At 42.2% G+C, this 143,082-nt stretch overlaps 5 protein-coding genes and 1 non-coding gene across 14 annotated transcripts; 4 read left to right on the top strand and 2 right to left on the bottom strand.

Moving 5' to 3' along the window:
- The first annotated feature begins 476 nt into the window (after positions 1 to 476).
- Positions 477 to 33,983, top strand: LOC117049683 (enoyl-CoA delta isomerase 2, mitochondrial-like). 7 transcript variants are annotated; one of them, XM_033154495.1, is made up of 10 exons: positions 477 to 512; positions 16,334 to 16,499; positions 18,458 to 18,556; positions 21,961 to 22,143; positions 23,399 to 23,468; positions 25,629 to 25,731; positions 27,408 to 27,528; positions 28,365 to 28,454; positions 29,846 to 29,989; positions 33,737 to 33,983. In XM_033154495.1, the coding sequence occupies exons 2-10, from the start codon at positions 16,392 to 16,394 to the stop codon at positions 33,887 to 33,889; spliced, it is 1,071 nt and encodes a 356-aa protein (XP_033010386.1). In that variant the 5' UTR covers positions 477 to 512; positions 16,334 to 16,391; the 3' UTR covers positions 33,890 to 33,983. The 7 variants fall into 7 exon arrangements, with proteins under 7 accessions (XP_033010386.1, XP_033010388.1, XP_033010385.1 ...); XM_033154497.1 differs by having other exon boundaries at positions 478 to 512; positions 16,337 to 16,499; XM_033154494.1 differs by lacking the exon at positions 477 to 512 and adding an exon at positions 521 to 643 and having other exon boundaries at positions 16,337 to 16,499.
- TRNAI-GAU lies at positions 24,722 to 24,795 on the top strand. Its single transcript has one exon. It is a non-coding gene; the product is annotated as a tRNA-Ile (tRNA).
- Positions 33,984 to 34,022: 39 nt separating the features above from the next.
- On the bottom strand, positions 34,023 to 40,808 carry LOC117049744 (uncharacterized protein C6orf201 homolog). Its single transcript, XM_033154644.1, has 3 exons — positions 40,389 to 40,808; positions 37,738 to 37,921; positions 34,023 to 34,314 (listed from the first exon to the last, which is right to left on the bottom strand). The coding sequence occupies exons 1-3, from the start codon at positions 40,651 to 40,653 to the stop codon at positions 34,023 to 34,025; spliced, it is 741 nt and encodes a 246-aa protein (XP_033010535.1). The 5' UTR covers positions 40,654 to 40,808.
- A 7,630-nt stretch (positions 40,809 to 48,438) lies between these two features.
- FAM217A (family with sequence similarity 217 member A) lies at positions 48,439 to 60,518 on the top strand. The gene is made up of 7 exons (XM_033154635.1): positions 48,439 to 48,712; positions 52,070 to 52,166; positions 53,491 to 53,668; positions 54,233 to 54,267; positions 55,955 to 56,023; positions 56,142 to 56,221; positions 59,175 to 60,518. Exons 1-7 carry the CDS (start codon positions 48,462 to 48,464, stop codon positions 60,349 to 60,351), a joined length of 1,887 nt encoding a protein of 628 aa, XP_033010526.1. The 5' UTR covers positions 48,439 to 48,461; the 3' UTR covers positions 60,352 to 60,518.
- Positions 60,519 to 65,920: 5,402 nt separating this feature from the next.
- On the bottom strand, positions 65,921 to 94,830 carry PRPF4B (pre-mRNA processing factor 4B). Of its 2 annotated transcripts, XR_004427010.1 has the most exons (18): positions 94,709 to 94,830; positions 88,809 to 90,002; positions 87,781 to 87,951; positions 85,791 to 85,943; positions 84,445 to 84,526; positions 83,468 to 83,678; positions 82,092 to 82,165; positions 81,358 to 81,448; positions 78,305 to 78,452; positions 76,843 to 76,980; positions 75,010 to 75,163; positions 73,329 to 73,443; positions 72,360 to 72,511; positions 71,504 to 71,590; positions 69,337 to 70,145; positions 68,171 to 68,808; positions 67,340 to 67,385; positions 65,921 to 66,139 (listed from the first exon to the last, which is right to left on the bottom strand). XR_004427010.1 is itself a non-coding variant. In XM_033154491.1 (15 exons), exons 1-15 carry the CDS (start codon positions 94,813 to 94,815, stop codon positions 69,942 to 69,944), a joined length of 3,081 nt encoding a protein of 1,026 aa, XP_033010382.1. In that variant the 5' UTR covers positions 94,816 to 94,830; the 3' UTR covers positions 68,556 to 69,941. The 2 variants fall into 2 exon arrangements, 1 of the variants encoding a protein (XP_033010382.1); XM_033154491.1 differs by lacking the exons at positions 65,921 to 66,139; positions 67,340 to 67,385 and having other exon boundaries at positions 68,556 to 70,145.
- Positions 94,831 to 96,867: 2,037 nt separating this feature from the next.
- Positions 96,868 to 105,074, top strand: LOC117049681. 2 transcript variants are annotated; one of them, XM_033154490.1, is made up of 5 exons: positions 96,868 to 97,144; positions 99,214 to 99,290; positions 100,418 to 100,985; positions 102,155 to 102,235; positions 103,225 to 105,074. In XM_033154490.1, exons 3-5 carry the CDS (start codon positions 100,436 to 100,438, stop codon positions 103,668 to 103,670), a joined length of 1,077 nt encoding a protein of 358 aa, XP_033010381.1. In that variant the 5' UTR covers positions 96,868 to 97,144; positions 99,214 to 99,290; positions 100,418 to 100,435; the 3' UTR covers positions 103,671 to 105,074. The 2 variants fall into 2 exon arrangements, with proteins under 2 accessions (XP_033010381.1, XP_033010380.1); XM_033154489.1 differs by lacking the exon at positions 99,214 to 99,290 and having other exon boundaries at positions 103,225 to 105,073.
- The last annotated feature ends 38,008 nt before the right edge of the window (positions 105,075 to 143,082 follow it).

Genomic DNA, 143,082 nt, shown 5'->3' with positions numbered 1-143,082 from the left:
TTTTGGAAGTGTACATCTAGGTTTTTTTCCCCCTTTAATTTTTTTTTGGGGGGGGGCAAGAGAGAGAGGCCCTAAGCTACAGCTTGTTTTAACTTATACGTAAATCCGGCACTGTTTGGGATATATAAATATAATAATAATGTAATAATAAATAAAAGCAGCCCGGCTACAGAACTCGCGGGAAACTTGCCCCACTACTTTGTTTTTGTTTGCTTATTTGTTTCTAATAAACCAGCGTGGAAGCATTTCCCCTCGCAACCCTCGACGCTTCCTCCTCTCCAGGGAAAGTCGCGCCACCGGGCGGCCAGGCCTCCGCCCGCCTTCCCCCTGCGCGGCTCCTCCCTGGATGATCCTCTGCTAGGCGGCGGCTCCTCCTCCCCGCCTCGGCCCGGCCCGGCCTGCTTCGTGGGCCGAGCGAGCCTCCCTGAAGTGGCGCGGGGGGGGGGGGAGAGAGAGAGAGAGAGAGAGAGAGAGAGAGAACCGGTTTCCCCTGCGCTCTCTCATTGGCCAAGGTAGGAGCTCTCTCGCTTCCTCTCCGCCCCGGCTCTTTTCCCTCCCGAGCGATGCTTAGCGGCGCTGCCGCCCTCCAGCGCCTGACGCGGGGCCTGCTGCTTTGCCCTCGCCGCCCGCTCCGCGGGGTTAGGTGAGAGAGCGGCTCGTCCCGGTCGGTGGGGCGCGAGTGTGTTTATAAGCTTGTGGGTCTGTTGTGTTTCCAGCTCTTCTTTCCTTGCCAGGCCAAGCCGGTGAAACGCCGCCTCGTCGCCGCCTTTGCAGGATGAGAACCCACAGGCGTGCTCTTTGCAAGGGATTATTTGGTTGCGACATCCCGCCAACCTGCTTGCAAAGCTGGGCCGAGGGAGAGCTGCCCTAGACCCTCATCTAGCTCCGTGTTGAATGCACTGGCCGGCAGCGGCTCTCCAGACGTTTCATGATGTTTATATGCGCGCTGGAAGCCGCCCAGAGTGGCTGGAATGGCGGGGTAGAAGTAATTTATTATTATTATTATTCAGACTAGGGTCTCCCTCGCAGCTCTCCACTGGAGAGGCCGGGGATTGAACCTAGAATCTTGTGCATGCAAGCAAGGAAATCCAACAAAAAGTCTGCCAACGCGTGGCGATGCCAGGGATCATGTGTGTCTAGAAATAAGGGACACCCTGTGGTGTGGAAGACTGCTATTATTATTATTCAGACTAAGGTCTCCCTTGCAGCTCTCTGCTGGAGAGGCTGGGGATTGAACCTAAAACCTTGTACATGCATGAAAATGCAACAAAAATCTGCCAACGCGTGGCGATGCCAGGGATCATGCGTATCTAGAAATAAGGGACACCCTGTAGTGTGGAAGACCTGCTTTATTATTATTATTATTATTGTCGTAATTATATTTTATTTATGCTTTTCAAGTTTACATTTCACTGGTTTTACAATCATTTTAACATTTCAAAAACTTGACTTCCTTCCCCCTCTTTCTGCAGTTCGTTAAATTTTTATTATCTTCTGCGTATCCAAATTAACTTAATTTGCTCATTTATTCATCTACTTTAAATATATACTCTTATGAAACTACAGTGGTACCTCGGGTTAAGAACTTAATTCGTTCTGTAGGTCCGTTCTTAACCTGAAACTGTTCTTAACCTGAGGTACCACTTTAGCTAATGGGCCTCCCGCTGCCGCTGTGTCGCCACCGCACGATTTCTGTTCTCATCCTGAAGCAAAGTTCTTAACCCAAGGTACTCTTTCTGGGTTAGCGGAGTCTGTAACCTGAAGCATCTGTAACCTGAAGTGTCTGTAACCCAAGGTACAAGATTGTTTTATAAGAGTGGAAGACCTGCTTTAAGCCTGGATGTGGGGGGCTCTTGCGACACCTAGCACCGGGGGGGGGGGGGGAGTTGGTAGGGCCTCGGTGTGGCCCACTGCCCTCAACTGCCTTGCACCCTCCTTTTTTAAAAAAGTGCCTGGGTCCATTATAATTTCCTCAGGTGCCCTGGAGCGTTGTAGGCAGCAGTGTGCTCTCGCTTATGCTGTGCTCCCTGGTTTCCTACAGGTATCCCGTTGGCCGCTGTGAGAACAGGATGCTGGACTAGGTGGGCTGTTGGCCTCATCCAGGGGCAGAACTAGTCTTTTTTTCACCCTGGTCAAAGACCCAGTTTGGCACCAACCCACTCCATGCACAATTGTGTACACACTACACACACACACAGGTTGAGAGCTTCAATGGCGCCCCTCTGGAGGCCCCACCCAACAAAAATGGCCACGCACACACCCGTAGCTCCGGCTCTTCCTCATCCAGCAGGTTCTTCTTATGTTCTTACGTAATAAGTGTCGAAGTGCGTTTCATCCCCATTAAGTAACTCCCAGTTGGGAGCCATAGAGCAAGCAGAAGCAATTGGGGTGTTGTTCTGCTTCTGTTTGTTTCAAGTCCCTATATGACATGACAGGCCTCCCCACTTTGCAGGGTTTCTTGTGAATTGCTGAGACGGGATTTGTGTGCTTGCTGAGCATCCTGCCCAGGTCAGGGTGACCTAGTGATCGAATTTCAGAGGTCTGATCGTCGCTGGGATACTTTGCAGATTAAAAATTCTACAGGTGTTGTCAGCGAATAACAGTAGGTGAAAGCCTCTGATTTGGCTCCTGTGCAAAATGTATTGCCTAGCAAGTTTTAATTTGAGGAACTGCTATGTACAGCTTGATATATTCCCCTCAGTGCTATAGGGCTTACTGTGTGTGTTTGATAGCTGCCTATTAAGTACCGTATTATTTGTAGTGTTAGTAGTGGTGTGAAATGCAACTCCCTTATCCCATATGTCCTTACTATTTTCTTTTTATGTTCATCAGTTTTTAAAAATAGCCTTTGGAGAATGTCTGTTGCTTCCTGTATGACAGTGGTCCTATTTAGTCCTATTTAAAAAGAGTTGAATGGCAGCATCACAGTATGGTTATGTCCATACCTGATGCTGCCAAGTGTGTAGATGGGATATCATTGCCAATGTAAAACACCTGCAGGACTTATTTTTATTTCTATTTAAATGAATATGTTTGCTCTCTCCTTTTTTCTGATGCTTAAATCAATTTAACATCACACAAAAAATATTATAATACAAATAACAACACAGTTCAAATATGCAACATGAAATCCTTTTAAAAGCAACAACAGCAGAGATCACAAGTAAAAGCAACCTCTGCAGGCAAAAGCCTGATGGAGTGAAAAATTATTTACCGTGTTTTTAATGTTACCGTGTTTTAGTGTTTTTAATGTGCGATTGTCATGTGGTTTACATAATTGCACAGAGGTTTTTGCAAGAGCAACTGCAAAAAAAATAGAAAAACACCCTACTAATAATAATATGGATGAATAAATCTATGGGTGTCCATTTTGTATTGTTTTTAAATTTCATATTCTGTTTCCGTGTAACTGTTTTTTTAGATGTTTTATTATGTTATACATACCTTGAGGTATATATGTGGAAGGCGATTAATAAATAGGAATTACTTAGTAAACAAGAAGAAATAAGCTGGTAAGCGAATGGGGTAACAAGTAATGCTTCAGAGGAGCACCCATTACTCCTAAGAATAGAGCAGGACATTCTCCAAAATCTTGGAAATTCACATGTCATCATTGACTTGCATGTAGGAGCTTGACTTTGAAGAAAGCTATCTGCAACAGGGTATGATATTTTGGGGGGGGGGTGCAGGCAAAAAACACAACTCCACTGTTAATTTTTCAAAAAGTAACCTGCATGGCCTCTGAGTAGAAGTGAGAGTCTGTAATAGATTAGCCTGGGATTAAATGGTATGTGCTTCCCTAACCTTAGTAGTGGAACATCCATGTGTAGCTTGAACGTTTGTTGGAATGTGAGCCAGCGGAGATGAGCCTACGTTAGGGTATCAGCTGATTTCCATGGGTGGACCAATACTTTTCTGGGGCTGTAATTCCAGCATTTCTTAGCGTAATATATTGTTTTCCTATCAATGCAAATAAGGCATTTTAGGATGCTTCAGCTACACTCACTTTCTTTCATGATTAGCTTGAGTTTTTCACGACTTGCTGTGTTGTTTTCCATAGCTGTAAACTTCACCCAGCAAGTAGTACAGAGAACCCTGCTGTTTACGTGATTAGTTACTCTGAGATGAAAGAGAGGTGAATCATTCATGAGCAGCTGATCTTGCCAGGAAATGATGATTCCCCAGCAAAACCCACTTCAACTTCTGATTGACTTCTTTACTGCGCCAAAAAATAATAATAATCAAATCAGATTCAAGTAAGCAATTCAGATTGTTGAATGTGGTAGAGTAATATGGGATAGTGTGAACACGTAAGAGGGAAGGATGCTGCAGGTGTAAATTTAGCACCAGTTCAGTCTGCATTAAATATAACACATTTTCAGGACTATTAAGCAGTATGTGTTGGGCTGCTACTATTTCTTTATTATTTGTTGTTAATAGGTTTACACTGTGTTTTTGTAACCCACCAAGGCAGTGTACAACAAATTAAAAGCAAAACAGCATAAACACATTAAAATCAACAGTAAACCATAATAAAAAAAATTACACAAGCAACACCATTAGGAAATTTTAAAGGCCAAATGAAAATATATGATTTAGCACCTTTTCTAAAAGCAGAGATAGATGCAGTGGTCCCCACCCTTTTTCTCTGGGTGGGGGTTACACTTTCAGAATAAAAATTTGCTCGTGCCACACTTATTTATTATTATTATTATTGATAACAAATACATTGGTGGGAAAAAGAAGCAACTCTCGGCAGTGCTTGATTTATAACATAGAACACAATTCCTTTATAATATCATGAGATATCCAGAAAGTATAAAACAATGCAGCTACGTAAAAGCATCAATTCCTCCCAAAATTTAATTACAAACAAGCCTATCGCATATTATGGTACCTTAAATATGCATACAAACTCAATGAGAGGTGTGAGCTTGCTTTTGCCCGGTAATCTCATTTATATTAGGTCTAATTTGAGACGAACTCTCAGCTCCTCACCAACACAGAGAATTATTTCTCTTTTCTGATCTTCCATATTTGTTGGAAGTTGAAAATCCCATGGAGAACTGTAGAAGAATAGCCAATGCTATTCTCCAGCACTCTGTTCGAGTGATGATTTTGGATCACAACTAGGATTGTCCTCAGTATCACTTGATGCTCTTGCTCTCATTTTGTAAAGATATCTATCCATATTCTGCTAAATAAATAAATAAATAAAATTATTCTATTCTAGACTACATTGAAATGTTTAAATCAGGGTTTCCCAACCTTGGGTCTCCAGCTGTTTTTGGACTACAACTCCCATCCCTAGCAGGACCAGTGGTTAGGGATGATGGGAATTGTAGTCCAAAAACAGCTGGAGACCCAAGGTTGGGAAAGTCTGGTTTAAATGTTTATTTGATTGTCCTTGAATCTTCCCGCCACACTTCCCATCCTCCCTTGCCACACCAGTGTGGCACGCCACACCCTTTGAGAACCATTGCTCTATTTCACATTTGGAGTGACAGGAGAGGACAGCACTCTGCAGGTGGTGGCATGCTTAAAAGAGCCTCTTCTGCAGATCTTAGTAACTGGACAGGTTGCATCATATTTCTAAGGCAACCTGAGCCTTTGACCTATCACCCCCTAGCTCCTCAATGTCTTCTAGAAACCAAGTCACAGATTCCTTGTAGTAACATCATGCATTTTCCGTGATTGTAGTCTTTTGACTAATTTCAAAGTTATTTTAAGCTACGAATTCAGGGCTTAATTATGGCAAGGAGACCTACAGATGTTTCAGAAAAAATAAGTAATTGTAGGGTTCAGTGTTCCAAATCACAATGCACAAACAGGTTTTTAGCATATAATTTATTTTTAAGCTTTAACAAAGAGGGAAAAGAAGAAAAATTATAGACTTGAGGTCATGGAGCACACAGCCTTAGAATTACCCACTTCTCCCAGCCAAGAACTTGAGGCTGGCATTGAGCAAGAACCTGTTTGTGCACTACCGCTGTAAAAGCTGCTTAAGCTGACACATTTACTGCACATTTAATTTCACATGTTCACAAACACGTATCAGTGCAAGCAGTAAAAGGAACGTTGGGGGAAATCTTCAATCTACACAAGTGTGTGTAGCGGTAGCCTGATAACCACTCCCCTCATCTTTAAACTGGAAATGGGAGCATACTTAGGAGTTGATCAAGCTGGCCCCCACCAATAGTGCGGGCCCAGGGTGAGTGAGCAAAAATTGCACCTCTGCTTGGCACCTCTGGGCCAGTTGCAAGGCATTCCCGTGGCGGTGGAGGGCGTGTGTGAGTGTGCACACATGTGCAAGTAGATGGCCAGGCTCTTCTGCAATCCAGATGGTTGTAGCCGTGAGGAGGCAGGCACTGGCCAGGGCATGTGAATCCACTCTGTCTCCCTCTCCTTCCAGGTTTGGCCAGATGCCATGGCTGTAGTAGCCAAGTGTCACGGACTGGCTAGATGCAGAGGGATGGTGGAAGGCACCAGCTGGGGAACCCCCAGGAGAAGAAGGCTCGGAGCCAGGGGACTGATGGTGGGATGATGATGAGTGGTCAGAGGCAGACATGGGTGTGGCCAGGATTTTTGTTAGGCAGGGGCAGTCAAAGCTGTTGAGCCGCAGTCCTGCACTGATATGACATGAAGTAGGTGCTGATTTCCTGCAAGATCTTGCGAGATCTCATCGAAGTCTTGCAAGATGTCAAGGAGAGCAAAATTACCTCATGTGACTTGGGTGAGATCTTTCTAGCACTTTCAGGGAATCTGCGCCAATGCCAGCACTGCTCCACAAGTGGCGGAGGTGGCACAGTTGGTGGTACAGCTGCAGTGCCACGGGCAGGTGGCGCAGTGGTGTTGAGTGTCCTACTGGTGATGTGGCAGAGCATGGTGGCACTTCCTATTTTGCCTCAAGTGGCAAAATGGGACATACCATCGCCGACCTCAGGATTCCAGAACTTACAGCTGTCATTTCTCTGACAGCCCAGCCCAGGTGGGGCTCGCTAGCTGGGGGAGGAGATGTGTGATTCTTCAGCTGGAGTAGGCTCACATGCCTTGTCAACCCCAGAAGGTATAAAAGGAAAGCCGTCCTGGCCAGGCTGTGGGTTACTGAGCTGTTTGCATGGGGCCGCTGCCAGGCTTGGCCCACTTGTCTGTCAGCTGCAGTCACCAGTGGTGGGCAAGATGCCCAGGCAGGAGCTGCCTTTGCCCAAAGGCTGTGAGGAACCTAGCGACTACAGCGGCAAAGTCTACATCGACCATACCACCAAAGCCACCAGTTGGCTTGGCCCGCAGGAAGGATGGCTGGGAGGAGAAGCAAGGCAGCTGAACTCTCCTGGACCAGGAGACTTGGGGCAAAGTGTGTGGCTTCAGATGGCTCCATCGTGCCCCTCCTCCAGTTACACTCAGTGGCACGCAAAGACGGGGAGGGGGGCATGGTTGTGAGAGAGTGAGAAGAGGAATCTGACGGACAATGAGGGACGTGAGGATTGGGGCAGCAAGTGTGAATTTGCGCCAGGGCTCAACTGTTTTCAGTGCCTGGTCTGCACTCTGGGAGATGCAAAACTTAGTAGAGTCTCTGGACATGTGCAGAGTGCTTTTCCCTTGGCCCTTAAGCAACTATAGATTTTGTGCACACACAGTGAGGAGCGTTGACCCCTGCCCACTGGAGAATAGCATTTTCCCCCCTGGGGGAGGCGCAGATACAGCTGCTTGCCAAGGGGGCACAAGGGGCCCTAGGTACACCTTTGACTAGAAAGGCCACCTTTGGAGAATCCGTTGCCTGTTACTTCTCTGGTTCAAATCACCTCCTTCTGAGGCAGCTTCTCCTGTTAACGAAGAGCTACCAGGCTACCATTGCATATAACAGATAGTTTGGCCTTAAGCCATTCCAAATTTAAATGTGAGCTAAAATTAACTAGTATGTGGTGTTCCCGCATATTTTCCTTTTCCCAGTAACTATCCCCTACTGCCTACCTTCCTGAATGTAGAGAATCGTGAAAGCTGTTTTCCAACCTTCTAAAATAGCAATGAGAGACACAAACCCATTGATCTAATCATGAATATCTGCCCTCCCTGACTGAGCTAATTGGAAGGTTCTGCTGTAGGGACCGTAGTAGCCGTGTTGCACTGAACTGCTTGAAGGTTGAACTAATGAGTTTAGTGCTCATTTAGAATGTGGCACATGCAATCCATCTAGGAGGAACAACGTTTCCAATGCTAAATGTAGCACTAAGAGCTCTGTGTGAATACAGATAAAGCGGCATGCAACATCTTTTGCAAAGTGAAGGAATGGTTTAAGAACATTTTTTTTTTGCAAATATGATGTGCTGCATGATTCATGAGCTATCTAATGCTGGATTTTGGACGGTCTTTTCTTGAGCAAGTGCCATTTATTCCATGGGAGAATATTCAGGACTGTAGACTACTATCCAGATCCTGAATGTTTTTAGTAGTTACATCACCTTAGAATTCCACTATAGAGTAATTTCATAGTTACTTCATACTTTTGTGCAACAATTAAAAAGTTCTGTCTTTTGAACATCATTGGTGATGCTGCAGGGATTAGGATCTGCCCATAAAACCAAGTACAGGTTCATAGTGGAATTTTTGGAGCAGCCAGATACAAAATTATTTAGAAGAGGGAATTTCAGCAGGTGTAACTTGCGTGACAAGGGCATCTGGCCACCCTAGTGACAATGTGCTCAGTTAGTTTGAGGTGCTCGTGCGACAGAGAATTGTTGATTTCAAATGTAATAGATAGGTGAATTGCACCATAGAATGGCCGTCATTTATTTTCTATGTTGGCATGTGTGCTGACTTGCCTGGGTTGCATGACATCAACATGCCCTGCATGCATGCCCTGTGGCATGCACACATGATGTGGTATTGGAAAGTTGTCTGTGAGCCTCCTGGGTGTAATCAGTTTTGTTCATGACGACAACAGCTCCACCCTTGTCCGCCTCTTTAATTATAATGTCTGGGTTGTTCCTGAGATTATCTATGGCTCTCCTTTCAGCATGGTTTAGATTTTGTTGTAAGCGGTGGTGTTTTCTGGTCACATCCGTTTGGACTCTGCGGCAGAAGCAATCGATGTACAGATCTAGTGTGATATTGTGTCCATCAGGAGGGGTCCATGTGGAGTCCCTTTTTGTGTAACCTTTTTTTGGTGGTTGTTGGTGGTCAATGTTCTGTTCATTAATGTGTTTGGAGGGTGGTGGTTGTTCTCCAGTAGGTTGACAGATGTTGGGTTGTGAAGATGTATCTGAAGAAGTGTGCATGCACACGAAAGCTCATACCAAGAACAAACTTAGTTGGTCTCTAAGGTGCTACTGGAAGGATTTTTATTTTTTATTTTTTTTACTATGGCAGACCAACATGGCTACCTACCTGTAAGTGATAAAAAGGTCGCCCAATGCAACCACCATGCAGCTGTTAAGAGGAACAGCCTGCGGTTCTAATACTTGTACAGTAGAGGTGATTGCATCAGGTACAGATTTCATTAGCCTTGCACGGCAAGCTACACCTGCTGAAATTCCTTTAGTACAAAGGTGAAGGAGCTCCGCAGAAGTTTGACATATACTGTAAGTAAGCTAAATTCAGTCCCCAGTGCCCAAACTGCAATAAAGGTTGAAGATTAATGATTTAAAAGGCAGTAAGTCCAATTGAGTTCAGTGCAGGTCTGTAGGTCTCTGCTTGCTTGTTCTCCCCCTGCCCCTTTCCAGGGTCTGAGGGACAGCTGTGCTTCTTCTGTTTTGCCTCTTCCTCTCTTGGTTGGTTGATTGGTGTGTGTGTGTGTCTGTCTCAGAGTGTCTTTTTGGGTCCTCCTCCCTTTTTACCTCCTGGAGCCACTGTCAACAATTAATGACTACGTACACAGAGAAATCTGCATTAAATGCTGACAATTTTTCATGAAAATTGTTATTTAATTGCAAATTAGTGGACTTAATTTGTGATTGGAAAAACGAGAATGAGATACAGGTACTTAATTGGCAGTTAGCTCCATCCTTACACTCAGGTAACTGAATAGCAGGGATGGGTCTTCCAAATGTTGTTGGACTACAGCATCCATCATGGTGTGTTTTTACAAAATAAAATAAAGAACCATGGGCAATGCTGCCTGGGGCTGATGGGTTTTAAAGTCCGGCAACATCTGGAGGGTCCCAGGTTTCCCCTCCCTGGTGAGTAGAATTGCAGTCTTAGTAAGATATCACAACTTAAGTGGGAATTTAGATGTATTTGAGAAACAATGTAAAGGATGTTGCCGTTTTCTGCCATGACCCTGAAATGACAATTTTAAGTTTCGAGCTGTATGGAAGTTACAAACCTAAGGATGTGAAGGAAAATGTAGACTATGTAATCGGCATAGGTTGTGATTATTTTTAGATGTGAAAATGTACAATAATGCCTTCTGAGCTGCTGTGTGGACACCCTGTTCCTTTGGTTCTACAAGATTTTTTAAAAAATTGCCTTATTTGTAAGATTGGGGAACTCAAACCACCTTGCAATTTGAAAATCCTTCCCATGCTTTTGGAATGGGACAGAAGAAAGTATGTGTAAATCTCCACCCAAACCCATCCTGGGTTAATGGAGAGTGCAGAAGAAACCTGCTTTTAGAATGGATTTGAGAATGATCATGCTCTTGATTGTTTTTTTTTAAAAAAACTTTTATTAAAAAACAACAACCCCTACTGCGAATCAATGGTTTTGAGTGCCTTTCAGGGACTTTGGATATATTCTATAAACAGGGAGCTGCATAGTCTTCAAGTAAATAACTCACAAATGGTTCTGTTGAACAGAGTTAGCCTGCTTCAGGTCTCGTGGCTTGAAGACTGCAGTTTTATGAGAGCTCATCTTGAAGACGGTAGCAGCGGGTGATCCGAGAATACAATTGCTAGGGGGGAAACTAATGGACCATGTCGTGTTATACTAGAACTAGCAGGTAAATGGGGTCTTTACTGCTTCATTTGTTAGAGCTGAAAGAGTTTCTTAAGGATTAGATTTGTTGGGGGAATTGAGCTGTTTGTTTTCAATGGGAATCCAAAATTGCTCTTTCAAGAGCACTAAGCATCTGTTTTGTCAATATTTGGAGCCGTAAGAGTGAAACTTATGTACCTCACTTGAAAATGCAGGGTTCACAACCACCATTTACTCTTACGCCATGTAGTTTCTATGCTAATGATTTTCAAACTTGCTATCTTCAGGGAGCCCTTTGCACGAGAACATTTCTGCCTCAGAACTTTTTGCCTCTGTAGGTGATTCTGAGAAATACCACAGAATGCACACAAAGGCTACATTCAAGATCTATTTAACTCCATTTTAGATAATGGTGTCTGTGGCTGGAGGGTTATTTGTCCGGCGCCTAGCACACTTTGCAGTGAGGGTTGTCAGTCAGCCGCTATCTTACTAAGTCAGAACAATAAAACCACGTCTTGTCATGTAACCAGTACTTGGGATCTGAAAAACCAGGAAACTTCCAAGTTTTGTCCTGGCTCCACCCCCAGATTGTCAGGTTCTTTACAAACTCTTCCTGTCCTGGTTGTGGCTCCTGTAGCCTGCAAAGAGACTGTATTTTTTAAAAATAATAAGTTGGCAAATTAATTTGTGATTTTCAAGCCTGTGTGGTGTAGTGCCTAGAATGCCAGGCATCAGAGACCACGGTTCAAATGCCCAATGGGCATGAAACTCACTGAGTGACCTTGGGCCAGTCATCAACAGTCAGCCTAGTCCTAGAATTATAGAATTGTAGAGTTGGAAGGGACCTGAGGGTCATCTAGTCCAACCCCCTGCAATGCAGGAATCTTGGCTAAAGCATCCATGACAGATGGCCATCCAACCTCTGCTTAAAACCATCTGGAGAGGCCACCACCTCTCGAGACAGTTCCACTGTTGAACAGCTCTTACTGTCTACCTCACAATCCTACTTCACAAGGTTGTTGCTAAGATAGTATTGAGAATGGGAGAACCATATATGCCACCTTGAGCTCCTCAGGAGGAAAGTTGGGATACAAATGTAATAAATAAGTAACTTCAACGATTTCGGAAGCTAAAAAAAAGAAGAACCTGAATCTGAAATGCCTTTCCTTGTTTTAATTTACCATTTGGCTTCAGCTAGGGGTGATTAAAGGTTTATGCTTTCTCATTCTTACTCTCGCTAAATACTAATTATTCCTTAGACTCTTTGTAGTCATTGCATCCTCTTAAATTAAAATAGTTTAGACAGATGTGGTGGACGAGAAAGGTAATTAGAAGAGGATGCGGGGAGAGGGGAGATGACGTCCAAGGTTCTGGAAGCAAATATAAGAAATCTTGTACTTTGCCTTTTTTCCTCTCTGAGGGCAGGACTGCTGCTGAAGAGAAGGTGCGTGCCAGAACTCATTATTTCTATGCTTCCTAATTGCAGAGAGAGAGAGAGAAATAGCCAAAACAAGATGACTGTATACCAACTAATTGATTATTAAAGTATTATCTTTTTAATATAAAAGCCTTACCTAACAAAAGCTTGACACTGTGGAACTCAGGCCTGAGGAAAGATCATTAAAAGGATAAAAGAGAATCTGCTTTTCTGCTTCAGAATATATTGGCAAGATTGTCTAGCGGGCATGCTATTCATTTGATAGGATTATCCGTAATAGGATTATGAACCATGAGATCTAGCTTTGAATTTATCCTGGAAAAAGAAGAACAAGAAGTGTTTCCCTTCCTGAAAAAAGACGATCTGCCGAAATTATGCTTTGCAGCCAAATACCGGTACGCCAAGGGAATGGTCACACAAACCTTTCACTTGTTTATTTTTAGTTCATACCCGTACACAGGGTTGCATTCATGAACACCAGCTTCAAAAGAAGTGGAAAACTGTAATTTGCTTGAAATATTGATCATGCACAATGAAAATAGGTGCAGAGGTGGATATTACCTGTCTTTGTAAGGCGACAAGTCCCTTCATTGCCACGCAACTCCCACTTTCGTCTTGTAAGGATTTCCTGCAAGATGAAGAAGGGTTGTTGGTTGCCATCCATCTGCCTCTGGAGAAAATGGAAGAATGCACCTTTTGGGAAGAAAGATATGTATATGCCTTGTATCTTCCCCACTTTGACCAGCTGCCTAGCTGATACTTTGGGGTGGCGTTGTAATCTGAACTCACTGTCCCTGTTGGAAGAGCTTTGAGAAGGTTCTGTGAAGGTGCCTATGGACCCTTTTGCTCTCCTTGCATGAACTTAGATCATCTCCTTCCAGGAGCAGAGGGCATCTCTTCACACTGCTCCACTGGACCAAGTTCCAGCCACCTACTGGAGAGAGATTGTGGGTAAAGGGAACATAGCCAGCTGCATCCTGTTTTGTTCATTGCACATACTATCATACCACGATACTCCTCCAGATTTTGTAGCATTGCTTTCCTGATTGGATCACTTCCAGCTAGCATTACCCAATAATTTTTCCGCTGTAAGCTCTGTGCAGAATTGTGATTGATTTTTCCACACTTCATGGTCAGCGGGTAATAGTGATTTGTTTATGTTTACATCCCATGGTGTTCTGTCTACATCAGTGGGCATATCATAGCTGTGTAGGTGGGAAAGGGGTACCATTTTCAAATAAGTTTTTCTTTTTTAAAAAAAGAATCCTTTAAAGGTGTAATCTTAGTCCCACTTTGCTAGGAGTAAGCCTCACTGAACTCAGTGGGACTTGATTTTTAGTAGATATACAAACTAAATTTTGTACAAGAACTCTTCATTTAATCACTGTTGTGTGACAATTGAAACAGAAAGGCAAAATTAAAAGATTGATTAAAAGATAAACATAAAACGGTGCTGACAGGATAACTGAAAGTGCAAGCAAGGTGAAGTTGGTGCATGGCACTACAGTGGTACCTTGGGTTGCGCACTCAATTTGTGCCGTTTGCACCCCAAACAGTGCGCAATCCGGGCAGCGCTTCTGCACAGAAGCGTCCGCGCTCCGTGTTGCACTTCTGGGTTAGCGGAGTATGCAACCCGAACGTACGCAACACGGAGCGTGCGTGACCCGGGGTATGACTGTAGTAGGTTTGCATACATTGTGGTTCATATATCACTGCACAAACCAACATCACACTTTCTTAATAAGGTTAGAAAATAGCACCAAGGCAGTCTGCGCCTATAGAGATTGTACTATATACGCTGTTCCATTCTTAAGAAAGAAAGAGTAAAAGGTGGGTTTCCTGCAGTCTGAAAATATGCAGAAGAACCATCAGAAAACAGAATCAAAACAGTCTAATGATGATGATGATAATAATGATAATGATGATGATAATTTATTTATACCCCGCCCATCTGGCTGGGTTTCCTCAGCCACTCTGGGCGGCTTCCAACAAGATATTAAAAACACAATAAAACACCAGTCAGTAAAAACTTCCCTAAACAGGGCTGCCTTCAGATGTCTTCTAAAAGTCAGATAGTTGTTTATTTCCTTAACAGCTAGTGGGAGGGCGTTCCACAGGGTGGGTGCCACTACTGAGAACACCCCCTGCTGGATGAAATATTAATTGCCTCTGGGAATCCTGTAGCGTGTTTTTAAGTTTTTACTCTATACATTGGGGTTCTGCTCTGGTTCAATACGGAGTAGACTTCCATGACACGCCCCGCCATACACCCCATTCAAGCCACTTCTCGCTAAAACTGTTGTATGATTCAGTGTGGGAAGCTTGGAAAGTTTGTTACTCGCTAGGCTAGACCATGCTCGGCTATCATGTGCAAAGCTTTTGGAAAGTCCCCTTTAACCTGCTCAACATTGCCCTGTGTGACTTGGCACAGTTGCTTAAGGGAACAGCCATCTTTGCTGCAGAGCATGGGCTGCAATCTGAAAGCACACTTACCAGGGAGTAAGCCTCGTTGAAAACTGAGTGAACATGCATCTAGGTTTGCCTTTGTAGTGCTTTTTTTAAAAAATGACACCCTAGCTGCATAGGATCTTAGGCTATGCCGATGATAAATTCTGTAAGCAGGGACTCGCTATCATGCACATAATTACACTCTCTTGCAATTTCCCAGCAGTTTCCCGGCTAAGCAATCACTCCTGCTGTGCAGTTTTTTTGAAAACTCTTTGTATTGCATTAAGGCCTTTAGTAGCCTTTTAGAAAATTGCTTTGATTCTGCCTGGCATCGGGAAGGTCAATAGTCTCTTGATAAGACTATATTCCCCTATGTGGATGGGGGGGTTGTGTTCAATGTTCTCTTCAGGGAGAGGTCATCATCCTGCTGTTAGGTCCCTGGTAGAAGTGCCTTCTAAAAACCAAGGATGTCTTTATTTATTAATTAGGGATTAACTGCCAAATAGAAGCTTGTTGTGCTATATGGAGATAAACCGAATTATTTTAAAGCCATTACTAGAGTGCCTAATGAGGTAAATAAGGCTAACTGCCCAGAATTATAATGAAGTGGCCTGAAAGCCAAGATAATAAAGAACACGTGTCAATGATATAGTTGAAAAGGGGAATGCTTTTAATCTTGCCAAGAATACAATTTTTAGAATGTGGCTTAAAAAAAAAAAGGTTTCACTTGCTACTAATATGACATTCTCCATGCATTCATTTTGGGAAAATTTCAGTGGGACAGAGATTCTTGGTGTTCTTGCTGTAGTATTTAGAAGGTTGAATGTTGAACGGAAATACTTAAAACAATGGTGTCTCCCCTGCTTCCCTCACCCGATTCAATCAGTGTTTTAATCCAAATTACGAGCAAATACACCATTGCAATTTGGTGACGGGACAGGGCTCAGCACAGAAGCAACCTAGGCACCCAAGGCAAGAATTGGGAACCCCTAGACCTCTAGATGATGTCGGATTCCAACTCCCATCAATCCCAACCAGCGTGGACCAGTGGTCATGGATAGTAGGGATTCTTGGAGGCCACAGATTCCTCATGTGTGAAATGTGAGTGCGGCAGTATAGGAGGAAGAAAAATCCTTGTCTTCTCTCTTGTTTTCATTCACTGGCCTGAAAGCAAACAGAAACTCCAGCTGGGCTGCTTATTTATTGGAGGGGTGTGTGTGGAATACCTAGTCTTTCATATACGTTTTGCTCCTTTTTGCTAGCATCCCAACAAAATCCATGAGTTAATGTTCACACAGAAGATTGGCTTACATAATCTTGACCAAAGGTTAATTGGACCTGAGGTTTCGGCATGATTCTCCATGCAGCTTTTTTTTTTTGTACTTATTAACTGGTCTTGTATTTGAAGGCTTTTGAACACTTAACGAGTAAGTAACTTAAGCGCTGATTTTACGATCCACTGAAGATTTGAATGCAAGAACTGAATTGATTTTATTTCCTTTCTCTCTCTCTCTCTCTCTCTCCCCACCCCACCAGCAGCCCAGTGTATGGCCTTCATTTCCCTGCGCTACAATTACACACTACTAAATCTACCATGAAGTTCAGCCAGGAAGACTTTGAAAAGGCCAAAGAGCAGCTGAAGCTTTTGAAGACGGATCCTGGCAACCAAGTCAAACTGAATATTTATGCATTGTTTAAACAGGTAGCTCTGTCCGTTTTCAGTCTGTAAAATGAATACAGCTGCATTGGAGAAATGATTGTTGGAACGGGTTGGCTAAGCCAGTCTGCAGTTTCAAACAAGGGGTTGTTTTAAAATTGCACAAAGTGTGCTTTTCTTTTAAAAACTGCTAGTTTATCAAGCTGCAGCAAGCTTTTCCTAGTTGCTGTCTTTGAGTTTTTCTTAAACCCTGTTTGCACCTCTGGACTCTACAAGCATATGTAACAAGAGAACTCATTCATTAGGTGCTGCTTCCTCGCACAGGAAAAGTCCCACAGATGTTGGAAATGATAGTATATTAATGTGTTAGTTATGGGGGAGGAGTCTCTGGAATTCTTACTATGAACCCCCGTTGACATCTTTGGATCTGGTCCTTCTCTGCTTACCTCATGTTATGAGGCAGAGTAATTCAACACCAGGGAGAGAGGCCTTTCTTACACTTTCCCTATGAACTCCCAATGGAAGTCACAACTATCTCCATTTTGGCCTTCCAATGGACTGCGAGACCTGCATATGTTTCAGGTGACTTTTAAGAGGCTTAGATGAGGCTGTGCTCCAAACTGCATGGAAGAGCAGAGAAATCTTATTGCAGTAGTGGGTATTATCAAGTGGAATTAAGACTCCAGAATTTGTTGCGTGCCTTTTGTTGATTTCATCAGAATGTTTTCTATAGGGTGTATTTGATTTAAATCAAATTAATTTAAATCGCTAGTCAGTAAGACTTGATTTAAATAAAAAAAAATTTTTACAGAAAGACTCATTCTTGCTGGTATAATCTTAATATTTAAAACCAGGTGAAGGTTTCATTTTTGGAATATTATTTTGCAATAATAAATTTTCAGAGTAGTTTTTGCAGTTATATCAAAAGTTACTGATTTGGTTATAATATTAGAAATACATAGACCGATAATTATGAAATTATTGTGAGGTTTAATCAGTTAACTGTTTATATTTGGACAACTTTTCTGCTGTACTTTATTGGAAGGAGAAAAAAAACCATTAGTAACAATTTAAACAATTTATTTACCGGTAACTAGAACAATAACATTATAGCACATGTATCCATGTGTGGTTAAACAATTATTTTTTTTAAACTTGCTGAATTTTAGCATACATGAAAAACTTAAAACAAATCCTTATTTCCTGATGAATAGCCTTTGGACTATAATGTAACTTAAATAGAAAACTATATTTAGAAAGATTTTTCCTCCAAAAGCATTTTATTTTAAAAATCCGATGTAAGTAAAAACAAAATCTGATTTAAAATTTAAAAATCTTTTTTTATCATTGATTTTTATCCACCCTGAACATCTCAAAATGCAGGCTGCTTTTCATAATAATTTTGAAACATACTTGCTATTCAAGTATTGATCAGCAGAGTGTATAACGACCACATTTGCGTGTAGCACTAAACTATGGTGTGGTACTGTGTGGGCCTGTCCAAGCCCAAATGAAACATTGAGTTCACATGCTCCCTCTCCCTTCTCCTTCTCCTTCTCCTGCGTGGCGAAGAGGAGCACATCGGGAGAGCTCAGTTTCACTTAAAAATAATCCCTTGTTTAACATTGGGTTCAAACCAGGAAGCAACAAACTCTGGTAAGTTTCATAACAAGTGAGCTTCAAGCCGTGGGTTATGAAGCTGGCCTGTGAAACATATCAAAAATTGGTTTGAACCAGGATCCCCTGGTTGGTATGCAACAGTAACTCGAGATTTATTAAAAATAAAATGAAACTGCTCGAATCATTGGCCTGGCTGCATGGGAGTAAGGGAGCACACCAGTCCAACATTTTGCTTGGGCTCAGTCAGGCTAGTCTGCTGTGATTTAGCATTATGTGTGAGCCAACCCATTGAATCCATGTGGGTGATTCCGTTCTTTTTCATTGGCTAATCAGCGTAAACTTACTTGAATGGTTAGATTTTTCTTTCTTTCTTATTCACATAGGCCACTGAAGGCCCCTGCAAAGCTCCCAAACCAGGTATGCTAGACTTTGTCAAAAAGGCCAAATGGGATGCATGGCAATCACTTGGCAATTTGCCACAGGTGAGTAATATGCTACAAAGTGCAAGTTTATTTTATTCGGCCCTTGTTTTATTTGTAAACCATCTTTCAAAAATAAAAGTTCTTCCCAGGGCAGTTCACATAATATGTATCACTGTCCACCCATCTCCAGGGAACATCCAGGGCAGAATCAGTTTTGGGTGGGTCTAATGTTTCATTAGGGTTTTTCAAACCCTGTGTAAGCATACAGTCGGGAGCTTGTGGGAGAAGAATGAGATGCTGTGTCTTCTTCCCACCTCCCTTCCATCTGAAAGCTGGATGGTTCAATCCTGCGGGGTGCTGCTGCTTGCCTGCACCTTCCTTGTGGGGAGCATGCTGGTGAATCAGACCCCTGCAGCCTTTCTGCCCGATGTCCTGCATTTCTCCTAACAGCCCAACCTGGGGCTGTCTCAACCCAACTCAGCCCAAACCCACATCCCCACAAAATTGGCCTGGTTTGGGCTTCAGATGAATCTAGTACAGAGCCCTGGCATCAAAGTGCAACACTAAAATGCAGTAAATATCATTTTTAATTATTATTTTTTAAAATCATTTCAGGGTACCGCAATCCAATATTATTAGATAATCCTATAGATTACCAATGTGCAAAGTTCATGTGCATTCATTCTGGCCTGTCGTGATGAGAGACGCATGGGATTGCCAGGTGCCAGAGGTACTGCTCAACACAGCGCTACTGTTGTATCGCTGTGAGATATTATACCTTTTGCACAGAGGGGTATGCAGAAGGGATTGTATTCAGTTCTTCAAAGGCTTCTTTGTTAGCTGTGTGCACTTAAAAGTAAAAATTCTGCTCCAATAAAGAAGAACTATGTAAATAATTACATACTTTTGTGTTAATTTATTGTGGAAAGAGGGAAAGAGCAATGTAGGGCACAGGTGTTCCTTCCCTGACCCCTAGAAATTTTGCTGAAGAGTATGGGAAATGCCATCACTGGTTCCATTTTAAGGGTTTGCCCACATGTCCTCTTGTCCCATGCCTAGAAACCTTGTGTCCAAACAGTTTTCCACTTGAATTGTGGTTTTTGGGTACAGGTCTGAGCAATTTTCCATTCGCCCTGCTACTTTCCCTAGGAAAACCCACTCTTTAGTGCGAAATCAAAACCAGTGGCAGTCAATGGAAAACCTGGTTGTCATTTGTTCCCATTCAGCGCTGAAGATTGAGTTTCTCTGGGGGAAATGGAGGCGCTGATAAGCTAAATTGCAAAAGGGTTGTAAAGGAACTGTTACATAAAATAAAATAAAAATAATGTCCTTTCCTTGGGTTATACTTTGTTTCAACAGGTAGAAATCTATAAAAGCGTGACTTCTTCCAAGGTGTGTTTATTATGGTAAAATGACCCCCTTTGTGCCTTTTCACTTGGCACTGAAGGGTTATGGAGAGAGAAGTCATTTTGAACTGAGAAGTGGCTGTAACAATACCAGTGGGAGTCCCTTTGTGTTCTCTCCTGTATATTTACATGCACAGGTGCTTAGCTCTCATTGAAGGTTCTTCTGAAAATAAGTCATGCAAAGGCTCCCCAGGTAAAACCAGAGTTTAATTTATAAAGGGACTTTGATAGGGAAGTTACTAGTAGAGACTAAAAAAAGGATTATGCCATGCCATTGTAGTCTCTTTTTCTGTGTGATCAAAAGCACTTAGAATCTTTCAAAATACCTGAGCTCTCCCACTGATACAAAATGAATTATTGCATTTAGATATCTTTAGTTTTAAAGTTGCATCATATATAACGACTGTCATACAACAAATTTACCTTTGTTCAGCTTCAAGCAAGACACTTTGCATCACGGGAAGTTATTGGAAGGAGTCAGACAATCTGCTCATTATATCTGTAGCCATTGCATTCATAATTATCCTCAGTATAAGTGATTATTTTGGTTTACGAATCCAGAATAACCCTTGATCTGGAATTACTGTACTTGACACGATATGGCTTATTTACACCACAAATGGATTCTCTCTGACTAACTAATGTAGTTTAACTAATGTAGGTTTCCCCCAAGGAATCCTGGGAATTGTAGTTTGTGTGGTTTCATGCCAGAGCTCCTTACCTCTGCCCCCTCACAGAACTACAATTCCCAGAGTTCCCAGAGGAGAGAGAATTGCTATTAAACCAAATTGAGTCAATGGTGTGGATATGTGGGTGAAACTCCCAGCTAAGAGAACTCTGCCTCAAATGCGGTTATTAAAGGCACAAATGGAGTAAGACCCACAAAAAGAGAACTAAAAGAAGTTCTCACGAATGCACTGAAGAATCCCAGCAGCGTTATAAGGGCCCCTTGATGTCTCCATTTTGTGTCACAGCTGGTTCCACCTTGAACCTAGACCAGGGGTCAGCAACCTTTTTCAGCCGTGGGCCAGTCCACCGTCCCTCAGACCATATGGTGGGCCGGACTATATATATATATATTTGGTGGTGGGGGGGGGGGAATGAACGAATTCCTATGCCCCACAAATAACCCAGAGATGCATTTTAAATAAAAGCACACATTCTACTCATGTAAAAACACCAGGCAGGCCCCACAAATAACCCAGAGATGCATTTTAAATAAAAGGACACATTCTATTCATGTAAAAACACGCTGATTCCTGGACCATTCGCAGGCTGGATTGAGAAGGTGATTGGGCTGCATCTGGCCCCCAGGCCTTAGGTTGCCTACCCCTGGCCTAGACTCAAGGTAGCTGCTACCTAGTAACGCTGTTAAAACATTTGTACCCTGACTTTGAAAAGGCCATAAGAATAGCACCATTAACCATATGCCAGCAAAGAATTTCAGAAACATATATATTCCTTGAAAGTATAGCAGGCATCTTTTTGATCCCTTAAAGGCTTTTAATAAGATATAGGGAAGTTGTTTTTTTTTTTTTAATGTATAACTTGTGGGTCTTTTGTTTCTCAACTTGATCCTTTTATGTGGTTTTGCACATGTTTTATGCATTGTAACTTGAAGTTATATTTATTGCCCATAGTTTGGTAATTATTTGTTGTAATTGTTAAGAGTGAATTTCTGTTTATTATTTGCTGATGTTTTGAGAGTTAATTTTATGGTGTATATTCTAATAGATTTTTGAATATTTAACTTGATATAAGTCATTCCATTTTAAAGTTATGTTTTATTGTGACATTCTGTATTGGATCAGATTATTATAAGGTGTGTGCTCGTTGTTGTATATTTTGTTGCTTGTAGTCAGCCTTGTGTTTAGCAATATAGAAAGGCGGTACAAAAATTAAAAGTGAAATGAAACCCAAGTATCTCATTAAAAAATACTTTGAAGCTAGAATCCTTTACCTTGGTGCTGTTCTGTATTCACCATTTCGTATCTGGACCCTAACTATATGTAATCCGTCGCCTGTTTTATAATATTTCGAGTGGGCTTCTCGTTCCAGGACAGCGCAAGACAGAAATACATTGAACTTGTATCCAGTTTGGTGTCTGCAGAATCTTCTCAGGTTGACGCAACTCCCCCTGGCAGCAAAGCTGCCTATGAAACACTAGAGGTTTCTACTAAAGACAACATCACAAAGATCGTGTTAAACCGCCCCAAGGTGAAAAATGCTATCAGCAGAACGGTAAGCTGGTTCATCGTACAGGTCACAAATCATTGGCTAACAAGGAAAGTGAGATGGAAATTTAAAAAGAGAAAAAGATCTAGCAGAACTTTTAAGAACTGAGAAGTAGAGGACAGATTACCCTCCCTTGTACTACCTGCTGCACTTATCAGTTTCATGTTTTCTTCCCTCCACGTTTTGCTCTCTTACTTTTTTCTTTCTGGGTGCTCTCTGTAATCCTTCTTAATATATATTTAATATAGGCAGATCAGAATGTGTGTGTGTGTGTGTGTACTAAATAGATTTCTTTTTTAGCTCTATATATACACACAAATAGTAGTAGTAGTAGTAATTCTTTATGAAAAAATAATAATTACTTTATAGTTAGAAAATGTTAAAGCAGTATATAAGAATTTAAAACCTCAGAATACAATGAAACAATGTACAAATTCACTTTTGCAGTTCGTTTACGTTAATAATATGCATGACTGGGACCAATCCTCTTGAGAAGGCTTCTCTAAAATAAAGGGTCTTCAGTAAGCCTCAAAATTAATGTCCACGGGAAGGACAGTAGCTGGAATATGGGGAGGTAGGGATGGGAGAGAAATTCATTTTTGGCACATTAAAGGCAAACCTCCATAGTTTCTGAAATGATGCAAGAACAGAAACACAGCCATCCTCTGAATTTCACCCACCAAGTAATGTGTACAAAAATTAGGGTATACTAGGGTAAAATACACTGTGTGTTTGCTCACCGTCTATGCAAATCACTGGCTGACGGTGGTAGGGAAATGCATTTAAAACATTTGGATGGCTTCTCTGCTCATCCACAAGCTCGCATCTCTTTGCCCTTTCTTTCATATAAGCAAAATGTTAAACATGTATATCTTTGCAGGATTAAATCACAAAAAGAGTACAAACCAGTGGGCTGCCTGCTTTGGGGCTTCCCATTATTAGATAGAAACACTCTGCATGCCCAGGGCAATTCTTTTTGCAAGACGAGAGAAAAAATGAGTTCCTGTATTGTCCAGGCTCTGGATTAAGCCGGGACTATGCTGATGTAGTAGAATCTTAGGCAGCCTTCCCAAACCTGTTGCTCCACCCAAATGTTTTTAACTGCAATTTCCATCCCTGACCATTGGGCATGCTTGCTGGAGCTGGAGCCTAAATCATCTTGAGAAAGGCTGGTCTTAGATCCAGCGCTAGCTACCCCCAAATTTCTCGAACTTCCCGTAACATCAAATGGTACTTGTTCTTCCTTTCTCATTCTGTGCAGATGTACAGAGAAATTATTGAAGCGCTTGAGGAAGCAGCAAAGGATGACTCTGTAATTACGGTTTTCACAGGTATTACCTTTCTCTGTATTCTCTATGAAGTTTGTGTTTCTTTCAAAATCCCGGTATGCGTATATCTCTTTTCACGTGAACCCTGTGAGGAGTGAGATGGACAAATGCTGCTTTTTGTCTCTTAATGATAGATCATGTTGTAGATATGTTGCAACTAGTTAACCTGCATGCTATTAAGACCAAAATCCTTGTGTGCACAAGGAAAGTAATGTCAGTGTTTCTTCCTCAGAATAACAGAAAACTTTCCAAAAATCTCATAGCATTATTTTTTTTGCTCAAGATCAGGCTTCCTCAACCTTGGCCCTCCAGATGTTTTGAGACTACAGTTCCCATCACCCCTGACCACTGGTCCTGCTAGCTAGGGAACATGGGAGTTGTAGGCCAGAAACATCTGGAGGGCCGAGGTTGAGGAATCCTGCTCAAGATCATATTTTCAGCTGTATTACAGGCTCCACTTGATAGCTGTTTCTTTATTCCTGATTAATCTAATGACATCCTTTTTGTCTGGAGGCAATGGTTTTGTTAGTTTTTAATAAAATTGGAGAGCTTATTGCCATTCAATTATATATATATACATATATACATATACATACACACACACACACACACATATATATAATCTCCCACCCATCTAACTGGGTTTTCTCAGCCACTCTGTGCGGCTCCCAACAGAATATAAAAAACACGATAAAACATCTAACATTAAAAACTTTCCTAAACAGGGCTGCCTTCAGATGTATTCTAAAAGTCAGATAGCTGTTTATTTCCTTGACATCTGATGGGAGGGCATTCCATAGGGTGGGCGCCACTACTGAGAACACCCTCTGCCTGGTCCTTTGGTCCTTTTCCTTGTGCATTGTGCCTACAGAGAACACCAAGGAACTGGTGCAAATCTGAAGGTGACAAAGTGTCCCAAATCCCCAGTAGCAGGAAGGACAAGAAAGGGGTGCAAGTCCCCTTGCCCAACTCATCCAAATGTATATGGCAAAACACACACACAAACACACACACCAGTTTCTATCCTCAAAATCATGTATTCTCATGACTTTTTCAATGTATTAATGTCTGGGGTGGGGAATATTGTTTTCATATGGCTTAATTGAAGTGTGTGTACACCCAGAGAGGAAATCCTGGTGAATTTTCTCCTCAGTGGCTGTTGAGCTGAGTTGTGTTGAGCTAAGCCATGGTTTCACTTAATGTGTCCTCGGAACACAGGCTCAAGATTAGCTCCTCCACACAAACCCTGAGCTGCAGCCTAGATAGCTCAGTTGGTTAGAGCGTGGCGCTGATAACACCAAGGTTGCAGGTTCAATCCCCGTTTGGGACAGCTGCATAGTCCTGTATTGCAGAGGCTTGGATTAGATGATCCTCAGGGTCCCTTCCAACTCTTTGAGTCTATGATTCTTTGAAATGATAGGGCTAAATTTGGTTGTAGATTGTGGTTAGTCTGGAGAGAGTTTGGGGCTCAGCTAGACTCTGCAGCAAAACCACCAAGGAGAAGCAAAGCAGCCAGGTTCTCCTCTCCAGTAGCCCACACACTTGCACTGTCTTCATTTGATTTTTCTTTCTTCTGTACCTGTATAAAACCGCATTTGCTCTACAGATGATAGCGTTGTCAAGGAGAGAATCCTAAAAACACCCAGCTCTGATCCAGCAGAAGGGGAGAGAGGTGGTTACCACCAATTTCTGCTTCTCCTTGCAGGTCCCCCTGTCCCCTCTCAGCTCCCCAGAGCAGTTTTTCTGAAGGCAGAGGAGGGGAATTGGCGAAAATGTGTTCCACTCCATTTACCAGCAGAAGGCTCCATAGATGGGAGCCACATTATTTTCAGAGACCATATAATCAAGTGGAAACACTGCAACCGGAAGGTTCATAATTGGTTAAATACTTAAGCTTTTGAGCCAGTTTGAAGTAACTGAGAGCTCAATTCAACCGAAGATTGAATTTTAATGTTCTATTGACTTTCCTGGAATAGTTAAACATGTGTTCACTATCTTCCATTTGAAATCAGAGAGGCATAAAAAAATCCTAAATGTTTTATTGGGGCCATAACAAGCTAAATACTTAAATTGAGAATGTCCATTCATAAACATTGTCTGGCTATTTTCCATTTGTGTTTATTTCACCCGCTCAGAAATCCTGATATGTGTGCTTGTGTACAGGTAATGGAGATTACTACTGTAGTGGAAATGACCTGAACAACTTTGCTAACATCCCAGCAGATGGATTAGAGGAGATGGCAAAGAATGGTGCAGAGATGCTCAAGTATGACTTGTTTTGCATTGTGTTGAAATGCATACCAGACATGCAGAATGTGTGGTGAGAGAGGGGCACCACATTTTAACACATTTTGAAAAAGAGAAAACTGAAATGTGTAGCCTGATCTTTTTTACTTAGAAACAAGTCCCTCTTGAGTTCAGTGGGGCTGCCCCTAAGTAAGCGTGCAAAAGATTGCACCTCTTGGTAAATTCTCAGCATTAGAAGCAGTGGCTTTTTTCACAGGAGCTCAACTGATGTGTGCATTTTGTGTGGAATAGAAATTGTGCAGCCCAAGAAAACACAAGTTATGGGAGAGTTTGTATCTATTCCCTTTGCAAGTTAACAAGTGGAAGGTTTTTGTCTTACACATTATGAATAACAATGCAATTGAGAAGGACCTGACACATCTAGGTAAAAACATTTATAAACATACCAACCCTGTATTACTTACCTATGATTATTTTCCATATCTAATTTTAAAATGAATGCATGCATGATATATAAATTTAATAAAATACATAAATCTTAAAACTAGTTATCAATTTCAAGTAGAACAACTAAATTAAACCAAGGATCCTATAGAATTCAGCTAATATCATTGATGGTGTTCTTGAATTTTGTTTCTATAGAGCTTCCCAAATCTTGCATTTTTGGGGAAGCTGGTCACAGAGATTAGCACCATCACAAGTGACAGGGTATAATGTTAGATCCTAAATTATGCCTTCTTTCTGTATTTGTAGGGGAGACTGAGCAAATTGTGTTGAAGGCTTTTGTTATAGCTGAGGGCCCATTTCATTGCTGTGAATGGATGGAAGGATGCTTCTTCAATTAGTTTGCAGGGCTAGTATATGAAAGCCCTGTTTGCTGTCACTTGAGAGAAACACACTCATCCTGTACAGACGTTAAAAGATCAGCTTGACTCTTGGAATATTTTGACTTGGACTGCCATCTAAAACCAAGCAGAACCCCCTACATCAAGAAGTATCTCTTATTTGAGACACTTCCTGTTTACCCTGTTATCAGAGATTGACCCCAATATCTAGAAGCACCCTGAAAGCAATGTGAACCTCTGGCATTCATTAAAGCTGCAGTATAGGAGAATGCAAACCTCCCATTAAAGTAATTAATTGCTCTGGTGCAGTCAGTTTTGAGTTCACAGATGCCAACTTTGCACTGACGGAGTGGGTACAATACTTCCCACTTTTCTGTCTTAAAAAAAAACCCAAAACAAACCACCCATAGCATCTTCATTATACTGTTGAATCTTTCAAGTTCAAGAGACTGACATTATCTGCTTTCATTTATGTGCCACTTAACACACCGCCTTTTCACGGTTTTACAGCACAATGTGTCTGCTGTACTTTGAAATAATGTCAAACAAAGGGGAAAAAACCCTGAAGAAATTAAACCTCCTTTCCCGGGGTCCTTTAGAGAGGGTCTGGAAAGTGGGTGCATCATTATCGTGATACGCTGTGAGGGATCGCAGCATGATGAAAATCAGTCATTGGGAGGAGAAGTAGTTTTGCCTTTAGGCTGCAAGTAAAACACAAAATGGCTGAGATGTATTGTTGGGCAATAGCTGGCATGTGTGTTGTGTTGTGATGTGGGGAATTGCTGGCACTGTGTGGAAGACTGTTCCACTATATACAGTCCTATTCTATTCTTTTCCTTTCTCTTTCCAGAGACTTTGTCGGCCATTTCATTGATTTTCCTAAGCCATTAATCGCTGTGGTGAATGGGCCAGCTGTGGGTATTGCCGTAACTGTCCTTGGGCTGTTTGACATGGTGTATGCTACTGACAGGGTACGTTTTCTGCATGAATGCCTGACCACCACCATCCCCACTCCCAATCCAGAATTGGGCTCTCATAGAAATTGAAGTTGTATAGAGTAAAAGATTATTTATTCAGTTTGTGCACTGAGTTTCCTTCCAAATGGAGACTTGAGACAGCTGACAGCATCATAAAATGTATGACTCAATATAAAAAAGGGAAATACAAAGATTCTTTCCCCTTCACATCAGTAAAAACATGTGTTGGCTCAGCTTTCCTGCCTGTTGGTATGAGCTATGACCATTTAGAAATACTGCCTGAAAGAGGCTTCCGGAATTTGCTGCCTTCCCTGAGTTCATCTGTACGTCAGTAGCTAAGATGGCTCTGAGCTGGCACCTTGCTTTTCCTATGTTAATTTTGGCCTGCAAGAACAGCCAACTTTGCACAGCCTTCTCCCAGCTGGACTGCAAGTTGGAATTTGGCAGAGAGAGCAAAGCTTCCCTGGTTCTCTTTGCCCTTATTTTCTCCTGGCATCTCAGTTTCAGATGGGACATGAGCTGCGGGTAGAAAATGTGGTGTGCAATGTTTTCCTACGTTGGTCCAATTAGAATTGCAGAATTATAGTGCCTCTAGTTATCTCCCTCGAGCTATTGCAATGCACTCTCTGTGGGGCTGCCTTTGAAGGCCATCTGTCATGGATGCTTTACTTGAAATTCCTGCATTGCTGGGGGTTGGACTAGATGACCCTCTGGACCCCTTCCAACTCTGCATTTCTATTACTCTAATTCAGGATTTAAAAGGACAGCTAGATATTGTATGCTATTTGAAAGTGATAGCATTCTAAAGCAAGAGTCTTTTTCCTTCACAGGCGACATTTCACACCCCCTTCAGCAACCTGGGCCAGAGTCCGGAAGGATGTTCCTCATACACGTTTCCAAAAATTATGGGCGTATCCAAGGTAACAGATATACATTTTTGCCTTTTTGAGGGTTGTTTTGAGAGAAGTGCCTTCTGCGCTTTGCTCAGGTAGCCATTGAGCCCTATTCAAGCCTTATTAGGGGTTAAACAACTTGTGTAGGGGCTGAAGAGCCATGCACACTGTCGCCACCAGCCTCGTCTCTGAGGCTGAGCGCACTTGGGAGCCCCCTGCACCCCTTCCCACTGAACACACAAAGGTTAGAAAAGAGGTGACCACGGCATTGCAAACCCCCCTGTGGCCTTTCCATGAGTTGTTTAACTCCAGTTTTAATCATGCTTTTTGCAAGTTGCTCCCCAGCAAATTCCTTTGCTCACAGCTGCTCCTGGAGCAGCTGCAAAAGAGCTTTTCAATGGTCTCCCTCAGGAGGTTGAGGACTCTCCTTCTTGGAGGTTTTAAAGCAGAGGTTGGATGGCCATCTGTAGCAGATGCTTTAGCTGAAATTCCTGCATCGCAGGGGGTTGGACTAGATGAGCCTTGGGGTCCCTTCCAACTCTATGAAAAATAATAGTAGTGCCAGACCATTGATCATGCTAGCCCAGTATTGTTTGGCAGCGGCTGACTGGAGAGTCTCAGGTGAGGTCTTTCCCTTTCAGGATAAGTCAGGGGTCAGCAACCTTTTTCAGCTGTGGGCCGGTCCACCATCCCTCAGACCATGTGGTGGGCCGGACAATATTTTTTGGGGGGAAATGAACAAATTCCTATGCTCCACAAATAACCCAGAGATCCATTTTAAATAAAAACACACATTCTACTCATGTAAAAACACCAAGCAGGCCTCACAAATAACCCAGAGAAGCATTTTAAATAAAAGGACACATTCTACTCATGTAAAAACACGCTGATTCCCGGACCGTCTGTGGTCCGGATTGAGAAGGTGATTGGGCCACGTCCGGCCCCCGGGCCTTAGGTTGCCTACCCCTGGGATAAGTCATTCCCACCACCTGAACGCCTCCGTTTTGGAACATTTCGGCTCCTGAATGCCAAAAACCCAGAAGTAAATGCTCTGGTTTTCAGATGTTTTTCGGAAGCCGAACATCCGACACGGCTTCCGCTTGAGTGCAGGAAACTCCTGCAACCAATCGGAAGCCACGCCTTGGTTGTCAAACATATTTGGAAGCCAAACGGGCTTCCGGAATGGTTTATGTTCGACAACCGAGGTTTGACTCTATTACTGGAGGTGTCAGGGACGGAGCCTGGGATCCAGTGCATGTATTCTACCAGTACGCTATTGTCCCTTCTCAGCGTATTTAACAAAGCACAAAGGTGACAGCAGTGAAAGAACAAGCTGGGACTGACAGGTTTATTTATTGCTTCTGTTTGCTACTAGCATTTTGCCAAAGTAACCGTTCTCTTGTTTTCCTTTCTTTCAGGCCACTGAGATGCTGCTTTTCAACAAGAAGCTGACTGCAGCTGAAGCCTGTTCGCAAGGGCTTGTCACGGAGGTTTTCCCTGACCAGGTTTTCCAGAAGGAAGTGTGGGCACGGCTGAAAGCTTACGCAAGCCTTCCCAAAAATGTTAGTTTTTTTAAAAAATATATATATTAAATGCTTATTTTCCAGGCTGTAAACATATGGGCTTGCACATCTTCCTTCTAACACATTCCACAACCACAGGAGTGTGGGAACATTTATATAATTTAGCAGGGTTTAAACGATCCCGTTTGAGTTTTTGCAGTGACAAGCGGGTTGGTAATGCGTTTGAGTCCTATCAATAATTATACCTTCCTGGTTGATAATCCCTTTCTGTCCCTCTTAAAGAAAACGCACATGAATCGGAATCATATTAACATAAACTACTTTACTATCAGATTCACAGAGTTGTTCCTGAAGGCACGTATCTGTTACATAACAGATAAACTATATACAGTGGTACCCCGGGTTACGTACGCGATCTGTTCTGGGTCGCGGTACGTAACTTGGGTGTGCGTGTCATAAACGCACAAAAAAACCCGGAAGAAGATTTGAGCGCTTCTGCGCATGTGCGAAGTGCGCAGAACGTTTCTGTGCATCCGGGGGTCGCGCGCTACAGAAACACTTCCAGGGTGCGGGCGTTCGCAACTCGAACATCCACAACACGGGGTGTGCGTAACCCAGGGTACCACTGTACTAGATAGTAGTGAGTCATGAGAAGACTGCATCCGAGCAGTTACCAGTTAACACTCCTTGCAGCAACCGACCAACTGACAAAACTGCCTGCCACATAGAGGCAGTTAGTCCTCTCTCGGAATGTTGGACTTGAGTGACAGCTTAATATCCCACAAGGAGGGCTGCCATTCCCAGAACCTTTGGCTCCGGAGTAGTTCCATTGTGCATTTCTTAGCGTGATGATCTTGGCTGCATGGATGGCAACGTAGCTTTGCTTCTGGCGCCTGGCCGTATTGCATACATAACTCCACTAGCGATTTCCGTTCTCCAAGTGCCAGTTCTTGTGTAGCTAACATGGTGCTATCTGTGCACAAGAGGATGGTATTCAGGGTGTGTGTGTGCTTGGGTGAACCCCAACATTTGCAGGAATTAGAAACAAAAGCTTTAGGGGAAAGCCCTAAGGGAGGAACCCCAAAACATCAACAGTTTCACAATGCTGAGTGGCTATTTGTGGCAAGGATGGGCATCCGGGAAGGAGGAATTTGAATGGAATATCCTGAAAGAAGCATGGCTGGTTGGAGGACTGAACAGGAAATCGCTCCACACTGTAACAATTTGTTGCAGGCCCTGCTTGTAGATAAATTATTTTTAAACGCATGGTAGTGGGCAAATCATGCTTGGAGGTTAGTATTGTTTCTGTTTTAAACAGGGAAATTGAGACTGAGAAATAATGGCTGCTCTGCCTTTTTATTTACATGCATCTGCAAAACAGCTGTTGGAAATGCACAATAAGTTTTTTTGAGGCCAGCCAATGTACAGCTTTGATATTTAATTCAGGTAGTTTTCCAACCTACCACATAGGACTTTCATAGATCCAACATTACTCTGTCCTGAAACGTGGGAAATAATAATGAAAGGCGGGCTACAAATCTTTTAATAAATAAGTTATAAATAACTTGCAATGTAATTTGACCTTGACCTCCTCAAGGCTATGCATGTGGCAAAAGATTTCCAAAGAAATATTTATTCAGGAAAATAACAACATAAATCTACTCATATTAAGGGAGTAAGAAGGAAAAAAGGATTTCAGCTAACGCTTGGACTTTGGCCTAAATATTAAAATATAATAATTAATAAGCATATTTTAAAATTGACAAAAGAAACGTATTCCGAGAATACTTGCCAATAAAATCCTGAAACATCTCTAAAGGCCTGCTAATGTTTTACAGTGATGTAAAAAAATAATTCAAATGGCTGTTTTGACTGTTTGGCTTCGTGTTTGTTGGTTTCTTTCTCTTTTGGCCTTTTATTGATAATTTTTTGGGGGTGGATGGGGGCTGTTCTTTCAAACACATGTCTATCTTTGACCTTTTCAAATCCTTTGAGAGTTTTTTTTGATGGGCCTTCTGTCAGGCGGTGGATATACAACAGTAATTATTAAACTCTGGCTTTCATCTGTCGGTTTCACCTGCTTTTCTATGATCTATTGATTGGCTACATCACTTTAAAAACTTCAGTGGTCATTAACATCTTTCTCTTGTCACAGAGGGCAATTTTTATAGCCTTATTGATTTAGTTTTCTAATTCATATGGTTAAAATCCTCTCAAAATGTGAAAGTATGAATGACACAACATTGCACTTCAATGTGAAATGCATGTACTCGGTTACATCTGGGGATTATGTGCTCAGAATAAACAAACCGGATCAGGAAAAAATAGCCTGAATGTGTCTTATTTCCCACTTTTCTTTTCTTTTTAAAAAAATAATCCCTGAAGCCATATTATTTTCTCTCTGCTTTGGGAGTTCTAGAAGAAAACTATATACAGTTACAGCAACTTCAAAATGGCCCATTTATAGCAGAGTCAGTTTTAACAAGTATTGATGTAAGCACTGATTTTGGACATTATCCTAGTTTGCATATTTCTCTGTCTAAATACTTTACCCTGCAACCAACCAATCCAGAAACCATCAGACACTGACAAGTCTGTTTGACTCCAACTAATAGTACCATCTATGAAGTTCTTCCTCCATCTTTTTGTAGATTCAGGGTACAGGTATTGGTTTCTTACTGAGGATACTATGGACACTTAGTGCCATTTGGCAGTATAAATTCTGTATACTGTGCAAAAACTGCAGGATCGCGCTATGGAAATTATTACAAGCAGAAAGGCATGGCAAGACCAGCATTATCGACTTCACCTGCTTTTTCATCTTGTATATGAAACAAAGAGAATTTCCTGTGCCGTTTTTTCATGCTGCACTATAATCTGCTTCAAGCACAACCTTTTTTTAAAAAAAAAAAAAATTATACTTTTCAGGTTTATACATTTCACTAATTTTACAATCATTTTAACATTTCAAAACTTGACGTCCTTCCCCCCCCTTTCTGCGGTTCCTTAAATTTATTTTTAATACCTTCTGTATATCCAGATTATTCATCTAATTTAAATATATACCCTTATCGAACTGCAGTTTATTACAATAATCCTGCCAATGTTCTTATCTGTTTACAGTTTATCTGTAAATATTCAATTAACCGTTTCCATTCAAATACCAGTCAAATACCCATATATAATTTAGTTCCTTTTTCTGTGATGAATGGAACGACTAAAATGAATTGGATATAATTTTGATACAAATGTTATTACTATAATTTTCTTTTTCTTGTTATTGTTTATTGATAGAAATTGAGCTTATATGTGGAAAAGTATATGAATGATGTATGGGTTTGTTTGTTTTTTGCCTTTTCGTTTGTTTGTTTGTTTGTTGTTATTGTCAAAAAAATGAATAAAAAGATTAAAATAAATAAATAAACCATTTTCATTCTCGCGCACAACTTTTTTGCTACATTATGCTTGCAGCCTTAGGTTAGAACCTCAGCAAACGTGTGATCCTGACACAGGTTTGCCAGGTGGCCTTAACTTAGAGCCACTGGGAGGGAAGCAATCAACCCTTTTTATCCACTAGCTTATTTCAGGGGAAATCTGCTGTTGGGTAGAGAGAAATATAGGAGCCCCCTTCACACTAATCCATTGTACCCTGCACCCATCCCAACCCCAACCCCCCATTTGTGTTACCAGCCAGATTTGGGATTTTACACCTTATGGAAATGTCGCTTGGAATTGTACATTCCGCACTTAACGATGGAATTTTTATTTCTTTCTTTCTCTCTCCAGAGTTTGACAGTCTCCAAGCAGTTGTTGCGAAGCACGGAAAAGGAGAAGCTCCATGAAGTTAATTCCCAAGAGTGCGAATGTCTCAAAGGAAGATGGCTGTCAGATGAGTGCATGAATGCCATAATGAGCTTCTTACAGAAGTCCAAGCTCTGATCTCTTGCCAACTGTGCAAAAAGGAATGTCTGTAGCATAGTTCTGTTCCTCTTACCAGATGACTAAATTTCATTAAACGAATCCTTTGAATACATATCTACGTTGTGCCTTAACAGGGACGAGCGTCATCCATTTAACGTGCAGATGGCACCTTCGCTCCTAATGTTGCAAAGCTTCTCCTTTTTTGGAATTTCCGTCTTTTGTATTTGGACATGAATTTGTGATGCCAGAAACATCGTATTCCTCCCTCTGAGCACTCAGGTGGGAAAGCGCTCACTGCTTTGCATGCAGAGCATATTTCTTTGAATACGACGATGACTGTTTGTCTTCCGAAAGGGGTCACGGATTCAATATCCCCAAACTTTTTAAGCTCTTGAATAACCGATTGTCTGTCATAGTGGGCCGACATGCTATTTGGTGTCCATCTATTGCAAAGGTGGAGGGCAGAAAAGGTAGCATTTGTGTTAGCGGAAAATTTGAATTAAAACATTTATTTACAAATACTTTGGAACCTTATAACAGTTCTGTGCATTTTGCTATGTTATGTGACGCCTGCTCAGTGTCATGGATTAATACAGTCCTTTTGCAAACTGCGGTAGGCATTTGTGTCCATCTTTGGTCTTTAAATTTAATTCCAGGACAAACAGAAACATCTCTCACTGTAAAGCTGGGAAAGGAAGGCTTTGGTTATTTTAAACAATGAAAGTCAATAGGAAATGTGTGTGTGTGTGTGTGAGAGAGAGAGAGAGAGAGGGAGAGGGAGAGGGAGAGGGAGAGGGAGGGGTGCGGGAGAGAAGGTGGAGAAGAGAAAGAGGGAAAAGGTTTAGGTGAAGAGTTTCATTCTGTAAACACTCCTGGTATGCATCACAGGAGTTGCAACTTGTTCAGCAGATATTAGGGCCAAGATGATGAAGATTGGCTTTTAAATTGTAGTGGGGTGGGGGGAAAACCTAGCATAGGGATAAGCAAAACCATTTTTCTGTTCCCAGACCTGCCATACTACATATGTCACAACAGAGAATAATCCAAGTCGGTGTTTCTTCAGCAGTTTTGGGACTACAATTCCCATTGTCCCTGACCACTGGTCCTATTAGCTAGGGATGATGGGAGTTGTAGTCCAGAAACAGCTGGAGACCCAAGTTTGGGAAACCCTGATCCAAGCGGAAGGTATTTGCTTAGAACTGGGATGGGAGAACCTGTGGTCCTTCAGATGTTGCCGGACCACAGCTCCAATCATCCCTGACATTTACCATTCTGCCTGGGGCTGATGGGAGTTTACCCACATGTCTTAGTGTAGCAGGCTTCCCCGCCCTCTTGGCTTAGAACAGATGCTTAGAGCCACGTTTGCTGTTAGCCATTCCATTGGATACGGCACTCCACTCATAAACTACACTTCAGTTAGGACCAATTGTTCTTTTTGTGTAATGAGGGGGGGGAAATTCTTTTGTCCCACAGCTTCCAGTGTTTTGACAAGTATAAATTGCACAGGGTGTTCTGCTCCAGAGAGAACATTGCATAAGAAAGTGTGACCTGATTTTTTTCCTGGCCATATGTTTTAACTTTTCATATTTTGGAGTCTCAGATTTTCACAGGTAGAGATACTTTTCAGAGTTTTAACAAAAGGCATTTTAACTATTTGCCAGACGAGTACCTTCAGTGGCTGAATGTATAAGTTTTTCATACCCTGCGACTGGGCCAAATCCTAAATTTATAGCAGAAGAACAAAAGAGAAGTTAAGTTCCCTTCAGGAACAAGAGCATCTACTACAGAAGTGTGCATGCACACGAAAGCTCATACCAAGAACAAACTTAGTTGGTCTCTAAGGTGCTACTGGAAGGAATTTTTTATTTTATTTTGTTCCAAATATTAGAAGCAAGCCAGAATAAGCTGAGTTCCTGATCCTTATTTCTTGGTTGGGAGGAAGCAGAGGAAAATATGCTAACAGCATTTGCCTCTGATTCTTTGAAAGGTGGTGTGAAAACAATGGATAAAACACATTTTTTTCTGTAAGAAAGGATTATTGTGGCAGATTGCCAAGTTTTTACTGACCCTGTTCATGTGCCTTTTACAGCAGCTTGATACACAAATAGAAATAAATGGACAAGTAAAGCTTTTTCTGGTGTAGAGACCAGGTGAATCTTTTCTCAAATATTTTCATAACTGGAAAGGCTCTGCTGGTCAAAATTCTGTGAGTTTAATGCGCTCGTAGGAGCAGAACAAGTAACAAGACCACTATGGGACAAAAAAATGAACGGGTTTGTAATGTGAAAAGAAGCAAAATAAGTAAGTGCTTCTCTCTGTCTCTGTCACTTTCTTCAAATGAACAAATCAGTGGTATCAATGAAACAGCATCTCTCTGACTTTTTTTTTGGTCTGTGGACTCAGTACTGAAATTATTTGCTGCAACTGCACACAGACTTTTGCTGCAACTCTCACCTCCTCCTGTCACTTTAAGATTGCCCATTGTCTCTCATCCTCCATCATCCCCAGGCAGAAAGGTCATGTTGTTCCTGCCAACATCCCAAAGCACACACGGAAGGAAAGGTTGCTGATGAAGCACTTGGACCACAACTCCATCTCTCAACTTCCCAAAGGTGTTACGATCCCTTCTCTGACATACGTGGCCATCCTCAGATTGGCTGGATTTAGCAACCTGTCACTCAAAGCCAGCTGGGCACAAGAGGCCTTAAATATCTATAGGGTCCCTGTAACAGTTGTCCCTCTTGAGCCCCTCAACTGGCAATGATGCCAGAAGCTGCCAGCGCCCGAGGCGACTATTGAGAGGTGTGCTCTTAAATCTTGCCCAGTGCAGTACCTTTTGATCTGCATGCATATGGTTTCTCCTCCTTTCCCTGTTGCATGTGCTCTTTGAATAAGCTGCTTAATTGGATTTATGGGTCGCATTGGTTTTGGGACACACTCAAGGGCTGGTAGCCCTCTCTTTTGGACAATGCTTGTAGTTGTTAAATTGCAATCCAACCCACCCCCTTGCCCTTGACACATGCCAGAGGCAACAAGCAGAGAGAAAAACACATCAGAGCAACCAGAGGTGGCACTGGAGCATGTGATGCCATCTGCCACAAACTCTAGTTTATTTATCTTACTTATTTCTAGCTGGAGAACAAGCTGCAGATAGAGAAGCTGGTCAAGAAGGGAATAGGGCTAGATTTGACTCCCTTACTCCTCCTTCCTTACTAAACAGCTGATCATCAGTCTATTATTATTATTATTATTATTATTATTATTATTATTATTATTAAGGGTTGTGTGTGCTCTACATTGCATTGGGGCAGCAGTGTTCATTTTCAGGTGTGATCCTACAGACATGCAAATGCTTAAATACGCTCAGTTCTGAAATTCCTTGTCTTTATGTCCCAACTGTAAAAAACTGGAGCACTCCATTTTAATCACCTTGTTGCATATGCCTTCCAGACAATTAAAGCCATAAATACCTCTTGGCATACTGACAGATGTTCATAACCCCTGTATTGACATAGCCTTTGGTTACAGGAGAAGAAGCGAAATGAGAATGAACTGGCCATATAGCAAAACAATCCTGGAATAACTTCATTGTTCTAATCCAAGGGGAAAGTGGGCAGTGTGGATTGCAGTCTCCACATCAGGAGGTCTGGTGGCAGGAAAACCTTTCTGTTCATGCAGTGTGATGGCTTTCTAGCTAGAAACTTAGTGTGCACCTATATTATTAGTGATTTGGGGTGGGGAACATTTCCAAAAAAAGAAGAAGAAAGCAAGCAGAGGATACAAGTATCCCTAAACAAAAAAGAAGAAGTTATACAATAGATGCATTCCAAACAAAAAACAAAAAAACCTTTTGTATAATATCCTACCTTGCAATTATGGTTGCCAGCGGAGCATCGCGTCTGTACACTCCAAAAGCTTTATGTTCCTTGGCAATCTTGTTGGAAAGAAATCTTTTTATTAGGGGCATGTGATCTGGCTGCGGTGAACAGTATGCCCCCTGCAGTAGGTCGCTATCTGTATCAAACGTGTCAAAGTAGGAAACCTTGTAACCTGAAGAGGAAGGGGTGGAAAATGAGAATTGTTTATTGCTTTAAGTGTATGGTATTAGAATGAGGTTTGTTGCATTTTTATTTTATCTTACTGCTCCTGCTGCTGTACCTTTAACAGCAACTAACTTCATCTGATCAGGGAGAATGGTCTCTGAACCCTCAGACCTTCCAGAAGTTCACATGGTGTTTGGAGATGCCAGAGGTTGATCTGTTTGCTACGTGCAGCAACAAAAGGGTGCCAAGGCTCTTCTCATGGTTCCAGAATCAGGAAGTGGAGAAGGAAAACACACAGACCGTCCAAATGTCCCCAGTTTCCAGGGAGAGTCCCAGATTTACAGAAGCCGTCCCAGTTTCTAATTTACGGTAATCCCAGAATGTCCTGCTTGTCTTTAGGACATCCGTATTTTCATCAGAGAAATGTTGGAGGGTGTGGAGTTATGCGACCCCTGAGCCAAGTACTGTATATAAGTAACTATGCAACCTTTAGAACACATCTGAAGACAGCCCTGTATAAGGAAGGATTTTAAAAAAATGTTTAATGTTTTATTATGAGTGGCTGGGCCAACCCAGTCAGGTGGGCAGGTTATCAATAAATGTATTATTGTTCCAGTTACAGGTAGGTAGCCGTGTTGGTCTGCCATAGTCAAAACAAAATAAAATAAAAAATTCCTTCCAACTCCCATCATCCCTAGCTAACAGGACCAGTGGTCAGGGATGATGGGAATTGTAGTTCCAAAACATCTGGAGGGCCACGTTTGGCCATGCCTGACTGTGGCTATAGACACCATCTCTCCTGAGCATCCCCTCTCATGAAGTGGTTTCAAACCAGGCTTCCTGGTTCTGTGGGGAACTGATGACAATGAAACACATGAGACAGCAACTAAAGTGATGTTGGTGGAAAACTTAGGAGGAGTCCGGCTGAATACAGGTCAGAGTCTCTTTGAATACCCATTCCATGGCAGTGTAGGCACTGAAAACATCTTTTGTGTCTGCCTCCATTGCATTAGCAAGGAGCTGTCCAGCGAAGCTGTTTCAAGCGGTCATGGGTCTTTTACACTCTGGCCCACATTAGGAGAATTTGGACTACTCAACTGCCCGCTGTGAACAATTTGCTGAGCACTATGCTTGCAAAATTGATTGGATCTGTACTGACTTGGACGCTATAGTTGATAGCCTGCATTTGACCCTTCTTTATGGCCCACAAAGCAGGTGATGAATTCAAATGAAACTGTTCTCCACCTCATTCATGGGGTTCTTTTGTCTTTCATTGCACGATTGCACTGAACTGTGGCAGTAGGTTTATGTAGGCTCACTGCTTTGCAGTAAAATTCTGTTTCATTGTAAATTGTCATTAAATTGTATGGTTTTTTATTGTTTAAACTCTTTAAAAATTTAAAGAGCACCTATTATAAACGTGAAAGAAGCATTTAGCACTGTTATTGGGTAAAATGACTTACAGTTGAATCTTACGGATATTTACCCAAAAATAAGCCTTATTGATTTCAGTGGCACTTACTCCCAGGGTAGTGTTTATAGGAGTAGAAGCAAAAATAGACAATACCATTGTCTTAGGGTAGAAAAATGCTTATAATGATATGATACTACTTTTAGAGGTGGTGCATATTTTATATTGAGGAGGGATGGGAAGCCAATATATCTTTTAACTTAACAAATATAATGGGGAAGGAATTATCATGGCACGCTACCATGAACATTGTTTAAATCGAAGCTGCACAGCTTGAATGCTTTTGTTATTTGTTTTTCTGTCCAGGAATATGTGAGATTTCGTTTTCAATCTCTTTTCAACCCCCCCTCCTGTATTTTACCTCTTAAAGTCTCCAGCAAATTAAACATGCCTGTCTCCCAAAATAATGAACTGATTTTTTTCCAGACGGACAGTGTTGAAGTTTTCTTTATCTAGGGAGGATTAATTTTATTGAAATACAATCCTTTCTTTATCCCACTTCAGACACTTCTTTAATCTTCTGCAAAGTACTATTAAAGCCATTTCTGGCCTTCATTATCCTCTGCGTTGTGAAAGAGCAGACACACCGTTTCAGGCTGTAGCTGCTAAGAAATTGTGACTCGAGGCGTTCATTTTTCTGAACCAGCCACATAATTGCTATATTAATATGTGAAAATGTGGTTTAATAGTATTTGCCTGTGGCGTGCATCCTCTACAACCTAAAGGTCTCATCTTTAGGTAATAAATATTTGTTCAGTTCTAAGCTTTCTACTAGCACAGCTGTACCTTTCCTGTCCAAAGGCTTTTTAAACACTGTCAATCTCTGTTCCATTTTAGTAATACTGACAGTTAAATATATCCAAGTTTTCATTTCAGTAAATATTTTCATATTCCTCTTCTTTAAACCCACCCCTTGACCTTTTTCCTTAAAAGCAGCCTGGCATGCATACATTGGGACCAGCTACTCTATTTCCAATGATGCAAAAATATAGTCTGCACGTACTTTTTTCCTGGTCTTCATAAGCGCACCGAAGCAGCAGCTCTTTCAGAGGGTCTTGCAAATTGCCACAAAGTGCGGAAAGCTTTTGGAACACCTGACATATGTCTTCCTCCTTATCGCAGGTGCTTAATTTCTGATAAATGACCAGTGGTGGCAAGTTCAGCTTAGATCTTGTCACCTGCCTGGTGCCTAAAACGAAGCTTCTCTTGCTTGCTTGCTGGTTCGTGGGGAGTGGTGGCAAGTTCGGAAGAGAGGTCTTCACAGGCATATTTATTCCTCTTTTCTTGTTCAAAAAGGTTTGTTAGGAACGTAGCTACCACCCAGTGGAGCACAGCAAACATGTTTGTTTCTCTTTCTGTGCCAGAGGCTTTTTCTAGCCCTTGCTATGAATTCCAGACATCACAAGAGCAATGTGACATCACAAACAGACGGACGGGGAGGAGTTGGGTGGAAGAAACTATATTGTAGGAACATGCTCAATGTAGCTATTATTATTATTATTATTATTATTATTATTATTATTAAATTTATATACCGTCTTATACCCACTGGTCTCAGGGCGGTTCACAGAATAAAATAAAAACTGTATTTTTCCATGTATAAGACTAGGGGTGTTTTGTTTTTTGTTTTTACCAAAAAAAAAATATGTTTAAAATTGGGGCTCGTCTTATACACGGGTAGTGCTGAGGGGTGTTTTCTTAATTTGGATTCCCCCCCCCAAATAGGGGGCGTCTTATACATGGGGGCATCTTATAGGTGGAAAAATATGGTATATGACCACAAAATACATACCAGTAATCAAAATAAAAACAACAACAACCCTATAACACCACACACACACCCAAAACCCTCACATTTTAAAAGGGCATAGGATGTAAATCAAATCAACCAAAGGCCTGGTTAAAAAGGAACATTTTTGCCTGGCGCCTAAAGGTGTATAATGAAGGTGCCAGGCAAACTTCCCTGGGGAGAGCATTCCACAGACGGGGAGCCACTGCAGAGAAGGCCCGTTCTCGTGTTGCCACCCTCTGGACCTCTCAAGGAGGAGGCACACGAAGGAGGGTCTCAGAAGATGATCTCAGGGACCGGGTAGGTTCATATGGGAAGAGGCAGTCCTTGAGGTATTGCGGCCCTGAGCCGTTTAAGGATTTATAGGTCGAAACCAGCTACCATTCCCCCCACCCCATAATCGCTGTCAGCCAAATTTTGTTTGAGCTAGACAGGACAGATGTTGTTGTTGTTGTTGTTAAACAAAATTTATATAATGGTTGGTTATAAGGAAATATCTAAGCGGTGGCAGCACCATGCCATAACATTGAACACACATTTAAAGCACATCCCAAAGAATCCTGAGAAATAGAATTATGTTAAGGGTGCTGGGAATTGTAGTTCTGAAATGGAGAAACTACGGTTCCCAGGATTTGGGGTGGGGAGTCATGCGGTTTAAATGTGCAGTGAATATGCTTTAAATGTATGGTGTGCATCTGCCAATGGATGGATCCCCTACTCCTGTTCTAGAAGTATGGCTGTGTTGGGACAGCTTGGGTCTTACACTTTAAAAGTGATCTTTCTTCTGTCACGTTTCCTGGGCCAATGTTCTTGCCATAATTCATTTCATTTCCCTTTTGTCTTTCACTGTCCTGGTGCTTTTTTTTAAAATGGTTTTTAAAATTATTATTAAATTTTACATATATGAACAGAAAGACAAGAATTCACAATAAGCCCAACCAAAAAATAGCCACCCCTCCCTGCAATTCACCTAATATGAAAGGCATGAAGTAAAGAAGCTACCGTAGTTTGAGAAGAGATTATGTCCACTGAAATGGACTCATGGCATTCTTCCAACCTCTAGCAGCCACTATTCCCAATGCTGTTAGTAAATAGCCAATTAAGTGTTCATACAATAAATATTGATTATCTCCATCAAATATACTTAGCAAAGCTGTTTGTGTGTGTGTTTGTGTGTGTGTTTTAAGGCTTTCCCAGAATTTTAGCAACATCCTGAAACACTTCTGTCCCAAAATCTTGCCACCCTATTGCAATCCCACCACATATGTGTTAATGAGCTATTAAATCCTGCATCTTCCCTGCCCCCCCCCCCCCAGGAAGGTGAGACTTACCCATTCTTGCAATTTTCACCAGTGTTAGGTACCATTGTTGTACTGTATGATTTTCCAAAGTATTTCTTTTAGCTAAAGTGGTTTTGAAAGGAAATTTACTCCACAGAGGACTCGAACATTCATCTGAGATACCCAGTTGGCTTCCAATCTAATTCCCACACTGCGCAAAGTAGGTAGATATTAACCCCTTCTCTTGTTCACCTAGATTGAGACATAGGTTTTCAAATGGTGTGAAATCCCTAGTGCCTTGTTGAAGAATATGTTTTTGTCAGATAAATGTGCTGACTTTTGCTACCACATCAGCCCAGTCAGCATCGTGTTATATATATATATAGATAGATAGATAGATCCATCCCTGGGAATTGGTTTAGCATTTATATAAAAGTCTTGAGGCTTGTCCAAATGATTTTCTATTATTGTTACGGTATGTCCTTTGAATAGAATTGTGATATTCATATATCAGGAATAACAAGGAGATTACTCAGCATTAAGGTTTCCTTTCTATGCTTCCTGGCCTTCAAAATTGTTTTCAGTGTATTGTCCCGCACTTTTAAACTACTGTAAAATTCTTTTTTGATTAAGTGACTATGTTGTGTGTTGGATTGTTGCAATAAAGAATGCTCTGTCTGTACCCATTGTCTGTCTCTTGAGTGATTAATACAGGATAGCAGATGCCAAAGTTGGTAAGCTTCATAGAATAATTTCAATAAGAGAATTCCCCAATCTCCATCCTTCAGTTTTCTATACCTTAGAACCTTGGAGGTCTATGACCTTCTACAGGAAAATACAAAAGTTTCCTGTCTAGCTTGCCAGAATTTGAAACACTGGTAGGAATTTCTGTGGGAAGAACTTTAAAAAGGTTAGGTTTGCTTAGGCGCAACTATCATTTTTGTCAGGGCAATTCTATCAGACAGGGAGAAGAACATCACACAATTCCAACATGACAGGTCTTTCAAACCATTTGCCCACACTTGGCCATAGTTGGTTATAAACTGTTTGTCAGTGTTCCTAGTTACATGTAAAGTATTTAAAAGTGGTGTGTACCAACTTTAGACACGTTCAGTTGGTCTTATGACTGTAACTTAACAAATCAAATTTGGCGTCCGGAGTGCAATCTTGTCCAGTTTTGTTGAATGGGTTTCAGCTGATGCGGGTGAAGGATGTGGACAAGGTGTCTAGTCAGGTCTGTGCAACTACCAGTGTCAAAGTAATTATTCTTCAACATCAGCTTCGTTGGACTGGTCATGTTGTGCAGATGCCCGATTATTGTCTTCCAAAGCAACTACTCTATTCTGAACTTAAAAATGGAAAGTGTAATGCTGTTGTTCCGCAAAAGAGGTTTAAAGACTCTCTCAAGGCAAATCTTTTAAAATGTAGTATAAACACCAACAACTGGGAAACACTGGCCTGCGAGCGCTCCAATTGGAGAACAGCCTTTACCAAAGATGTCATGGACTTTGAAGATGCTCAAACTCAGGATGAAAAGGAGAAACGTGCTAAGAGGAAGGCATGATCAACTCTCATCTGGAAACCTACGTCCCCACTGTGGAAGGATGTGTGGATCCAGAATTGGCCTCCATAGTCACTTATGGACTCACTGTCAAAACTGTTTATGGAAGACAATCTTACTCTGCTAAGAGTGATCGCCGAAGAAGAAGAAAAGGACCCAAGTCCCTTTTGGCTCGTAAGAGCTGGCAGGGAAGGAGGGACTGCTGGTTAGTGGTTAATTATTTTACAAGAGGTGGTAACAACACTCCCGAAGAAACCTACCGCTAACCCAGAAGGTCTTAACAACTTTAGACCAGTAGCAAATATCTCCTTCATGGGCTAGCGACCAAGGCACTTTTGGATGAAACTGGTATACTGGATCCATTACATTTGGGATTAAGGCGCTGATTGGACACAGAAATAGCTTGGGATGCTCTGTACATCAGGGGGGAAATGCTGTGTTTCTCTGTTGATTCTCTTTAATCACTCGGCAGCTTTCAATGCCACCAGCTATCACATTTTGGGAGGTGAGAGGGTGAGTTGGAGGCACTGCTTTACAGTACTTCTGTTCCTGCTTGGTCACCTATGGAAGGAGGTGCTTGGGGGAGGTTGTTCCAACACAGAATTTCACTGGGGTCAGTTGTAAACTTATCTAGAAACTCTGTGTTGGGTGATTAACAAATGAAAGAAATACTTGCCTTCATTTGTTTCTAATTCATACATACACACTTCCTTGTCTTGAACTGCAATCTTTGGTTTATATTGGCACAACAAATGGATGCTGTGTGAATGTGTGTTCCCCTCAAAGAAAGCTGGGGAGAAACCTTACGCTCAGATAGAACCTGTTCTGGGGAAATGACCTTTTTTAGCTTCATTATTATATGAAATAAGTAGTAGTAAAGGTAAAGGGACCCCTGACCATTAGGTCCAGTTGCGGACGACTCTGGGGTTGCGGCATTCATCTCGCTTTATTGGCCGAGGGAGCTGGTGTACAGCTTCCGGGTAGGTCTAGCTAAATGGATGTGGCTATGCGATAGCACAAATTCAGATTACTTATACACAAAGAAATCTGATAATGGAGGTGAAGGTGAGACAATAAATAGCCAGATTTCTGTCCAGTGCACTCATAGGAAGTCTGTTTGATGAGGCACATCTTTTTCTGTGAGAAAGTTGGAAATGGAGTGATTAACAGAGCAATGGGTGATAATACATGATGCCTGTGTCACTTCCTTATTTAAAATAGAAAACTTGCAGGACATAGATAATTTGAAAACTGGGCCAAACATTCCTTTTTCTTCCTTTTATAAGCTAGTATAAGACAATGGTTTTCTTCAATGGGAAAATCATAATCCTTTTTGGATTATTAATCGTGAAGGACGGTCCCAGTGGAAAAATAAAATAGAGCAAAGCTTTAAGTATGTGAAAACGGGGCTTTCATGTGTAACTTTTATTTCATGAGAAATATTAGGACTGATTGCAGTAATAGTAACAGAAAGTATAATATCTTGGGTCAAATCCATTAACAGTTCATAAAACACTCTAACATTTTAAATCTTTACCTTTATTGCTTGGAACAATTCCAGGTCACCCAATCTTCTTTTTGTGTGTATAGAAGTAGCTCAAAAATCCAAGTACAAAGTAATTCTTAACAATCTAGGGATTATTATAATTTTGAGACATGTAGATGCGGTTTCACATCCAAAGAATTTATTATAGCATGGCTGCTTGCAAGTAACTCCCATTGCATAAATATATTTAAGCCCAATCCTGACATCAGTTTATGAGAAGTTGCTGCAAGAGAAATAAATGGGCTTTATGAGTACAGGGAATACTGAAATCAATCCTACATAGTACATGTATGTTTTTTGCGTAACTGAGGTATTGAAGGGGACTGGGGATTGGGGAAATGCTAGATCACACTAAAAATATATTACTGGATATATGGCATATACATCTCTTGGATAAGTTTGTTTTACTGATCTTAAGAAACTAAACTTGGCAGCTTTTTACTGGCTCTGCTCCTGTGCATTTAACTGCAGACTGGCACATAAAAGTTTAATAGGCAACGCTTTTCCAGGCACAAATATGGGAAGTGATGAGCTTCACCTACTTTTCTGCTTTTAAAGATGCAGAAGTAGGATCAGTAAAAATGTTAGCAGCCCAATATGAAAGAGGCTTGCTGTAATTAATACCCAACCATGTTCTATTCATTCAGGGACACCATAAAGCAATGTAGAACACAATCATTTTCAGGAATATAGCCACTTAGGACCATTACCATGGTGAAATCATCTATACCACTTGGTTATTAAGCACTAGGTAACTAGCAGGTGAATGTGAAAACCAACTCCATTGAAGATCACTGTGACCTGAACTAATGCGAGGTGTGAAAGCTCTATTATCTATGGTGCCTCATTTATATATTGAAGTCATTGTGGGGAGGTTCTATTCATTAAATATCATAGAATTGTAGAGTTGGAAGGGACCTGAGGGTCATCTAGTCCAACCCTAAAGCAACCATTACAGATAGCCTTCCAACCTCTGCTTGAAAACCTCCAAGGAAGGAGAGTCTGCCACCTGTCATAGGAGTCCGTTTCACTGTCGAACAGATCTTACATTCAGAAAGTTTCCCCTGATGTTTAGTTGGAATTTCCTTGCTTGTAACTTGAAGCTGTTGGTTTGCTAGGGAGTCTCATTTTATGGAGTGAAACTTAATTTTTGCAAATTTCTGGTATCATCTGCAAATCTGATGGGCATCCCCTCAATTCCTTCATCCAAGTTGTTTATAAAGAACGGACCCAGGACAGAACCCTGTGGCATTCCACTTGTTGCTGTTTCCCAGGATGATGAAGAACCATTTGTGAACACTCTTTGGGTTTGGTCAGTCAACCACACACGAATCCACCGAAGAGTAACCTCATCCAGCCCACATTTTAAAGTTTCTCTGCAATAATATCATGGGGGACTTTGCCAAAAGCCTTACTGAAATCAATATACACTACATTCCCAGTGTTCCCCTGGTCCAAAAAAAGAAATGAGATTCACCTGGCACGACCTGTTTCTAAGAAACCAGTGCTGGGTCTTGGTAATCACAGAATTGTTCTCTAAGTGCTTAAAAAGGTAAAGGTAAAGGACCCCTGGCAGTTAAGTCCAGTCGCGAACGACTCTGGGGTTGCAGCACTCATCTAGGTTTACTGGCCGAGGGAGGCAACGTTTGTCCACAGACAGTTTTTCCAGGTCATGTGGCCAGCATGACTAAGCCGCTTCTGGCAAAACCAGAACAGTGCATAGAAATGCCGTTTACCTTCCCGCTGGGGCAGTACCTATTTATCTACTTGCAATTTGACGTGCTTTTGAACTGCTAGATTGGCAGGAGCTGGGACCAAACAACAGGAGCTCACCCCGCCGACCTTCCGATTGGCAAGTCCAAGGCTCAGTGGTTTACACCACAGCGCCACCCGCGTCTCTAAGTGCTTACAAACTGTTTAATTACCTGTTCTAGGAACTTTCCTGGTATCAATGTCAAGCTGACTTCTTGATAGTTACCTGAGTCGTATTTCCCCTTCTTGAAGATGGGGACAACAATTGCTTGCCTCCAGTCCACAGGGACCTCACCTTTTCTACAATAATTCTCAAAGAACATAGACAGAGGCTCTAAGATTACATCTGCAAGCTGCTTTAGTCCCCAAGCCCTGGGGATGATGAAACATACAAGCAAGCCTTTGCTTGCTGAAATACTGGGTAACGTTTAGCCTGAAGGGGGAACGCTTTTCACCAAAGCTTTCATCAGTTGCAAAAAGTTGTTCCATCCCGTCATTTAGCGCAGAAGCAGCTGAAGATGGGAGCAAGCGTGTTCAGCCATCCAGGATGAGAACAGAAAGCATTCTTCTCACTCTGAATTGGTTTCCTGACATCTTCACCTACCCAAATCTGATATGTGATGGTATTGTGACATCATCATACTGGCCATGTGACCCTCATGGTTATCTTCCAGTTCAGATCATCCTCCTTGGGCTGCTTTTTTTTAATTTGCGAGGGGAAATGGGTTGGGGGAAAGAATCACAGAACGCTGCACAAGATGTAGCTTGAGTGTGAGTCACAATGCCCTGCAATTGATGACACATGACAATTCCGAAACACGAAGCTCTGTCAAAGGGCTCTTAGAGAAGTACCTAGATCAAAACCGTGAGTTCATTGAGACAGCAAAGTAGCTATTCTAGCAATGCTCAGTTTTATCGTATTTCCACAGTCTTGGCTTTGCTTTCTTCTCATTTCTAAGCTATGAGGTGAACGTTTTTACACTTTGCTACAAATATGAGCCACAATGTGGTATGAAATGAGCATGCATATCGTAGGGTTTTTAATGACAGTATTTCCTATAGTTAAGTGTATGGATAACTAGCTAAACTGACTTCAAAATATAATTTTGTTTTCGAAAGCTGTTTTCCTAGTCAATGCTGTTCTAGCCATGACATTAAAGCAACAACCGCTTTATGTACCAAAAACAAACGTTGCATTCCCTTCACCAAGTGGCAACTCCGCTTGTAATAAAATTAAGTGGAACTCCAATGAAAAGGTGTACAGCTGTGTGCAAAGAAGAAACATAGAATGCGGGCTACCCGCGCCGCATGTTTTTAGCCCAGGTTTTTATTCCCGGAGAAAACAATGCAGTAAAGCTCATATTGAAGAGGATCTGCACTGTTCTGGTAATACTATCATGTAAGTTTCTATATACTGAAAAGGCTTTAATGTGTGGGTCTTTATAACTGAAATATGGTAGTTTCTGTGGCATTATATCCCGAATTGAACAAAGAAACAAACAAAAAAAAGCAACAACACTTGTTTTAAGGCTAAACTGCTCCTGCTGCAGTAAATCTTTTGATTGGCTCTTCCAGTTTTCTTTCCGACTCCAATCCTACGTAAACTAACCTGGAAGTAAGCCCCTACTGACCTCAGTATCACTTAGTTTTGTTAACGCCTCCCCACAATCTGCTGCTATTTACCCCTCGGGGTCACGAGAAAGTGTTACCGGTAATCTCCTTCCATGCACCTGGGCCTCAACTGTATTTGCATCACACACACATCCTCTCTTTCCATGCACCTCAACCTCATCTGCATTTGCATCAACTGCATTTGCTGGACCGCTATCAAAGTTTTGCATGTGATCCGAGTGCAGGTTTGCAGCCGCCAAGTCGCTCGGTCCTAACTTCTTGGCAACTCAAGCGCGTGCCCTCTTCTGCATGCATGCAAGACACTGCTAATGTAAAACAGAAGGCGGGCAAAAGCTGCTTTAAAAAAACCACAACACGAATGCAACCATCCCGCCTTACCAGATGCAGATTTTTACGCCCCCCCCCCCCCGAAGGATAAAGATGCTTTGCTGTGACAATTTAGGCTGAAGGAGGCGACCATTTCCCTTTGCAAATAACTACGGCCTGCGCGCACATTGCGAGAGAGGGAAAGAGAGGCGGAGAGGCAGGGAATGCAGCCTGCCTGGTTCTTCTGGACGTCCTTGCATCCCCGCAGTTGGGTTTTCAGAAACTGCAGTCCAAGCAAACGCGAAGGGCGGCGACGCCGAGATGCCAGAAATGCAAAAGAGAGGGGGGGGGGCAGGAGAGGATAATTCGGGGGGCTGAAGGAGACCCCCCCCCCAATACAATGCTGGATATGAGGCGGCGTCAGGTTGATCGCTGCCCGGAATAGGGCCAGGAAGGCGCCGCCTCGCGCCTAAGGAGGAAGTACCCTCCCGCCCCGTTCCCATGGTGACTGCTTTCCTGTAACGCGCGTCGGGGCCCGAAGAAGGAGCGCGAAGGCCTTGCCTGGCTTCGACGCCATGCACCACCCTATGGAGGCTGGTGGGGGAGAGCCTGCTTCTCCTGCTGCTGCCGCGAAGGAGACGAGCGGGAGTTTCGGGGGCTTGCCTGGGTATGGGGGGGGGGAGAGAAGGGCCTCGGGACCAGGAGGATGGCGGGGACGAGGAGGCCCCGACGCCTCCCCAAGGGGAGATGCTGCGGCCTCAAGTTACCGCTTAAAACACTCGTCTCTCTTGCTCTCCTCTCCTCCCTCAGCCAGTAGGTCCTGCAGGAGGGCAAGGGAACCTGCCTTTTCTCAGCTCCATTTCTATACCCTCCAAGATTTTTCCCATGAAAGTAGAAATGTCCCCTCCAGCATTTCTCCAATGTTAATACTTGGGTTGCGGTGCTCATCTCGCTTTACTGGCCAAGCCAGTAAAGGTCGTGGCGAACCAGAGCAGTGCACGGAAACGCCGTTTACCTTCCCGCCGGAGCGGTACCTATTTATCTACTTGCACTTTGACATGCTTTCAAACTGCTAGATGGGCAGGAGCAGGGACCTAGCAACGGGAGCTCACCCCATTGTGGGGATTCGAACTGCTGCAGCGGTTCAAATCCCTGCGACGGGTTGAGCTCCCGTTGCTCGGTCCCTGCTCCTGCCCATCTAGCAGTTTGAAAGCACGTCAAAGTGCAAGTAGATAAATAGGTACCGCTCCAGCGGGAAGGTAAACAGTGTTTCTGTGTGCTGCTCTGGTTCACAAGAAGTGGCTTAGTGCCTTAGTCATGCTGGCCACATGACCCGGAAGCTGTACACCGGCTCCCTCGGCCAGTAAAGCAAGATGAGCGCCGCAACCCCAAAGTTGTCCGCGACTGGACCTAATGGTCGGGTACCTTTATCTTTAAGGTGCTACTGGAAGGAATTTTTTAATTTTAAATTTTGTTTCAACTACGGCAGACCAACACGGCTACCTACCTGTAACTTCTTTTCCTGATTAAGGCAATGTATACACCCAGTTTATTCTGCAACCAATGTGCTCCAAATGCCTGTTTTGGGAAGTGGTGTATGCACAAGTTTTAGCCACCATATACATCCTATTGTTTCTTGTGAAGTACTGCATTCTGATACATTCCCTTTCAAACCAGCTTTAATCTGAATCAAGAAAAAAACAATTTAGCTGCATTTTAAGCCACTAAAGAGTACAGTACACAGCCTCAGTCCCTTTTTCCACTGCTCATATACAGCATCTCTTTTCCTGATTTTGCCCAACACTTCTGCTTCTACTGATTTTTATTCCTATTGTACACTTCATGTCTCTTTCTTTCTGTTCTTCATATCAAATCACTCCTCATCTAGGTCGTTCTAGACAGCGTATTTGCATTGATGTCATAAGATCAAAGCACCTCTTTCCAAAGGAAAGAATATTGTTTTATCTAGTCCCTCAGACAATGGTAATGCCATTGCACATGTGTCACCTATTGGATAGTGCCTATGAAACTGCTAGGAGTTACAGCAAAAGCCATCCTGCTCTGTCAGTATGCTTTGCTTTTGTTAAATAAATGATAATATTTTATTTTATTGCTTTATTAATTTCAGTTCCTTAATGTGTGCATTCACAGCGCCCCATGAGAATCACTGCTCAGCCCATGTTTTACTTTTCTTTTTTATTAGTAAACACTGTGAGCCAGACCTTGCCCTCTCCCCAAAGGAATGCTCCCATTTTTCAATTTATTTTTATTTTTAAATCAATGTCATCTTTTGGAGAAGGTCTCTCTTCTCTGCTGTTCTGAATCACAGCACTTTGATTTTTTTTTAAAAAAGGGAAAAAAAGAAAAGAAGTATTGACTTTCACCTGTTACTGTGTTAGCTGAAGTTGGAACAAACCTTACCCTAAGAGGGCGGCAGTGGCAGAATCCTATATGACCTTTCACCCCTCCTTACTCTGTCATCTGTCACTGACTGCTCCTTTGTAGTATTTCCTTCTGCCATTCCCAGTTTTCTTTTCTTATACCTATAAGCCAACCCAGATGAATATTAGCTTGTTTCCTGGTGGACAGTTCACAACTATAACACAAGCATGGGTGGTTAGATGTTTATTCTTTCCATGACACTAACTCCATGGTGATCTTTTTTTATTTTGACTTGGGCAATCCTAACCCTAGCACTAACAGAATATGACTTGGTTGTGCCTTTTGTCACCGTGCTTTCTCATTAGGGAGATCCTCTCTTCTGCCTAGCCCACCTTGATTTCTTTATCTTTTTGTTTCATTCCTAATCTGCATCTAGGTTGGTCAGGGGAAACAAGAACAACAAGTCTGCTAGCTTAGTGGGAAAAGAAGACTTTATACCTGGCATTTATGGGAACAGCACCATCTCTCGCCAGGTACACTAAACTTTTAGTCACAGACAGTATTAAAACCATGTTTCTTCTGCACATCCAGTCTTGTGACCAAGTAGGTATGAATTTGTCACATTAATAATAAAATACATTCTTATCCCTATATTTAAGGTGAGTAGTTCAGTTACAAGGAAAAGCCATACAAATGTTGAATAAAAGCAACAAAAGCCTGTCTTTTGATAGGTTCCAAGGATATGCACAAGTTAACAAAAAATGGGAAGTAACTAACAAAATGCTGTCCTTTAAGTATTTTTGTGCTTGGTCAAAAACAGAGAATGGCAGCTTGAGACTTAACTTAAAAAATAAATAAATCTTGCACTGATGGTAAAAAGGGTTCTAAACAGTCAAACCAAACCAAGAGCCAAATAATCGAGGCCCAGATTACAAGTCTCAGGTGTCTCAAAGATGCAGAACTGATAATTAGAAAGTCTGACTAACCTTTTTTCATTTGTAAGAATAATTATAGAGTTTTCATGGACTGTATTTGCTTATTGGTTCAAAGTAGCTGTGGAAAGCTCTCAGAGCTCCTCATTCTCACCTCTTGGAGTGGAATATATGCTGACTTTGACATCATATTTGTTCTTTTGTAAAGAATTGTTAGATGGTGTGGGGAAGGAGGAGGGTGAATATTACAAGATTCTTACACCTAGTCTTCTAAATGTGGAGATTAGGTGCATGGTGCTGTGCAGCTATGCTACCTGGTGGCAGCATGCAAGGTTTCTCATTCCATGCCAGTCCTTGGAACACATGGCTTACAGAGATAAGCACAGATACAAAGCTTGACATGTCATAGCATTAGATTCAAAACAGACACCAGCATCCTGCAATATTTTTTTTAATTCTCTCTCCAGCCCACTGCTTAACTCCTAACTGCCATTCTAAACTCTAACCCACTGCTCTAAATCCTTGGCTTTTATCCCCTGAGGTAGGGGTGAAGCTAATTTGTGCTTTTCTCACTTAGCCTCTTTGATATTCTGAACTGCACCTAACTCATGTCAATTTCCTAGGATTCAGGTAGGGTCACAATTTAAGGCATCTGTCTGACTGAATTAGCTTTCACATATGCTAATTACAGGCTTATCAGTGTGTCCACCCCACCTCTTAAACTACACCCTAATACACACTTGGGTCTATCTTAAAAACATGAGTTTGACTATTTCCCTGGTTCTAACATCCCAACCTTAATTAAATTCTAGCACTATCTTAATCCAGAATTCAGGGTGCCTTGCACCCACAGATTCACATGCAACATATATTTCACTTTCTCCACATATGCAGTTAGTGAAACATAAGATAACTGTCATTGCAGAAACCACTCTTCTGTAGTTTGGAATCTGATTTTTCTGCTGAAAAGAAATTTCATTCACCAGAAGAGAACATTGCAAGAGAAGGTGAGCAAGTGCAAACATTCTATAAACTGAGAAATTATAAAACAACTTTTGTAAGCAAAACTCAACTCTTGGTCTTTTACAGGTGTTCTTACAGGTGCATTTTATAAGGTAAGAACAAAATAAACATCAATCCTATAAGAATAATTTTTTTAAGAAGCCTATGCTTTCTTGTCATGATTCTTATTTCAAAGGAAGTTTCGTATGCATTATTTAGGTGTGAGTCCTTGAAGGATTTTTCCAATTCCTTCACAAACAGAATTGAGGTTTTAGCTGTCTGCCATACAGCTCAATCAATGCATATTTATTTTGGGACTTTCTCCCTGACATTGTACATAGGACTGTGAATACTTTGGCAGATATAATACTGCACTTCACATGTTTATCTAAGGCTGCTTCTATTTGGAGAATGTGGCAGGGATGTTGATCATCATCATAATCATTGTTTTAATGCTGCCATTCAAATAATAATAATAATAATAATGCTTGCAGCAGCTTTCAACAAACAAAACAGGTAAACATCTCAGAAATCAACAATCACAGAGAAGAATTTAATAATAAAATAATTTAAAAAGGCAAGCAGATATAACAGCATAAAAACAACATTTTCATGCAATATCTATTACAGTATTCCATTAACAACATTTCACTTCCTGACAATAGCAAAAATAACAAGGGAGCTTGACAGTTTCACCTTGGTACTAAACATTTCACCATAACATTTATCACAGTCCATCTCCTGCAGCATTTTCTTCCAAGGCTTCCAAAGGCAGGAGGTGGGGAAGCTGGAGACACCTCTCCCATGATGTTTCAGCACACTCAGCAACATAGCCACAATGGACTTCTAGCCCATTCTTCTACTCCACACTGCTGATGCGGAATTGGAGCTGTTCACACAAGCAACAAAAGCCAAGAAGTGATTTCAGCAACAGTGGTTGTGCCAAACCCCACACAACTTTGTCCCTTGTTTCTCCAGTTTTGCATGCTGCACTTTTAATATAGCAAGAACCACAATACATATGGCAGCTTTTTGAGTGCAGTGCAGTTACGACCTCAGGATTTTTCACTGGTAGATTGCGTTACTACAATGACTGTCTCATGATGTTCATAAGAAATACAATCGTATAGTGCAGCCTTCTTCAAGCTTGGGTCCACAGATGTTGGATTACAATTCCCATTATCCCTGACTATCAGCTAAATTGCTTGGGTTTGATGGGAACTGTAGTCCGACAATGTGTAAGAACCCAAGGTTGAAGAATTCTGCTATAGTGTATAAAGATATAATAACTGCATCCATTGCTTACTAAGGATGATTCAGGAAGTCAAACATGACTGTGTTTCTATCATATTTTTATTGCTAGTTGTTGACTTTTTTAAATTAATCTGAGCCTTTTAATTGTGTTTTAAATCTAGACTGTTTCATACCATCTCTCTTGCAATTATTTCCCCATCTTTTATTGATTCTTGTTGATTTTAATAATGTTGATTTTAATAATGGTATATTGTATTACAGTGGTACCTCAGGTTACGAACTTAATTCGTTCCGGAGGTCCGTTCTTAACCCGAAACCGTTCTTAACCTGAGGTGCGCTTTCGCTAATGGGGCCTCCTGCTGCTGCCGGCGCACAATTTCCGTTCTCATCCTGGGGCAAAGTTCTCAACCCTAGGTACTACTTCCAGGTTAGCGGAGTTTGTAACCCGAAGTGTTTGTAACCTGAAGTGTTTGTAACCCGAGGTACCACTGTATTACCATTATTTTGCTTCTTTCTTTGGAAGCTACCCAGGGAATATTTATTGATGGGCAGCTGTATAAATTCAGTATGCACAGATAATCAATTAAAGCAAACATTCAAACATATATGCTGCTAACAATCATTAAAATAACAAAAACAAACCCTTGTTGGTGCAAGTGTTTACAGTTATTACCTTTGCATCTTTGAGACACCTGGACAACTGATTGCTTTCATCTTTGCTCTCTATATTAAGCTTTATTTTGCTTTCATTTTAGAAGTGATCATTTGGCTCCAACTCTAGCAGGGTCTATGCAAGGCTTCAGGTCTTTGAAAACATTTCAGATTAACTGTAATTGTAGCATAAATAGAGGTAAAGGACGAGACGGACATTGCAGTATACAGTAGCAACATAGCTTGATATCTGTGCTTCCTCTTTGCTGCTCATACATGGCTCCTTTCTGGCCGTATGTGCCTGAAGTCTACCAAGCCAGCTTGTTCTAGAATCACACACAAATCCTTCAGTAAACCTCTTTAGGATTTCTACAGTCCAACAGGTGGGTCTGAGGTTAGTTTTAGGATTAAAACATGAAGCATGATTATTTAGAAATGATGTTCTGCCTTACAAATATTGAAGTGGCTCTGCTCTTTTACAGGACCATTATAATGCTGCAGTGGAACAGTTGGCAGCTCTTAGCTTGTCCAGAAATACTAGGACACCACAGGTAGTACTAGTTTGCCAAAATGTTTTAACAATCCAGTTTACTTATTTTTGAATTTCCAGTGTTTGTTCTGAATTGCATACCAATAGCATTTTGTTTTTAAATGTTCTGCTTATTTCAGCTCAGCCCAAATAGCTGCAGACAAGCACCATATCATTCCTGGAGCTATATACATAATCAAGGCAACAAGGCAGTGAGCAGGTAAAGAAATGTATTCTTAGCTTTTTAAATGAAACTGAACAGAACGTAAGCAGATAACCACTTCTTCATTTATCAAAAGGAATTGTCAACAGATTTAGGGTGTCTGTGCACCAGCACTCCTCTGTTACAGTTCTTCGTTACTTTGATTTGTCTCCTGTTGTATGGTATCTTGATGCTGCCTTTCCTGCTTCCCATTCCTAGAATGTGTGACTTGTTTCTTTAAAAAAACCTTAAAAAATGCATAGAAAGCAGAACCAGTGGCCCTGATTTGCATAATAATAATAATAATAATAATAATAATAATAATAATAATACCCTGCCCATCTGGCTGTGCTTCCCATATATAAAGGACTTGAGTTACTATCTGTAGGATAGTAAAGTATTTGTTGGTTCAAGGAAAAAATATGTATAAAAGGAGAATTACCTGGATGCCTAGATCTAGGTTTGGAGCAAGAACTCTGGGCTGAGAGAACCCCAGCAGAGATTTAAAATCACAAAACATGCAGCAAAACAAAGCATGTAAATACAGGCTGTTAGACCTTTAAAATGCCATTGTGAGTTCCAAAACTTCCCTCTTCCTTTAGCATAGAAAAAGACCACACAGTTAAAAAAAACTATACTTACCAAATTTTCCAAAGGACATATTCATTCAGAAAAAGTTGCACAAGCAGTAAAACTTGGCTTAGTTACAGTGGTGAAGTTTCTAAATTATTGGTATAGGAACTCAAGAGTGGCTTGTGAGAACCATCTTCACATGCTGAGCTTCTCAGGTAGACTGGGGGTTGAACAATAGGCTTGATTACCTAATTCATCCCATGGTAAAGGGAAGTGACATCACTAAGCCTGGCAGAACAGTATTAACCCCCTTCATGCATTAATTTGACTTAAGCATGTTGGTTGTATGAGGCTGGCTATCCCACAGTATTTAGGGTTTTGGAAGATCAGGAAGTTCTCCCAATGGAGGAATGTAGAAAGTGGAGATACTTAAGGATCAGTATTGGGACCTGTGCTTTTAAATCTATAAATGACATAGAATTATGGATTAGAGGTATGGTAGCTAAGTTTGCTAATGATGCTGAATTGTTCAAGGTGGTTAAAAGGAGAATTGCAAGGAGCTCAGAAAGGGTCATTCCAAATTGGATGAAAGGGCATTCAAGGGGCATATGGAATTCACTGTAAGTTTAAAGTGATGCATGTTGTAGCCAGGGGCGGAGGAAGGGGGCGGTGGGGGCAGACCGCCCTGAGTGTCTTTGCTGAGGGGGGTGACATTTGGCGCTCTGCCCGCCCGTGACTCCCAAGCCTACCCCACTTTGCCGGTGGCCTTCCCCCCTTGTTTTGACAGCTGGGGGAGGCTTGGGAGTCATGGAGTGCCAAATGTCATTGGTGGCTCGTTCTGCCCTCGTGGGTGGCTCAGTCCGCCTCCATAGGCGGCTCGCTCCGCCCCCGGCTGCAGGGTGCGCATGCTGCTCTGTGCACCCGACTGGCTATCCCATGCCTGGGAGGGCACCCTCCGCGCCCTGCTCCCCCTCAGGAGCACACCTGCCCTGGGTAGTACGGGCATATGCTTTGCCGCTGGTTATGGCAGGGTGGATCTTAATTTCACATATATGCTTCTAGGGTCTGAACGGGAAGTGACTGACCAGGATTGAGACCCTGGGGTCATAGTAGACAGCTAAATGAATATGTTCATTCAAGTGTGCAGCAGCTGTGAAAAAGGCAAATTCTATGCTAGGAATCATTAGTGAAGGGGTTGGAAATGAAACCGCCACTATCATACCATTGTACAAATCTATGGCACAACTGTACTTGGTTTACTTCTTGTTGCCTCACCTAAAAATTAAAAAAACAAAACTGTAGAGATAGAAAATGCCCAGAAAAGGGCGAACAAAATGATCCAGGGTGTGAAGCCTGCAATGTTTGGGATGAAATGGAGTTATCGTACAATTGGATACATGTTTGCTCAAGTAAGTCATGTTGACATAGGTTGCTTCCAGCTAAATAGGTATCAGCTGCAATCCCATATGCTTATTATGGGGCCCCTCCTGCAGAATGGAGGCAGAGGGTTGGACACTCCCTCTACCCCACAAAGCCCTGATCCAAATTGAAGACCTCCACCACTGTCTTTTGAAAAAGACAGTGGGAGCATATTGCTTGTGTACTGTGTACTGCATATGGAACTTAATGTGCCAGTGTGGTGTAGTGGTTAAGTGCAGTAGATTTGTAATCTGGTGAAACGGGTTCGCGTCTCCGCTCCTCCACATGCTGCTGCTGGGTGACCTTGGGCTAGTGACACCTCTTTGAAGTCTCTCAGCCCCACTCACCTCACAGAGTGTTTGTTGTGGGGGAGGAAGGGAAAGGAGAATGTTAGCCGCTTTGAGACTCCTTCGGGTAGTGATAAAGCGGGATATCAAATCCAAACTCCTCCTCCTCCTCCTCCTCCTCCTCCTCTTCTTCTACCACTGGACAAGCTACTGTGGGTATATGTTATTCTTGTATTTACATGAAAACCAATAAAAATTATTGGGGGGGGGGGAAACAATGGGAGCACTAAACCTAATTTGTTCCCAAATGGTGGTTAAAAGTTAAAATTTGGCTTCATTTTCCCTGTGGTAAAAGACATTGATAGACTAATCCTCTGTGGATTTATCTCATCTATTTTTAAAGTATCCTATGCTAGTAGCTTCTATGGCTTCCATTTGCAAGGAACTTCATAGAACAGTTATGGGCTGCTTGAAGTACCTTATTGTTTATCTAGAGCCTTCTTTTGGTCTGTCTGCTTTTGAGTGTTAATTTGCTGAAAACATTAAAGGCCTGCTTCAGGGTGCATATCAAGGCACTTTGTCTTCAAATATATTTATTTTTCTATCCAGGATGAGTGATGCTAGTGGCTCTATAAATTGTCCACTAGAGGGGTAATGTGATACCATTCAATATTCTCTCTCTTTCCCCCCAGAGACTTCCATAGACGTTTTGGGGAAATGCCGTCTAGCTCCAGTGATGTTCCTATAAACTTCATCCACACTAATCCTCTGGTACAGTCTTTTATAAAGAGATGCCACACAGTTTCTTATCTTGAAACCCAGAAAGCAACTTTGGAGAACTGCAATAGAAATGGAGATGGGGATTTTTTAAAAAACGAAGCCATTGCTTCTGCTGCTTATCCTGCTACAGATGGTAGTAGTGATGACATGCTTTCTGTAATCAGATCGAGTTTGAAAAGAGGAAATGGCAGTGTAGAGGACAAGCCTTCAATAGAAAAAGAGATATCTGAAAATGAGAAAAAAAGTAAAGAGTTGCTGAAATATTTAAAAAACGTGAACATTAACCTAAAACCGGATCCTATAGAAGTCAAGGAAGAAGTTTCCTCTTCATCTGAGAGTGATACATTTTCATACCCTGATTTTCTTCCCCCGCCTTACAATACTTGGGATTTACAAAAAATGTCCTTATCGAAATTTGATGAATCGAAATTATCCTTTAACCCACCTCTCGAAGAATCACTTTGTAAACTAATTTCTCGTCTGGTGGAAATGGAGAAGTTACAACACTTGACGATATTAAAAGAAAGGACAAGGGAGACTGTTTCTCCCACTATGGCAATTAATAACCGTACCAGTTTTTCAAAAGATGCACACCAGTTTAAGCAACTGAAGCATTCCGATAGTTCGTGTCCTCAGGCAGGTTTTGATGGAGATCTTCACCATTTTGGCTGTTGCATGCAAGAATTGGACATGCCAAAATGCACTTGCCAGCGCTGTCATAGTAAGTGGAATTCTGGAGCATCATCCCATGTACGTCCATCCACAAAGCCCTGCCGAGCATCGTGCAGTAGGTGCAACAAGTGCTCCAAAGCTTCAGTAATCTTAGACTCAAGAAATGTACCCACACGGAGAGCTCTGTCTTGCTCTGGAAGCTCACCAAAAATTCGATCAGCTGTCAAAACAACTTCAACAAAGTTGCTTTTACCCAGTGCAGCTGTAGCTTACTCCTTAACTGACAGCGAAAGTTCAAAATGGAAGCAGCCAAGGACAAAACGAAAACCTTGTAGAAAAAATGGAGCATTAACGACTAAACTAAAATCCATACCTGTTAGTTCAAAAGAAAAATGCTCGCCTGCTGACCAGCAATGATCTGTTGAACTAAGTCATCAGGCATTCATTAGTATTCGAGCAAAAGGAATGAGCAATGGTGATTTGGAAAGCTGTATCCAGTTTTTAATCTGTGTTATATGAAAATATCAGATTTTATTTTTTCCGGAAGAACATTTTCATGTAAGATTTTAAAAGAAACCATTAGCAAAAAAAAGGATTTCTACCTTTCTATTGCATAGTAATAATTGTAATCACAGTATTCTTTATCTTTTAAAAAAAATTAATGTTAAGATGGTTTTTTTATATATATAAAAAGTTTAAATTGGATAGGTAAATAAAGTGCAGTCCTTGTGCTATTGATGTGATTCTAAACTGTTAAAGATAAATGAGGAATTAAACATGCATTGATAATTGGCTTCAGAGGATTATTCTAGTTTTATATTGATAAGCTAAAACCATAACTTCCATGCTACTAAAGGGAAATCAACATAATTTGGTTATAGCCATCTGAAATCATCCTAATGCCATCTGGTTTACTGGTTGGAGACATAATATTATACTAGAGTAAAAGACCTAGATATCTGGTCTGGATTTTTTGTGTACTTGTAATAAATTCATATTTGGAAATTTGCCAGAATGGAAAGGAAACCACTGCAGGTTATTTTTTTGCAACAGTATAATTTAGCCATTTAACAGGTAGTCTGTGGGCTCCTAGTTGATGATAGAACAGAGCAGCTCTTCCCCTTTGCCTGCAGAGGGAGATCCAGAGTGGGAGATCCATCACTGGAGACCCACTGATTTTGACCACAGAATAACCCTCTGCTGTCAATCAGTCTACAACACAATGGAGAACTTAAGGGGTGTGCTGGTGCAGATTGAGGGAGGCTTTGGATATTCAGGCTCCCAAGTTACCTTGAAATACTTCCAAACTAGGAGGAAAATTATTCTAATGAGAGGGAAATTAAATGGGTGGAGGAGCACTGGTGTTTTTTTTGGGGGGGGGGAAACGTCCTTCCTCAGCTTTTGCCTTGACTGGTGTTAGCCAACAGGCTTTGGACATGGCAGTTCCTCTGCCAGAGATGCTTCTCTACTGTGGTAGGCATGCTCTGTATATAGGTTGTTCTAGGTAAATCCACTGTATTATAAATTGTTTAAACTGCTTTTTAAATTCTGACTTTCAAAAGGTGGTGGTGGTGACAGAAATATAGGCCAAAATACAGTATGGAATTATTGTTTACTAGGTTGTGACTTTTGGGTGGAAAATAGATTTAGAGTTGCATCAAAAGAAGGTAAAAGTGGAACTCTGCTCATGCAATGGTGTTTCCTAGATTTCTCCCCCTCCCTCACTTGTTGTTGTTGTTCAGTCGTTCAGTCGTATCCGACTCTTCGTGACCCCATGGACCAGAGCACGCCAGGCACGCCTATCCTTCACTGCCTCTCGCAGTTTGGCCAAACTCATGTTAGTAGCTTCGAGAACACTGTCCAACCATCTCATCCTCTGTCGTCCCCTTCTCCTTGTGCCCTCCATCTTTCCCAACATCAGGGTCTTTTCTAGGGAGTCTTCTCATGAGGTGGCCAAAGTACTGGAGCCTCAACTTCAGGATCTGTCCTTCTAGTGAGCACTCAGGGCTGATTTCTTTGAGAATGGATAGGTTTGATCCATGGGACTCTCAAGAGTCTCCTCCAGCACCATAATTCAAAAGCATCAATTCTTCGGTGATCAGTCTTCTTTATGGTCCAGCTCTCACTTCCGTACATTACTACTGGGAAAACCATAGCTTTAACTATACGGACCTTTGTCGGCAAGGTGATGTCTTCGCTTTTTAAGATGCTGTCTAGGTTTGTCATTGCTTTTCTCCCAAGAAGCAGGCGTCTTCTAATTTCGTGACTGCTGTCACCATCTGCAGTGATCATGGAACCCAAGAAAGTGAAATCTCTCACTGCCTCCATTTCTTCCCCTTCTGTTTGCCAGGAGGTGATGGGACCAGTGGCCATGATCTTAGTTTTTTTGATGTTGAGCTTCTGACCATATTTTGCGCTCTCCTCTTTCACCCTCATTAAAAGGTTCTTTAATTCCTCCTCACTTTCTGCCATCAAGGTAGTATCATCAGCATATCTGAGGTTGTTGATATTTTTCCGGCAATCCCTCCCCCACTACAGCCTCCCATCTGTCAAAAGCTGCTTGAGGGTTGAATTCTGGTGCAAACCACTCATGGCAGGCACTTCCATTGACCACCACCAGGTGATTGCTCAAATATTTGGCTGTGGAAATGCTTTTATGCTTTGTCTACCTATGCTTTGTCTACCAACTGGGGTCTCAGTACCAATGGCTCAGTTTAGAATGCAGGATGGATGAGGCTTATAATGCAGCTATACCAGTGTTGAGCAACAAATCTTCTATGGTCAGTTTGCATTACTGAAAGTACATTTTGGAGAAATCAAAGTTGCTCAGTACTGAAGGCCACAAAAAGAACTTTTAATCCAAAACCCTTGAAACCTTTTATCAGTTGCTTTGAATTACAGTAAAGGGACCCCTGACTGTTAGGTCCAGTTGCGGACGACTCTTGGGTTGCGGCGCTCATCTCGCTTTACTGGTCAAGGGAGCCGGTGTACAGCTTCTGGGTCATGTGGCCAGCATGACAAAGCCGCTTCTGGTAAACCAGAGCAGCGCACGGAAACTAGTGGTTAGGATTCGGCGCTCTCATGGAAACGCTGTTTACCTTCCCGCCGGAGCAGTACCTATTTATCTACCTGCACTTTGACGTGCTTTCGAACTGCTGACTTGGCAGGAGCTGGGACTGATCAGCAGGAGCTCATCCTGTTGCTGGGATTCGAACCGCTGACCTTTTGATCAGCAGGCCCTAGGACCTGTGGTTTAACCCACAGCACCACCCACGTCCTTTGAATTATAGAAGTGCTTTTTTTAAAAAAGCTTCAAAATGAAAGCTATTAAAATCTAATCTACCTGAAGATTTCCTGGGGCATGTTTCATTAATTGAAATGAAGTATATGATGTGCTCCTAGTTACATGGAACTTTCTGCTGAGCAGAGACTCCCAATGTCCTTGAAATAGAAGGGAGTGGCGGTGGAATCTTATTTTAGGCACCAGTGTCCCACTATGATGAAAAAGGCATAGGTTCATTTCTTCAATGGCCAGCGAGATGTAAATATGTCCCTCAGTTGTACCACTTCAGGCTGCAGGTTGGGCTTATAGTGACTGAAAGCTCTTTTGTACAAAAATAATTTCCTGGACCAAGGAAGCCAGATTCATAGAGGCTAAACTAAAACCAGTCTCTTGTTATCTACCCACTACCCCCATGCGATCTGAAAGGTTGCTAAATACTTTCATTAGTATGTACAAGTATACATACTGCAACCTATAGCCAGGGAAACCTGTAGGTCTCCCACGATTGGTGGATTACAACTTCCCATTGTTCCTGACCATTGAGCATGCTGGCAGGAGCTGATTTTGGGCTTCAGGCAGCTGAAGTCCAAAATATAAAAAGCCATAGGCTCCTGGTGTAAAATAAAGTGATGCTATATTTGAATTGAAGTTATTCAACCATATTTCTATCACAGATAAAATAATGAAATATTTAATTTTCAGTCTGATTACTTGCAGTTGCATTTAAAAGAGGCATTCTTTTGTTTTATATTTGGGCATAGGGGAGCATGTTAAAATGGTAAAGAGTGGATTTGCATGCTCCAAGTAAATGAATTCAAACCAGATGAGTAAGATAAAGGGAACCCTTACTTTAGCTTAAAAATGAGAAGGAACAACATAGTATGCTTCAAATAGTGGATGTTTTTTATTTAGCAAAACATAATCACACTTAAGAGAAATACAAATACTGAATACAAAGGATGTTCGTTTCATTCATCTTTTAGGAGAGTGAATCACAGGCAAGCAGAAAACAGAAGGCAATTATATGCTGCTGTTGCTCTAAAAATAATACTCACTACACGAGTTTGAAAAAAAAATTAAAACCAGTTATTATTTCATATTCTACTTATAGTATGTTTCTATTGAAGAATACCAGAAGTGTGTTCACTCAAATACAAGAGAGACTTTTAGCACTTTAAAAACTTAAGATTTATTGTGATACAGGCTTCCGAGGACTAAAGAGACAATTATCAGATGCATTAAGTGTTATCATCAATTGGCACATACACATGTAGGTCTAGGGAGAAAATGTGTTCTGAACCATTTTCTATTAATTCAGTCTCTGAAGAGGTTTACAATTTTTTGTATATTTAGATAAACTTGCAATATTGTTGTGTTCTCAAGACAGCATCTTCTCTAAACCCTTCTAAACAGTAACCTGTGCTGTCCTTTCATGTAAAGTGACTTTGGGTTGTATCTGTTGTGCAACCATGAGGCATGATCACCCAATGGATATTTCTCTCTCCCCCCCCCCCAATATATATACAGTGGTACCTCGGTTTAAGAATGATTTGGTTTACAAACTCTACAAAACCGGAAATAGTGTCTTGGTTTGAGAACTTTACCTCAGTCTAAGAACGGAATCCGAACGGTGGAAGAGCACCAGTGGCGGGAGGCCTCATTAGGGAAAGTGCGCCTCGGTTTAAGAATGGATTCGGTTAAAGAACGGACTTCCGGAATGGATTAAGTTCGTAAACTGAGGTACCACTGTATATATTTTCCTGTACCTGCCAAAAAGCTTGCCATAATGTCAGGTAGAATCTACTGAACATTGTGGACTGTTGAATGGAGGTGCAATAGAAAGAGAGGAGGAAATAAAACAGCATACTGGCATCAGATTCCTCTTCCTGTTTTTGAGCCCACCACCACCCCATACCTCCTGGAAAGCCTTTGGGGGGGTGTAGGGGAGAAATGGGAAAGGAAATATCCTTGTGCGTACTTAAACAATACTGGATAAAAGCCCATAAAATTACATAAAATTTGAACACTGCTTGATTGTCAAGAAAACAACCACCCTCAAAGCTGTAGCTTATATAGTTTTCCTTTTATTAGTAATTTCATATTAATGTGTCAAATGCATTCACAAGAAGGAATTACTTAACGGCAGTAAAACCTTGACAGTTACTATAATGAAAAGCAAAAGTGAAAGAATTAACTTCTAGGTTAACCATGTTCATCAATGTTAGTTTGTGGTAAAACACATCACAGAGATCAAGCCTGTGCTTATCCACAATTTAAACTAAAATGAATGCATCTAAAAATGTGACAATGTCCAGGCATCATGGAGTTTTCTTAGATTGGGCATGGGGAACCTGTGGCCCTTCAGATGTTGCTGGCACTATAACTCCCATCATCCTGACCACTCAACATGCTGGTTGGAGCTTATGGGAGTTGAGAGTCCAAATCTGGAACACCACAGGTTCCCCACCTGTCTTGGACAAACTTGCAGAGTCTTCCTGTTAACTCAGTGTTGTGGCTAGTGTTAACAACTCACTCCAGTTGTATGGTGAATGTGGTGTGGTTTTGGGCAAATCAATCATCTGGTGGTCATTCTTTGAACCACCAGACTAATACAATAGGTAGATCATATTGACTACATGGTTAGAAGCACATCTTAGGAATGCGTTGTTGCATTGTTATTTAATATTCAATAGAACTTGGCATAACACAAAAAACTTTAATAAGCTCGTTATTCATCAAACGTCAAAAATGAATGGTAAAAATAGTTATCTTAAACCACTGCTTCACTTTTTGATGCACAAGTTCATTACTGTTCGTCAATCTCACAAAGATATCAGCCTTCTGTATTTTCATAGTCTGATCTGCCTCCTGAGCAAACTTCAATCCATGCAAATGTTTCTCAGAAATTTTCTGCCACTTACCCTACACAGAAAGGGAAACACATTATTAGCAAAGGCAGAAATAAGTATCAGATATATCAGTCATTTCAAAATAACCTTCTGTGTCATAGCAACCTACACTGCAGCACAAGGATAAATAGAACTAGAAGAAACCCTTAAAATACCTTTCCAAACTGATGCAATTGATACAGTAAATATTCTGTAAAAAGCAGTATATTTAATTCTTACTTGACTGTCCTGTGGCTTAAGTATACCCTCATTTTTCAGTTGGTTTGTTTTTTAAGCTTAGTCTAGTTTCCGTCAGAAAGCCACTCCACTTAAAAGTCTAAACTGGATTTCTGAGAGAAGCAAAGCAGAGTCCTATGATCTCCCACTACAATGTGGATCTTGAACCGAGTTATAAAAAAACTGGTCTACACCTCCAGAATCTCTGCTGGCTCTTCAGGTATCCTCTGCAAAAGGTCTGACCTCTTAACACTTTGAGACACAGCCATCCTGTGCAAAAGGTCTGACCTCTTAACACTTTGAGACAGCCAAAGTAAGATTGATATTTTGCAGCCAAAGCAGATATAATGCATGTCCCAGGATAAATACAGTGGTGCCCCGCTAGACGAAAATAATTCGTTCTGCGAAAATTTTCGTCTAGCGGGTTTTTCGTCTTGCGGAGCGGCAATGACAGCCGCGCTCCGCAAAACGGAAAAAAAAAAAGACGAAAATTTTTCGTCTTGCGAGGCAGCCCCATAGACTTTTTCGTCTTGCGGGGCAGCCTTCCGCTAGACGAATGCCTTCGTCTAGCGAGTTTTTCGTCTTGCGAGGCATTCGTCTAGCGGGGTACCACTGTAACTGTTGCAGTATGCTGATACCTGCTTGCAAAAATTTAAATAGTATGTCCGTGAGCTTATCACTAGGACTCCTTTGGCAGGAAGGGTGGAATAAAAATGTAATAAATAAAATTTACCATCAAATGTGCTTGACTCTTGCCTATAGTATTATAATAAAAGGTTTATTTAACCATGCCTATCTCAAGTTTATCACAACAAAATCACATCACCCAAAAGATGAAACAGACACGTTTCACATAAAAACACCACAACGGTTACTATGCTAAGAACTGCCAGAATGGCAAAAGTGTAAATGTCTATATATCTCAGTGCCGTGAACAGAAAAAAAAAACTAGACATAACTAAATGAATGTTTTTCATATCTTTTATAGAACAGAAACCTTTGTTCATGTCTTCTGGTTTCCATCATCTTCATTTGAGCGGCACCTATAACACAAAGAACAAGTAAACAAGCAACTTTGTTTTTCTTAGGAACTGTTTACAAATCCTGTTGCCATAAGGTTGGTGGTAGCTGCTACAGGAGTTGACATGACCAACTCTTTTCATTACTTGTAAACGGGGGTGGCGGCAAGGAACAATGGTGGAGGCAATAGAATTTTATGACAATCTGTGTCAGAATGCCACCCGGCGTGCAAGATAGCCTGGAGGTGTCGCCAAAGCAGTGTGCGCCACACTACTGTGTGCAAATAACTATCAAGTAATCTACTTCTTCATTTCAGTGAGAGTGAAAGCTGCATTCTGTCTCCTGCACGAACAAGAAGCATTTTAAGTAAGTTGACAGAGAAACAGATTTGCTACTTTTAAAGTAACTTTAACTGGAGAAGAAAAGGGTAGAGGGTCAAGACAGGCAGGTTAACATCACTTGCCTCCTTTGTAGTTTGCTATTTTAACATGGGGCGGGAGGGGGATAGATCACCCCTTTGGCAAGCAGCGTGACTGATTGTACTAAATGCGTACAACTGGATGCAATTATCTGTCTAAATGGATTTTCAAAAATTCTATTTACAGAATTTAATGATTTGGGGTGTTTTTGTACACCTGTGCAACATACATGAAATACATACAAATAAGGTATTACATGGATCGGTTTTTTAATGCAAGAATCGGATTGGTAAACGTTAACCCACTGAGTTTGGTACCTTCATGTTGAATAAGGAACTATTGTTTAAGTTGTTGCTAAATGTTTATCTACACATGCTGTCAGAAATAACCTTGTTAGGAAGGTGAAGTTGGTGTCTCAGCAAACCAGACCCCCTGGAGTAGGCGTTGAGTGGCCTGTGACTTGCTTTCCTTGTCTCTCTCAGCACCATCAAAAAGGAAAAGTAAGAAAAACAGCACAAACATTAGTTAAAACCTGATTCGAATCCAACAACCTACAGGAATAAATTTACAATGAAAGTAGATAGTATCTGTAGGGTGCAGGGGGTAGTATCTAAACTGAAATGTGGATAATTAATAATCTAATCTCTCTTTCAATGGGCCACATCTTTTATTAACTGCTTTAATTAATGGACTATCAAAAACGAAAGATTCCTCTGATGCGATTACCTGAGTCGGCAACACTGGAGACAAAAATCTTTTAAAAATGGCTACCAATGCCTTGTTCACAAAAGACTTTATTATCTAATGATGCATACTGAAAACATACAGAAATCTGCATGGTCCACTTTACATGCAGCAGAACAATCTTCACTTTACAATAAGTGAATGTCAACTGTTTTATGCAAGAGACAACACTTTAAAGTCACATTTCTTAAAGAAAGCTTCATTTACAAAAGAAATAAAAGGTAAAGAAGCAATTACCGCTTTTAAAAAGCAGCTGCTTTGTTCAAGAGTGGAAGGTTTATGCCTGTATTGAAAGACAACATGATCACAAATAATGAAAACAATGAACAAATGAAAAACACCTTTAGCATAAAGCAGTACACTTTCAAATGACATACAAGTAGCTAAATAATCTTTATTATGGTGTTCTCTATCTGGTCATGAAATAAGGACTTTTGGAATTGGAGCTCCACATTTGTCGTTAGGAAATGAAAACTTCTCTAAGTATTGGCTCTATGCCATAGTGAACTGCATTTAACAAAATGTATAAAGTCTATATATAGCAAGTTGATTTTTTTTTAAGAGAAAGTAATAAACAGTACACTGAAGGCGCTCTCTCCATCAAGTGCACACTCCCCAATTTTTTTATTTGAATGTGATGATCAAACAGAAGTTGGAATTATGCCACAGTTGTAATGCCAGAAAACAAAAAAACAAGATCATTTATAAAAACATGCAGGGAATTCTGCTACAAAGCTATTGACCCTCATTTGTCAGTTGTTCCAGTACAATTAACATCTTAAACGTCAGTGATGTTGATGGTTTAGCTTACCTTCAGTGTACTGAAAGTTGTACGCAACCTGCTTTAAAAGAGGAGACCATCCCTGCGGGCAGGCTCAAGAAGGAATAGACCCCCTTCGGCACTGACTACACCAAGGGCATGCTGCTGTGGCCTGCACGCACACACCTAGGAAAATGCAATATAAACAGCATTTATGCTGGCCATTTTTCAGAGACCAAAATGAAGCCAAATCTGCTAAAAACCAAAATCAACCACCCAGTCTTACTGATATTTTAAGAGATGCTTTGTTGCATTTAGTTAGGGTGAGAGAGAGAGAGCATGTGTGTGTGTTTATATATATACATTATATATATATATGTTTGGGAACTGCAGCCATATACGCTAGCATTGTACTTCTGTGCAGTCTTGGCAATAAAACAGTTCTACAGTGAAAAAATCTTCACGTGAGAGACAAACAGATTTACTCTAACATTTCTAAAAGAAATATCCGCCTTGGTGTTAATTCAAATATATCATTCTTCCTCAACTTTGCAGGGCAATTATTTATATGCTATATGTACATTTATAAATTGCTGTGAAATTGCATCAGTCTTTGTATATTAACTAGTCAAACCCTTTGAACATCTTCGCCGGATTTAAATTTTCTCCTGGATGAAGGCATGCTGCAGAGCCTGGTTGATACTAATCCGTTTAGCTGGGTCTAACATGAGGATCTGGTCCAACAAGTCCTTCAGCTGGTGAACCTTTTTGCGCTGATCTTCAGGGAGGCGTTGGCACCCAATTAAATCAGCCAGCAGGTCCTTTGTTGGATTAATGGTGCTCATGACAGTTACTTTTTCCTACAAAAAAGGCAACAATAAAGCCATTAAATAGTATGTGGACATTCCAATTTATGGCAGTACTTCGTTATTTTAAATGGGGCATATTACCGGTACATTCAACAGCTAAATGGAGTTTCTTATCTTATGACATGCAGAAGGCTGCATCATGCTAGGTGAAAAGTGCTAGCAATTTCATGGAAATGGAGAAAAAACTAGTAACTTTAATCAGATTCTAAGTAAACAACTTTGCAAGCACGCTAGTTCAGCCACCTTCCCACCCAGCTAAAAGCTGATTATTGCTGTGCTGTGAAAATCTTTTCTCTGACATCTTTCACAGCACCCAATCACTATTCCGTGTGATCACAGCCAAGGTGAGGAGAGCTACACCTCTTAGCTCTGCCTGTGAACAGCACCGTAAATGGGTGAGCATCCATCATTTGCTGCACTTACTTGAGCTTCTCTTTCCCTACTCCCCACCTTCCTCGACCACCACTAACTTAAGCCCCTCTCATGCCAAATCAACGCTGCAGAACTGAGGCTGAAAGCAAAGCTACTCAGTACACAGACTCAACAGTTCACCATTTAACATCAATGTACACTGCAACCACGACAGCTTTTGTCCACCATCTTACCTTAACAAGGCAGATCTTTTAGACTAGAAGAGAAAATTGGGGTTCACCTTGGGGAAATAAAGGGAATGTACCCATTGCTCGGTCTCTGCTCCTGCCAACCTAGCAGTTCGAAAGCACGTCAAAGTGCAAGTAGATAAATATGTACCGCTCTGGCGGGAACATCAACAGTGTTTCCGTGTGCTGCTCTGGTTCACCAGAAGTGGCTTAGCCATGCTGACCACATGACTCGAAAGCTGTATGCTGGGTACCTCGGCCAGTAAAGTGAGATGAGCGCCTCAACCCGAGAGTTGTCCGTGACTGGACTTAATGGTCAGGGGTCCCTTTACCTTTTTTTACCCTCCAAATAGGAGCTTTCAGTGTATTCAGTAATGCGTGGACTGCCTTCTCTAAACCAAATAAGGATGAAAGTATTTCAACCTTCACTGCAAATCTGCAATTAGTGAATAGTTTGGGTATTCCACTGAACCAATCCAGCTGCTATTGTATAAAATCTTCACGTATTTGTTCATGTGGGATTCTCTATGCTAATAATTTTGCTGCCAATTTGAAGAATATGCTATATATGGTTACTGATCTCTCCCAAGCTTGGTGTATGTCAATGAGTTTTAAAACAAGCCCTTCATACAAAAAGTTGCAAAATTTATTTAACAACCGTATTCACCAAATTCTAATTTAAACCTATAAAAAGGCACAAGAAATTTCAAAACAGAACATCGCATTTTACTTAGTGTAGTCCAGACTTACCCTTTCTGTTACTTTATCTACCTCTATGTACATAAAGTTGAGATTTTGATCGAAGTGTTGATCTTTGAAGACTCCTTTTCGGATCATCTGAAAATAGATAGCAAATTGAGTCTTAAAAAGTCCACAAGTATAAATAATGAAAGCAATAATCTCAAAGAGAAAGGCTTATTCCAACCATGTAGGCAAACTGAAAAATAAAGTGCACTTTTGTTTTACACAGATCTCAGAAGCTTAGGGCATATGAAATCTTCAATTGATAAAAAGGTAGCATCTTAAAATAGGCCTCTACACATTTAACTCCAGAAAACTAAGACAAGCCTACATCAAAAGCCTCACGTTACTTCCAGAAAACATCAAGGGTCATTACGTTCTATTTCTTCAGATCACTGCAGAGAGAGAGAAAAATCTACAATAAAAAATGAGATGTCTTTTTCATTTGCATCAACGATAGACTGTTGTATCCCATACTCTCAGCGTGTGAGTGGAATGCATTTGTGCTCCCACAAGAAGACTTCATCTTCCTCTCTTCCCACCTGCAGCCCTCTGCATACCCTCAGTCTTCTCTAGAGTATGGCATAAAGGGAGCTGCAGTGGGGAGGAAAGAAAGGTGAAAAGCTGTTCTGCAAGCAGAAGTCCTCTCATGCAATGGTGAGTTCCACCCATAGACTCTTGTTACTGGGAAGTTCCACTAGAATTAAGTTTTAATAGCATATTGGCCCCTTTCAGAAAGAATATCCACAGGCTGTAAACCATAGTTTAGGGCCAGGGTGAACAAGTTAGGATGTTACAAGATTCCTACAAGATCAGGGAAAATTCTAGAATGTTATTCATCTTTACAAGCACTTTATTTCTTTACCTTGTTTGGCATCTTTCCTTTGAGGTCCATAGCAAGTTTCAACATATGATTGTTGGTTTTCCCAGGAAACAATATTTTTCCTGTGTAAAGTTCATATAATGTACAGCCTACAGACCACATATCTATACCGTAGTCATAGATTTTGCCTATAACTGAAGGAGAACAGTTGTAAAATTAAAACCATTAATCATACAAAATGACACACTCAAGTTAAGGTCACTCACTTTTCTAGGATCAGCCAGCCACAAAAAGAACAGAATGTGTTGCAGTATCTATGATATTTCTCCCGTGCCACTCAGCTCGTAAAAATGGGTATACTATTAAAACATCATTGCCATCATATCCTTTTCTAAACTTCAAAATTCATCCATCAGTGATGCTCCCACACCAGCCTTAGTTTCTTTCAGATCAAGAGTGTCAGATGGGAGGTGAAAAGAGATTGGGTGAAAAAGTTTGTAGAACAGAGATTTTATGGTGTAGCAGTAGATAATACAGTACAATATACTACAGAAGTTTCCATTCCCAATCTCATAATCTGTTACGCAGAAGGAAAAGAATGTCAGTGGCAAGAGTGTGGAAGGAACAAAGAACAAAGTGGCTTAGGCAAGGAGATGGGGAGATAGTATCAACCAAGTGAAAGGAAAATGGGGAAGAAACAACTAGGGAACCTTGAAAAAGGAAGAGTGGCAAAAGACATTGGTGAAGGAGGGAGGAGGGGACCCAGTAAGGGAGGACCTGATAAACCAAAATCCAAGGAGTTTGTTCTCCTTTTCACACTAGCCTGCCATACACCCATGCTAGTTGGTTGGTTGATTGATAACTATTAAAATCTAAGACAGCATCAAGGAATTTTGTCAGGTATAAAATTCAATTTTTGCAGTACTTCTTCATAAATGTGCAAGTTAGAATCAACATTAGCTGCAGAATTTGAATATAAGCAAGAATATCTCATCGAGTAGATTAACTTACTAATTTCAGGAGCACGATAAAATCGGCTGACAAGATACGGTGTGATGTCATTATCCGCAACATGTGAAGCCGACCCAAAATCGCAGAGTTTTAGAATAGTTTTAGATTCATTCACCTTAAAAAAGCAACAATAATTGTACTTAATGGAGAAAGTAGCAAATGACTTTGATTGTGCAAACTAACCACCAACCTTTAAGAATGTATTTAGCACATATTAATATTGATTTTGTTTAAAAATAGGATAGAGTTCAAAAGCAAGATGAATCTGAATACTGTGTGCTGGGAATCAATGGAAAGTGGTGTGACTTCATGTTCTGCTATGGGCTTTCTGGAAGCATCTGATTGGGCCGCTGTAAGCAACAGGATGCTGTGACTAAATAGCCCCATGGTCTGATCCAGAAGCTTTATTTTGTCCTTGGCATCTTTTAAAAATTATAAATGTTAAAAAAACTGTCTGAAAGAATGTGTAACTTCTAGAGATGCCATATTTTAAAAGTAATTTACTCTGCAGTTAATACTGACATCTGTCGAGAAAAACTGGAATTTATTCACCTGACTGTCATGAAGAAGAAACATGTGAAATGAATTTTTACTTCACCTCACAAAGTTTGCACTTGAATTATTTTGCCCAGCATCCAATCTGTTTTGTGGTTGTCAATAGCAATCTATTCCAATAAAGATTCTATATAGCTAACTTCCCAGCAGCCCAAACCCAAATGTTTACAAAAATTGTTCTGTACAATGTTTGCACAGAGTGGGTTACTGTCCTTATTCCATGCATCCTTGTAACTGTATGCACGACTAAAATGGTTCCTTCTTATGCAAAAGAACTGCTGGAACTGTCAGGTGGCTGGAGTTAAGTGTGCCTACTGATACAAAGGCAATTATGCCAGTGATGCATTTTCTGTAGAATGCTAATTTATCATGTAGGTGCACAAGTAGGTTATGAGAATAATTCCAAATTATACATTAAAATGCTAGCTAGTGTATTACAATCAGCACTGACCAAATATTAGAATTCCAATGTTACCAGGAAACTACTGAAACTTAAAATGACAAGTAGACTGCTCCTACAATAATAACAATAATATTATTATTTATACCCCGGCCATTTTGGGTTTCCCCAGGCTGCTGGGTGAAGGCTGCTTAAGAGAGTGGTTGTGGCAGCAGCAAGGAATCTCTCTGTGTAATGGGAACAATCCATACGGTGAGAGATCTATATATGTTACAGCTGACCTAGGGAGGGGAATCCACTCCACAGGGATGGTTCGCCATAAAGAGCTGCCCTAAGCTACGGCACATCTTTATTTTGGAATGCAAGCTTGATTAAATTTGCTCTTATTTGTTTTATTACTATACTAAGTTGGGTTGGATCTTATTCATAGAAATTGCTTCTTCCTGGACTTTCTGGATTCCCCTCTTCTCCCCAGGGACATAGTCTAGAGCCAGTCAACAGGACCTCCTTGGGGGAGCATTTGTGGGGCACCAGGGGAGGTAGCCATGATCAGGCAGTTGGGGAGAAATCAACCAGTTACTGATATTTTTCAGCATAAAATCCATTAGAGAAAGAGAGAGAGAGAGAATAAGAATCAAATCTCATAGAAATTGACACAATGTAAACAGGGTATTGTATTTTCTTTTCCCAAAAGTATCTGCAGGGTTGTAACAAAATATTACTTACTAAAATATTGTCTGGTTTGATATCAGCATGCAAGATGTTGCACCTTTTAAGAAGTTTTAATGCTAGGAACAGCTGTTGACTATATGATCGTACTGCCTTTATATGGAGGCCAACATCTTTTCCATACTTCTTTAGCACCTCTCGTAAATTCATACTAAATTGAAAAGAGACACATTACAGATGGGGATAGTAGAAGATGGAAGAAACATAATGTCAAACACATTAAAAATAGAAATACATAGTAATTCAATATACAGGAAGTTTATAGAAGTCAATCTGTAATAACATTGTTTAAACAACATTAACTTTATTTATTATTTATAAAACTATTTTTATAACACCGTATCATATATATGTATCACAGATAACAATATAAATCTTAAAAGGTATTTTATACCCCACCATTTCAGCCCATAAATTACTTGCAATGGACCACTGAAAAGGGTGTACTGTACTGTACTTAGCGAAAGCATTTGTCTGAAAATCTATTAGCTGAACATGAAATGGCAGATTGCGGGCTGCGTCTTTATAAATCATTGTGCACATGGGACAACTCATATTTGTGCAATAGGACTTCCCACTCCTCCTTCCTCTCCCCTTGCACCCCCCCAGATCTGCTCTGGAGGGATCCCCAACTCTTCAGAGCAGATTTGGGGGTTATGAGGAAGGTAAAAGGAGAGGGGGGATGCTGCATTGCACTTGTGGAAGTTGTTCCAGGCATGCAATGATTTAGTTGCAAATATCTCTGAGAAAACTTGCTTGTATTTTTAACTGAATAGAGCTATTTCTTAGCAACTTCAGAGATTGATTTTCTAATACACATATGAAGTAACAGGACAGAACCTTGATTTCCAGAACAGAAATGACCCACCCTACATAAAAAGAATGCTTCTGTTTTGGCTACGGAATTAAGATATTGCTAACGTGTTCCACCTTCTATCAGAAAACACTACCATTACTTTTAACTCTCCCAATTCCATGTACGCATGAAATTAAAAATAACCTGTATGTGTATAAACAATTTTTTAGCTTATGTTTTAATGAATAAATTGTCAGTTTGCATTTCTTAGTACAGAAAGTATTAATCTGATGTGTAGAAATCTTTGCTGTTCTGCTTCTTAGATCAAGAAGTTTCAAGAAGCTTCTCTGTGTGAAAGGTTTCTGTTGTTTGGGTTATACCTTCTGGGAAGCTGAATACAGCAAGTTTAAACTGGTTCTGTTATTCTTCAAGGTTGTGCTGACTATTATAAGTCAGGCCAGGAGGAGCCTGGGTTACTATCTTTCTCTTTCTGTCTCTTTGTTCTGTTTCTGTATGCTATAGTGTTAAGGTTTAGTCTTATTATAAATACGTGTAAGTTTTCTTGTAAGCGCTGCAACTGAATTTTTATGGACTGTGCCAATCCTGAATGTATTGGGTTTGTGACCATTATGCTCATTTGCCTTCAGTAGCAAGTTAAGCTCTGCTGGATGAAGTACAATTGCCTCTGGTCTATTTTTTGGGAACTCTGCTATGTGTTTTTTCCTCCCCAGAAGAAGCTGGGGCGACATAAATATTGTTCTGTGGCTTTCTAATTTTAATGCCAGGATAATTCTATAGTTTTGGAAACTCATCTTGACACTATTCTGCTTTGATAGTCACCGCCTCTGATGGAAAGAATTGCAACTTGACTTGTCAGTTCATTCTGCTTATTTCTTTTTCAAATATCCTATTCCAGAATACCCTGTTATATGCTGAGGAAGAACTACTTCTGAAACTTTCAAACAATGTTTAGTTTAAGGAGATGAACAGGGCAATAAGATAAATAATCTAAACAGAATTATTTTAAACCTTACCTGAGTGGTTCAAATACTAAACAAAGGTGCTGCTTGTGATAAAAATGCCGGAACAATCGCAGGCAATGGAACTTGTCATCAGGATCTGCATCATTGAGTTTTTTCAAGAATTCCAGTTCTTTTAAACCAGTTTTTTGCCTGAAAATAAATCCAATTATTATAATATACTTCACACAAACACCATTTAAAATGCAGAGGTTTAAATGATATAAAGAAATATATAAAGAAGCAACAGTAACAATATGACAACTGCAAGGATCAATGCAATCCGAACTTAAGGGTTGCCACCACCAGAAGACATATAATGCTCTCTGGAGACTAGGCAGACAAGGCAGCCATAAGGATAAGAGCAGAAGGACCTTATCTGATATGAGAAACTTCTGATTTGCAACTGTGACTGAATGCATGCAAGACTGAAGCTTGCAAAGATTAGGCAAGTAGAGAGCATCCTATTATGGGAACTTTGGGGAAGGAGGTGGTAATATGGGCTATTATAATTGCTAGAACAGGCATAGGCAAACTCAGCCCTCCAGATGTTTTGGGACTACAATTCCCACAATTCCTGACCACCGGTCCTGTTAGCTAGGGATCATGGGAGTTGTAGGCCAAAGAAATCTGGAGGGCCAAGTTTGCCTATGCCTGCCCTAGAATATTGTTCTTCAATCTAGGTCCCCAGACATTGCTGGACTACAACATCCATCCCCCCCAGCCACCTTAGGCAATGGCAAAGGATTATGGGAGTTGTAGTCCAACATCTGGAGACCCAAAGTTGAAGAACACAGTCCTAGAAAGGGAATAGGGTGGAACTTAAAGCAAGCGCTCTGGTTGATAGCCCAGAAAGTGAGTATGTAACAGAAAACTGGAAGCACAGTTGCCCTGGTATGCACCAGTCTGGCATCATTTCTGCCTTCCTAGGGTCAGTTTGTTCATCTACCCAACTTTTTCAGAATTAGGAAGTCCCCATGAGGCTTCCTTCAGGTATCATACAAACATACAGGTATGGTGGGGAAATACACAGCACTTGAATTTTACAGACATCAAAATGTTATGGTTAATTAGTGGGACAGCTTAAATGTCTCTCCAAATCTGCTCCAGGGGGTTGGAGTAGTTTTCAAATAACAAAGGAGATGCAATGGGGGCTGGAAAAAGGAGTGGTGGGAGATTGTCAAGTATCACCTCCATTTCTGTTCTGCAGACAGAAGACTTCACTAGATCAATAAACCGTCTTCCAGCAGATGAACACCAACTCTTTACAGGTAGTCACTCAACTACTGAAACCAGCAGCTACAGGTTAGTAGTTTACAAATAACAGGATTCTATATATTTACAAAACATGCTACATAACAGTCTTCCTGAATATTGTGCAAATCTTCAGTTGCTGCTCATGCATCTCTGCAAAACTTGTAGGGCCACTACTGTTTTAGTTCATTTTATCCTGAGATGTAATTTTTATTTTACTTACATAAGCTCATTGTTCCTAATGATTTTGACAGCCACTTCTTGGTTTGCTCTTGCCATATCTCTGGCCCTCACCACATTACTGAAAACTCCTTGGCCAGTGTACCCATATACATTGTAGCGTTTATCTAGGACTTCACCTATGTTAACACCTGAGGAAAAGAAAAAAAAATGTTGTTCAATACATTTTCAGTGCCAATCAATCAATCAATCAAGGAGGATTTACCTGTACAGAAATGCATATAGGTTGCTGTCATAATAGCAATTTCCATTAAAGGTCACTACCTGCCTTAACAGAATTCCCCTGTCTTTGTTCTGGATAGTAGTAGTAGTAGTAGTAGTAGTAGTAGTAATACCTTTATTGTCAATGTACAACCTGTGTAAAATGAAATTAACCGAGCCTCCCCCCCCCAACACTCAATCTCATTGCACTCTGTATGCTTGTCGCACAACACACCAACCCCGAAAGTCAGTTGCACTATATTATTTTCCGTTCAGCAGCCTAACAGCCCATGGATAGAAACTTGTTTTTTAGCCTGTTGGTACACTGATTATACTTCTATCTCTCCTGCCCGAGGGTAGAAGATTAAAGAGGTGCTGGCCGGGGTGTGAATCATCCCTGATAATTTTTCTCGCTCTCCTAAGGCAACGATCCCTTGTGATGTCATCTAGCAGGGTCAGGGGACAGCCCGTGATATCACGTGCTGTGTTCACCACCCTCTGGAAAGACTTTCTGTCCGTGTCTGTCAAGCCAACGTACCATACTGTGGTACAATATGAGAGGACACTTTCTATTGTAGACCGGTAGAAGGAGGTCATCAAATGTTGTTTTAACATTGTTCTTTCACAAGACCCTGAGGAAATGGAGTCTCTGTTGGGCCTTCCTAACCACCTGAGTTATATTGTTTTTCCAAGTGAGGTCTTCACTAAGGTAGACTCTCAGGAATTTAAAGGAAGAGACTCTCTCCACACACAAACACCCCAATATACAACGGGGCTAGTTCCCCTTTCTTCCTCCAAAAGTCCAACACCATCTCCTTGGTCTTGCTAATATTTAGGTGCAAGTTATTCTCTAAGCACCATGTAGATACTTTTTGAACCTCCCCCCTGTACGCTGATTCATCTCCACTTGTATTAGACCCATTATGGTAGTATCATCTGCAAACTTAATAATTACAGTGGATGGATCAGATGAAATACAGTCGTATGTATACAACGAGTACAGGTAGGGACTCAGCACACATCCCTGGTATGGTGCCAGTGCTGAGCTTCAGGGAGGTAGATGTAACAGGCCCAGTCCTCACTGTTTGTGTCTGATCCCTCAGAAAGTCTTTAATCCAGTCACAGATGGTAGAAGAAAGGTCTAGTTCCACCAGCTTTTTGATAAGAATGTCTGGAAGGATGGTATTAAAAGCCAAGCTATAATCAATAAACAACATTCTAACATAATTCCCCGGTCTCTCCAGATGACTCGCTGCAAGGTGAAAGGCTGTAGCTATAGCATCATCTGTTGACCTATTTCTCCTACAGGTGAACTGATGTTTATCAAAATCCAGTGGAAAACATATCCTAAGGTGTTGAAGGACCAATCTTTCGAAGCATTTCATCACTACAAATGTTAATGCAATAGGTCTGTAGTCATTTAGGCAGTTAGTTGCTGTATTCTTTGGGACTGGGACAATAGAAATGTAAATATTGTGCTTGAATGAGAAATCCTCCCAACTGGAAAAGACAGAACATGTTGATAACTAACTTACCTTCTACAGTGAAGGGATGATGGAGCCCCAGACTCACTCCTGATCTCAAGTCAGTTAGAACCCAAGTAACACCTAAATAGGTTTTCTATGAATACATAATGCTACTCCCTGACTTCTTCCCACTCCGTTTAATGATGCCATGTTTGGGAAAAGAGGAAGGATACAAAGTATTTCCTCCCAAAATACCCATGTTACAATTTATGAACCAAAGAACCATGCACCCCATTTTGCGATTTTCAATGAGCAGTTAACACAGAATCACTGAAGTACTATGAGAGTTTAAAGAACATGAGGATTTAGCAAGGTAACTCTTTAAAGGAGAACAATGGAAGATACTATATACAGGCAAATTTGCAAACTACAACATGCCTGTTTGAACTCAACTGTCTAAGGGCAATGTGCCACTGCATACCAGCTGCAGGAAATCACAAGTGGGGAGAACGCTGTTGCACTAAAATTCTGCTTGTGGGTTTCCCATTAGGCATCTGGCCAGTCAATGGGAAAACAGGATGCTGAAGTTTGTGGGTCTTTGGTTCGATCCTGCAGGGCATTTCTTATGCTCTTTAAAGAACATTTGTGCAAAATGCCAAAATACTATTTTAAATATGTAAGAGTGTGGTCTCCATCTTCTGTGTGAACCATTGCCAGCAATTCCTTGTCACAGCAGGGAAGAACTGGAAGGTTCACACTCCATTCACACTTATTTTTACACAAATGTGTCCTCTTTTTTCCCAAGCAACAGGGGTGACTGGTGAAAACCAAGTTAGGGTGCCTATTGGCACCACAGTAAAGCCGGCTTTCTGACCAATTAGTTCCAACTTCTCAAGTTCTCTATGCCTCACCCAAATAAAGCACCAAGACATTTATTTTCAGGGGTTTTGAACAATATTAACTTGTTTTCCCACATGAGAAAACTAATGGAGAACCCATTTTCCTGTGGATTTTCTGTATTTGTTTATGCAATACTGCTGAAGGAGATTCAGTGAAGTGTTTGCATTCTGAGTCCAGTTTGGCAAATAAAGCTGGAACTGTTTTCTATACTTATTTTCCGAGCCATTATTCTGGTTTCCATTGAATGGCGAATGTTGATGGTTGCTTCCAGAGAAAAACTGGGAAAATGTAAGCTAGATTGTGGACTATATATATATTTTATTTACTCACACATTTTCTTTGATGTTCTAAATGTGGGAGATAGCCCTGCGACATTAAAATGTCATTCTGCTGGCCTTTAAACAGGATTCCTTTAATTAGCAGTTGTGCTCAGTTGATAATATATATGAGATGTACCAATCATACTTACGGTAATACCCCTCTGCATCTGTCCAGTTATCCCTGAGATTGGGGTTTTCTTTGAAGTCTTTTCCAATGCCAGCAGCCCTAAGGCGCGCACTCTGAAATAAAGTAAATCTCATTTAGCTTTTTCCTTCTTATTCACCTATGAAACTACTAGAACTGTTTTAATTTATCTATTTACTGGTTTCCCAATTACAGGGTTGCCCAATTACATAGTTCCCTAGACAGTTCACAAAGTCTTTAGAAGGCCCAATATCAAAGGGCAAAGACACTCTGTTCTTCAAAGAACACACAAAACATCAATGCTAGGCATTTCTCATTAAAGCTGATGAGTGTTTATCTTACTATTTGGGCTATCTGAATTCTGCTGAGTAATTCTGGTATTATCCCTAATGCAACTGCAACAATGAAACTGCTCAAATAATCACTTTCTAGAGTTAATGGTTTAAATGATTCAGGGCGAAACCCAACATAGAATGAGGAGACCTTCATTCACACAATGGGAGTTCCCTTCCTCTCCCTCCTCTTAAATCTGCTTTGGGGCTATTAACCTCTAGGTACATAGTGGGCTGCAACGGGGAGGAAAGGAAGATGAACTTCTATTGTGGAGATGGAAGTCCATTCTGCTCACTCACAGACACCATTGGAATTAATCCAGTGGTCTTTTAGAAGTTTTTTATACATGTTCTTTACCAAAACAGAGCAGCACTTCAAAAAGCATTTATACAAAAAATTACCTACATCAAAATATGCAGCAAACATATCATCTGATTCTGTGAACATGTCAGGAGCTGTAATTTTCTTCTGAGATGAACCTTAAAAGAATTCACATTCATGAAAGCAATGAGAAAGAATACAAGATAGTCTTAACACTTCTACAGTTAATTCCATTAATATCCTGCTCTCAGAATCTTCTGGACTGAAGAGCAACTTGCAACACAATTAAAATATAGGCAGCCCTCCGTTTATGTGTGTTCAATGTGTGTGCGACCGGGTATATGCGCAGAACCCAGAAGTGACCTGGAAACATTGTAAAGATGTCAATGAAATGTCACAAAAATAGCAGAACAGGGGTGGGGCAGGGTATTTGCAGGCTTTTTTAATAGGTTTCAAATATACATGATTTCACCAATGTGTGCGGTGCCTCGGAACATAACCCCTGTGTAAACAGGGAGCTGTCTAAAACTGAGGGGGCTGTGCCTGCCTCCCAGAGTTCTTTGCTCTACTGCCTGTCATGGGAAGAGGGATACTACGCACCCCATTTGGTTCATCATCAACCGCCTTAAATTAAAACAATCCCAACTACACAACTTACAGTGCAAGCAAAAAGCAGAGTAAAACTATGTATCTAAAGATCAGGAATAAGGTTTTCACCTGGGTAATACAAACACATACAACTTAGCAGCAGATAAACCTTCAGATTTCCAAAGTTAGGGTGTCACCACAAGGAAGTCCTGTCTCTGATCACCACCTGCCTCATATCTGATGGCAACAGGACCCAGAGAAGGACCTAAAGCAGATTGTAATACACTGAGTTTGTGTGTGTGTGTTTTTGCGGAAGGTGGTCCCTTAAAGTATCTAGTTGCCAAGCCAATATTGACAAGATAGGGTTCTTTATCCCTGTTCCAGTCAGTAATCTAGTCACAGTGATCCCACCTACAATTGTGCAAGCTTAAAACCCCTGGGTTGGATCCAGTTTCATGACTTCTAACTAAAGTCCTATCAATTTTGATGGGTCTACTCTAAGCATGTCTTAGTCTAGGTCCAACCACTTATATTTTTGGGGGATCTAGGTATGTGTAATAAAGTCGTATTACATTGTGGTGAAAACTGCACAAAAATGTTTTTGAATTTTGACTGTGTGTTCAGTCAGCCTGATAAAGTGAGAGGCATGTCCTTGTTCTCTGGCGACTCAGCATGCCAAGTCCTGAAGTGACCCCAGGCATAATTTAACTTAGCTTTCTACAAGTGAGAAAACTTGTACAATATTTCATAATATCCTAAAATTAAGGGGACAGTCTCTTACTCATGGCTGCCATGCTAAATGTATCTCACTTTTGATTTTAGTTGTTGCAGATCTTCTTTCAGAACACATTTCACAGGAATTTGATTCTTACCATTATTTTGCTCAACAGCCATGAGGTTGTGCTTAGCCTTCACTGAGGCTTCAAAAGTGTCCACATTTTCCCGTTCATACTCTTTAACATCAGCAGCTACTCGCTCTAGAATGTCATCAGGTGAGTTTGAGCGACTTCGAGTGCTGCTCTGAGGACTGCTTGGTTCAGATGGCATAGACATATTGCTATCTTCAGTTAGGTACTTGTATTTCTGCAAAGAGAAATCTTCCATTACTTAAGCCACTGAAAAAAATGTACATTTTGTTGTGATATAAACCAAAGAAATATTTTTGCTTTATTCCAGCACCGTGGAAGCAGTTGTTCACTTGCAAGAGAGGCCTTTCCCATACACTTCATTTTATTGCAGACCTCTACTGCATTATGGATAGCGCAGTTGGTAGAGCATGAGACTCTTATTCTCAGGGTCATGAGTTCAAGTCCCATGTTTGACAAGATTCCTGCATTGCAGGGGATTGGACTAGATGACCCTCGTGGTCCCTTCCAACTCCACAGTTCTATTACTATTTGATCTCAGATTTTTATCCTAAGGGTCCTTGAAGAGAGCAGGAAGGGCTTTCTTGGGCAGACAGACCTACTAAGGCAACACTGGATCCAACTCTTCATTTCTAAGCCAAAGGAAACATAACAGATATGTCTGTGGGTGTTGGCCCAGGGTTACTAGGGTGCTACCACATACGCCTGTTAGAGCATGCCACTTAGCATGCTGCAGAATGTGATGACTTGGCATTTATTGTGTGCACTCTTTGTTCAATGCACTCTTTTCCCTTTGCAGTACCTAGACATGAGTGAATTTGTGGCAGCTAATTATAACAGAAAGCTGAATGGATAGTCCTTGTAACTATAGCTACTTGAATGCCTGACCACACTATGGAAACAGTATGGATGATCAGCTTTCACACTTAAATTTAAAATTGCAGTCTGGTTTGGAGGGGTGGTAGTACAGCACTATCACATACCTGAACAATTGCTTGCCTCTGTAATCTTCTTTGCTCTATCAAAGCTTCCTCATCTTCTTCTTCAACGTCAAAGTCTTCAAGGCTATTAAAAATGATGATTGACATATCCTTTAGTTCACTTATTGATGCAAGAATTTATACTCAACTACCCTCAATGCTTAAAGACTTGGATTCTAAAATGTTAATTTAAATAACTTCACATTACAGATTGGCAGGAAAAACCCCAAAGTTTTATTATAATTGACCATTATTTATAAGCATTGTAAGTATTAGATATTAGCTGTTGTAATTCATTCAAACTAATTTAATATACTATGGAGAAGTTATTATGGTTAATGGTTGTATTTTTAATTTGATCAGTATTGCTCTTTGTTATATTTATGTTCTCCTTGTAGTGTACTTGACTGCATTTGGTGCTACTGATTGGTATTAACAGTCCTAGAATAAATGTATGTAAATATTAAGATATTGGGAAAATTTTGACTATTGAGATTATTGCATAAACATTGTACCAGTCCCTTTTCTATATGAGCCACAGATTAAGCAATCTATTTGCGTTTATTATAATTATGGATGGCAAGTTGGTATAATGACAGGCGTATATTCACATATACTTTTTTTAAGTCTTCATTTTCATGGAGATTAAGTATGTGTATTTTTACTTCACTGTGCCCAAGTATCATCTGGCCAAAACCACATATACAAATGTTATATGGTTGTGACTGGGAATACTTATTTGTATTGGATCCTATCCAACAGTGTGACTTGGCAAGGCCTCCAACAGCAGAACAGGGAGGGAAACATTTTTTTGCTCATTTCCCATCACCACTGCAAACCCCCTCCCCACTGGCAACACTGTAAAATGCTCTAGAGCAGATTTAGGAAGACTGTAGGGAACTATGGGGGAGAAGTTGCTGAAAATGGGCCTTACTATCAACTGGGTAGCACTGTTGGATACAACCTACAAACCTGATTGCTTGTAACTAAAGGTTCCTGTAGCAGAGCCTCAGTCAATATGAGACCATATATTAATCAACTGACAATCATTCCCAAGGAATCCTAATATCTGGCATTGGAGCCCTATCAAACTGAACAGAATGACAGAAGAGTAGTACCAAGTTCACCAGACACGGGTCAGCATTTAGCTAATAAGTTAAAATAACAAGCAGAATGTGGTACATTAGGTAGAGGATCAACTAGCTACAGCACTGAACTCACTATTAATATTCAAGATTGCCCTCCATGTTGAAAATACTTTTGATTTAAGAAAAAGAAGACATTTCATCTATCTACACACAGAAAAATTTGGTAGATCACAATGTGAAACATTAAAATTCAGCTCTTACTTTTCATCTGATGAGGATTCTTGTTCAACCTTCATCCCTTCAGAAAGGCTTCCTTTAAATTTGTCTTCTATTTTGCTCCTACTCCTCCGCCTATGGCCACCCCGTGACCTAGACCTCCTCCTAAGACGAGATCGACTCCGTCGACCCCTATCCCTGAAAATGTGGAATTACAAGAAAAAAGAATCAATGTGACAAAGTATCTCTTATATTTATATACTTGCTTGAAACATTTTAAGGTTCAAATCTGTTCCATTCAAAAGCAAAAAAAAAATATTACTTAGGATGAATCAAGGTTTGTTCTTCTCTTCCTCTCATGTTTTGTTTAGATATTAACAAACCTTGAATGTTGGTTTGGAATTCAAAGTTAGGCCAGCACTGGTTTCCTCTCTGGTCAGCAGAGGGAGCAGGGTGACCACAATTTGAGAAGCATGGTGCTTATTCGTGGGAAGTCATACCTGCTTTGTAACTATGGCTACCGTGTTTCTCCAAAAATAAGACACCGTCTTATATTTATTTTCCCTCAAAAAACCCCACTATGGCTTATTTTCAGGGGATGTCTTTTTTTTATTACCACAGATTTATAAACGGACCAAGTGAGAGCCATGAGAAGTACTAAGTGTGGGTGCAGGCTGCCAAGACTGCACAGCTTATGTATGTTCTTTGCTAAACTTTTTTTCTTCTTTTAAGACAAAGGAAATTCAAATAAAATGGCAAGTATTTTTTGGGGGGGAGGAGTAATTTAGTCCCAATCCCAATAGTTTAACCTCTTGGCTTCTCTGCTGGGTCCCGCTGGCTCGGGGTGCTCCACACAGTGCTGCCGGGTGTTCCACTCGGCGCTGCAGGAGCAGCCGGTTCCAGGCGCCGAGCTGGCAGGCGGAGGCAAGGCCAGGCGGAGGCGAGGCCACTGGCTCATGGCGCTCCGCGCAGCGCTGCTGAACGTCCCTTGCGGTGCTGCTGCAGCAGCCGGTTCCGGGCGCCGAGTTGGCAGGCCTCGGCCGGGCCAGGCAGAGGTGAGGCTGCTGGTTGTTCCGCTCGGTGCGGCGCTGCGGTAAAGAAGATGGGCAGCAGCTGGAGGGTGGCTCCTCCAGCAGGAAGGAGGCTTTAAGGTGCGGGCAGCCTCGCCTCTTCCTTGGCGCCCTCCAGAACTGCGCCCAGCACTACGGCTAATTTTCGGGGTATGTCTTACATTTCGTAAATGCTTGAAAATCCTGCCATGGCTTATTTTATAGGGATGTCTTATTTTATGAGAAACAGGGTAACTGTTGTTACATGTAAGCTGGCCTATAGTATGAAGATGAAGCAAAGGAGTGTTAGGGAATTGGCAAAATGTATAAGGTTGTGTCCTACAGAGTTGCCCCATTAGTGCAAGGACTTCTGCCTCTGCAATTTGACTTCCTCTTCCCTCGAGCCCCCACTCAAATATGTTCTGGAGGTTCCCTTACCTCTCCCAAGCCGAGAAAGTACCACTGAGCAGGCAGAAGTCCTTGTGCTAACGGAACAACTTTGTTAATTACAACCCATAATTGTGGTGGGGGGCATTTAAAAAACAAAACAAAAAACCATTCTTGGTTAATGTACAAGATTAATTTCTACTTTAATTTTTACAGTATAGTAGAATATATAAGGGACGTGGGTGGCGCTGTGGTGTAAACCACTGAGCCTAGGGCTTTCCAATCGGAAGGTTGGCGGTTTGAATCCCCACGACGGGGTGAGCTCCCGTTGTTCAGTCCCAGCTCCTGCCCACCTAGCAGTTCGAAAGCACGTCAAGTGCAAGTAGATAAATAGGTACCGCTCCGGTGGGAAGGTAAATGGCGTTTCCATGCGCTGCTCTGGTTCACCAGAAGCGGCTTAGTCATGCTGGTCACATAACCCGGAAGCTGTCTGCGGACAAACGCCGGCTCCCTCGGCTTATAGAGCAAGATGAGCGCACAACCCCAGTCGTCCACGACTGGACCTAACAGTCAGGGGTACCTTTACCTAGAATATATACCTTCTCCGAGGAGATCTACTCCTCCTTCTTGGAGACCGGCTACGTCGAAGAACTGAGCGAGATCTTCGTCGAATAGGAGACCTGGATCTTCTTCTGGATGGGGACCACCTAGGTGGGCTGACATCTTTTGATCGCTCACGTCTAGAGAGGATATCATCCCTTGTTCGTGTTCTTGAAGTTAGAAGAAATATTGTAAAAATATATAGAAAAATAGGCCCGATTCCCTTTAAAAAACCATTTTGAAACTCATTGTAAAGTTGCCTTTATAGCATTTCATAGACTGAACTCAGTAGAAATTTATATAAGCAAGAATGACATAAAAAGGTCCTGTTATAATTAAAGCATATATAGACAATACTCTTCTCATGTTACATACTATAGGAAAACTGCTGAAATGTTTGCAAATCAAGTTTCATATTCACACGAAATCCTCATGTGATGCTTTTATTGCCTGCCACAGTCTGCCTTTCCAAACAAACCTATGCCAGTTATTTGTAGCATACAGAAAGCCTGAAAAATACCTCTTTCAAGTTACAAAGTGTCCTCTGCTTTGATATTTACACCTCCCAAGAAACAATATTAGTGACAAGTCTAGCTCAGCGTACTGTTTTATTATTAAACACTTAAAACCTCAAAAGTTATTATTATGCTATTATTTTTATAATTTGTTAAATAAATCAAAGGTCTTCCACAAATTTCTATAAAACATACCAGGGGAAATTGGATCCAGCTGGCTGAGTAGACCCAGAATTGGCCCACCCTCTATGGGCCACTTTGACTGGTGGGCAGAACCACCTACTTGTCAATTATGTGACATCATATGGCACCAGGTCATTCAAGTTTATTTGCCACAGCTGGAAAGGAAGAATCGGGAGCTCACTTATACTGTTCTCCCATTTCTTCCTTTCCAAATTGGCATCTTGGTTTCACCAGTTCAGCATCTCTCATGTGTTAGGGGATGGACAGGTGGGCACATTTTGAAATTTTTTTAAAACCACTTGATTCTTAATTTTCTTCATTAAAATTACCTTGGAGAAGAAAAACGCCTCCTTTCCGATTCTCTTCTTTTTCTTTCTACAGATCTACTCTTTGCTCTCCTAGGAGACAGATTTCGAGAGGGCGATTTACTCTGCTTAGATCTGCGGTCATTAAGGAGAGGTGATCTGCTGCGTCTTGGCTTATCTCGTGGTTTCGGAGACAAACTTCTTCCTTTAGGGCTGCGGCCAGGTCTTCTACCAGGAGACCTGTTTTCTTTCCCTGATGATGCATCTTTAGAAGGAGATTTGGTGGGCTTCTTCTCTTTTTCTGCCTCCAGTCTTCTGGATTTTCGATCTTTAGACCTTGATCGTCTGTCTTTGGATTTGCTTCTTTGTTCTACTGGAGATTTTGATTTTTTGCCACGATCTCTGTTTTTACTTTCATTAACAGCTGGAGATTTTTTATGATCTCTAGACTTAATCTTATCTTCTGCTTTAGTCTTATCTTCTGGAGACTTTGACTTCCTATTTTTCTCCTGAGAGCGCCTTCTAAGAGTTGGAGACTTTGACTTTCCTACTTGGTCTTGAGACTTTATTTTTTTAGATGGGCTTTTTGATTTTCTCCTCTCTTTTGATTTACTTCTTGTTGTTTTCTCTTTTACTCCATCAACTCCTGACTTGCTTTTCTTTTTATCAGATCTGTGCCGAGTCCGTTCTTTTGATCTGCTCTTACTCCGTTTCTTTGAACTTGTTTTATTGTCTAAAATTTCCGGTTTCCCTTTAACATTTGATGACTTAGTTGCAGATCTAGTCCCATTTCTCACCTTATCATTGATTTCTCCCTCCTCTTCAGAACCTGACTCATAACCTTGCAATATTAATCCCATCCCAGACTGAACTTTTCCTTCCATTAGCTCATTTTCAAGTTCAGCTTTAAGCAATGCTCTTTGTTTCTCTAAGTCTTCTAAAGGAGCTAAAAAATCAATTTTAGTTCTTTTTGCTGGACCATCTTCTCTATCAGAGGCATCAGTAATCTCCTTTCGTTTATGTTTCTTATGTTTGTGCCTATGTTTATGTTTTTTGTCCTTATCTTCTTCTGAAGAATGTTTATGTTTCTTATGTTTACCTCGGTGTTTGTGTTTCTTTTTTTTATGCCGGCTGTGTTTAATTTGTGGTTGCTCTCCTTCTGAAATATCCCCATTTTCTTCATTTGCACTTCTCTCAGAAATATCAGCATCATCAATTCTGTAAATATATTTAAATAGAATAAATCAGAGATCAAATGAAATATTATGGTTTGCAGCCAGAGATCTGAGCAAATTTTATGAGATCTTTCCTTCTCCCCTCAGTCCTGTGACACAGCTTACCCCACATAGGACAGTCTGCCAATCCTTAGGAAAGTCTTTGGAGGGGGATAATTTAGGGGGGCAGCTAGGAAGACAAGAGAGCAAGAAATCTGCCCCATAACTGTTTAGAGAACTCTTAACCTGCATTCAAGCAAAATAATCAGAAGCATGTCTGTGTCTGTAACCATCAAGGATCCCTCCTACAAGTAAATTATAACTACCCAACAACATTGATCCATTACTGCCCCATTTATTTCCAGTTTTACTTTGGGGCACAATTGGTTTAAACAGCCATGTTCATCATGTAGTCTACTTGCTAAAGAAAGGACTTTTTTTCAATAACTAGAAAAAGAAACTACCAACCATTTATTATAGCTATTCTTCTATGGTTTCTGATAAGCTAATTTATGATGAACCAATCAAACAAATAGAGCATAAGGGACCAAGCACAAAACATGTTCAATTGCACAACTAAGGATTAGAATTAGAGTTTAGATGAAATTAATATAAGAACTAAATAAAATTAAATAACAAGAATCACTAAAATTCATACATACTGTCCATACATAAGATGCTCAAATACCAATGTATAAATACTATATCAAGGTTTGCCAACCCAGTGCCCATGATGGCCCTCCTTGGCACACCTGGCATGGGCCCCAGACCCAATTTCATTTTAAAAAAGGAAACCTCTAGCCCTCTTAGGAAGAAAGTTGGGAAGAAAAATGCACAGGTACCCTTATAGGCAATTTCTGTGAAATGAGCTAGCCTAGCTGTGCCTATGATTGCTAAGTAGTTGTTTGGACAGCAGGCTACAGGAATCCCTGGGGTCCTAAAGAGCACCTGCTTTCCCCTCCCCTTTCGCATGCATTTGCTTTATTTTTTTCTTGTCCCTGGAAGATGTCATTTACCCTTCCTTTCTGCCTCACAACCAGGATGCATCTTGCCTGTGGTAGGTTTGTATTAGATCTGGGAGTTATTTCCTGCAAATACTACTGTATAAGTATGGGTGTGTGTTACAGAATTCTCCCTCCCTTCCAAAGACAAATGTTAAAAATTTGCAAAAGAGGGGGAGGCATGTCTTCTAGTGTTCAGAGGATAAAGACTAGGCACTATGATTTCACTGTAACGTTAACTGACTGTACAATGGTAAAAGTATATTCAAAAGTACGTCTCTTTGTTTCTAATGGGGCTTACTCCCAGATAAGTAGGTACAGGATGACAAAGTAGGCTTTGATTTACAGCTGGAATGGGGGAAAGCAGGATTCTTGTGTCTTTTAACAGCTGTTTCTCCACAATCAAGACCAGGAGGACATAGCGGATGGTATGAGTGAAGTTCTTGGGGTGGGGGGGGAGCTGCAATAACTGTTCTCTAATTTTGTATTGGGCCATGCCCTCCCAGTAGCCATGTTGCATTATGCTATGCCCTCTCTATGGCAGCCATTTTGCAACCTGCACCCACAGCACTCTCTCAAAATTTGAAATGTGGCCATTGATCCAAAAAGGCTGTTGAACTAGGTATCAGACTAAATTGCTTCAGAATTTTACAGATCAAATTAGCATAATGACTGCTTAGAACACAATAAAAATGAGATACATGTGGGGTTATTGCAAACACCAGTCATAACTAATGTGAGTATGTATCTTAAGTCCGCTGACTTAATGGGTCTACTCTGAGTATGACTAGTTGGATACAATCCATTGTCTCCAAAAGATAAAGCCAGAACTATAAAGCCAGAAATCTGAGTAAAACACACTGTCATGAATGTAATATCCCTGAGCATGATACCAAGCATAGATCCAGGAATCTGTTGCCCACCTACCATTCACGAGGAACAAAAGATGAAAATATATGTGTGAACTTATGGGTTGTGCAATTATTATGTGCCTTATGGCCAATAAAGTGTATTTAAACAAATTGAAAATTATTGTATTCCCCTTGTTATTTTTCTTATTTTAATATGTAGGAAATAATTGTGTGTCAATCACTTTGGAAAACAGTCTAGCGACTTCCATTACTTCAGTGATTTTTAGACAACTGGGAGGAAAGCCAGCATTGAACTGTGGCATAAAGGTAGTTGAATACATCACCATCTTTACTACTGTACCTTTCAATACAGTATATTTATGCCCTCAACCTAGTTGTAGATAGTGAATAGAGTCTGCCTCCCATGGACTGTTGACATAAACGGGCAATCTGACCTTGTCCATATGCTTATCACTTGCAAAAACAGTGAAGAAAAAGAAAACAAGTTCTAGCAAGAAAAACAAGTTTTATTCTTATGCCATAATGTAAAACCTTTTCAAAGAATTTGTGTTTCATCCCGTAACTGGTGTTGATTTTTACCAAATCATCTGCAGCATGAAGCTAGCTCTGATGCATGAAACTTGCAGTGAAAACTAGTAAGAATTGCACTGATTAGGCCTCAGTGCTTGTCCTGGCTGAAGCAGAAGCAGTGGGGAGAGGGTAACATGCCCCTTTACTGCATTAGCTGCCAAGCTGACACAGCAAAGAGGCCCAGACTGAGCCTGTTGCCACTGACAGTACTCTCCACCAGTCTACTGTTTGGGTGGGCACATCCTGACTGTGGGACTTTTCTGCTGGAAGTCAGCAGACACCATCATCCCATCTAAATGCACAGATCTCGATTGCCATGTTAGTTTAATAAATGGAACTACAGTATTTCAAATTCTACATGGGTCATCCAACCACAAAATGTTTAAAGCTAATAACCAGCAAGTCACCCTCGATTGGAAATTGAGTTTTACAAATTTATCGTGTATGTATGATTTGTTTAGTGATCGCCTCATAAAAAGGAAGTTACTAATCTAATAACCCATGGATACCATAGCTGTAAAAAAAAAAAAACTTGTATTCTGGTGAACAGCCAGAAATTGTGCTTTCAACAGCTCACAACATAGCAACTGTTTATTGCCCAAATTTCTTGCATGCTGATCCTACTCATGTTCACTAATCAATTAGTCCCTGCAAGTTTGATTACATTTACTCTGAAATTGATGAGCACAAAATGCCCATCAGATTTTCCCCTGAATACATCTGAGAAATGCTAGACTAAATAAAAGTTAGGTGGCAGAGCTTTGGTAAAGTCTGATTTCTACATGCATACCTATTTTTAAAAGTGCATGGTCAAGCCGATATCCCACCAGAGTTCTTACTTTAGTTTGTGCTTTTGGTATGTGACTTAATCTATCCTGTTATGTCCCTAAAATTACATAAACAGGACAATAAATTGTAATCTTTCATAACTCTGGCAATTCCATCCTCATGGAATATGGGATGGAAGGTTCTTTATTACAGAAATACAAATATGTCTTTAAAATAATTTAAATAATTAATTTTTTATGCCAGTCTTTTGATTTTAACTGGCTTGGCTCCTGACCATAGCTTTAGACTACAAGCATTGTAACAGCTGTTAATCCAGAAATGTCACAGGAGTGGGAGCAGCTTTAACAAATACTGTACACTGTAAATGTCATGTGGTTTATAAGTTAAACACTAGCACTTATTTGCCTGCAAGGAGTTACTAAGACACAAAAAAGCCAAATTTGCATGTGTGATAGACCCATATGGCATTTAGACCACACCACAACTTTATTTATAAACAATCGTATCACTCAGATTGCATCGGAAGAAATGGGTAGACCTCTATTTGAAACGAAGCGTGCTGGAGAAACCAAGTCAGTGATGTGGGAATTAAAAACCAGTAAAATAACAAAGAAATCCGTTCCTGAAGTACTTGACAGCACAGATGGCAAAGGAAAAATAGCGCAGCGTGTCTATGAGCAACCCCCCTGACATCTTTGGATGGAGGTCGGTATACAAATTCCATCAATCAATCAGTCAATCCAACAACAACAATCCCACTAGGGCTAGTAACTTTGCCCAAGCTCGTCAGACATTTCCCCAGCCACGTCGAAAGTCCAAAATGGAACATATTTAACTCTCAAAATAAGTATGAGCAGGAATCTCCCTCCCACCCCATTCTCGCACGTTAACTTGTGCGGAGAAAAGAAAAAAATCCCGAGAACTACCTTTTTTTGTGCGGCTCTCGCCTTTGCGCACGAGCTCTCTTTTTAAACAAAGAAAGCGTAAGGCGAGAGGCTACTTGCCAACCGCCGCCGCAGGAGAGTCTTAACGGCATTTAATTTCCAGCAAGCCTTTCGGGATTCCACCACCAGGGAAGGAAAGCTCGCGCGGCGGCTGACCCTTGAGGGCCCGGCGGTGGGACTCCCTTCCGGGTGGGGGCAGCAACTCTGGCGAGACCCAAAGGTAGGCCTCAGGGACCCAAGCAGGCGCTGGGAAAGGGCCGGGTGGCGGCGAGGGAAAAGCCGGCTTCGTGCCTCGCCGCTAGAGGTAAGGGCGGGCTCCGAAGAAGCTCGTCCCGCTCCGGCCTCAGACGCCAGGCCCGGTCAGGGCCTCCTCGCGACCGTTATAACGGCTCAACAGCGCGTTCTCCCTCCCCCCTTCCCTCGCCTCGTTCTTCCCATGCCCTCCCGGACTTCCCCCCGCACAGTTACTGGAACTAAACCGCGTGCTTTAATATTTTATATATATATATATCTTATGGTTCTTTTTCTTCTTACCCGCGCCCCCGCAGACCCGACTCCACTATCGTCGCCGCGGCCATTTTGAACTTCCGAACTCCTCGACTTCCACCGCCGAAAGCTGAAGCGATTGAGACGTCGCGCATGCGTGCTGGCAGCGTAACCCGAGCCGAAATAGTAATAGTTATAAAAAAAACCGCACACCTCGCTGGTCGCTTCGGCAGAAATCGGAAATGAGGTGAACGTCACGAGCCCGGAAGTTGGAAAACGTAACTTCCGGTGGCTTGTGAGGAGCAGGGATTTTGCTCGCGAGAGATATAGTCTTATACTTCCGGTTCCCAGTTGCCTGTAGCTTATGTGCGGAGCGGCCAAGCGAAGCGTTACCATAGAGATCGGAGGGCGAAGCGGGTTCCAGTTCCGCTGAACGGCCCCGCATATGGCGGCGTCCAAATGGGAACAGAAAGTGAGGGGTGTAACTCTTTCCCGTTTCTATGGTTCTCGAGTGTGAGCGTAGGCGGATGGACGAGGAAGAATGGAATGTTCTGCTTTTAGGGAGCGTCTCTAAAAAGTCAGCCGCCGGGCGCAGGCGTAGAACACCCTTGATTTGTTGATGCATATAGGCCTTCCCAGGGATGCTGGAGAAAAGGCGGTGGTGCAAATGAAGACTGCTCTCCTTAAGTCAGTGACTTGAGAGTTGGTTCCCCTCGGTTGCATTTAGCTTACCGGTACTTAGAGTAGATTCTTTTTTAAATGAATGCGCCTGAGTGGCATAGGTCCCTGAATTTCAATGTTAGCCATCAACTTCAGTAAATCTACTCTCGTAAAGATGAGTTGACGACTACTTTTGAGTGGACAGAGAGAGTGCGGGGATGCGGTCATTAGGGCCCGATCCTATGCTGTTATTTCATGTGATGAAATCCACGAACGGGACCAAGGAAACCTTGAACGTTGCAAGATGCACACCTATAACCATGTTCTCAATGTATCCTGCAACAAAGAATTAAAATGAATTTATGATATGTACTGGTAATTTATGATATGTAATAAAATATTAAAAGCGGTGTGAAAAAAACTGGGGAAAAATGAATTTAAAACAGAACAGATTAAGAGAGCAGGGAAAATTGCCTGGTGCCAAAACGGCATCAGGGTACAGGTGCCTGGGCAATTCTCTGGGGGGAAGCGCTGCACAGCGAGAAAGGCCCTTTCCACAATAGCTACTTGGTACCCCACGGACTCTAAGGGACACGGGTGGTGCTGTGGGTTAAACCACAGAACCTAGGGCTTGCCAATCAGAATGTTGGCGGTTCAAATTCCCGAGATGGGGTGAGCTCCCGTTGTTCAGTCCCAGCTCCTGCCCACCTAGCAGTTCAAAAGCACGTCAAAGTGCAAGTAGATAAATAGGTACCGCTCCAGCGGGAAGGTAAATGATGTTTCCGTGCGCTGCTCTGGTTCGCCAGAAGTGGCTTAGTCATGCTGGCCACATGACCCGGAAGCTGTACGCCGGCTCCCTCAGCCAGTAAAGCGAGATGAGCACCGCAACCCCAGAGTCGTCCATGACTGGACCTAATGGTCAGGGGTTCCTTTACCCTTTACCTTTACCCCTCTGAATAAAATCTTAAGGTGCGCATGGAGATAATAAATCTCTCAGTTGCCCGGGTCTCAAGCCTCGAAAAGTGGAAAGGTGTTTCTTTGAATCCGTCAACCACCCACCATCCCCTCCAATGGGTCCCATTGTCAACATTTTCGCCTGCATATTATTATTACCTAATAATCCACATTTTACATCTTTCCATGTTCTCTATTGTAATTGTTACATTACAAGTGTTATTAAAATCCTGCTAATGTTTTCATTTGCTTACAGTGATCTAAATAAATTGTAAATCCCCCCCCCCCATTCTTTCTTGAAGTTGTTGTCTTCTTGGTTCCTGAGCTTTCCGGTCAGTTTTGCCACTTCGGTATATATTCCATCAGTTTAACAAAGAAATCCCTACATATGGTTATGTATTTGGTACAGTACTGTAATGTGATAACTTTTTACTTGTAAAATCAAATAAAAACTATTGCAAAAGAAAAGAAAAGAAAAGAAAAGTGGAAAGGTGTAGTAGCTTACAAGTATAACAGAGATGAAGGAAACCATCCCGCAGTCCTGCTCCGAGGCCATTTGCACATGCTCCCTTAGCGCTTTGGTAGGAGGGGTCTGGGTATCTGCAAGGCAGCCTTGGCTTGGGAAGTTGGTGAGAGAAGCGGGGAAGGGCTTGGAGGAGCGGAAGCAGATCGGGACCAAGGGAAGCCATCCTGGTTTAGCTCCCCTGCGGAGGGGAGCAGAGGGGAAGGTCCTGCTCGTCTCCCCTCGGCTAAGCTTGCGTGCACAAGGTTTTCTGTCGCGTGGCGGCGGCGGATGATTTAGCAGGGGCGCAAGGACCCGAAGTTCTCGCTGATGGATCTGCGCAAAACTTTTACCCATGGGTAACAAAGGTATATTTCTTTGATGGCCGTCCCTGAGCATGAAAACCGGAGGAGGGGATTTGCTGGCTCCTTCCTGGAAAACAAAAGCACTGTGCCGCTCCATAATATATTGCCTTGTGCGCGCGTTAAGCCTCGTACTTTGTGCATACTTCCCTCTTCGGTTTTTTAAAATCGTTGCTTCTTCCCCTAGTAAAGAGGAGCCCGTGCATATTTACCTCGCTTTATTTCACCGTATGATTTGCTCCCCGAGTCCCGTGAACTTGAATCTAGAGGGGATTCTACCCATATTATGTTAAATGAGTGCAGCATCTTCGATGTGTTCTGCATTTTTCCAACCGCTATTAAGAAGCGTTACAAAAAATGGTTGGCCTAAATCAGTGTTTTTCAACCTTTTTTGGGCAAAGGCACACTTGTTTAATGAAAAAAATCACGAGGCACACCACCATTAGAAAATGTTAAAAAATTTAACTCTGTGCCTATATTGACTATATATAAAGTAATTCTCTTGAATTTTTCAATTTTTCCCACGACACACCAGGCAACATCTCGCGGCACACTAGTGTGCCGCGGAACAGTGGTTGAAAAACACTGGCCTAAATAGTACGAGAACCCTGTGCAGGTTTGTGTTAACTTGATGTTTGGAGTTAAAGATGCAGTGTAATTGTACCTGTGTGGTTTTGCTGGGTTTGTCTGTGAGCATTCACTTAAGATCAGTGCTATATAGAGAGAGCTTAATGTCTTTCCCGAAGTTAGCACTTCCGTTACAGGAAACACTCATTTTTCAAACAATAAACTGCAGGAAAAGGCAGTTGATACAGGAAGAGCTTTGCTGGATCAGACCAAAGGCCCATCAAGTCAAGTGTCCTCTATTTGCCCACGCCATGGAGCAGGCCAAGTGTGTCAGTTCTTGCATGGCCTCTCACAATTGCCAGCACTGCCCAGGCACATAGCTGTCAATTTTTCCCTTTTCTTGCGAGGAATCCTATTCGGAATAAGGGAATTTCCCTTTTAAAAAGGGAAAAGTTGACAGCTATGTCCAGGCACCCCAGTGAAGTCAACTTACACCAACATCCTCCCTCCCTTGCCCCTCTCCCTCTTGGTAAGCCACAGTGATGGCAATGATGGTAGGCCAGGGAATTGCTCCTGGGAGCCAACCAGCTTCCTTTGGAAAGCCCAAAGCAGAGCATGAGCGCAACAACATGTTCCCCACTTGGGCTCACCAGCAATTACTATTCAGAGACATGCCACCTCCGTTTCACAGCCATTGTGGTTGGTCGCTAATGAAAGCCTTGTCCTCCATGAATTTGTTGAACCGCCATTTGAAACCATCCCAGTCGATGGCCACCGCTGCCTTGTTTTCACTGTGTGTTGTGTGAACACGCTACCCTTGGGCTGTAGGACTAAACAAACGCATCTTTAAGCACCAAATTTTGAAATTCTGTTTGGAATTTAATTCCAAATGAACATTCGGACTTGTAAGTCAAGTAGGAATGGGCGGTATCCGGTTTTGCAACATCGTGACATATCTATATATATCACAATATCTGAAATAAGGATGCAGGTATGTAGAGGCATTGGTTGGCTTCGCGGTTTTCCCCACATTGTGATTTTTTGCATAGCACACACACACATCATGACTTCTGATATATTGCCAGTTACAAAATTATGAAACCGATATCACAATATGGACTTCAAACCCGTTTTGGATGATATATCGGTAGATCACCTGGTCCTGGTGTTGGAGGGAGGAAATGAAAATGACCCAGGACAAAAATAAAAATAAATTATGGCTACTTGCTACAGTGGCTATATTTTGCCTCCATGGTCAGAGGTATTATGCTTCTCAATACCAGTTGCTGGAAAATGCAGGACAAAATATCACTGTTGTGCTCACACCTTGCTTGTGGGCTTCCCATGGGTATCTGGATGGTCCCTGTGAAAATGGGGTTGGAGTAGATGAGCCATTGGTCTGATCCTGTTGGACTATTCTTCTGTTCTAATAAAAGTAGAATTTCTTTTCATGTTTCTTTGTACTGACCACAGTTTTGATTATTGATCTGCTTGTTTTGAACTCCCAGGAGTCCGGAGCAAATTCACCAATGATTGAAAAACAAAACAAACCCCCCCAATAACTAATAAGACTGAAAGACAGTTTGTAAGTAGACTTTTAATTTTTGAATGTGTTGGATCTTTCCTCACCATTCATATTTTAACTTGACAGGTTATTAACATCATACACATTCATCACAGTCTTTCAAACATAAAAAAAAATTTAACCCGCAATTTGCAAACTGCAATAGAGTAATGGATAATTCAGTGGAAGTTTATTTAATGGGGGAGACGGGGTTTTAACCTGGGGTGTGTGTGTTTTAAATTGTTTTAAAAACGTTATATGTTAGTTTGGATTTTTGTATTTGGAGTGGGAGATTGTTTAGGGACTTTGGTTGGGGAATGTATTTTTTTATTAGTTTGTATACATTAGCATTGTTGATTGTTTTAATTGTGTATTTTGTGCTTTTATATTATAACTTTGTGTTGTGAACCACTCTGAGACCTACGGGTAAGGGGCGGCATACAAATTTATTTTAATAATATCAATAATAAGAGTGATAATTTAATGTAAAGCATAAAAATGGCTTTTGACATATTATCGGCTAAGGATTGGGGGGTGGGGATGGAAGTACCCCGCTACTCTAGAGTGGGGATAGCTCAGTTGGTTAGAGCATGGTGCTGATAATGCCAATTGCTGAATATTCCTGCATTGCAGGGGGTTGGTATAGATCAGGGGTCCCCAAACTAAGGCCTGGGGGCCGGATGCGGCCCAATCGTCTTCTAAATCCGGCCCGCGGACTGTCCGGGAATCAGCGTGTTTTTACATGAGTAGAATGTGTCCTTTTATTTAAAATGCATCTCTGGGTTATTTGTGGGGCATAGGAATTCGTTCATTTATTCTTTTTTTCAAAATATAGTCCGCCCCCCCCACAAGGTCTGAGGGAGAGTGGACCATCCCCCTGCTCAAAAAGTTTGCTGACCCCTGACTAGACCATCCTCATGGTCTCTTGCAACTCTACAATTCTATGTGGTATTGCATACCATGCCTTACCTAGGAAGCGATGGGTAACGTTCCCATTTGACTACTGGGTATGGTAGTTTGGCTGGACAGTGAGAAGGGTAGTTCAGTGGTAGAGTGCATGTTTTTTGGGGGGAAAGCGACTTGCATCCCCTTGAGACTCAATGTCACCCAGTCTGCCATTTCCCTCCCCCCCCTTCGTAACTTTATAGGTTGTTAATTTCAACACAATGAGCCGCCGTGGAAACAACTGGGCCTACACCGAGGTCATTGACCTCCTGGATATATGGGGAGAGCAGAAGATCCAGAAGCTGCTCCAGAGCAGCTACAGAAATATGGACACGTTCCAAGTAATTGCAAGCGAGATGGCCAAGCGGGGACACGAGCGCACTGCCCAGGAGTGCCGGACCAAGACGAAAACAATGCGGAGGGATTACAAAAAGGCCAAGGACAACCCCTCTTCGCTGGGCGGCCGCATGACGTGCCCTTTCTATGAGCAGCTCGATAGGATATTGGCCGGCGATTCTGGCTCCCAGCTCCCAAGGAGGCTACCTCATGCTGCTCTGCCGGAGGAATCGTCGGGGGATACCAATTCTCCGTGTCCCCTGGTGGAAGGAGCCGCGCCCGTGGTGCCCGAGGACTATAGTGAGAGTCCGGATCAGTTTTCCCCATGCACACAGATCGCTGTGGAGATCTCCGATTCCGCCACGCCCAGCCCCATGTTCTACATGACGAGGGCGGTCTCCGCGAAGCCCGCAAGCATGTCTTGGCCGGCAGCAAGTAAGAACTCCGCTTTGCGCCCGGGAGAAACTTGTAGCAATGATCATAATTTTATTCTTTATATGGCGCCCGGACTGACTGGGTTGCCCCAGCCACTCTGGGTGGCCCCCAACAAAATAATAAAAACACAGTAAAACATCAAGTATTAAAAACTTCCCTGAACAGATGTTGCCTTCAGATGTTGCACCTTGTGAGATTCCGTGCATTGGTCCCCCTATGCTGTGGCTGTGTTTATGTATTATATTTTCTTACAGTCATGTAAGCCATGAAACCCAAGGGACAGGTGGTGCTCAAACAGTCTCCCATCCAAGCACTGAACAGACAAGCTTGGTTTCAGCAACGGGGTGGAGGAGAGGGCCATCCATGGCTCCAAGCCGTGATGTCTATGCTCACCCTCCACAGTTGGAGACAGCAATGCTTCTGAATAGCAGGCCATTCTTATGTGGCCTCCTTTTCCTTCAGACCATTCCCTGGGACTATGTTGCTGCTTCTAGTTCAGGACAGTGCTCGTGTACTTATGCTACTCTAAGCTTCTCATAGGTATTTGGTTGTCTAACGTGAGAACGAAATGCTGGACCAGATGGGCCTTTGGTCTGATCCAGGACTGGGCGATATATTGATATACCATCCAAAACTGGTCCATATTATGATACTGGTTTCATCATTTTTGACCTGGCAATATATTGTGAATTGTGATGTTTGTGTGTGTGTGTACTATGCAAAAATCACAATGTTGGAAAAACCGTGAAGCCAACCAATGCCTCTACATAGCTCCATCCTGATTTCAGGCATTGCGATATACAGTGGTACCTTGGTTTTCGAACGTCTCTGTTGACGAACATTTCGGTTTTCGAACGCCGTAAACTGGAAGTAAATGCTTCGGTTTTTGAACCCGCCTCGGAAGTCAGACATGAAACTCAGCTTCTGTATTGAGTTTTCTGTTTTGAGGCTTCCATTTTGAGTTTTTGGTTTTCGAATGTTTCGGAACTCGAGTGGTCTTCCGGAACGGATTACGTTTGAAAACCAAAGTACCACTGTATAGGTATATTGCGATGTTTAGCTGGTGGTTTATCACGATATTGAAATCAGATGTCGCCCAGCCCTAGCCTGACCCAGCAGGCCTCTTCATATGTATAGAAAATTCACACATCTTTTTTTGTTCCTGCTAGAGGCTGACCATCCGGCTCCATCCCTCTCCTCTATGTTCCTCAGTAACCCCAGCAGCTCATCAACCAAAGGTTCCAGAATGGGTAAATATGAAATGATAACATGACAAGATAAAGATGTTTAAAATGAGTATATTTTAAAAAGCCCAAAGTGTTTCTGTTAGGTATTATAGGGACAGAAATCCCCCCCCCGGCAAATGTTAAAGTTGTTTATGTATTTAACAACAGCAGCTAGGATTCTATATGTCCCAACCAATGAAGAATGGGTAAGTAAGATAATAGACTATGCAGAACTGACAAAATTAAGAGAATCTAATTATGAGTGTTTTACGTAAGAATGGATGCCTTTTTCAGAGTATTTAAAGAAATATTATAGTATGATGGACTTGTGAGCAAGATTTGAGCTATGAGCAACAGAGGTAATTAGATTATAATATTGTGGTTATGATTTAATAGAAGATCAGGTACAGCAGAAGGGGAAAAAACAACTCCATGGAAAAATAAGAGAAAAGATGAAATTGTGTTGAATTGTATACGTTAAATGTGTTGGAAGTTAATAAAACCTAATTGCGGGGTGGAGAATGAGTAAATACATCACTGAATTCATTTTGTTAGTATTTAAGGGACGCGGGTGGCGCTGTGGGTTAAATTACAGAGCCTAAGGCTTGCCGATCAGAAGGTTGGGGGTTCGAATCCCCACAATGGGGTGAGCTCCCATTGCTCGGTCCCTGCTCCTGCCAACCTAGCAGTTCAAAAGCACGTCAAAGTGCAAGTAGATAAATAGGTACTGCTCTGGCGGGAAGGTAAACGGTGTTTCCGTGCGCTGCTCTGGTTCGCCAGAAGCGGCTTAGTCATGCTAGCCACGTGACCCGGAAGCTGTACGCCGGCTCCCTCGGCCAATAAAGTGAGATGAGCGCCGCAACCCCAGAGTCGTCCGCGACTGGACCTAATGGTCAGGGGTCCCTTTACCTTTACCTAACCTACCCAGAGTCCTTTTGTATCACATTGCAATTTGCACTCTCCTTTTTAATATACGGCTGTGTGTGTGTGTGTGTGTACCTGTCTATCTCCAGATGCAACAGTGGCCCCTTCATCAGCTCTGCTGCCCAACTGCCCGACTCTGTCTTCCGAAGGGCGGCTGACCAGAGTCCGAAAGCGCCAAAGAAAAACCAGGAACGACTTGGTCATGGAACTGTCGCGAATAGCAGACAGGAGGGTTCAGACCGCAACCGACAGAATCCTGTCTTCCTTAAACCGGTATGCCACCGCTGACCTTCAGGACCGAGAGAGGGACCGGGCAGACACGGCGCAAATCATTGCCATCATGCATCGCCAGACAGAACTGCTGGAATCGCTGGTGCAGATGCAGTCTGTCGAGCAGACGCCAGTGTCCCCTGCACCCTCGTGGCACCCTCGGCCGCGCTCCGCCATCTCTCCCCCCTCCCGTTCGGGTGTCCCCAGGAGGACACTGGTGCCCCGGGTGAACCACAGGCGGAGACCACAGAAGTACAGCCCTTAACTGTACTACTGAGGAAGAGGGTTTCCCAGTTAAAAGTTGCTGGGTGCTACTGGAACAATATATTGAGAGCCTACACCCAAAGGCATTTGTATTAACGGCTGGAGTTTCTAATGCTAGAATAGGACATAAACAATGAGGCACAATATATGCTACTGAAGCCTCGGTCGTGTACCCATTCTCCTGAAAACGAGCCCCCTTGAACTCAGTGGGACTAACTTTTGAGTAGTTATGCATAGCGTTGTACTCTTAAGTGTTTGGATTTAGATGCTCTGGAAGACTGTTTTGTAGCATATGTTCCAAAGACACCAAGATTAATTACCTGGTTCCTTATTGGCCCTGTGGGTTAGACACTTAGGTGCTAAAAATCTTAATGGGTCCTTGCCTAATTATGTTGATGGCCAATGCCATCCCCCCTCCACGTCTTCCTTTTTTTAAATTTTGTATTCCTTGAAATGTCATTTAAGTTTTAAACTCCTTACCCCCTGTTTTAATTAAAAACACCCGGTTATCTTCTGGGAGGTGGCATAAACATGCAATGGTTGGGGCGAGCTGGAGATCAACAGTGGTTCTTCCAGTGGTGCAACAATAAAGCTTGCTAGCACATTTGCAAAGCTAAGCAGGGTCCATTATGGTTTCAAATCAGATGGGGAACCATGTGTTGAGATTCTTGCATTGCAGAGGGTTGGACTAGATGACCCTCAGGACCCCTTCCAATTCTACAATTCTGTGCCTCCCTCTCCTACTTGGTTTCTTTTGTCCTCTTTTGAAAGGTGGGTCCAGCTTTCTTCTATGCAAACAGGATAAAGAGGATGGGCATATACTATGGACATAATACATGAAATTGTGTTATCATGTAGGGTGGGAACATAATATAAATTAATATCAAACATTTGTTTAATGCTAACAGTAAGCTAGTTGAAGTATAGACCAGAACGATAATGCAGTCCTTAAACATAGGGTTTTGGACCAAGGCTTGGTCCTGTTCTGCTGAATAGGAAGTGGAAAGAAAAGACATCCGTTTTATCCCTCTTCCTCCTAAATCATCGCTTTTGTAATACATAGAAGTCAAAACATTTCCCTTCCTGGCTGAAAGCATGACATCCACTGCACAGCTATGGCCTGGCCTCCGTGGTCCATCTTTGGTGTGGGGAGGTGAGGAATTGGCATGTCTTGATGTCACTGGTAGATACAGGCTTTGAAAACCATGGTGCAGGCCTGGCCCTCAATGTTTATGTTGGGTAGGTGAGATGGGTGTTGCAAGGAGAAGTTACAGATGGATTTAAAAATGGGGCTGAGAAGGTGGAAGGTGGAAGGACTTCATCAGCGGAAGGTAGGGCGAGGCGTGCATTTGACCTGGAGAACAGCAGGACACGGTTGATGCCATGCAGGCTGATTTCAGATGAGCTTGCTTAAGTGAATGAGGATAAAAAGGGGGAAAATGAGAGGTAGAGGTGGAGAGTGTTAAATGCAGCACTGTTTTTCTAGGTGCTGGAACTCGCCACGATTACGCCTCCCTCCTTCTCTTATAATGCCAATGGTGCCCACATGAGAGGTGGGAGAAGTTGCGGCTGAAAAAAATGCCCTGGTGTAATAACTAAAAGGTAAATGTTGGTTGTCGAGATCAACAGGGATTCAGTACAACAGCGTAAGGGGTGTGTGTGATGTGATCAGAAGAAGGGAAGCAAGAGTTCTGTTTGGTTGCTTCTGGACCAACATCTCTGCTCGGTGGTAGCACTGCAAAGGAAGTAAGGGAGCAAAGTATCTCACTGGAGAGGTACCATCTAGTGAGAGTGGGGGTGGCTCTCTTAACACACACACACACACCGCTTTTGTTTTTGTAACCTGTGCCAGTTCCACTGGCTTGTTGGACTAGCAGCAATAAATGGGGATTGGTGCAACTCCCATCTCGGTTGCTGACAGCGCATCGCATGAGCATGCCTGCCACTCTCTATAATGGCTGCAGGAAGTAACCATGTAAGACAAAGGTGCACGGCTTAGTGGCACGCAGCGAATATAGATACCCAAAGTAATGATCTTAAGGATCTATAGGAAATACTGCAGTTGGAACGTGGAAGCCACAGTGCATGAGTGGCTTTAAAACTTACTTCCAGGGATCTTTCAGTGAGAAAAACAACAACTGTGGGCAGTTTTTACCAGAAGATAACTTCCTCACTGCTGTTTATCTCCGCCGCCATTTGCAGACACCGAGGATAATTTGGTATGTGCTAGGGCAGAGCTTTCCAAAATCTTCATGCTGGTGACACACTTTTTCGACATGCATCATTTCGCGACACAGTAATTCAGTTTTACTAGCAAACCGGAGGTTAAACTAACCCTTTTCCAACCCCGGGAGGAGCATAGGGCGCGTTCATGCGACACACCTACACACTGCAGCCAACACACAGTTTGGGAATATCCCTGGATCACAAGGGGCAGCAGAGATATCCTACAGGACTGACTTTTGCCGTATTTGGGGCTGCTTAAGCCTGACAGCAGGTGTGGGGAAACTGGCCCTCCAGAAGTTTCTGAACTTCAACTCCCATGGTCCCTGGCCTTTGACCATGTTTGCTAGGGCTGATGGGAGTTGTAGTTCAGCATCATCTGGTGGGCCGAAAGTTCCCCACTTCCACTGTACAGCATGCCCCCAAGTCCTTGGCAGATGCGTGGAGCAGGCAAGGCAATGTAGACCAATGTTAAGACCACTGGGACTAGATATGTAAAGGCACGCAATACCTATAACTTCTTGAAAGAGTGGCAACCCAGTTGAGAGTGGTAGCCAGTTTTGACTTGTTGGATAGAATTAACAGATGAATTAGTGGGCTTAAGCAGCTTTGGAGAGGCCATACCACAGACCTTTGGAGAATGGGGAGCAAATTATTTTTGTCTACAAAAAGGCAATTGATAAGAATTGTGCTTACCATGGATTTGACAGGTGTGCCAGGTCCCTTGTTTCAGCAAGATGGCAGGCAAGGGTTGTGTCGAGAAATACAAGGGATATCCTAGGTTAGAATGGTATTTTAGCTTTCTTTTGTAATGGCAAACCTCTTTGCTTGCTTGTATTATAAACCCTGCTTCATAAAAACTTTGTTTCAAACCAAATTTGCCTCCCTCCTTTCTGCATGATGTGTTATCAGCAGGCTGCATGCTCATTGGATGTGGTTTAAGTAGGGTTAAGTACTGCTTCAGGCAAGGGATGCAAGGCAAATCAAGGGAGGGATAATGGTGGGGAAGACAACCCAACTTGGGTGCAGGCAGCTAGAAAGGAAGGGAGCACAGCCTGAAGAGCTGTTGGGGGCACGCAGGGGATCTACAACCACACTGGTGTGATGAGTCTGCTTGGGTACAGAACTCTGCCCAGAGGAGGCCAAACGGAGCAACACAAATCTGTCGCCTCATACCTGACCAGAACGCTTCCGAGCACAGTTCAGAGTGTTGGTGCTGACCTGTGAAGCCCTAAACAGCCTCAGCCCAGTATACCTGAAGGAGCATCTCCACCCCCACTGAGGTCCAGCTCTGAGGGCCTTCTGGGCGGTTCCCTCACTGTGAGAAGTGAAGTTACAGGGAACCAGGCAGAGGGCCTTGTCAGTAGTGGCACCCGCTCTGTGGAAGAGCTCCCATCAGATGTCAAGGAAATAAACAACTATCCAACTTTTAGAAGTCAGCAGCCCTGTTTAGGGAAGTTTTTAATGTTTGATGTTTTATCGTGTTTTTAATATTCTGTTGGGAGCTGCCCAGAGTGGCTGGGGAAACACAGCCAGATGGGTGGGGTATAAATTATTATTATTACTATTACTATTATTATTATTACCTCAGATGGTTAACACAATTCAGAAACATCCAGTCATATTTACTATCTGCACCGGGGAGGTTAAGTATAGTGGTGGAAGGGAAGGCAGAAAGGTTTCGAGGTTAGATGATATCCCGTCTTCTCTGTGCATTTATCCCCATTCATTTGCAGAGACAGGACAACTCATCCTGATTTGCTTTCAGGCTGTTTATATGTTTTCCTGTTAGTCGGTCATCTCACACTTGGGGCCCCTACTCCCCGCAGCTTCCCCCAGCAGGTGGGTTGTTGGACCCTCTAGGTTCATCTCCCCTCTGTGTAGCCTAGTTCATGGAGACTCGTTAAGTTGTGGCCGGATTAAACCCAACATGTTAACAAGTGTTCCAAAGTGAGGTGTGATTTACCAGGGACAGGTACCAGGAAACACAGGCAGTTGGGACACTTAAGCAGCGAATGTTAGCTTGGTGCAGGAGTGGGGACTCTTTTTTATTTATTTTTAAAAAACATTTTATTAATTTAGCATAATTATTACAAAATCAAAACATTGTATTACAATTACATACATATATACAAAATTCTCAATAATGTTTTTAATAAAAAAAGAAAAATATAGAAGAAAGAGAAGAAGGAAAAGAAGGAAAGGAAAAAGGAAAGGAAAAAATAAGAAAAGAAAAGAAAAGTTAGAAGAAGAAAAGAAGAAAGTAGAAAAAAATTCTTCCAAATTTATTCTACCTATATTTCAATATGTAAATAATAATAAAATTTCATTGACTTCCACCACTTAACGCTGCACTTTCTATAAACATTTTTTTAAAAAATGGTATGTGTTATTCCATATTTTTTCTCCCATAGAATCCCACATAAATGATCGGATCGCAAAATTTCCTGGATCTCTCACAAGTTTGCTCTGAACACAACCAAAATCTTGTACTTGGTCCTTGTCTGCATGAATAATCATTTAAACATTTCCATTGTTTCTGAATTATGCTTTTAGGTTTTTGTCTTATTAAATCAGTTAACTCAGCTAATTCCAAATATTTGCATCATTTATTCAACCAGGAGTGGAGACTCTTATTTTCTGTTGTGGGGTGCATTTTTTTTGGGGGGGGGGGATATCTGTGTGTGTGCCTGCAAGCTGGTAGTGTGCTGGGCCAGAGGCAAAAGTAGCACAGCACTCTGTCCCCCCCCCCCACACACACTGTGCCACTGCCTTCTCCTATTGCTAACTCTCCAGTCTGTTCCCCCATTTCCCCCCTCCCTTGCCACTAGCAGGAAGGGTTGAAGGTTACACTTTGCCCAACTCCCGGATGAAAAGCTTTGTGGATGAAAGACTGCATGGGAGTGCATCTGAGCACCTCTGAGGTTCCTGAAGGAAAGACTGAATATCTGCTCAAGTTGCCTTGTCAACTTTATTTTGCAGTTTTCTTAGCCCTTTTAGCCCTGTCTCTAGCCCCGAAGCAGCAACTTGAGATTCAAGGTTCTGCTAAGGAAACATTTCATGCTTACGCTCAGATAACTCTTATAACACCGTTTTGATCGTGCTTTGCTGCTTTTAAGGACCCACAGACAAAAAAATCGGAACAGCATGTTATTCTCTGAGGCAGAGGTTTCCAACCAGTATGCCGTGACACACTGGGGTGCCTTGAATGATGGTCAGAGGTGCCGTGAGCACCTTCCCTCCCTTCTCTTATGCCCTCTCACGTCTCTGCCTTCCGAAGGCTTGCACAGCTGTTTGTTGTGCACCTGTCCTTGCCGCCTCCCAAGGTAAAGTGCCGGCCCCATATTCACCTTTGGCTAGTCTCCATTGGGCCATTAAGGCTGGGGCGTCCTCTGCCCCATGGGGCAGCGTCCTCTCTTTGGATGGGTGGGGGCAGCTCAGAGACAGGGGGGCAGCAATAGCCACCTGGAGGACTCCCCAAGGAGAGGGGAGAGGAGAGGAGGCTGAGGGAGCTCCAGAAGGGTGTTCAAAAAAGGGTGAGAGGCCGCCAGCTTTGCAGGCAAGGGGTAACATAACCGGGCTCCTGAGCCCCACAGAGGTGCCGCAGAAAGAAGATAGTGGTTCAAGGGAGCCATGGACTCAAAAAGGTTGAAAACCTCTGCTCTAAAGTCTGGAAGAGTTTTTGGTAACATTCACTGATTTCCACCCTCCTCGTGTTCCAGAAGGGGGCAGCAAAAGGCAGGTGCCTCTCTAATCTTTATTTAATCCTCTTTCCAGTACTGGATTTAAATGTAAAATAGACAAGCTATAGCTTAGGGCCCTACTCTCTTCAGGGCCCCAAAAAAATTTAAAGGGAAAAAAACCTGGATGTACATTTCCAAAATATAAGATAAAAAAACAAAATAAAACCTACATAGAGCAACAGTGTTTTGTGTTGTGTAGGCTCCTATGATGTAAGTCCCGGGCCCCGCCTGCTAGCCGGCTCCCTAAAATATAACTGGTTTGCTCATTTCTGTATCAATTACTTTGATATAGCGTTATTTGTTGTTGACAGAGGACAGCTGGACATATAAAGGGCCCCATTACCTTCAGTAGCTTAGGGCCTCATCAAACCTAAATCCGCCCCTGCCTCTTCCTCTCGTGAATTGACATTTAAACAATCACTTCAATTATGAACACACACAGCTACCTTATACTGAACCTGGCTGGTGGTCTGTCTAGCTGCCTACACAATCTGGCAGCAGCTGTTCAGGTTTTCCTAGAGGTCCCCCCCCCAGCTCTGCTTAGAGATGCTGGAGATTAAATTTGGGGTCTTCTCTGTGTGCTCTGTCATGGAGCTCCAGTCCTTCCCTTGCAAAGGTGATGGTTGCTTTAGAGTGACATTGTAATGAGATCAAAATGAAGAACGTTTGCATAGTTTTCTATGTGTCGTGTTCAAAACAAATGCTGTGTAGGACACAACAAACAAAAATTTCTCATAATCTTTTCAATTTGGTGGGAAGCAATCAAGCTGAGCACTAGCATCTACATCCAAAGTAAATTTATCCTCAGTCCTAAAGAACTTCAGTATTTTTCCCTGGAGGCCACGAATGTCTGGGACCACCACTTACTATTACTTCCACTATCCTGAGAAACTGCAGGAGTTTCTGTGGAATAATCTCTAACATCAAACATATTACAGAAGAAATCAATTTAAACTGGATATTGCAGTGCGGTCAGGAAAAATATGTGATATTTGCCCTGACCTGAAATTTTGTGTAGCTATCTCAGAGCTATAAGGCAGGGGGAGGGGGGAATGTCTCACCATTAAAGCTAAAATCCTCACTTGGCCCAAGAGATTACCTTTTCCTCACCTAACTGAGTGCTCTTCAACAGTACAATATTATCACCTGTTCTGGTGCAGGCTAAATGATCTCTGCTTTCCAAATAACTGAATTTCTGTCCCGCAGAAGATGTTGAAAACACATTGGCTTGTGGGGAGATATGGGACCCAACCCCCCAACCCCACCCCATCCTCAATAACTTCACCTCAATTAATATTCCTGCAACAAGGAAGGAAACTCGCACAAGCGTCCCCACTTCCAGTAGTTTTCAAGGGCTCTCTTAATCCGGATTCCTCTAGCAATAAAAGAAGATGCAGGCTTGCTACATAATTTTCAGCACATGTTAAACACATCAGGTTACTCAAGTGTTTTTAAGAGAGCTCTTTTAATCAGTTTAAAGCTTCTTCTAGAGCTGCAGAGATTTGGAAAACAGTTATTCTGCACTTTTAAATAATACGCTCCAATACAGGAACTGTCTAGCTAAGAATCAGAAGGCCTCATTCTGTGGGAGCTATTATGCACATTTAAAGTGTGTGCATTCAGCTTTACAAGTGTGGCAATTTTAAATAAATAAATAAATGAAAAGGGGCAGGAAAGGGGGTGGGTTTCCGGGGGAAATGACTTTGGCAATCCCACCCGCCATTGAACCCAGAGTGTTTTGACTGTGCATGATTCAAGCAAGATTCCCAGCACGTAACCCCAGCATAAGATGTGGGCTTGCTGTAATGATCTCTGATCTAAAGACTGCCAAGGGTAGATTTCAAGGTTGGCTGAGCTACGAGGGAGGTCTGAGTAGGCGGACTGGAGTTTTCTGCACGTGCCCCGAGAGCCGCTGTCACGCGACACTAGACTTTGCTGCTAAAATTTCTTTATGGGGTGCCCTCAGCGGTAAAGCAAACTCGGCTGCTTGACACATCCGTCCAAAGCTGGTATTTCCTTAACTACACAAAGTGGACTTTTGATTGCAATTGCAGTAGTCAGAGCAGTGACAAGGTCTCCTTTCTGTTCAGCGAACAAGTGCTCATTTACTGCACTCGCGTCGCTGCAGGAGTTGCGAAAGGTATTGTGGAAGCCATCATCTACAATTTCTCCCCTGGCAATTCTTTCCGGCTCTAAGTATTCTTTCCAGCATTGTATGTATTCTTCCCTAAAAACCGCTGTGGCTCTGAGAATCCATTATTTTTCTTTGTTAATCTATAGCATTGCATTATAGTGGTTAGTGTGCTGGAGATAAATGAGAGAGACCCAGGTTCGCATCGGCCATGGAGCTAATTGGGTGACCTTGGGACAATGTCTGTCTTTTGGACTAGCCTACCTCACAGGGCTGTTGTGAGAGGAAAATGGGAGAGGGGAGAACCATGCATCCTGAGTTGCTCGGAGGATAAAAAGGAACAACCCCTACCCTGTTTGTAGAAAGAAAGGTTACTGATAAAGCATCACAAGAATGGATAGCTCAGCTATATATTCCTTCTTTGGACTAGATGATCCTCAGGGTCCCTTCTGACTCTTCAATTGTATGATTCTGTGATTTTATGTTATATATTGAGGTGTATTAAACTGTTCAACATCACACAGCTTGTCTTGTTGCCTTTCAAGTCTGCTGCAAGTTAAATCCATTGTTTTTCTTACTCCAGTTCCCGATCTTAATGAAATCATTGTTATAGTCCAGTTTCCAAATATTCTACACTGGGGTGGTCCAATTTTTCATACCAAAATTTGACACTCTTCCCCTCCCCCCAGCCTTCATGCTACCTACCCAAAGCTGATAAACAAGGCACTGGGCTTTGAGAAGGAACATAGGAGCCAACTCCTAGGGGATGAAGGGGCTTCAGCCGCCCCCCCATAAAATACTTGAGGGGACTGGACTGCCCTCCCCACACCCAAAGTTGGTGAGCATTGCCATTAAGATGTTGTGCGTACACCGCATCATGTGATCAATTACTTGCCTCCCCAATTTTATTCAAGTTGGCACCCTTGAGAAGGAAGCACAAAGTTCTGTCAGGGCTCTAGAGCCCTCCCACCTCCTTCCCAAAGCTGGAAAACCGCGACCTGGGCTTTGAGAAGAAGGAAGAAGGACTCAAAATGCAGCACCTGACTTACCCGGCTTTGGGAAGCCAGCATGAGGGCTGTGGTGGGGGCATCAAATATTGCTGAGGGCCACCACAAAAGGCATTGAAGGCTGCATGTGGCCCTCAGGCCGTGTGTTGGACCGCCTTGTTCTACACAGTTTAGTTATTGTTTGCTTTTTTAGAAGCCACATTTTGGTGGCTGGTGGGCACATTTAAAATTTTGAGAGAACACCATGGGCATGAGCTCCCCTTAGGTATCAAGGATGGCAAACATGGGGAGCTAGTGGTCCTCTGGATGTTGATGGATTCCAGATCCCAACAGCACAAGCCAGCCTAGTCAATGGCAATGGATGATGGGAGTTGTAGTCCAACAGCATTTGGACTTCCCCACCCCTGAAGTATAGCTACCTACCCCATCCCATTATATCACGTTTGAGGGGCTTAAAATGTTTTCCCAGCAAACTGGCAAACTTCCTCTCCTCCTTACACAGAAAATAAACTATATCTGCTTGGGATAAAAGCGATACATTCTGTGCACTGTGTAGAAGGCTTTCGTTTATTTCCTATTTCTACCCTGTTGTTTTTTGTTTTTGTTTTTTGGAAAGGATTCCCGTCTTCTTTTTGTGCCTGTCACATTAAAGTTCAATTCTTCACTGCAGGTTCAACTTCCCTCTTCTTTCTAATGCTCTTAGACTCTTTTTTGTTTGCCTGAAGCATTTGTGTACATGGAAGTTACGTCGCCATGGTTATTGCAAGACCTCCCTTCCTGCCAAAAATAAAAAAATAAATAAAACCGAGTTAGATTCCTTGACTTTCCACACAAACAGTCTTTGTGTCTATCTTGGCGTTGTAAGTTCTATGAGGCACACATTTAACACTTAGAAAACAAAACAAAACAAAACCCTTGCAATGTTTAAAGCTAGAAAGAAAACAATAGTAGAAGTAAAATGAGGTGAATACGCCGTCTATATTAATCACCCTCCTAAACATATGTTATCAGTGCAGTGATACAGAGATGGTGACACAGTGGGGGAGCTAATTAGCATCCATCACATGAAACCACGGAAACCACATGGGGAGCCCTGAAAATTATAGCTTAGAGCAGTGTTTTTCAACCACTGTTCCGCGGCACACTAGTGTGCCGCGAGATGTTGCCTGGTGTGCCGTGGGAAAAATTGAAAAATTACTTTATATATAGTCAATATAGGCACAGAGTTAAATTTTTTAACATTTTCTAATGGTGGTGTGCCTCGTGATTTTTTTCATCCAACAAGTGTGCCTTTGCCCAAAAAAGGTTGAAAAACACTGGCTTAGAGGCAAATTGTGTGGATTGACTGCATTGCACCCAGAATTGCTTGTGCAATTATCTGGTTCGGATAATTCATCTTTATTACTGTTGTTATTATTATTAAAGCTAAGTTGCTGTTTTTTGTTTTTAAGATACTTAAGCTCAGGGTGGTCTAGGCACCCCACCGTACAATCCTATACATGTGCATCTATTTAGAAATATGGTAAATAAGTTCAGTGGGACTTACTCCCAGGTAAGTGGAGATAGGGAGATGCTCTGTGATAAAGAGATGCAGTTTGGTGTAGACAGAGGGGACATACTGATAAAAAAATGGGGAAGGCTGGTCAATATTTTGTACTTAACCAAAATATAACAAGCAGAGCATGCATAGCGTTTTGTATAAATCTCATCCATGTACAGTCGTACCTTGGAACTCAAACAGAATCCGTTCCGGAGGTCCGTTCAACTTACAAAACATTCTGGAACCAACATTTATCGACTTAAATAGGGACGTCCTATTCCATACCCTTCAGCATTTCTTCAATTAAAATAGGGACGTCTGATTCCATACCCTCCAACATTTCTCCAGTGAAAATAGAGATGTCCCCTCCAGCATTTCTCCAATGAAAATAGGGACATCCTATTCCGTACCCTCCAACCCTTATTCCGCCTCACAGAGCGACAATCCCCAAAGTTCTATGGGAAAAGGTTTTGACTGTTAAACCACTCTGAAAATTATAGCTCTGTGAGCGGAATAGGAATCTCCAAACAATTCTCACCGCCCTTAAGAAACCACAGCTTCTGGGCTGCTGCAAGAGATGAAGAATATTGTGTTGCCTTTTGTTCATCTCCTATGTCTTGCAGACTTTTATTTTTTGCATCCCTTCTCTATAATCATTTTACTGCACCAATAGTTGTGAAGCATCCTTTAAATCCATGGTAGCTGTCAGCTCAGCATCTTGTGGATGGCATCCTGAAGCTAGCCATCATTGCTCATAGGCCAGAGTGGACCATGCTGTCCCTGCTTTCTTTTACATTTGTCTAGAGTTTGCGGGTGGCGCTGTGGGTTAAACCACAGAGCCTAGGGCTTGCCGATCGGAAGGTCGGTGGTTCAAATCCCCGTGACAGGGTGAGCTCCCGTTGCTCGGTCCCTGTTCCTGCCCACCTAGCAGTTCAAAAGCACGTCAAAGTGCAAGTAGAAAGATAGGTACCGCTCTGGTGGGAAGGTAAACGGCGTTTCCGTGCACTGCTCTGGTTCGCCCGAAGTGGCTTAGTCATGCTGGCCACATGACCCGGAAGCTGTATGCCAGCTGCCTCGGCCAGTAAAGAGAGATGAGCGCCGCAACCCCAGAGTCGTCAGTGACTGGACCTAATGGTCAGGGGTCCCTTTACTTTTACCTTTTAGAGTTTGCGTAGAGCTTTGATGGGTAAGCAAATATAAGTGTTGGTTTACTGAGCCAACCAGATCTTAGCGAGAGCTCTTGCCCACAGTAGGAATGGGCTTGTTCTCATCCTTCGGCTGCTGACTCATTGGATATGTGGCAGCCTGTATTTCAGTGGCTTCCAGCTTAATGTTATAGGTAATATAAACCAGGCTGGGGAAATGCTATGCCATGTCGAATGATGACATGGTAACTTAGCATTATATCTATATTTGTATAAAGGCAAGGACAGACCAAAAGCTACACTCAGCCTGACTGTTTTGACATGCAGCTAAAATAAGGGCTCATTTGACAACTTTTTTTTTCATCACATGAATTTGGATTGTGACTGTTTTACCAGCCCTGGCAAGATGTCTGGAATGTACTTTCTCCAAATGTCTGCTAAATAAAGAATTGTACTTTTATGAAATTGCAATGAGCTGCATTCTTTTTTACTCTTAGAGTAGGACTTAAATCCCCCCCCCCCAAAAAAGGGTCTGGCTATAAAGGCCACATTATATAAAACAAGGGAAAGGGATGTGAGAGGGTATTAGAGGAAGGAGGGAGGGAAGGAAAGAGAGACCGACAGAGGCCATTGTTTCTTGTGGCACCCTTGACCATCATTCAAGGCACCCCAGGGTGCCACGGCACTCTGGTTTAAAACCCCTAAATTAAACTAATCAACCTGCCTACTCAAAGCAGGAGGGAGCTCGTTTTTGTGTATTAGTTCACCTCTGGTGATTTTTTTTTTTTAAAAAAAAGGTTTGAAAGAGAGCATTGAACATCAGTGACCCCAACATTCCTGTTTTGATATCAAAACTTTAACAGTGGGTCAGCATTTGGATTCTATACAATAAACTTTACAACCAGGGCAACACAGTTTTTTTTTTAAAGTTCAATATTTTCCTTTATAAATATCTCTGTTCCTCTTTCCTTAAATGGCTTCTGGGAGCTCTTGATTTTTTAAAATGTGTTTGCGTTTATATCTACACAGACATTCGCTACAATTGCTTCTACAAGCTGAAAAAATATGCTTATTTCTCTTGGGGTGATCAATACCTTCAAGACAATTGTGTATTTTTATGGCTAAAAATCAATTATGCAAAGTGTATTAGTACTTACGTAACTTTTATAAATAAGTCTGCTTTATACATTAAGGGCTAAATGCTTCAGGACACATTGTACATGCAAATTCAATGTGCATTCAGAGGATAAGGGTTAAACTCATCATTCTTAAGAACAGCAGCAAGACTTCCTAAAGCAGAATGCTGCATTTGGTGATTTTATTTTTGTGTGTGAAAGGTCTGTCCCCTAACAACACCACAGAAGAATCACACGGTTCAAAACTCCTGGGACTATACTGCCTCCGATTGTAGGTAGATGAATTGCATGATGCAAAGACCCCCATTCTAGCCAGGGAAACTTTGCACATCAGAGAAAAGGAAGTCCGGTATCTGTTGTTTGCCAAGGAACCAGATCTCCTTGGAGAACTTGCAGTGTTTTGTGATAGGAGAGACCATGTCCACAGGCAGTGCTATTCAGCTCTGATCCAAGAGTTAATAAGCAGCTGGCTTTCAGCTGAGGGAGTGTCTGAGGCAGAGAGAGACTCACAGTGGAAGCCAGAGTGAGATGCCAAAGATTTCAGTCTGTGCTGCGTGGCATGCTTGAAGCAGCAGCAACAATGCTGTCTTTTCCTGGAAATGCAGATGGAAAAGAAGAAAAAGGCAATTCTTTGCAGGACAACAGCTCGTTCTGGACGTGTTCTTAGCTGTTATGGTTAGATCTAGACCATAACATAATCTGAGCAAATGGAAATGTTTTGCAGTGGTCACCACATCATGTGGCAACAGATCCTGAGCAACGTTGCACAACAGAGGGAAAGGAATCCTCTGTCATGTCTCTCTACTCCCCAAGTGTCATATCCTGTGTGATGGAACTCCTCGCCTCTTTGATTCACTAATAATAATAATAATAATAATAATAATAATAATAATAATAATATTTATTATTTTTACCCCGTCCATCTGGCTGAGTTTCCCCAGCCACTCTGGGCGGCTTCCAGCAAAATATTAAAATACAATAATTTATCAAATATTAAAAGCTTCCTTAAACAGGGCTGCCTTCAGATGTCTTCTAAAAGTCAGATAGTTGTTTATTTTTTTGACATCTGATGGGAGGGTGTTCCACAGGGTGGGCGCCACTACCGAGAGGGCCCTCTGTCTAGTTCCCTGTAACTTCACTTCTCACAGTGAGGGAACCGCCAGAAGGCCCTCAGAGCTGGACCTTAGTGTCTGGGCAGAACGATGGGGGTGGAGATGCTCATTCAGGTATACTGGACCGAGGGCTTTCAAGGTAAGCACCAACACTTTGAATTGTGCTTGGAAACGTACTGGGAGCCAATAAAGATCTTTCAGGACCGGTGTTATATGGTCTCAGTGGCCATTCCCAGTCACCAGTCTAGCTGCCGCATTCTGGATTAATTGCAGTTTCCCAGTCACCTTCAGCCCCATGTAGAGCACATTGCAGTAGTCCAAGCGGGAGATTACCAGAGCATGCACCACTCTGGCGAGACAGTCCATGGGCAGGTAGGGTCTCAGCCTGCATACCAGAGCTGGTAGACAGCTGCCCTGGACACAGAATTGACCTGTGCTTCCATGGACAGCTGTGAGTCCAAAATGACTCCCAGGCTGTGCACCTGGTCCTTCAGGGGCACAGTTACCCCATTCTGGACCAGGGAGTCCATCTCCTGTCCCCCAAGAACAGTACTTCTGTCTTGTCAGGATTCAACCTCAATCTGTTAGCCACCATCCATCCTCCAACTCATCATGTGTGTCACCTTTCAAGAGGTGTTCAGGTAACCTAGGCCAGCAGGTCCTCACTTGTTTCCCAGTGTCAGCAAAAAGAGTGAAGCTCTTCGTTGCTGCTCATTCCTCCTCCCGGCAAAGGCAGGGTAAATAGCGGGCATTAAATTTAATTCCCTCCTCACAACTCTCAGCCACCACTTTTACAGGAAAGCCTCAGTATGAATTATTGAATTCGTTTCTTTAAATAAAAAGAGTCGGACATCTTGACCGAAGCACACCTTAGAAAATAGAAAGAAAGAACAGCCACACTAGGGAAGAGAGAGAGAGAAAGAAAAAATATTTTGTGAAGTCTTCTTATTGAAGCGGAATGAATTTGCCAATAAATTATTTTCTCTGGCAGACAACAATCCAGAGATACTCAGGATGACTATAAATCCCGCAGCCGGACAAGCAACATTTTTGTGGGACACTGGTGAAGCTAACCAATGGTAAGCTCCAAAAATAAGGAAAAAGCTTTTTCTTTAAAAAGTAAAAAAAAAAAAAATGGCAATATTATCAGTTGCCATATCTTTAGAAGGAGCTCATTCTTTTTAGCCTTTATTAGATAGAACATGACCACTCATGCTACACAACAGCATTCTTTCACAACAGGATTTTCTACAACAATCCTTATTTAGAAGATACAGTGGTACCTCGGTTTTCGAACGTCTCCATTGATGAACGTTTTGGTTTTAGAACGCCGAAAACCTGGAGGTAAATGCTTCAGTTTTTGAACACTTTTTGGAAGTCAAACATGCCACGTGGCTTCCGTATTGAGGCTTCCGTATTGAGGCTTCCGTTTTGAATTTTCGGGTTTCAGAACTTGAACGGTCTTCCAGAACAGATTACATTCGAAAACCGAGGTACCACTGTATTGTGACATTATAGCTGACCATTGCTTGGTCAGGTAGATTGCTGAATTCTAAAGCCCAGGAAACTTAGCTTAGCACGTGTCTAATTTCATTTGGTAACTCATTCCAGAAGGCTGGAGCTGCAGCACCAAAAGCCCGCTCTCTAAACATTCAGAAATCTTAGCAAAGCCCCACCTTGCTCAGGGATATATGGGGCGAGGTGATCCCTTAGGTAACCTGGTCCCAAGTTGTGCTGCCAGAGGCAGCAATGTATGAATCAAGGTACAGTACTTTTTGTGGTGTTTGATCTTCTGTCTGTTTCACACATGCAAACACACCCTCCTCTCCCCAGCGAGTCCTCAAAAGTCTGATGCAGCTGACAAAGGCTGTCTCTGTAAATCAGGCTTCTCCAGACTCACTGCTGCAGTGGGGAGAAAACTTTGTCGCTTCCATCTCTCCTGTTGTTTCTCTTTCTTCAAAATAATGGTGGCAGGAAGGGATAGGGAGCCGCTGGAGACAGCTCCCTTCTCTTTCCAAAGGGCTACCTTCATGGGAACGAGATGACATGCAATTGCTTGGGGGACTAGATGATGCGCATTCACCTCTGAACACTATAACATGGATAATAAGAAAAAGAGAATGGGCAGTGCTGGATTGCAAATAGCATCCTACAGTATCACCAACCACTCTCCTGCTCCTGAGTGAGGCAACGAGGCTACAGTTAGTTCACACTTGAAAGGTTTACGGTGGAAGTTTAATTTTTTATTCAATTTTGAATGTTTTTGTTGATTTTTTTTTTAACATACAGAAAAATCGCATACCCTCCAAGTGTCCCTATTTTCTGGGAACAGTCCTGAAATGACAGAAGCCGTCCTGGGGTTTTTTTTTTTTTTATTTGATCCCGGAATGTCTCCGTTTTCCTTTTTCCTCCCCTCCACATTTCAGAAAACAATTAAAAGTGGTGTGTTTGTGTGTAGGTGCAAAAACTGAGTTCTGATCACAGTGAAAATAAAATTCCTGCACCAAATGAAGGAAATGGTGAGGCTGGCATACAAAGCCCATCCAGTGTGGTGTAGTGGTTAAGAACGGTAGAATCATAATCTGGTGAACCGGGTTCGCGTCTCCGCTCCTCCACATGCAGCTGCTGGGTGACCTTGGGCTAGTCACACTTCTCTGAAGTCTCTCAGCCCCACTCACCTCACAGAGTGGTTGTTGTGGGGGAGGAAGGGAAAATGAGATTGTTAGCCGCTTTGAGACTCCTTCGGGTAGTGATAAAGTGGGATATCAAATCCAAACTCCTCCTCCTCCTCCTCCTCCTCCTCCTCCTCCTCCTCCTCCTCCTCTTCTTCTTCTCATCCTACAATTTTGAAGGAAAATGTCACCAAAGACTAAATTCTTTAATTGCAATGCTTCAGCAGTCAGCAATTTTTTAAGGAAACAAGCGGAGTGTTGATTCCTTTATTGTAAATGGAGCCTTTCACTGTCTACTCAGAAGTAAGTCCCACTGTATTCAATGGAGCTTACTTCCATGTAACTGGGTAAAGACTTTGCAGCCTTATACTGTAATCCCAAGCATTTTTACTCAGAAGAAAGTCCCACTGAGTTCAATAGGATTTCCTCTCTGGTGCGTTCCTGATCATTCTCACAGTTTCCTTTCCGTGGTAAAGCAAGTGCTATCCCACACTTTCGAGTGCATTTTCCTGTCACTTTCCTTCTTGCAAAAAGTCTGCTCCTTTAGGGAAGAGGATTTCTTGTGCAAGACTCTACCTGTGCAAGCTGAATTTTCTGGTACATGACTGGCATCCCCTTGAAAATGGCAACTATCTGGAAGCACCCTTCCTGTCAAACAAATAAATAAGCATGTAAACAAATGCAAAGCGTTGCAAAAGTATGTGAGAAGCTGAGTGATTTCCAACACAGCCAAACAAACGATAGGGAATGAGGTACAAGGGGAGGGGAGACTAGTTTTGAGAGCCAAAGTGGATCTCTTAGAGCTTTTTTTCTTTTTTCTTTTAAAGCCATTAGTTAGAAAAGGAGGCAAAGTAACCATTCATCTGGAAACTGAAAGTAGCCCTCAGGAAAACCAGGAAGAAAAATGTGGGGGGAAGCTGCATGGCGTCTTCAGTTTGTGATTATGCAGAAATCTTAACTTAGAAAAACCGAGAGACGATGAATGGAAGAGACTCAGACGACCATAGTAAGTAAGAGGCTTTTAAAAAGTACTTCTGCATCAAAAATGTCCCCCACCCACTCACCCAAGAAGGACTTTTATTTTGACAGGCTTCAAGGCCTTTGTAATGGTTTCTACTCAGAGGGACTAATAACAAAAACCAGAACCAGTCATTTTTGAGAATCCGCTGCTGAAAAAATGTCCAAGCCCTGACATGCAGTCGTTTCGTCATTCTTCCTCTGGGCTTCTCGTTAATAAGCTCTGCTATTTCAACCATAGTTTTGAAAAGCCCAGCAATTCAGCATGATTTAGCACCAGACAGAAATCAGATTAGCGGTGCATCCCCAAGAACAACCTGGGGTGGGAGATGGGCAGGGAGGCTGAGGTGAAATGCAGTAATCTTAGATCCTGGGTTTCATAGTCTTAAGATGACACTACCACATCCAGCCCCCCCCCCCCACTTCAGATGGCAATGTATATTACTTCATGTAGTTCAAAATGTGGTCAGCCAGGCCTGCTCACTTCCTTTTCTCCTTACTCATTTCGGGGTTCTAGAGTTCTGCCCTAAAGCCCTACCCTAATAAGAACCATTGGAATGATGTTGGGGGTTCCCAGATGCAAAAGAGAACAGGGCTCCCGTGCTTTTAATTGCTGTTTTAACTGTTGTTCCATCTTAATGGGCTTGCATTATTGCACATTTTAATTACAAATGTTGTGATATTTCGATGGAATTGTTCTAGTGTGTGTGTGTGTTGCAATTGGTTTTATTCCTGTAAACTGCCAAGAAGCAATTTTGGCAATATATATAGTGGTGCTGGAGGAGACTCTTGAGAGTCCCATGGACTGCAAGAAGATCAAACCTATCCATTCTCAAGGAAATCAGCCCTGAGTGCTCACTAGAAGGACAGACCCTGAAGTTGAGGCTCCAGTACTTTGGCCACCTCATGAGAAGAGAAGACTCCCTGGAAAAGACCCTGATGTTGGGAAAGATGGAGGGCACAAGGAGAAGGGGACGACAGAGGATGAGATGGTTGGACAGTGTTCTCGAAGCTAATAACATGAGTTTGGCCAAACTGCGGGAGGCTGTGAAGGATAGGCGTGCCTGGCGTGCTCTGGTCCATGGGGTCACGAAGAGTCGGACACGACTGAACGACTGAACAACAACAACAACATAGGGAAGTTTTAAATGTTTGATGTTTTACTGCGTTTGATGCTTTAATTTGTTGGAAGCCACTCAGAGTGGCTGGTGCAACCCAGTTGGAAGGGTGGCATCTTCATCTTCATCATCATCATCATCATCATCATCATCATCATTCAAGGTTTAAGAAGAGGGAATTGTTGCATGAAATGTAAAGCACTTTCATAACATTTTAACAGCAGTGACTTCCCCCTTCCAAGAATCTTGGGAATTGTAGCTTGTTGAAGGTGCTCAGAGCTGTTGGGAGACCCCTCACAGAGGTCCCAGCACTCTTAAAAAACTACAGCTCCCACGGTTCTTCGGGGAAAGCCATGACAGTTAAAGTGTTATGAGAGTGCTTTCAGTGTGGATTTGACCAGTACTGGAACTGCTTTGGAGCAAGAGGTTTGTTGCTGCTATCATAAAAGAGAACTAATAAGCCCCATTCCCCTTGTTTCCTAGGCTAGCGGCATCAAACATTTACACTTTCCTTCCCCTCTGGAATACTGCTTTAGAAGAGCTTCCAAGCTGTCCTGCATCTCCAACTGGGAGCTATTGGGAGGGACACACTGACTGTCTGAGCAGTAAACCTGGAATTCTCAGCAATAACTTGGAATGTCCCTGGAATGTTTAGCCTTGTTCTGCTCCAAAAGTGTCAATATTGTGTGTGTGTGTGTGTGTGTGTGTGTGAGAGAGAGAGAGAGAGAGAGAGACTTTATTGCCGCATGTACTCCCTTAAGAGAGAGAACAAAAACACCACTTCCACCAGGATCTTCTGTTGTGCAACAAACAGAGAGCCACAAAGCAGCAGAAAGGCGGCCACCTGCAACCTACTGATTCATCATAAGGTTTGGGGACCCCCCCACCCACAGCTGCGAGGAGAGGGAATGCTAAATTGCAATTTATATAATTTTAATTGATATATCCCTGCACCCGGGACCCAGGTGGCGTTGTGGGTTAAACAACCTCCAGATGTTGTTGGGGAAAGATATTCCACAGAGCCTAGGGCTTGCTGATCAGAAGGTTGGCGGTTCGAATCCCCGCAACGGGGTGAGCTCCCGTTGCTCGGTCCCAGCTCCTGCCCACCTAGCAGTTTGAAAGCACGTCAAAGTGCAAGTAGATAAATAGGTACCACTCCAGCGGGAAGGTAAACGGTGTTTCCATGCGCTGCTCTGGTTCGCCAGAAGCGGCTTTGTCATGCTGGCCACATGACCCAGAAGCTGTCTGCGGACAAACACCGGCTCCCTCGGCCTGTAGAGCGAGATGAGCGCTGCAACCCCAGAGTCGGACACAACTGGACCTGATGGTCAGGGGCCCCTTTACCTTTTTATCCCTGCACCCTGCAACTATTCTGGGAAGTAGGAATTATTAGATTAGATATACAAGCAAATCACAGAAGCAGCGTCTGGAACTCAAGAGCATTTAGATCAGTTTCAGCATATACGAAGGATAATTCCTTGAATAATATGCACAGATGGTATTGTATACATGTTTGAGAAAGTTGGCCTAACATGCTGGAGGGGTTGTGGGTGCAGAAGAGGCACTTACATCCAACTCTGGTGGGAGTGCAACTTTGTTGCTGATTTCTGGACAAATTTACACCAGGAAGTATGAAATATGCTGCAAGAAAATGTGTTATTGAGGCCACAATCAATGTTTTCCAACATCTTTGATGAGGACGACAACATGGGGATCTTGCTAAACATCTCAGTAGTCTGCCTCACCATATCACTGGAAAAGTATGCAGAACTTGACACTTGAGTATGATATCAGTCCCTCTGGAATATTGCCATATTAGGGAAGATAACACACCAACTGAAACTGTGTAAGGGTCTGGAGACCCCAGATTCATTTTATATGATTTGGGACTCCTTTTAAAATTATACATCTTAAGAAGCCTTCACTAAGCAGCCATCTGCACCAGGCATAGGCAAACTCGACCCTCCAGATGTTTTGGGACTACAGCTCCCATCATCCCTGACCACTGGTCCTGTTAGCTAGGGATGATGGGAACTGTATTCCCAAAACATCTGGAGGGCTGAGTTTGCCTATGCCTGATGTACACACTAGTGACAAATTGGGAGGCATTTTGATACGAATTGTTTCAGTAACGTCATTTTTATTCCTATCTCTTTGACAAATAATCCTGTTTGTCAATGACTGGCAGAGTGTTTCTCATTTATTGGCATGTCGCTTGTAGACCTAGCAGAAAAAAAGGGAAATTGTGTCTATTGTTCTGGACACCTCGGTTGTGTACCATGTTCAATATGTTAATGTTTATGGATACCTTTTTTGTTTTTTGCTTGATATGAATAAAGAAGAACTAAAAATCAAGATGACAATTTTGAGGTAGGGCAGAGGGAGTGGTGTGGGAACATCTTTGAGGGTTCTCAACTGTAGTTTCATTCATGCTTTGCTCTTCCTGCCATCTGGAGAAGCATTCACATAGTTTATCACAGGCTTCATTTGAAAGCACATCACGTTATTGTTTTGTTGCAAATGTACAGAGAATGTACAGTGAACATAGTAGAAGAGAAGAATTTCAAGGAAGCTCTGGATTTAATCCTAGCTGGACAGAAATGCTAAGCTACACGGCCCTTCAAAAAATGAGACGGTGAGTCATCTGGAATGCATTATGTCAAAGTACAGTTTCTATAGAGCTATCTAATGCATACAAATCAAGCCCATATATAATGTTCAGGCAGTCTAACGTGAAGCCAAACCAAATTCCCAGGCTGCTCTCCACCCGCTTACCGCAGCTGGATTGGGAAGTAGTTGGTGGGGGTGGGGCGGGAGGGGGCAAGAGAAAGTCTGCCGAGGTGGCAGTTTGCAAATAGCCTCTATTTCAAGAGGGGAGAGGCTTTTATTTTTCACTTTGGTGTGGAGAGGAAGATGAGCTGTACAGTTTCTTAGTCTTCTGCCTCCTTAACACTTGAATTGGGGCTTATGGCCAATGGTATTGTGTTGATGTCACAGTTCCACCACAGCTCAGCATTCATCGAAGGAAACAAACAAAGCTTTATGCCTGTGAGGATGTACTTGCAACCCCACAAAGAAAAGCGACAACCCAGAATCCAAAGGGCTTGCTTTCTTTGTTTTACCCTCAAAACAATATCTAAAGTGAGGTAAAGTGTGAGTAACTGCAGAAGATTACCTGCCAAGCTTCACGGTTAAGCCCAATGCAATGCTATGCATTATGGGATTCCATGGGACTCAGTACCATGTAAGGAAGCATGCAGCTGCCATTTATTTCTGCATGCAGTAAAGCTTCACCCCCCCTTTCCTCTCAGAACATCTCTGCTCATTCCATTTTTTCTTCAAACCATTATTTCAAGCCTATGAAAAGAAACCAGCCAGAAGAGTAACCCCAAGCTGAGAGCAAAGGCAGAAGGGAGGAAAGAGGCTGCTGAGACAATCTAGCTGTTCTTGAGGGCACCCTAACAACCCATGTGTCTGCTAATTAAAGGGTTTGTTTACATCTTGAAGACTGCTAATGTATAGAGCTTTGGCTGTTTTTAGCCGATGGCTCAATCTTGCTACTCAAATCCGTTATCTCACTGTGAGATGTAGAAATAATAGCTAAAAGACTGGGTGCTTAATTTGTTCAGAGCAGGGTGGTAATGAAAGGCAATCTGTACATGTTCACTAGCCATCTTCTTCCCCTCCTGGGAAGCCAGGAGAGCAACTAAAATGATCAAGGGTCTGGAAAGCAAGCCTTATGAGGAACGGCTGAGGGAGTTGGGTATGTTTAGCCTGGTAAAGAGGAGTGAAATATACTTGGAGTCAAGTGTGAATTTCATGCTCTTTATTCAGCTCATAGTAGTGAGGAATGCAGTTCCCCCAAAACGTTTGCTTTATATACACTATTTACACAATGGGCCCCACGTCATTGGCTAATTCTGGGATACTCCTGTATGCCAATCGGAGTGTGGATTCACTTCCACCTGGAGCTGGATTGGGTGGCTCCTGCGGACCAATCAGACTGCTGCAATCTCAATCCTATTGTTCTAGGACCAATCAGACTGCTGCATTTTGGATCCTATTCAACTCAGTACATAACAAGGAGATTGAGAGGAGATATGATAGCTATCTTCAAATATCTTTAGGGCCGTCACATGGAAGAAAGGAGATTACAACTAAACATAAGGGAGAACTTTCTGACAGTAAGAGCTGTTTGACCGTGGAATGGATTCCCTCGGGAGGTTGTGAATTCTCCTTCCTTGGAGGTTTTTAAGCAGAGGTTGGATGGTCATCTGTCATGGACAATCTAGTCGAGATTTCTGCATTGCAAGAGGTTGAACTAGAAAACCCTTGGGGTCCCTTCCAACTCTACAATTCTATGATTCTATTATTCATCGTCAGCCAGTTCCTTTGATAACATATAACAAAACAACACAAAACTGGTAGTTATTGTTGCCACTGTTCCAAGCAGGCATGCAATTAATCCTCAGTAATTAATATCTGCACTTCTGCCTGTTAGGGTTGCCTGACATGAAAATAAATGAAAACAAAAACCCAGTTACAAGTCGCGTGTAGCATCAAATATTAAAATGTAGGTTGAAATCCAGAGGCAATATAGTGAGAGAAACAGAAATCTATGTTTATTATTAGAAGATTGGATCATTTGGAATTCAAAAGAATATATTCCTAAAATGAGGCTTCCTTTGTTCCATGGTCTCCCTGCTTTTTTAACTTATATGCAGAATTCATCATGAGAAAAGCTGGACTGGATGAATCCCAAACCGGAATTAAGATTGCCAGAAGAAATATCAACAACCTCAGATATGCAGATGACACAACATTGATGGCAGAAAGTGAGGAGGAATTAAAGAACCTCTTAATGAGGGTGAAAGAGGAGAGCTCAAAATATGGTCTGAAGCTCAACATAAAAAAACTAAGATCATGGCCACTGGTCCCATCACCTCCTGGCAAATAGAAGGGGAAGAAATGGAGGAAGTGAGAGATTTTACTTTCTTGGGCTCCATGATCACTGCAGATGGCGACAGCAGTCACGAAATTAGAAGACGCCTGCTTCTTGGGAGAAAAGCAATGACAAACCTAGACAGCATCTTAAAAAGCAAAGACATCACCTTGCTGACAAAGGTCCGTATAGTTAAAGCTATGGTTTTCCCAGTAGTAATGTATGGAAGTGTAAAGAAGGCTGATCGCTGAAGAATTGATGCTTTTGAATTCTGGTGCTGGAGGAGACTCTTGAGAATCTCATGGACTGCAAGAAGATCAAACCTATCCATTCTTAAGGAAATCGGCCCTGAGTGCTCACTGGAAGGACAGATCCTGAAGCTGAGGCTCCAATACTTTGGCTATCTCATGAGAAGAGAAGACTCCCTAGAAAAGACCCTGAAGTTGGGAAAGATGGAGGGCACAAGGAGAAGGGGACGACAGAGGATGAGATGGTTGGTCAGTGTTCTCGAAGCAACTAACATGAGTTTGACCAAACTGCGGGAGCAGTGGAAGACTGGAGTGCCTGGCGTGCTCTGGTCTATGGGGTCACGAAGAGTCGGACACAACTAAACGACTAAACAACAACAACAACAGTATAAATGGGACAAGACACATACATGCTTTAGTTATTCAGCTGCTAAATGTCTTTGTTCAAGTGATTTCAATGGGTCCATGGAAGTTTCAACCATGAGGTTATTATTAGGAACCACTCCAACCACAAGCCCTCAAGATGGTGGGGGGGGGAGGTTTAGGGAGATTTCTGGGGCCATTGGAAGCTGCACCTTGGTTGTTGAACATTTCAGAAACTGAACAGGATTCTGGAACGGATTACGTTCGACAACCGAGAATTGACTGTAGTTCTTTTTCAGAACTTTTATACCTAAAATCTGGGCTTCAGGCTGAAAGCACTTAGAAGACAATACATTTAAGAGCAATACTGTTCCTTATTTGTGCAGTGAATGTAATGCTCTTGAAACTGGGCAAAGAGACTGTGATCCTGCACATATTTGTACAACGTAAATCCAGTTGAATTCAATGTTTTTTCAGGAACCTAGCTGCGTAATGGTTCACAACAAAAGTCTTAAGTTATTAGACAATTATATGAGTGATGCATTTTGTTCCATTTCATGTTAAACTGGCATAAACATGACCTGGATGCTCTTGGCACGTACATGCCTGGCCCTAATGGGAAATGACATGATGAATGATTGCCTACTTATTACTGCAGAAATGCTGGTAATAAATGGAATAGCATGCATTATTATGAAGCATGTTCTGTCTTGCTGCTTCCGTTAATTTGATACGCCAGCCGTAGGATTTCTAATTAATTAGGTATGCAGTAGCTTTACATCATCACAAGCATTCTTTGTTTTTATAGTCTCTCTTCTGCACAACAAACCACAGTGAATTTGGTGTACACATATTTTTGCATCTGGTCAAATATAGCATCTGTGCAACTAAGTCTGGATGACAAAGCTGAAGACTGGAGTAATAAATGAGAACAGAATCTTGGCTTGTCATTTCCTGTCAAGTTGTTGTAGGACAAGAGAAGTGAGGAATACAGGTGACCTCAGTCCCGTGTTTGGGATCTGATTGTTTCTAGGGACAGAGCTCTGTGCACTGTATAACACCCCCTATTGCCAGGAGCAGGTCAGCAATAAATCACACAGCATCAGTTAACTATTCAAGGAAGCAAGGTCAGGTCTGCTTAGGAGGCCAGGCCTAGTGAGCAACTTGCACCAGTAGATCTTGACCCTATGAGGCAGTTGTGGGAACTTAAGGCCCCCACCTTCCCACAGTTGCCTAAGTCTCCTCCTCCTCCTGGTGCTTCCCAAGCAATCTGAGACTCCATTGCCATGCTTGCCATGCCTGCCATTGCTCCTCCCTCTTCATACCTTTCCTGGTCTGGGACACCAGCTGGTCACAGCAGGAGGGGGAGACACCCTGGCTTCTTCACCAGCCTGACTCATCTCTGCCTCTTGCCCTCCTTCCTGTTCACTGAACCCTATTACCTCTGCAGCTTCTGACACCTCCTCCTCCTCCCAAGCTTCTCCCTCTTCTCCCTCTGACCACTCATCGTTGTCCCACCACCAATTCCCTGGCTCTGAACCTACTTCCCTTGGGGGTTTCCCAGCAGTTGCTTTCTATCACTCCTCTGCATCCAGCCAGTCCATGACACCTATGTCCCCTAAGCTAGTCTCCTTACCCCAGATGCAGTGGGGGGGGGGGTGGAGATGCTGTCCTGCTGTCAGTGCTAAAGTACAAGTCAACCGCTGCCAGTCAAGTCAACTTCTGTTTGAAGAATGGGGTCAGGGTGGATGCACTATTTTGACATTTGCTTCACACAGTATTTGGCTGACGCTTAACTTCTTGAAGTGAAAACAGCTGTGATCTCAAATACAATTCTCAAACTAAACCTGGGTACTATTTTTTGGGCAATATTCATATCTGAGCATAAGGAAAATTGATGAAGTTTCAACATTACATCAAGGCTGAATCCAAGGAGATCTACAAATACCATCATAATAATGGTTCAGAGCTACTAGAACATTTCCAGGGGTATCTAATGATGCATTATTAGAGGTCTATGGGGAATTAAAAGTTATACTATGCGTTCTTGATATTTAAGCTTTTTCAAAACGCCAGACATGTGAAAAGAAGAAAATTGAGGGATCAAAATGACGCAGCCGAGCTCCAGATTCTGAAATTGAGTGATCTCCACCTCCTCATTTATCTTTCCAAGCTTATTACCAAGCAGTTAAGTAAGACATTTACTGATCTTTCAGTAAGTCACATTTGTTGATAGCATATGTGATTTCACAAAAGGCAATGCTATATTATCTTTAATAACTTACATCAAGCTCATATAATGTGAGTAGACACTAGCGAAGGTCAGACACCAAGCTTCACCTGTCTCATAAATGAGACATGCAACAAGAACTGATGTCGTTGCGGAAACGACTGTGGTATAATTAGAGGGATGATTTAATGAGACATTCACAAATCAACATATTGAATGCAAAAGGACCTTTAAAGAAGGTACATTAAGCAAGAGATAAAATGAAGCTAAAATGGCAAGATTTATGGCCTCTGGATTTCATTGGAAGTATTATCAATGGCCACAGGAGCTAAATTTACTGCAAAACTCCCATCATATACTGAGATGGTATAATGCTATATAGAGGATGGGATGTTTTGGTGGCATTCCATCATGTTACCGTATTTTTCGCTCCATAGGGCACACCGGACCATAGGGCGCACCTCGTTTTTAGAGGAGGAAACAAGAAAAAAAAATATTTTTCTGGTTTTCCTCTTCTAAAAGCCCTGTTTTTTTGAGGATCAGCTAAAAGTTTTGCAGCTTTTTTGCAAAGGAAAAAGCCCTGTTTTTTGAGGACCAGCTAAAAGTTTTGCAGCTTTTTTGCAAAGGGAAAAACCCTGTTTTTTGAGGATCAGCTAAAATTTTTGCAGCTTTTTTTGCAAAGGGGGAAAAGCAAAGCTCCTTTTGCAAACGGGGAAAAGCAAAGAGGAAAAGCCCCATTTTATGGGGTTCAACTCACATTTCTGCCGCTTCTAAAGGAAAGGGAGCCTTTCCTACAGTTTCCAGACAGTTAATCTAATCAGCCAGTCACATGTTGCTGGGGAAACAAACAGCACATTCTCTGCAGCACATTCAACAATGGAGGGTGGGGCTGAAAGGGAGCTGGGACTCTTATCTCTCTCCCGATCTCTTGCTGATCAGCTGCTGAGCTGGGTCCTTTCAACACTCCCTTTTCTCTTTGTAAAATAAAAAGCATGATCCTCTTTTAGCCCCTGGGCAATTCAGCTCCAGGGACCACCATTCACTCCATAAGACGCACAGATATTTCCCCTTACTTTTTAGGAGGGAAAAAGTGCGTCTTATGGAGCGAAAATACGGTGAGTACCGGTAATTCCAAAGAGAAACAATGTTCATTAATCGTTCCTTGAAATCACAGCGTGGTTCCACAGTGTTTGATCCAGCAACATACCATTTAGTACAGCAATGTTTTCATAGTGTACAAGCATGCAGCTGGCTCATAGCATAGCCCCTTTTTAACCTCCCTTCTGCTGGCAACTTCCCAGCTGTGTGTTATAAATGCCACCTCCTTTTCCTGTGCCTTACAAAGGTCCCTCAACCGCCCCAGACTGCAGGTCACTACTGGGAGGAGAAGCTCGCTTTGTGAGAGAATTCCTCAGAGAGAAAAAGCCACTTCCTTTTGCAGTAATCTAGGAAACAGAAATCTGACCTGGCAAGATAAGGAACTCATTCTGTGGAAGGCGATGACCAAAGATAGCAGAACCATTGTCTGGAAAATAACCCTGTACCGAGTGAGATTTCCATCTGGGGTGTGATGAAAAACAGTTCAGGTGTTGTTAAGAATGCAGTTGGGTTTTGAATTCCCGCCTCACCCTTATTGATTCAAAATAAGAGTGCTAAGCAGAGTCTTCCCAAAAGCAGGAATTAACAAGTCAGATCTGGGAACAATTGCTCCACCAACCACCTATTTTATTGAGCATGAATCCTGATTTCCTTGAACAAAGCTTACAAGGGGGGCTATCTTTATTGAGCATTTGTTCAGATTTGTTTGTGGGAAGGTTATATGGCAGTCTCTCTACCAGGTCTCAGGTTTGGACCCTGAAATCTCAGGTTCTGGGAACCTTCTGACCTGGCAACTCTCACTGCCAACTCGAACAGCTTTAATATTCCAAGTGTGTTTGGGCCTTTTTGGTTGTTCCAGTTTAGAATTTGGCTGTAAATGTTGTAGAGAAAGGTTTGGAAGAGAGATTGTTACTGTCTTGAGCAGAGTTAGCACAATGCCAATTGCTCCAAACACATTAAAACTTGGTTATATTTACATGTTATGACATTCAATTTAAGTATGCACTTAGTCCATTTACAGTTTAAACCTGCACTTCACAGCTGCAACCCTCACCCACCAGATCACCCATGTGCACTTTTTGCTTTATTGTCACTTCCCGTTTCACACAAAAAGTCCAGCTATGTGGCCATCAGAAACAATGTGGCCACCGGGAAATTGGGAAGCCTGCATCTTGTATTGCCATCAACGTATGAACACTGTTGTGTGCAGGCCCCAAACAATTCACTTTTAGCACATGTGGGAAAGTGCAATTTCTCTAGAATCTCCACCCCATGCTCAAAAGTTTGATCCTACAGGTGGCGGCGGATGCACATCACCTGCTTAGGATCACCTGCTTAGGATAGGCTGGCCTCCAAGTGGCCAAATGCTTGTGTGACTTTGCCTTAAGGGCCAAGCTAGATGCAAGGCTAAAACATGTGTGCATTTTGTTTGTTTGTTATGTAAGTAGCAGATGTGAAGAAGTCAAAGCAGCCTAGGGACTGGGGTGTGTGAGAGAACAGGATGTTTCATGCTTTGTCTCCCAGGATCTCCATAATTTTTATTTGCATTTCAAGGGAAGCTCCCATTGGTGCCCATGGAGGCTTGAATTACAAATAGTCCCTTTAGAATTAAGATATTTCTGAGCTGCTTCTTCTTCTTCTTCTTCTTCTTCTTCTTCTTCTTCTTCTTCTTCTTCTTCTTCTTCTTCTTCTTCTTCCTCCACTCGTAGCCAAGTAAAATTGTCTTCCGTGAACACGGTCTCAATGGTGTGTCCATATGTGAGTGTGGAGGCCAATTCTGGATCCACACGTCCTTCCTCAGTGGGGACATAGCTTTCCGGGTGGGAGTTGATCATGGTGAGGATCTGCCAAATTCCTCTTAGCTAATTTCTCCCTTTCGTCCTGAGTTTGTGTTCCTTTAAAGTCCATGACGTCTTTGGTAAAGGCTGTTCTCTAACTGGAGCGCTCACAGGCCAGTGTTTCCTAATTATCTGTGCTTATGCTGCAATTTTTAAGATTTGCCTTGAGAGCGTCTTTAAACCTCTTACAGGTGGGTAGCCGTGTTGGTCTGTCATAGTCGAAACAAAATAGAAAATTCTTTCCAGTAGCACCTTAGAGACCAACTGAGTTTGTTCTTGGTATGAGCTTTCGTGTGCATGCACACGAAAGCTCATACCAAGAACAAACTCAGTTGGTCTCTAAGGTGCTACTGGAAAGAATTTTCTATTTTGTTTAAACCTCTTGTTGTCCACCAGTATTTCTGAGCACCTTAGCATAAGGGAGAGAAAGAACTAACCTTTCCCTTTCCATTCCCTACAGTCTTGGGGCTTTTCAGGCATCCCCTCCGTTGTTAATTACATTCCAAAATAACATGTATGTTAATTGTATTCATTAATTAGTCCCAGTGGAGTGCAAGTGTGTACCATCTCTCCCCATCTTCTGCAAAATTCACAAATCCCATTTTTGTCACACAATCAAAAGCACACATGACACACTTCAGGCCATTTCTGTGGCTCAACAGATGGTGTCGCCATAGCACCACAGGGCAAATAAACAGCGGTGCTTTAATTTGTGAAATGAGCTAACTGTGACTCCCGAGAGCAGCCCTGGCTTGGAATGCACAGCTGTAGACATTCTCAATGGAACAAAGATCTACTTTCAGTTCTATCTTTATTCCCCATGAGTTGTTTACATAGATTGACTACAGAAGCAGGCTTGTTTCTTTTCTCGTTTCTTGCTCAAAAGTTGTCCTTGTGTTTAATGTACACAGCCAAAGAGCCTACTTGATTGCTGCTGTACCTATGAGACTGCACCGTGCAGGCAGAATGTGAAAAAATAGGAGCTTAGGAGTAGTTTATACAATCAGCAAAATCAAGTGGTCAAGCGGTAACCATTTCAGATTTTATGCTTCCCAGGGTGGGTGATTGTGAATGTCTTTGCACTCAGAAGAAGAAGAAGAAGAGGAAGAAGAAGAGTTTGGATTTGATATCCCGCTTTATCACTACCCGAAGGAGTCTCAAAGCGGCTAACATTCTCCTTTCCCTTCCTCCCCCACAACAAACACTCTGTGAGGTGAGATGGGCTGAGAGACTTCAGAGAAGTGTGACTGGCCCAAGGTCACCCAACAGCTGCATGTGGAGGAGCGGAGACACGAACCTAGTTCACCAGATTACGAGTCTACCGCTCTTAACCACTACACCACACTGGCTCTACCAAGTAGCCTGACCTGGGATCATAAGCCAACTTCTTATGTTTCTCCATACAAAGCTATGCACACATTAGATTCCCTTGCATGATCTGAACTCTGCATTCTAGTGAAAATAGAACCTATGCATGTACATTGTGTGTGTGTGTGTGTGTTTAAATTATTTAAAACAAAGATAAAACAACTGCATAGAGGGTATCCTCTCCGAATACTCCACAGAGCTTTGTCAAAGTGTATATGTGCTAAAATCACCATCATCTTAACAAACACAAAATGATACAGTCCATCGCTTGGTCTGTTGCCCACAGCTAAAAATATATTTTGTATCAGCAGCAGTGCAGATGTGGAGGCTCTGTGCACAAGTTTAGATCAATAGTTGAAGACAGGGAGGAAGTGTTGCTGCTGCTGCTACTGCTGCTGCTATTGTTAATTAGATTTATTTACCAGCCTTCATCATAAGATCTCAGGGTAATCATAAGATTTACAGAGTAAAATACAGGATAAAAACATGACAATAAATAAAGCAAAACAGCAAAACAACATGCACACCCCACAGACAAATTTAAAAGGCTGTAGAATATTAATCAGCCAAAGGCCTGGTTGAAGAGGATTTTCACCTGGCGCCTAAAGATATATAAGGAAGTTGCCAGGCAAACCTCCCTGGGGAGAGCATGCCACATATGGGGAGCTACAGAAAACGTCCATTCTCATGTTGCCATCCTCTGTACCTCATATGGAGGAGGCACAGAAAAAAAGGGTCTCAGATGATGCATGCAGAATCCAGAGTGGTTTATATGGGGAAAGGTGGTCCTTCAGTAGGCAATAAACTGCTTCCTTGTAGCCATGTGACAAGTATACACACTTCTGTCGCATGAATCCAGATCCCATCTTTTTCACTTTAGGGTCTTCTATTGAAGAAGCCTGCTTTTTAGAACAGGTTTTGTTTGCAAGTCAAAACAACTGGAAAGCTTTATTCCTGGAGGTGATTTCATAAACTTACCCTTGGAGCTCATGTCAAACCTGCCAAGGAAGAACTGATCCACCCAACTTGTGAAGCTTTGAAGTGGAATCTTTGATGTTTAATTTCCTGCTATGCTTCTGGCTGTGGCAGAGAACCATATCCCGTGCATGTGTTGACATCAGCTGTAAACAGGTTGAGGTAAGCAGGAAAAACAAGAGAGAGTTCTGCATCAGAATGTTACAGAAGTGTCTTCCTTCCACTCTCAAATGGCGGTTCCATGGAAGACTAAGGAAGCACACAAAGTCAGGAACCTATGCAAGAACTTTATTGTCTCTTTCCAGTGAGAACAGCCAAACAAACTCCTGACTCCAGCTAAGTCTAGCGCCACCGTGTGACTAAACCATATTATGACACTATCCACACAGGTGGGTTGCAAGGAGGGATGTGTAATTTGTCGTTTCCCCCCATTCTTAAATTCAGTTCTCTACATTTCCACATCAGTTTTCATTTTTTTAAAAGAGACCCTGTGAAAATTCATCCATATTCTCCCAATATACACATTTTTGCATGTGATTTTGCCTAATAGACATATTTTCCCAAAACAAGTCTCCCTCATATGCTGAATTTGTGTTTGCTAATTTTCACAAATACATGCATTTTAATGCATACTTTGCACTAATATATGCTGTTTTGTGAACGCTACTTGGCTGGAGAACTGCATTGCAAAATTCAGAGAAGTGCAAATTTCGAACTATGGCTGTGTGTTTTGGTTCTTGTACAATTATGGAATGTGCAAATTAGGTAAATTCAAGTGCAAATGAGAAGTGAATTGAATTTCTCTCCCAGCTCTAATTGCAAGTCCCTTGTGTCATTACACATACCCCAAAGTGTTACCCTGGTGCATTGACTACAAGTAAAGAACGTTGGTTTGATATTAAACATTCTCACACCTGAACTCCAGTTCAACACATCTGTGAAGGTGTGTATGGTGTCCATACCCATGATCACCTCCCAGGAGTTCAGCCAAGGGCACATTGCCCCTCCCTTACTGTTTACCACCAAGCAGTGATTGGAGCATTGTTGATTAGTGGCAGTGCTCCCTATCGTAAGAGGCAAATAAGGAGGCCTAACTGACAACTTTGAAATGAAAAGTAGTCGGGGGAGGGAGCAATCCTGATGGAGGGGGTGTTGTAAAAGAAAGAAGGAGAGGAGGTGCTTAATCCTTTGCCTTTGATTTAAAAGCTCCCACAGTATTCCCCGCCCCCCGGTGCCTCCTGCGAAAGTCCAAGCACATGTTCGCAGGGATAAAAATGCACCTGGAACCCTGAAAGATGGAAAGCAGGGCAGAGAGGCAAATTTCAGCAGGAAATGTCTGTCAAAGCAAGGGTTAAAACAATCCCTCTCACTCACCACTCCCTCATATACAATCACAGCCTCTGGAAGGTACCTTTCATATAAAGAAGTCACTGTTGGAGATTTCTTCCACACATTCACATATAACATCCTCCCCCCCCCCAGGTATCTGATTTACCTTTTTATTGCCTCTGTGATTACATTTATTTTAAATGGCTTTTTACTCCAGGAGCTGTAGGTTGCTGTGCAACATCCTTTCTCCTCCATTAGAACACCAAACATTTTTGCACTTTTTTTTTAACAGAATAAAATATTTCCTTGAATGAGCAGGCAGAGTGTGGCGAGGAGACAAACTTTCATTTTTTTCTACCAGATAACTGCATTAAAATGTTCTTAATACGTCAAGCACATCTATAATAACTTGATCAGACTACTTGCCATGGAAACCCGAGTGTTGAGGTGACTAATTTTCTTCCTCCACTGGTCTTAATATGTCCTGCTGGGTTTGAAACCTGTTGGGGTTTCATATTTTCATCTGTTTTGATAGCGCCTCGCCCCACCATTTTTGGTAACATTTTACTCTTTAGGCAATTATTACTGGCATCAAACAGAATTTCTGCTATTGTCTACATAGATTTAAAGAACAGGAATGAATATGCAATGAAGCCAGAGTAAACAGTAATGTGTACGTACCCCAGGTTTTACTCAGAGTAGACTGTCTGAAATGAATGAACGAACATTACTTTATTTCAATGGGTCTACTTAGTTGAATACCACCCCATTACTACAACCACCACCAACAAATCCCTGTAGGTGATTCCTGGATACAGTTCCATAGCAGTGCGGCTGCTCCTAATTTGAGCTCCTTTTAAACCTTTGGTCATGTCTTCTTTGTTGCTACAGCAGATGTCAGGCTCCTCCTCCTCAATACAGGATGCCATCACAGTTCTACAAGGGTGGGGGGGGGTGGCAAGGGGAATGAAATTAAGTGTGGACAAAGGAAGGATGCATCTGTCACAAAACAAAGAACATCTGTCTTCAGCCCAAGCAGCTTTTGCCATGGCTTTGCAAAACACAAAGGACCAGGTTGACCAACACAAACCGCTCACTCTATAAAACAAGCTGTAGCCTTTTAGGCTTGCCAGCAGAAGTCAGGCTTGTGTGCTTCAGCAGAACAACAGGAGGGGTTGGGGAACATCGTGGTGCACAGATCTCAACTGCGCATCTGCTGTGTGTGTCTTGTCTCCCTTTGTGCAGACAATGTAAAGGACTAAATCATGGTACTATTGTGTACACTGACGAGATGGCCAAGGGGGAGATGGTGATCAGAGCAGGAAAATATCTGCACAGCACGTTTCCAATGGTTGTGTTATTCCAGTATACCAGGTAATCAAATAGAAAGGTTGCAAGGACTCAGGCCAGGACGAAAATAAACAATGATTTCCTCTATTTTTGTTGTTTAAAGTATGAAACAAATTCCAGTTGTAATGATTTTTAACTCCAGGACAAGGCCCTGTTTCGTTTATTCTTCATCAGCTGTCGTTTCTTAGTTTTATGGTCAAAGTGTACCGAGTATGGTCAAAGTATACCAGGCATGTCTAAAGTCTGTTTCGGGGGCCTATTCCGGTCCGCTGGTCAGTTTAATCCGGCCCCTGTGGCAGTTTATTTCCAGGGGTAATTTTTTTTTTAAAAAAAACCTCAACAACTTCAATCTTAAAAAAGGTCAACAACTTTGGTTGGGCCTTCACGGCCCTTCACTTCATCAATGACACCACTGCAGTATACCTTTCCCCATTCAGTTTATTCCAAGGTAGTTAACACCAGATAAAAAAAAAGAAAGCTTCATTTTTATTTCTCGGAACACATTGGTTGCTCCTGTGGTTTCTCCCAGAATTGGAACCTGATCTTCTAAAAATGATAGATATTTGTTTGGAAAGCTGTGTTGCTCAGAGCCTTTGGTTCCTTCTTTCACTGCCAGGAATTTGACAGGTACACAGCACTGAAAGCTTCAGAGACAGCAATGGTAGAACCTGTGGATTCGTCACATCTCAGGTAGGGGTGGCAGCAGCTTTGCAATTAAGGGATCTAAATCAAAGGAGAAGCAACTCTGCTTACTGCGAGACTTTGAGGTGCTTACGGTTAAATCATGCTGGTGCAGCCAATCAATATTAACTGCCTGAAGCCAAACGGTCCTTGCAATTCTAAAAATCCATCAGAGCTTCCAACATGGAAAAAAAAAAATAAGAGACAGCAAAGCCCCTCAAAAGACCTGGCAATATTATATCATGCTAGCAGCAAACCATGTTCTTGTTTATAAATTCTTGTCAGACTTTGGCTGCAGCAACACAAATAATAGTGTCATATTTATATTCCCAAAGATACCTAATTTCTGTGGCTGGGAGAAGCATTTTATTTTAAAGAATTTACAGATAGACCAATGAATTGCTCTCACTCACCATTACAAGGTACGGTAGTTGTCTCCTTACATCATTATACAGATGAGACAAGTCCTTCATTGTTCTGATGCCACAAACACAGCATCTCACAGTGTTTTTGTCACACTGTTCTTTCACTATAGAGAGAAGTAACTGGTTCCCCCACACCAAATCTCCCCTCCCCACTTGAGGAGTATTCTTAATGGCCACCAACCAAGAGTCGAGAAGGTTGAATAGAGGGAGTGGTCACTGTGTGGCATTAGGACATGGGTAGGAAAACTAAGGCCCAGGGGCCAGATCTGGCCCAATTGCCTTCTAAATCTGGCCCACAGATGGTCCGGCAATCAGCGTGTTTTTACATGAGTAGAATATGTCCTTTTATTTAATATGTATCTCTGGGTTATTTGTGGGACATAGGAATTTGTTCATCCCCCCCAAAAAAAATATAGGTCTGAGGGACAGTGGACCGGTCCCCTGCTGAAAAGGTTTGTTGACCCCTGCATTAGGACTTGCCAACCATCTACTGTGGACAGCAGTGATGAGGACCTGGCCTGTCACTCACCACCACTTCTACAGAATTTGCCCTCTCCAGTAAAACTAGTATTATTTGCTCAGAGTACAGGGAGTTGTAGAAATATTTGATTACTCCTCTAGGTTAAAGGTAAAGGTAAAGGACCCCTGACAGTTAAGTCTAGTAGGGAACGACTCTGGGGTTGCGGCGCTCATCTCGCTTTACTGGCCAAGGGAGCTGGTGTTTGTCCGCAGACAGCTTCCGGGTCATGTGGCCAGCACGACTAAGCCACTTCTGGCAAAACCAGAGCAGTGCACGGAAACGCCGTTTACCTTCCTGCTGAAGTGGTACCTATTTATCTACTTGCACTTTGATGTGCTTTCAAACTGCTAGGTGGGCAGGAGCTGGGACCGAGAAACGGGAGCTCATCCCGTCACGGGGATTCGAACCGCTGACCTTCCAATCGGCAAGCCTTAGGCTCAGTGGTTTAGACCACAGCGCCACCCGCATCCCTATTCCTCTAGGTTACCAAAGCCTTATTGCAAGGTTGGGGAACATGTGACTCTCCAGATACTGTTGGTCTACAGTTCTCATCGTCCCTGAACATTGACAATGGGGATCTCCTGCACATAATTCTAGAGAGATGGCATGGTGGAGTGGTCTGAGTGTTGGGCCAGGATTCAATTCCCTACTCAGCCACAAGGCTCACTGGGTGATCTCGGGGAAGCCACTGCCTCTTAGCTGAACCTACCTCACAGGGATGTTGTGAGGATAAAAAGGGAGGAAAGAAATCCTGCGCATTATCTTGAGCTCCATGGAGGAAAGGTGGCAATAAGAGTCTTCACAGTCATCACCTCACCACGCTGCAGCAGCCACCATGTGGAGTGCTTTTCCATGTGGCATTTCCATGGTGGCAAGATCACAGTAGCCCTCAGACATTGGCTCAGCTTTGGAAAACATCATATTACCAAAGCAAGCTGCCTACCAAAATTTTATGAGCTGCTCTTTATTTCAAGAGAACAAAGACAGCTGCTCCTGTTGGTGTTTCAACCTATGACTTCAGGAATAGCCTGCGGCTAAACACTACCTCTCAGAAGCAGGTTGCTGATTTTCCAAAATGTTTTTATACAAGGCAAACCTAGAGCAACGTTTAATAATAATCTTTTCTTTCAAGTGTTAGAAGTAGTTCTTAATTCATCCTTCCCGAGGATTCATCTCTTGCCAAATTCCCTTGCATGTTGTCATGGCAAGATTGAGCACTTTGCAGATTTGGCTTATACGGTAATATGCCCGTACCAGTAAAATGAATATATGGTTGAAATGTTCATGCTTTCCTGAAGAAACCTGCATTTTCTGAGGACCACAAAAAACCAAATAGACTATAAAACCATCGCTGTTGCTTTTAGCATGGCTGGTTACCTTATTTCTTAAACTCTTCAAAGTCGTAGATCATAGAACTGTGGAACTGGAAGGGACCACTTCCTCCCAAAGTGAGGGTGTGTGACATAGCTAAGTTTGGCAGGACAACTTACTCTATGGTCTTAACCCTTACATGCACTAATTAAAGTTAAGCATGTTGGTTATATGAGGCTGATTTATCCCGCAAATCCCCTCTCAGGCAAATCTAACAGTGGCATGCAGAAGCCCCAACTTGACTTGAAGGTTCTCAGAACTGTCTCTTGGTAGGGGCTTGGTGACATTGTCAGCTGTGAGCCGATTAGGATACCCTCTTGCATGAGATACTGTACATGTACTTTCCTATGGGCATCCTCTCATACTCACCAGATGTGGAGATAGTGTGTGTTTGTGTTGGTGCTGGGCTGATTAGCAGCAAGGGCAGAACATCCACATCCTCACCTATTCCTTAAATGCATGTGAGGTTAATCTGAAACCCACCTATACCGACTGGTGGGTAACACATATAGATAGTTACAGCACTCCTGAGTGTGTCACACTCCACTGTTGCCTCAGTTCAAGCGAAAAAGCTTGCGGTTGACCTCAGCTAATGTTTTTAGCAGTCTGGAAAAGCACGAGTCAGCTGGAACTTCCTGTCTTGAATGCAGAGTGAGTTATGCAGAGCTTGTTCAAAAGCTCTCAACATGCACATTATATACATGAACAGCAATATGTACATTCTTAATCTTTCCCTGTAGATATCAAAATAATCTAACAGTGTCATCCTGAACAAGTTGCCTCAAGGCCCAAAACAATTCAAGGGGCCCGGGGGAGGGCTCCAGAGGGATGGGAAGGTCTCTGCCAGACTTGAGGTCTCTCACCTCACCTCCAGAGATCACCCTCTTCAGCTGCGCTTTCCTCTCCACGGCCCTCAGAGCCTACCTCTGACACTGAGGTGCCTCTTGTACCACCCACCCTGGAGCCATCAGGTGCTGGGTTGAGCCCTGCCTCTCCAGAGAGGGAAAAGAGACCCTCTCCATCACCCAGGTCCTGGAGGCTCCAAAGGTGGTGTGAACAGATGGAGCATTTCCCACCTTCATGGCAAGGTGGTAGGTTGCTTGCTGGGTTGGCAACTTGAATAAAATATTTGGGGTGTGTGTGCAGGTAAGCCCCACCCAACATAATCACAAGGTGGGGCACACATGCACCCATCAACTTTGCATGCAGTGCAAGTAGATAAATAGGTACCGCTGCGGAGGGAAGGTAAACAGCATTTCCATGCGCTCTGGCTTCTGTCACAGTCCTCCATGCACCAGTAGTGGTTTAGTCATGCTGGCCACATGGCCCGGAAAGCTATCTGTGGACAAACGCTGGCTCCGTTGGCCTGAAGCGAGATGAACGCCGCAACCCCATAATCACCTTTGACTGGACTTAACCGTCCAGGGGTCCTTTACCTTTACCTTTTACCTATGCCTTTAGGGGTGAGGCGAAAATGTTCTTCTTCAACCAGGCCTTGGGCTGGCTAACATCCAATACCCTTTTAAATGTATTGTGGGAGGGAAGTTATTGCTTTTTTGTTGTTGTTCTGGTTTTTGTTCTGCATTTTGTGTTTTTTCTCTTGTATTTTTTATGTTGTGAACTGCCATGAGATTGACAGGTGAAGGGTGGTATACATATTTAATAATAGATGAATGAATAAAAAAAGGAACAGAACAGTGTACTGCACTGAGTTGAGCCCACCCTACTCCTTTATATAGGATAGCAAGGGCAGAGGCCCCACCTTCTCCGGAGGACAGATGGGCCCGACGCGATGTCACGTGACATCAAGACGTTGTGCGCGGGGCCCTCT

Source organism: Lacerta agilis, chromosome 7, assembly GCF_009819535.1.
Source record: "Lacerta agilis isolate rLacAgi1 chromosome 7, rLacAgi1.pri, whole genome shotgun sequence".
NCBI classification, from domain to species: Eukaryota; Metazoa; Chordata; class Lepidosauria; order Squamata; family Lacertidae; genus Lacerta; species Lacerta agilis.
This window is presented reverse-complemented; position numbering and strand designations above follow the sequence as displayed.

Bases quoted from the DNA above. Each gene is read 5' to 3' on its own strand.
- LOC117049683 (XM_033154493.1), top strand. From the start codon at position 564: ATGCTTAGCGGCGCTGCCGCCCTCCAGCGCCTGACGCGGGGCCTGCTG. The intron at 25,732-27,407 runs GTATGACTTGTT...TTCTCTTTCCAG, and splicing joins AATGGTGCAGAGATGCTCAA to AGACTTTGTCGGCCATTTCA. The intron at 29,990-33,736 runs GTTAGTTTTTTT...TTCTCTCTCCAG, and splicing joins ACGCAAGCCTTCCCAAAAAT to AGTTTGACAGTCTCCAAGCA.
- LOC117049744 (XM_033154644.1), bottom strand. From the start codon at position 40,653: ATGCCTGTGAAGACCTCTCTTCCGAACTTGCCACCACTCCCCACGAAC. The intron at 37,922-40,388 runs GTACGTGCAGAC...CTTCCTCTTCAG, and splicing joins TTATGAAGACCAGGAAAAAA to GTTACAAGGTTTCCTACTTT. The intron at 34,315-37,737 runs GTAGGATATTAT...CCTTTGCAATAG, and splicing joins CTGGCAACCATAATTGCAAG to ATGGACACCAAATAGCATGT.
- FAM217A (XM_033154635.1), top strand. From the start codon at position 48,462: ATGACATTAAAGCAACAACCGCTTTATGTACCAAAAACAAACGTTGCA. The intron at 48,713-52,069 runs GTAAGTTTCTAT...ATCTGCATCTAG, and splicing joins TGTTCTGGTAATACTATCAT to GTTGGTCAGGGGAAACAAGA. The intron at 56,024-56,141 runs GTAGTACTAGTT...TGCTTATTTCAG, and splicing joins GAAATACTAGGACACCACAG to CTCAGCCCAAATAGCTGCAG.
- PRPF4B (XM_033154491.1), bottom strand. From the start codon at position 94,815: ATGCGCGACGTCTCAATCGCTTCAGCTTTCGGCGGTGGAAGTCGAGGA. The intron at 90,003-94,708 runs GTAAGAAGAAAA...ATATATTTACAG, and splicing joins TCGGGTCTGCGGGGGCGCGG to AATTGATGATGCTGATATTT. The intron at 72,512-73,328 runs GTAAGTTAATCT...GTTCTCCTTCAG, and splicing joins TTATCGTGCTCCTGAAATTA to TTATAGGCAAAATCTATGAC.
- LOC117049681 (XM_033154490.1), top strand. From the start codon at position 100,436: ATGAGCCGCCGTGGAAACAACTGGGCCTACACCGAGGTCATTGACCTC. The intron at 100,986-102,154 runs GTAAGAACTCCG...TGTTCCTGCTAG, and splicing joins CATGTCTTGGCCGGCAGCAA to AGGCTGACCATCCGGCTCCA. The intron at 102,236-103,224 runs GTAAATATGAAA...GTCTATCTCCAG, and splicing joins AACCAAAGGTTCCAGAATGG to ATGCAACAGTGGCCCCTTCA.